Source organism: Musa acuminata, chromosome BXJ2-9 (assembly GCF_036884655.1).
Source record: "Musa acuminata AAA Group cultivar baxijiao chromosome BXJ2-9, Cavendish_Baxijiao_AAA, whole genome shotgun sequence".
Taxonomy (NCBI): domain Eukaryota; kingdom Viridiplantae; phylum Streptophyta; class Magnoliopsida; order Zingiberales; family Musaceae; genus Musa; species Musa acuminata.
In genome coordinates, this window is record NC_088346.1 from 42,423,063 (window position 1) to 42,540,236 (window position 117,174).

General features: G+C 39.0%; 9 protein-coding genes and 1 non-coding gene across 20 annotated transcripts; 4 read left to right on the forward strand and 6 right to left on the reverse strand.

The window, feature by feature from the left end:
• Positions 1-277: 277 nt before the first annotated feature.
• LOC103998942 (IQ domain-containing protein IQM2-like) lies at positions 278-3,179 on the reverse strand. 2 transcript variants are annotated; one of them, XM_018818138.2, is made up of 10 exons: positions 2,946-3,176; positions 2,314-2,848; positions 2,129-2,243; positions 1,977-2,042; positions 1,796-1,884; positions 1,630-1,720; positions 1,390-1,536; positions 1,215-1,307; positions 1,028-1,129; positions 278-950 (listed from the first exon to the last, which is right to left on the reverse strand). In XM_018818138.2, the coding sequence occupies exons 2-10, from the start codon at positions 2,820-2,822 to the stop codon at positions 423-425; spliced, it is 1,740 nt and encodes a 579-aa protein (XP_018673683.2). In that variant the 5' UTR covers positions 2,823-2,848; positions 2,946-3,176; the 3' UTR covers positions 278-422. The 2 variants fall into 2 exon arrangements, with proteins under 2 accessions (XP_018673683.2, XP_009418847.2); XM_009420572.3 differs by having other exon boundaries at positions 2,314-3,179.
• A 4,475-nt stretch (positions 3,180-7,654) lies between these two features.
• On the reverse strand, positions 7,655-12,851 carry LOC135623461 (serine/arginine-rich SC35-like splicing factor SCL30A). 3 transcript variants are annotated; one of them, XM_065126459.1, is made up of 8 exons: positions 12,708-12,851; positions 11,532-11,677; positions 9,678-9,755; positions 8,850-9,035; positions 8,535-8,576; positions 8,319-8,360; positions 8,021-8,146; positions 7,655-7,942 (listed from the first exon to the last, which is right to left on the reverse strand). In XM_065126459.1, the coding sequence occupies exons 2-8, from the start codon at positions 11,672-11,674 to the stop codon at positions 7,795-7,797; spliced, it is 765 nt and encodes a 254-aa protein (XP_064982531.1). In that variant the 5' UTR covers positions 11,675-11,677; positions 12,708-12,851; the 3' UTR covers positions 7,655-7,794. The 3 variants fall into 3 exon arrangements, with proteins under 3 accessions (XP_064982531.1, XP_064982533.1, XP_064982532.1); XM_065126461.1 differs by having other exon boundaries at positions 8,850-9,011; positions 12,708-12,850; XM_065126460.1 differs by lacking the exon at positions 12,708-12,851 and adding an exon at positions 12,593-12,615.
• A 309-nt stretch (positions 12,852-13,160) lies between these two features.
• TRNAA-UGC (transfer RNA alanine (anticodon UGC)) lies at positions 13,161-13,233 on the forward strand. Its single transcript has one exon. It is a non-coding gene; the product is annotated as a tRNA-Ala (tRNA).
• Positions 13,234-26,429: 13,196 nt separating this feature from the next.
• Positions 26,430-30,366, forward strand: LOC135623463 (uncharacterized). The gene is made up of 8 exons (XM_065126462.1): positions 26,430-26,588; positions 27,384-27,643; positions 28,887-28,958; positions 29,073-29,140; positions 29,233-29,383; positions 29,467-29,547; positions 29,635-29,724; positions 29,821-30,366. The coding sequence occupies exons 2-8, from the start codon at positions 27,386-27,388 to the stop codon at positions 29,920-29,922; spliced, it is 822 nt and encodes a 273-aa protein (XP_064982534.1). The 5' UTR covers positions 26,430-26,588; positions 27,384-27,385; the 3' UTR covers positions 29,923-30,366.
• A 2,768-nt stretch (positions 30,367-33,134) lies between these two features.
• On the forward strand, positions 33,135-33,848 carry LOC135623464 (uncharacterized). Its single transcript, XM_065126464.1, has one exon. The coding sequence runs from the start codon at positions 33,236-33,238 to the stop codon at positions 33,749-33,751; it is 516 nt and encodes a 171-aa protein (XP_064982536.1). The 5' UTR covers positions 33,135-33,235; the 3' UTR covers positions 33,752-33,848.
• A 395-nt stretch (positions 33,849-34,243) lies between these two features.
• On the reverse strand, positions 34,244-39,447 carry LOC103998625 (eukaryotic translation initiation factor 5). Of its 2 annotated transcripts, none has more exons than XM_009420145.3 (2): positions 39,314-39,447; positions 34,244-36,159 (listed from the first exon to the last, which is right to left on the reverse strand). In XM_009420145.3, the coding sequence occupies exon 2, from the start codon at positions 35,848-35,850 to the stop codon at positions 34,483-34,485; it is 1,368 nt and encodes a 455-aa protein (XP_009418420.2). In that variant the 5' UTR covers positions 35,851-36,159; positions 39,314-39,447; the 3' UTR covers positions 34,244-34,482. The 2 variants fall into 2 exon arrangements, with proteins under 2 accessions (XP_009418420.2, XP_009418421.2); XM_009420146.3 differs by having other exon boundaries at positions 39,294-39,390.
• Positions 39,448-40,579: 1,132 nt separating this feature from the next.
• On the reverse strand, positions 40,580-44,426 carry LOC103998627 (ATP synthase subunit beta, mitochondrial). Its single transcript, XM_009420147.2, has 9 exons — positions 43,821-44,426; positions 43,153-43,228; positions 42,965-43,053; positions 42,762-42,879; positions 42,584-42,687; positions 42,320-42,478; positions 42,001-42,225; positions 41,596-41,907; positions 40,580-40,948 (listed from the first exon to the last, which is right to left on the reverse strand). Exons 1-9 carry the CDS (start codon positions 44,289-44,291, stop codon positions 40,835-40,837), a joined length of 1,668 nt encoding a protein of 555 aa, XP_009418422.1. The 5' UTR covers positions 44,292-44,426; the 3' UTR covers positions 40,580-40,834.
• A 623-nt stretch (positions 44,427-45,049) lies between these two features.
• LOC103998628 (sec-independent protein translocase protein TATC, chloroplastic) lies at positions 45,050-49,846 on the reverse strand. Of its 2 annotated transcripts, XR_010491399.1 has the most exons (5): positions 49,541-49,846; positions 47,210-47,511; positions 46,514-46,804; positions 45,451-45,823; positions 45,050-45,292 (listed from the first exon to the last, which is right to left on the reverse strand). XR_010491399.1 is itself a non-coding variant. In XM_009420148.3 (4 exons), the coding sequence occupies exons 1-4, from the start codon at positions 49,812-49,814 to the stop codon at positions 45,614-45,616; spliced, it is 1,077 nt and encodes a 358-aa protein (XP_009418423.2). In that variant the 5' UTR covers positions 49,815-49,846; the 3' UTR covers positions 45,050-45,613. The 2 variants fall into 2 exon arrangements, 1 of the variants encoding a protein (XP_009418423.2); XM_009420148.3 differs by having other exon boundaries at positions 45,050-45,823.
• A 371-nt stretch (positions 49,847-50,217) lies between these two features.
• Positions 50,218-54,770, forward strand: LOC135621932 (origin of replication complex subunit 4-like). The gene is made up of 16 exons (XM_065123561.1): positions 50,218-50,399; positions 50,537-50,627; positions 50,719-50,775; positions 50,920-50,967; positions 51,699-51,749; positions 51,852-51,895; positions 51,992-52,055; positions 52,205-52,291; positions 52,566-52,657; positions 52,771-52,852; positions 53,275-53,360; positions 53,454-53,563; positions 53,922-54,014; positions 54,091-54,155; positions 54,233-54,376; positions 54,578-54,770. The coding sequence occupies exons 1-16, from the start codon at positions 50,245-50,247 to the stop codon at positions 54,617-54,619; spliced, it is 1,311 nt and encodes a 436-aa protein (XP_064979633.1). The 5' UTR covers positions 50,218-50,244; the 3' UTR covers positions 54,620-54,770.
• Positions 54,771-55,488: 718 nt separating this feature from the next.
• LOC103998629 (probable protein phosphatase 2C 67) lies at positions 55,489-78,701 on the reverse strand. 6 transcript variants are annotated; one of them, XM_018818447.2, is made up of 13 exons: positions 78,311-78,700; positions 77,934-78,149; positions 71,334-71,600; positions 71,122-71,257; positions 70,152-70,260; positions 68,740-68,776; positions 67,400-67,444; positions 65,921-65,973; positions 64,412-64,576; positions 62,098-62,181; positions 57,350-57,439; positions 57,207-57,254; positions 55,489-55,810 (listed from the first exon to the last, which is right to left on the reverse strand). In XM_018818447.2, the coding sequence occupies exons 3-13, from the start codon at positions 71,521-71,523 to the stop codon at positions 55,691-55,693; spliced, it is 1,077 nt and encodes a 358-aa protein (XP_018673992.2). In that variant the 5' UTR covers positions 71,524-71,600; positions 77,934-78,149; positions 78,311-78,700; the 3' UTR covers positions 55,489-55,690. The 6 variants fall into 6 exon arrangements, with proteins under 6 accessions (XP_018673992.2, XP_064982539.1, XP_064982537.1 ...); XM_065126467.1 differs by having other exon boundaries at positions 77,901-78,149; XM_065126465.1 differs by lacking the exons at positions 71,334-71,600; positions 77,934-78,149 and adding an exon at positions 76,255-76,817 and having other exon boundaries at positions 78,311-78,701.
• Between the last annotated feature and the right edge of the window lie 38,473 nt (positions 78,702-117,174).

The window sequence follows — 117,174 nt, forward strand, 5'->3', positions numbered from 1 at the left end:
TTCGGATCTTAATCCTTACTAAATATGATTGATGTAAAATATCATGAAATCTATAAATCTTATCAAACCTAAATGACATAGATTTGATGTAAAATATTACATGCCACGCCAAAAAATAAAGGTGGAAATCCTCTCTCTCTCTCTCTCTCTCTCTCTCTCTCTCTCTTCTCTCTCTCCCAAGTCTCCTTCCCTCGCATGTTGTGATTGCTCGTCTATTCACAGGAGGTTTCGACAAATTTCTTCAAGCTAATAGTATTTCCATCTGCTGATCCATCAGAACTTCCACACAGCTTCTGTGAAGTCTCTCTCTCTACAGACCTACAAAACCAAATGAATCTAACACACATCTGTATCCAATTCGTATACACACACCGACTCTGATTCAAAGCGACTGATTCCTTCGTCTGTCTGACACTGTCACGTTAGTATGGCTGCTGCTGTGCTGTTGGAGTTCCGCGTGCCGCCGTCCGTGGCGAAGCGAACCTCGACGCCCCGGCGCTTCTCGGCGAGAGGTTCACCTGCTCCAGCGCACGGAACTGGAGCTCCGACGGGTAGTCCCGGACGCACCCGATCCGGGGCCCGGCGCCGGTCGTCCACCTGAAGGACAGCTGCTTCCCCAGCTGTCCCGATCCGATCCCTTTCTTCGAGTTGATCCTTCGAAGTATCAGTTCCGACGGCACAAATCCCTCGTCGTCCTCCTCTCCCTCCTCCAAGAAGAGGTTCTTCTTCCGGAAGATGTAGCGTTGCTGTCGATCGGATGATTCTTCTCCCCTGAGTTTGAGATCGGCGAGAAAGCTACTCACGTTGGCTACCTCGAATGCCACGGAGGAAGAGGCGTCCTCTGTGGTTTCAGGATCTGCAGGGGTGATATCCTTCTCAGCCAAGTTTCGTTCAGAGTGGCTCTTCTTGAGTCGGCCATCGCGTTCATCATCCTCTCCGGTTGGGCTTTTCTGCATGATTCATTTATGGTTCTCAATATCAAGGTTTGAATCACTGTAAATTAAGGACGTACGAGTGATTTGCTCACCTTAACATCCGAAAGATCCACGTTGTTTTCATCAAGAAAGCTCATGAATTCCTTGAAGTTCTCTTCGGTCGGGCGGTAATGGCCGCTATGAGGCCACACAGCCTACCAAATCGTGACCGAATCAGTACGCCAAGTAAATCATACACACATATGTCCAAGTAAATCATACAAGTGAATGAATTGGTACCTCGAGAGCTCCATCTTCTACAACTAGTTGGCCTGCGGCAGAGATGGCTCCTCCTGCAAGAAAACTGGAGTGCTGAAATGTGCCCTTCTTCTTCTGCAGTGTGCAGTGCATGGTATCAGTCATCCCACATCAAACGCCAAACCTTGCATTGTGCAGAGATTTATAGGGAACTCACCTGACCAACATATAGATTCTTTGATGTGCTCAAGACAAAGATCCACTTTGCATCTTTTGGGCCACCGGATGTGTTCAGGAGTTGCCTGCTCTGCCTGTACATGAACTTTCCATCCTCAATTACGACTTCATAGGCCTCCCTTTCTTTCTGCACATGAAGACAACATGTTCATATGCACATGTAAAGCTAATAATGTTAGCAGCAGCTCAGTGTTGCAGGGTGGTCAAAGACAGTGCTTACTGGGCCGAGATACTTGATGCACTGTTGCTGAAGCTTCGATCGAGTGCATTGGTCTTCGAGATCGACCTCTTTTCCCTCTCCAACATCAAGCCTAACAATCAAATGCGGTGGGTTAAGGCACATGTACTCTGACCAAGGAAGAAGAAACGGGGCTGAATTAGCTAACCAGTAGAAGAAGGGTTCCGTGCTCTCGCATTGAAGCCAGCAGTCGTAGTAGAACTGGAGATTGTGGCCGTACCGATGTCGAGGGTCAATCTGCGGATAGATCACAGCACTCGCTGGCTAAGTAAAACATGTCAATAACAGGATGAGATGCAGAGAAGTGCTGCATGATCTGTGAGACTCACCGCCTCCAGCCAATGCTGCAGAGCAAGTTTCTGAGCTTTCTCATCCTTCGACAAGCCTTTCCCAACCTGTAAACCGGCAATGGAAATCTTGATGATGATGGAATTGCGTTCAGAACATGATCTGTCGGCCAGTAACAGTGAGAAGTTCCTACCTTGGCAGCTCTGGTTCTTGCCCTCGACCATCGAGAAACTGCTGATTCGGGCTTCTCGATGACGAAAAAGGAGACAGAGCTCAGCTTGAGCAATACGAAATCCAACAGCTTCCACCTGAAACATACAGAATGAGTTTATGTCCGATGCTATCGTTAGAAGAGAAGCAATCCAGTAAAGCTCGTACCACCGCTGCTCTACAAGGACTGCACAATCTGCGAGCTGTCTTCTTGTCCGAAAGCTCTTGTAGACCTTCTGCAGCTTCACGGCAGCCCCATGTTTGGGGCTGTCAGGTCCGATCAAAGCTGATTCCAGCGACCTCTTCTTCAAGGGAGTGCTAAACCTCAACCTTTTGGGATCATCAGATATTGCCGACGCATCTGGCTCGAAGCGAGGACTCTTCACCGAGATCTTTGTTTCCAAGTGGAAGGGATCCATTCCCCTTCTGCTGGAGCTGACGGATCCCTCGATCAGCAGCTTTCTGGGACCAAAAGCCTTGAGGATAGCAGGCTCGGAGTCAGCGCCATTGAAGCTGATGAACCTGGGATTCAACCTCAGTTCATCACCGAACCTAATGATTCCCATGATGAGGGTTTCCAACGTATCATTCATGGAGTTGTAACTCGATCCAGAGCGTGGGAAGGTAATTCCAATGTTGATATGAGGTGGAAGAGTTCTCGATTTCAGATATCTCATGTTTCTTGGGGATGATCGAATCCCAGCTTGCAAACAAGGAGTTGAAACAGCAGGTTTCATTTTGATTCCAAGAAAGACGAATCCAAGAGCAAAGACATGCTGACTCATTCACAACAAGCTCACCTTAGCCTCCTCTGTCTTGGGGATCACACAATAACTTGAGCGAGAGAGAGAGAGAGAGAGAGGCAAAGGGGGGTGGTTGGGGAATGGGGCGTGGTAGGGAGAAAGGAGAGGGTGGTTTGCTGGGGATTCGCCTAAAAGAGGGTGCAGAGGGGAGCAGTCTCTGCTATTTGTTGCTGGAGGAGCTAATCTGAGTTGGTGTGCTTAAATAGGGAGGAAGGAGACGGTGGGAGGACGGTGGCGCAAAGTTTCCGACCACGTGAGTTGCTACGATTAGCGAATCCACCCGTAGATGCTGTACGGTAATATGGAGACGGAAAGATAGCGGTACCGACGTGCGTGCCCGACGAAGACGGCGTATGTTATAACATTAACACTTCATGTGATCAAAATATCCAACATATTAATTATATATATATATATATAATTAAAATAAAACTAAATTGAGGTTTTCTTCTTCTAATTTCCAACAAAATTTATTGTCTTCAGCTCTCACAAAACCCATGACGTGATCAGCTTCTCTCATGTTATTCTACATGCATATATAATATTATTGCATACACTAATTCTTTTTTACCAAATATTAATAAGAGAATATAACTAGCATTCATAAGAGAGTCCATCGGTGGCTTTTCTTTGGCTTAAGTAAGATAAAATGAGGATTGGTTTATGGCTAATCTCATCAAAATCAAAGCTCTCTCTCTCTCTCTCTCTCTCTCTCTCTCTCTGTGCAGACAAAGTACTTGATGGTGTGGCTGTCACTGGTCTCAACAGTATAAACTAGAGAACATGTAGACTTTGAAGCTGCAGGAAACTCAAAAAAATAGTTCCAAAAACCCTGAAACTGCGACAGCTGATGGTGAACACTGGCATCTCAAAATCTGTGCCTGCAGTGGTTTATGGCTCATGTAGTCCTTTGTTTTAGCCAATACCGAATCCAACCCGAAACAAGAGAGGGAGAGAGAGAGAGAGAGAGAGAGAGCTCTGTAGCTGAATCAGTAACCTGCCACCAAACAGCAGTAACCCTACAATGAACAATGGCTCACACTCCCTGAAATAACTCGAGAAATGGTCGGCATATGCATCATCTGGAGCTCAGCATTTATTCCTAGTGGTTAAAACATCTGCATCAGAAGAACTGAACTGAGAATTAGGTGGTATGTAGTCTTCTCAGATCAGAAAGACCGGCTGTGAGAGCTCTGCGTCATGTCGGCTCGGATAATTCATCTGTTCATGCAGCAAATATCCATCTGAGCTTCATCATCATGATCATCGAGTACCACATCTCAGATTCGCAGGATTCTTCCCCGGATTGATGCAAAAGATTGAACTATCTGTGATGATTGAATGACTGTTAATCCTTACTGGTACGGATGTGGAACTCCTGTCACCAACGTCACTGCAGATCTAACTCGTTCGGATTGAGATCTGTCTCCATCCAATAGAAAAGTCAGAGTCTTGGAGAAATCCATGGAGGTGAACGATGTCAAGTCATGTCATTCAAGTCGCGTTATCTACATGGTACGACAATATCTATCCACTGGGAACCCACCGTGGCTTCAACTCCAATCCATTTCTGGACCACCAATAAGTACTGCACAGTCTCAAAAGAACAAACAATAAGATCAAGAGATTGTTTCTATTTCTGAGGATAAAGCTGCAGGTATTGAGGTGGAGGCTACGTGAGATTTGGGTTGACTTTTCTTAGATTTGGAAGGGTGTAAACGCGTGGAGGGATGAACTATTCGCAAGTCTAAACATAAAAAAGGATTGACCGCAGTTTCTCATTGCAAGAAAAGCAAGTTTGACTTGGTGCAATTTCAGAGAACAAACGCATAAAAAGTTCTGTTTCTTTGAGGATTTGAAGTTTGACCTTCACCTAGTCAACATTCTAAAACATCAAAAGTAAACCCACACCTTAAATCCACTTTCCGTGGCAAAGTGTTCAACCCTAAGCTACCGTGATGTGAAGCTTGATCATGTCAGCGGCGAGTTTGGTGGGTAAAAGTCAAGTATGAATTCATCACAGCCACACACACCCCCCTAAAGATTTGTAGGTGGAGATGTTTCAGATTTCTAGGGTTGACGGAAACCTACCGCTATGCATGGAAAGATGTGGCAACAAATGCGGCTTCTCGCACTTCATGCTGTAATAAAAATGGAAACTTATTATTATAAATTTTCTTTTATTTTGACATGAAATGTACCAATTTCTTGATCTATTCTTTGTCTTTTATTCATTTACAGGCCTTGAAGCAATAGTATGAATGTTCTTTCCATCCTAAACTCTTCAAAGATGAGTCGCGGAAATAATCTCTATATATAATTGCGTCTATTTTTACATTTGATATAGCAATTTTGATGGTCTTGATTTTGATTTGACAAAATTGATTCAACCTAGGATTTTTCTTTTTTTAGTACTATCGCGTCCAAAAGTGAAAATGTCATTAAGAATTTGAAACTAAGTTGAGGAAAAAAATATTTTTTAAAAAATAAAAATATCTTTGTTATGTATTCCTTATCTTGGAAGAGTTCGTATCTCATATCACTTGTTTTATTTTTACAAAAAAATACATCGAGCATTTGATTGACAAAACTCCTTCGATGGTCAAGTCAATATGTATTCATTCGTTTTATGCATCAAATGCCCGTAATGAGTTTAATATTTGTTTAGTAAATTTAGATTTGACAGTGTCACTTAACGAGGAAATATTTGCTTTACATGTTCTATTTATGCAAAATGTTCAGTGGACTCTGTTGTAATCTTCCATAAGATACGATATATTGAGTAGATGCTGACCGGACTACATCTACTGAGTTTCAAATGACCTAAGATAATCACCATATCAGCCTCACTCATGTAAAAAAATGTCTATAAACCAAAATTTGCATGCTAATATCTCAGAGAAAAGAGCAGTGCAAGGATCGATTTGAACCTTACTAAACCAAGGCCATGTTTGACCTCCATATCATCAGCATGCTTAGTTGCTGATAATGTCAACTACTCAGATATCATATGATTCATGAGAAAGAAACCTAAGCTTTGTTGACCTGTGTGCTTGTTTCTGCTTCTCACATATCTTAATCGAAACAACAGCGTGAATGATGTTTTTTATTACTCTCGTGGCAAACGCCGACATTCCAGTCCTCGAGCTAAACATGTAGCTGTTCAAAAGGTGATAGTAGTAGCTGGTGTGCCAACCCCATGACCATGCAAGGTGTACACATTGGAAACGGAGGGAGAGTTGACATTGGTAAGCCTCCGTTTCTGCTGACTTCCGTCATTCAGAAAAGGCAAATTTTGCGGCTGAACAACCCCGAGAACAAATGCCCACCGATTTAGTTCAGAATCCATCGATCAAACTCACCAGTTCACGAGCCAGCTCTTGGCTATCGAGAGATTAGGTCAAGAGAGAGAGGGAGCGGGGCCAATGCACATCGTCACGTCCATCTGTCTTTTTGGATCTCCCATGCATCCCATCTCCAACGAAGAGTACACGCTTGTGAGCTAAAAGAAGTGAGGCATACCTACTCGCGACTCCATGCACGCGCATGTCGATAACAGCAGCTGGCAGTCTCATTTAGCTGGCAGGACGAGACGGAAAGATCAACCGACGCTGAAAGATAAGCCTCAGCTTCTCCGCTGTCCATTTCACTCGCTTCTCAATCATTTCCTCATTCATTGGTCGTAACCTTTTCCTGCAGGAAGAAAACAACGGAGACCCGCCGAGGGACGCGTACCGCCGCGATGTAGTTAAGATTTGTTGTCTATGTAGTTGGAAGAGCGCGTCGGCACGTTTGACGTTGAAAAAGGGAAGAACACAACAGTGAAATGGCTGCAGTCAGCCGCTCAGCTTGAACAGAGCTCATGCTAAATGAACCTGAAGAAGCTCCCTCCCTCCCTTTGTGGTAAGAACATGTTTTTGGTACCGCTGATAGTTGTGTGCATGAGTGAATGCTAATGATTGTCTTGAAGCAATTAATTAGCTGAATGTGCCACATAACTCCTTGCAATCAAGTCATGGACGATCATCTAAGATGAACCCCGGTGCATTAAAATGAAAAGATGCACCAAAGAAAGTGGTCCAGAACAAACGTACGTAGATCCCTGTAATTTTCGTGTTCTGGTTTCTGGGACTTGTAAGAAGCTAACGTGGATGAGGCTTGACCAAGGCAGGCTGCAGGCCATGGCTGTCACATACGGAGTAATGAACCTTTCTAAGCTGTCTGTTCGTGTGCAAATAATTGTAAGGTGACGTCACGGATATAATTGAAATGTGGATGTGGCTGAGGATGGGGATGGGGATGGCGAGACAACAGCCAGTGGTAGCTGCAGCCAAGTCTACACTGACGTAGATGAAAGAACAGATCAGCAAACATACAAACGAGGAGGTCAAAGGATGGAGATGTGGACGGCCAGCTTGGCAACAGAAACAGCACAGCTGTGTTGTCACTCATGGCCGATCCATCATCTCGCATCGCACGTCCATTCTCTGTTTCCCACACACACAGTTGGATCTGATCACAATTGCTTTTGAGAAGATAGATTCCGGGGTGGAACAATGCTACTGAAAGAACTGATGGCAACGACAAAGATTGGTTGACCGCTAACATGGATTAAAGATCAAACGCTTCCAATCATGCTAGAATGAATGATAACTAATCATTAAATCGAACCAGACTTCCACGAGATCCAAGCATTATCTTTACCGTCGTCCAATGATTGATTGTATTGAGTCCATATTAAACTTCAGTTTCAGTGTTGCAACATTAACCTAAGAGCAACCTCCACAGCAGCCAAATGAGTTATATAGTCGTAGCCAGTACACTCCACATCATACTCAAATCTACTTTACCCGCTAACAGAAAGAGACCTTTCTCGGCGTGATGATGGCTTGCTCGGCAAACCTTCAGGACTTCTGCTGCGTGACCTGCTACCTGCAGGAGATTGGGAGTATGACCTCTCCCTGTGCTTCGTCTTATCTTGGGGCGAAGCAGACCTGCCAAGGCAAAAGCAAATTACAAATTTTAAAGATCATTGGATCTTATTTCAACCACCAATCAAATAAGCATATTACCTTGAGTAGTGCTGCCGCTTTGAAGAAGGCGACTCATAGCTACGGCTCCGCGAGCGAGAACGCGAGTGCGAATAGTAAGGAGAACGTGCTTGGCGGGGTGACCTTCGGGAATCATGCACAGGACCCCTACCAAAATAACAATAAATATTAAAACCAGTATACGGATCACCTTGACCATCCAAGTACCTAACATAAACAAATATAGCATGGTAGGGCAACTAAAGAAAAGCATGTAGACCCACAAACAAAGCCAAACAAACAATCTCGTATGAACAAGCCACCAAGAAAAGAGGATTACCGCGAACGGCGGGGTGATCTTCGGTAATCATGCACAGGATCCCTATGAAAACAACAACAAATATTAAAACCAGTACAAGGGTCACCTTGATGATACAGTAGCACCTAACATAAGAAAATATAGCATGGTGGGGCAACTAAAGGAAAGCATGTAAGGCCACAAATAAAGCCAAACAAACAATCTCTCACGAACAAGCCACCAAGAAAGAGGGATTACCGTGAATTGTGGGGTGATCTTCGGGAATCATACACACGATCCCTACCAAAACAACAATAAATATTAAAACCAGAATTAGGGTCCCCTTGACAATCCAAGCACCTAGTGTAACAAATATAGCATGGTAGAGCAACTAAAGGAAAGCATGTAAACCCACAAACAAAGCCAGACAAACGATCTCTTATGAACAAGCCACCAAGAAGAGAGAGATTACCTTACCATATGATAAATTAATCCATCAAAAATGAACTGGATATTCAATCTATGCATAGATTTCAAATAAAATTACAATGCCAAGAGTTAGGCTCATCGTACCTTCTTTCTCTTGCCCTCATATCAGAAGGCTTTTTTCTGTTCTCCTCAGCAAATACAACAGTTAATTCCCTGCCAAGAAGGATTTGCCCATCCATTTGGTACTTAGCTTCAGCTGCATCAGCCGGATCGACATATTGGATAAACCCAAATCCACGTGGCTCTCTTGCGAGGGGGAAAAAACAACAACTGTGTTCAGTGAGATCCTAATGAATTGACCATATCACAAGGCAACTGCATTTAGTGGGTACATTACTAACAATAATTGTTAAATCATGAAAGTCCAAAGAAATATAGAATGTCATAATAGAGAACATGTCTCAGATATTTAGCATGCTTCAAGTAAATTTTGATGTTTCAAGAAATTCAAGTTAAAGCAAGCACTTGGCCGCTGACCTTTCACTCTTCAGAGTTTATAGATGACTTCAAATTCTTCAAGACTTGGTATCTTCAAAAATTTAACCAAGAAACCAATTCCTTTTCTTCTCACTAGCCACTATCTTCATTTACTTACATCCTCTTGAACATAACTCTCAAGACTCGACTTGTGTCTTCAAACTCTAATTTCACTGTTAAACTCAACAGCCTTAATGAAAAATCAACATGCAATAAAGAAGGATGTAGAGTACAACAAATGGAGCACACTAAACAAACTTGTGAGCTCATGAGTTGCATTTCTGAACATAGCTATAGTTCACAAAGTTACATAATAACATTAGTCAACATAATTCAATCTCCTAGACTGTACCTCATTATTGCATCAGAATACTAGCATGCTTAAATTGACAGATATCATTACTAGTAAACGGAAGATTCAACAGTCCCACTTACCCCGTGTAATAATCACGTGGCAAATAGATATCCTTAAGAGGGCCAAACTGCCCAAATGGTCTACGAAGATCCTCCGCTCTGCAATCATAAAGCACCATATATTAGGCTATTCCCACCAATCAAACAAACAAGTGTTGAAGTGCAATAAAATCATTGCTAGAAACAAAGGATTTAAAAGCTCAATGTTTCTAGTGTTTGTGACCAAGGTTTTTAATTTCGAATGATACCGCCCATACCGGGCGATACGTACCGATCTGTCCGCTACCGAGCGATACCATCGATTGGGGTTGTTTCTGCCCCGTTACCACACGAAATCGATTGGTGACGGTCGATTTCAATCATCGCCGCCAATTACGGGACGATATTAGCCGAGGGAGAAGGAAGAAAAGGACTCTTGCTACTCAAGTACGATATAAAATTACGAACCTTGCTTGTGACATTATTGTAAGCATACGACTATAACAAAATTCATTATCCATAGAATTTTCCAACTCCCTCATCACCCTCTCAACATCAGAGGACTCTTGCGTGCAGTACCATTGCAAAAACCTACTCGCTTTCAAATCCTATAGCAGACCTGTTCCCCCTCATATATTGCATATAAAAGCAATTGACAGATTATTTTTCCTAAATATTTGTGCAAATTAAGCTTTGTATTCAGAAAAATACCAAACGAGTGCCCAATAACAACTTGACACATGATCCTAATCTATCCTTTATCTTGTTTTACATGACCCAATGTCACATGTTGGCATCCAAAGATTCCAAAATTATGCCAAAAAATGTATATATCACTTATTACTGTAATAAAAACATTGTTAAAAGTGGGAAAGTAAGAAAATTTTCAGAAAAGCACTCCACCAAATTTGAATGTCTAAGGAGCTCATTTCCTTCTATTTTTACAGACTCAATCATATCAGTGTTTTACATCCCTAGCCTTCTTGAAATATTTAGGCTCCTTATATGATCCATCATATACCAGCATATGACAAAAACGTACATATCACTTATCATTGTAATAAAAACATTGTTAAAAGTGTGAAAGTAAGAAAATTTTCAGAATAGCACTCCACCAGATTTGACTGTCGAAGGAGCTCATTTCCTTCTATTTTTATAGACTCAATCATATCAGTGTTTTCCATCCTTAGCCTTCTTGAAATATTTAGGCGCCTTATATGATCCATCATATACCAGCACAGTTCACCCCTTGAAATGAAAACATTAGATACTATAGAATTCAATTTTCTACAAACCCTAAACACTGAGGCCTTTAACTGTACAAGTACTTATTCAGATAGCCACAGTTATATACCAGTATTACATATAGTTCAGCTAATTTACCGAATAAATAAGAGAAGCAACACATAATTCACGCCGTGTATAACATGTAAACTTATTTCACACGATGGGATCCTTTAACTCAATCTCTCACTGATCAAATACTGACAAAACCATTATTTATTTCATAATAACTTTTCAACTAGTACAGGTAAGTTTTGGCCCACCAAGCTGCTATATTTGGACCCAATCTCTGCCCAAAATAATGAACACACAAAAAAAGTGTAAAATGTCATTTTTACCAAAAGTTGATGCGAACAGAGAACCATGACAAATTACATATAAATTATTAGGCCCTTCTCCTTTTCTAGCAGAATGCTTGGTGTTGTTTTAGGTTCTCAAACAGCAGCAGAAAAATAAGTTGGCCAAAGCCTTCTTTCATATTAACACCAAGATCACTGGAACAGAAAGGCTATAAAGTCTCCACCTTTATCTGACACTAGTATGATGCCCTTGGTATGCAAGAATTTACTTATCGGAGAACAAAAAAACTTGCACAAAAATGTGAAAACAAACCTGCAATCACGCCGAAGATTCCGAACTAAAAGGCTGGTTGGGAGGTCTCTACCACGGCTGCTATAGCGACCTCTAGGACTTGGACTGCGACGTCTTCTCCCGTAACCCCTTGGTGGTGATGGACTGTAGCTTCTGCCCCTCATCCTCTTCAAAGAAAATCCAATCTATAAATAGATCATGATACATGTACGTGCATGGATAGGAGATCGAAAGGTCCAAACAATCAAGCATATCGCATGCATAGATGACACATTTAAGTGAACTGTTGAAAATCGTTATAAACAAAAAAAATTAAGATTTCCATAAAATTTTCTAGGTTTAAATTAAAATGCTAATGTTAGATCTCCTTTTCATCCAAACAATACAGTTCAAATGATGTCCAAACAAAAAATATAGTGTGATCCAACAATACTTTGTAACTAACCAGTTACTAAATTGATTCATATAACAACATTTCTTTGTCCCACAAGATTGAACACTGAGCCATTTTTCATGAGATATTTGCACCTAAACCAAAAAGTACTTGCCTACTACATCATCCTTGTGAATAACTGCACTTGTACAGGCTTGACTTTTCTTTTCCTAACCAACAAGGACATTGTTCAGATGAAATCCCTTCGACCCTTATAGGCACTAACAACAAAGACTACACCCAAGAGAGCAATATAGCCATTCACACAGCGTTCCTGACTTGAACACTTCACATCGAAAGGGGAAATAGCTGCAACAAAGCAATAATTCACATTGCAGCACTTGGAAGGACGGTTCTAGGATAACAAGGATAACGTATCCGAACATGTGATTCTGCAAAACGACATTAGGAGCATTAAGATCTCTGTTTCCAGCACCTAGAAACAGGTGATGACAATACGACCTCACTCGGATTTACCAGCTCTTTCATCACATCTTCAACCTAGGATGAAATTTAGGCAACAACAGTCTGCAAATCTCCGATTCAATTGATCTAATAACAACAACGTAATAACCAAAAAGGGAGAAGCAGGCGTACGTTCTACAGTAAACAAAGAACCCTAAATCAAGAAACCCTAGTACAAACATACCAAGAAACTGATCGTACAAAAGGAGATCCAAGCTTCCCAGACCAGAGATAAAGGATCCAAAGGTGGAAAACGAGATCGAAACCAGTAAGAACCCTAACGAGGAGGGGACGCCTACCTCAAATCGAAGGCTCCTCCAAAGCGACGCCTCTCAGACCCTCTCCTCTCCTTTCGTTATTGATATTTATTTAATTTTCTTTCGAGAAGCTTCCTCCGATTCCTCACGGCAGCAAACCGTGACCGTACGATCGGCGGACCGTGCTACAAATTCTGAACCAACGGCGGCGATTCGACTCGTGGCGCAAGCGGCGTCAACTGGGCTGAAGAGATGCTAATGAGAAAGTTAGCCCATCGGGCCTAAAGAGAGATCATTAATTCTCTATTAACTAATGAGATGAACTCTCTATTTCTGTATGATTACCTATTTAGGTCTATTAGTATGGATACTTATGTTAATCCAAGAAAGCAAGTTAATCTGATTGGAGGAGTACGGAGTGTTTTGCATTTGCACTCATCTCATTTAATTGTATATTATTCGTTATATAATAATAAAAATAAAAAGTGAATCAATGGGGATGTAGCTCAAATGGTAGAGCGCTCGCTTTGCATGCGAGAGGTACAGGGTTCGATCCCCTGCATCTCCATTTAAATTTTTTTATATTTTAGAATAATATAAAATTAGCTGAATTCTTGAAAAAAAAAACTTTAATTTTAGGTTTCTTTTTTTCACTCTTACTTTGAAAAATATCCAAAGAAAACATGTGGCTTTTGGATTTTTGCTCATCTACTCTACACAGCTAAATCATTATTTTTGCATCCAAAATAGTGGCTTTTGGATCGTTCGTTTCCTTAGATTTTATTAGGTTTTATCGATCGATTCAAGTTTAATATTTTTTTTATTAAGAAAACATGTGTAGTGGCTGCTATAGTGTATGGTAAGTTATTGTCCTAGTGAAATTGATTTCGATGAAGACCCTATTTTTTTTTTTCTCGTTTATCATATAATTTTTTATTTTAGAATAATATAGTATTAGATGAATTCTTTCCAAAAAAAACCTTAATTTCGGGTTTTTCTGAACACCTACTTGGAAAAATATCCAATGAGCACCCCTTAGTGTATCTATTGTTTTACCCATCTATCATAGGCAACAAAGTCATTATTTTCTTGCCCAAAATAGTGACTTTTGGATTGCTGGTTCAGTGAGGCTTTGATGATCGATTCGGGTTGAAATGGTTCATTACTAATTTATTATTATTATTATTTATTATTATTATTATTATTATTATTATTATTATTATTATTATTATTATTATTATTATTATTATTATTATTATTATTATTATTATTTGGCTAAGAAAACTTGTATAGTGGTTACTAGATTGTGTGGTAAATTGTTGTCCTAGTAGTGGTGCTAATCTTGATGAATACCTTATCTTTTAAGTCTCTTTTGTCACTTTTCTTCTTGTCCATTTCTTTCTTTTTTTTGTAATTTTTTTTCTATTCATGGGCTACTATTATTCTTTGTCTTTTCCTTTCTTCTTGAATGAATAAGACAAAAAGTATCATATAAATATGTTGTTGTCATTGTTACTATTCAATTATTTAAGACTTATTTAAATAAGATAAAATACATATAGGGTTTTTATAATAGTGTGGTATTTAAATTCTCTTCCCATGTTTGATATTTAATGGTAAATCCGAAAACTTGTCAAAAAACATTGCATGTATCAAGGGTTTCATGTTATACTTTCATGGAAGCCAATGTATTGTAATCTATTTTACTGTTCGTGGATTGTTTGATTTCTTATGAATCATCTAGTTATGCACTTCAAATCTTCTTCCCTTGTTTGATGTTTATTAGTAAATCTAAGAGCTTATCAAAGAAGTTTTTACATGTACTTTCATATAAGCCAATGTATTATAACTCATTTTATTATTATATTGGTTCATGGATTACCAAAAATATTATCAAAATGTCATGAATATTTCATGAAAGCATTGAATTATACCATATGGATATATGTTAGTGTTTTTCTATTTTAGAGAATTTTTTGATATTTTTTATTTATTTGGCATAGTGTGTCATTTTTAAATTTTATCCAAGTCTTTTTCTATTTATCGAAATATCATGGATTGACATTTAACCTTCTTAATTGATCTAAAATACCTAGTAAAATATTGGTGTAGAGAATTTTTTTAAAATCAGATCAAAAATAGCATAGCACATACTTGGACTGGTCAAAATTATCTTAACTTTTTAAAAATATTTGAAGTGTACTTTTCATCAAATTCTCTCCCCTTCAATGATGTTTATTATTAAATATGAGAGTTTGTTAATAAACATTGCATGTATCAAAGTTTTCATGAAACTTTCATGCAAGCCAAGGTACACATTTTACTATTATATTGGTTCATGAATAGTAAAAATTATTTTTTTCTAATGATCTCAGAAGGCTCCTATTTTCGATAAAATATTTTTAATTTTTTTTATGATATAGCTAGATATTAGGTGATACATTAGACGAAAGTCAATTCGGGTTTTAGGACTCTACTTAAATCACTCATTTTATTATGATGATAATTATAGAGAAATATAGGGATGACATTACGTATGCAAAATTCTCAAATTTCTCAAAAGGTGTTTGTCATCGTGCGAAGATTGGTATGTAAAAACCCACGAAATTGAAAACCATGTGTGAGATAGTTGTGTTACTTAGGGAGATCGTATATCCCTAAAATCCTGTAGATCTATAGGAGAGGATGAGAGAGATCAAGCATCCTCTTATTTAGTGATGATCCACATGATATGGGCTACGAAGATGTTCGCTCCTCGACTCATTGCTCAAATCTCCACACCTGCTATCGGAGGAAGAGAATGAGAGAGGAGGTGACAACCAAAAAGATCTAGCATATGGTTATTTAGTTCTCTCCTATTTATATAGGCCCCTTATCAACTTAACCTTAATGAATTATATCTTATTGAGTATTTGATCTCCATCCAACTACTCAAGTATATTAGATTAATAAATCTCTATCAAATAATCTCTCATTAGCTCTTATTGGATCTCATCCATAGGATCTAATAATACAAAAGCTTATTAGATATCCAATAAGATAATGTGCTCCGACGGATATCTCATATCCGAACCTTTACTCGTCGTAACACCTATCATATGTGTGTAACCCTTTAGGCCCAATACCGAGCTGGTTATGAGTTATACCTATCAAACCTTCTTCTGGCTTAGTAAATTATTATCTTCAAAATAATTCACTTGACTTATCGACTACAAATGTACTAGGCCACTATGTCGTAGTCCCCAAACGATATAAGGAAATCCAATCATTTGGACTTATTTGTCCTTAATTACTATATACTTATAGTCTCTCATCCATCTAATATCCTAGAGACTATACACGGGGCATAATGATGTCGGGCTCATCTCCTCAAGTCTCGCTCTAATTAAATTCTCTCAAAGAACTCTTTCTCTCTCAATCTGAATGACCTTAGCCAAGGATTTGTTTGAGCAAGAATATATAGGATATTCCTCTCATAATACCGAGAGTAGATGATTCTCTATTGACACTCATTAACCCTCATAAGGTTTACTATTACTTCCGATTACCGGTTGTACTAGATCTGAAACTTCTAGACCTATAAGTCTGATATTAAAGAGTGAAGTACTCATATAGAACTTTTTTGGTGTCTCAAGTCTAAGAATCAGGTACACCACTAGAATGATAGAATCATTGTTTGATAATGAGGTATCATCAATCATCTAGCATTCCATGAGTGGATCAATCAATGAACTCATTCTCAAATCAGTATTTGTACTATAGACCTTGTGTCCCCATCATATGGATGGGTATACAATACACTAGTATATCTGGTTATCTCGATATCTCTCTCGAGTAACCTATGATCATGATTATTTATGGTATGTGTTTAAAGGTTAATCGGTCTCATTATCATGATCTCATCACGATCTGATTCTCATTACACATATCCATAAATATCATAATATATTTATGCATCAAGCAATATAAAGTGAGAAAATACCATAATAATAATAAATAAAAAGACTACGTGTCATGTCACATGTGTCATCACTCATGTGATTGGCTTGCAAGGTAACTATGACTAGCAATCCCTCACTTGACCTAAAATCAATCATATATGTGTTTAAACTTCATTAAACCCCGATAACGCTCAAAGATAATATGAGACAACAACTTTATCAATGGAACTGTAATGTTATTTTTGGATGAAACTCTTTCCGCTACTACATCTCATCAGGCTACGATCTCTCTCAAAAGTTAAAATTTTCTCAGAATACTTTTGATGAGACCCGAGTTTCCTCATTGAGCAATCACCCCATAGTTGTCACAATATAAGAGAATTGACTCCTCACTGCTTGGCACAACTCCTAGATCTGTGATGAACTTCTTCATCTAGATTCCTCCTTTGTTGTCTTTTACCGCAGTAATGTATTCCATCTCTATGGTCGAGTCAACAATAGTATTTTGCTTGGAACTCTTCCAACATACTGCTCCTCTATTCAAGGTGAACATATATCCTAAAATAGACTTGCTATCATCGACTTCAGACTAGAAGCTCGAGTCCGTGTAGCCCTCAACCCTAAGGTTACTTCCTCCATATACTAGTAAAAGATCCTTAGTCCTTCTCAAGTACTTTTGGATATACTTTACTGCTTTCCAGTGCTTCAAGCCTAGATCTGCCTGATACCTGCCCATGACACTCAGAGCATGTGCTATATCAGGCCTAGTACATAGCATGACATATATGATAGACCTTATTACTAAGGCATATGATATCCTATCCATATCCGCCCTTTCTTTAGGAGTCTTTGGGGACATACTCCTAGAAAGTAATATTTCATGTCTCATCGGTATAAGATTTTTCTTCAAATTTTTCATGCCAAATATTTTGACCATGATGTCTATGTACTTAGATAGAGATAAGCGAAGCATCCTCTTATATGTATCTCTATATATCTGAATTCCCAATATGTAGGATGGTTTCTCTAAGTCCTTCATGGAGAAGTATCTAGATAGCCAAGCCTTTACTGTGGAGAGCATTCCTACATTATTCTCAAATGATTAGAATGTCGTCATCTACACATAACACCAAAAACATGATAGCACTCCCACTTACCTTCTTGTATACACAATGTTCATCTTCGTTCTTAACGAAGTCATAAGATCTGATTGTCTCGTCAAATCTTATGTTCCAAATTCGGGAAGCTTGCTTTAATCCATAGATGGACCTAAGCAACCTACACACCTTATTTAAACTTTCTTTGGATACGAATCTCTCAAGCTATATCATATACACCTCTTCCTTGATGATGTCATTGAAGAATGTGGTTTTCACATCTATTTATCAGATCTTATAATTATAATGTGTTGCAAATAGTTAATAGAATTCTGATGAATTTTAGCATGGTTACGGGTGAGAAGGTTTCGTCATAGTCAACACTTTGCCTTTGACGATACCCCTTAACCTTCAACCTTACTTTATAGGTTTCTATCTTTTCATCTACTCCGATCTTCTTCTTGAAGATCCACTTGCAATCAATGGGTACAATACTCTCGGGTGTATCAACTAGGTTCCAAACTTTGTTGAAGAACATGAAATTCATCTTAGAATTTATGGCTTCTTGCCACTTTCTAAAGTTTATACTCGTAATAGCCTCCTTATATGTCTAAGGATCAATATCTTCAACATCCTTCTCAATGAACACTGCTCTCTTAGATACAAAGACATTTTGGTCGTCGGGGTAATAGAAATAATACTCACAAGTTTTCTTAGGGTATTACATAAACTTGCATCGCTCCATCCTATATTCTAACTTATCGGGGTGGTATTTTTTAACGTAGGCAAGACAGTCCTAAATCTTAACAACCTTAAAATTGGCTTCTTCCCTTTCCATATTTTATATGGAGTAGATACTATCAACTTAGTTGGAATTCTATTCAGAAGATAAGTTGCGGTCTCTATGGTGTATCCCTAGAATGAGATAGGAAGGTCCGCAAAACTCATCATGGGCTGCACCATATCTAACAGTATGTGATTCCTCCTTCGGATACACCATTGACCTGAGATGTATAAGGAGGGTCCATTGGAATAGAATCTCATAGTTCTTGAGGAATTAGGTGAATCTTGTACTCAAGTACTCGCCTCTTTAATCTAAATAAAGAGTCTTGATACTTTTTCTAGTCTGGTTCTTCACTTTATTCTTATACTCCCTAAATTTCTTAAATGCCTCGAATTTATACTTCATTAAGTACATGTATCCGTACCTAGAGAAATCGTTAGTAAAAGTAATGAAGTAGGAGTAACCACCTGTGACATGAGTTGACATGAGACTACATATATCACTATGTATGAGTTCCAACAACTCAGTGGCTCTCTCTCCAAATTCACTAAATAGAGAGTTGGTTAGTTTTCCACGAATGTAAGGTTCACAAGTAACATATGACTTATAGTCGAATAGATCTATGTATTCATCCTTTAGTAACTTTTGAATCCTTCCCTCGTGGATATGACGTAGTCTATAATGCCACATGTATGCATCGTTCACCTCATCTCGTTTCCTCTTATACTTACTTACATTCATAATATGTGAAGCATTGTCTAGCATAAACAAGCCATTATGTGATGTCCATTTCATGATGATCTTTTAATTAACTAATATTTTTATGAAATTAGAGACATGCAAAGAATTTTCTGAATTATGATGGGTATTTTAGTAATTTAAATGAAAGAGATACAATTTAGAATTTTAAAATTTTTGAGGTGCAAAACTATCCTTTTTCAAAAAGCCTAAACCGTAGCTCCTACCTACTACATTGTGGCTACTAACACCCTGCTAGCTATGACCACTACGCCGGGAGGGTGCCGCCCCTGCCCGTGGGCGCAGCGCCCACAAACATCGTCGCCCCCGTGGGCATCGCTGCGGGTGCCACTTGCCCTTGTGGGTAGGCCGCCCATGCGGTTGCTTACCTGCGGGTGCTGTAGGCCACAGGCCACCGGCCACCTACACACAGGTGGCTAAGCTAAGAGCTCCTAAGGGAGCTCTCGACCAAGGCTGCAAGTAGTCTTTGGCTAACCTACGAGGGTAGCAACAATTGTTGCCCTCTCTCATCCTTTTCGTCAATGATTTTGATGTCAAAATATTTTCTCAAACACAACACATGCAATTTAAAACTAATCTTTCGCACAAATAACTTGACTCTGATACCATTGTAGGAAAATTTAGGGACAATATCAGATGTGCATCGAAAGAATAGAAAATAAAAATCCTAGATTTCTCAAAAAGGTGTTCGTCATCGTGCGAAGATTGGTGTGCAAAAAACCTACGAAACTGAAAACCACACGTGAGATAGTTGTTTTACTAAGGGAGATCGTATATCCCTAAAAACCTATATATTTGTAGGAGAGGATAAAGAAAGTCAAACGTCCTCCTCTCTAGTGGTGATCCACATGATAGGGGTTGTGAAGATTCTCCTCGAATCGTTGTCTAAATCTCCACACCTACTATCTGAGGTAGAGAAGGGGAGAGGAGAATAGGAGGTGGCAGCCAAAAAGGCCAAGCCTATGACCATTTGGTTCCCTTATATTTATAGAGGCTCCTTGTCAATTTAACCATAATGGATCCCGCCCTATTGGGTATTGGATCTCCATCTAACTACTCAAGCTTCTTAGATTAATAGATCTCTATCCAATAATCTCTCAATGGCTCTTATTGGATCGTATCCATATGATCCAATAATTCAGGGGTGTATTAGATATTTAGTAAAATAAGGGCTCCGGTAGATATCTCATATCTGAACCTCTATTCGTCATAACACCTACCATATGTGTGTGACCTTCTAGACCCAATATCAAGCTGGTTGTGAGTTATACTAGTTAGAACTTCTTATGGTTTAATGAATTATTATCTCCATAATAATTTACTCGACTCTCAGACGTACTAGGCCACTACGCCGTAGTCTCCAAACGATATAGAGAAATCCAATCTTTTTGACATATCTGTCCTCAATTACCATATATCTATAGTCGTTCATCCATCTAATATCCTAGAGACCATATATAGGGCATGGTGCTATCATGCCCAATATGGTTTCTCCTTGAGTCTCGCTCTAATCGGATTCTTCCAAAGAACTCTTTCTCTCTCAATCCGAATGACCTTAGCCAAGGATTTGTCTGAGCAAGAACACATAGGATATTTCTTTCATAATATCAAGAGCAGATGATCCTCTATCGATACTCAATAGCCTTCGTAAGGTTGGCTGCCACTCCCGATGATCAATTGTACTAGATTTAGAACTTTCAAACCTATAAGTCTGGTATCAAAGAGTAGAGTACTGGTACATAACATCTTTAGTGTCTTAAATCTAAAAATCAGGTACACCACTGGGACAACAGAATCGTTGTCAGACAATGAGGTATCATCAACCATTCAACATTTCATGAGCGGATCAATTAGTGAACTTATTCTCCAATGAGCACCTGCAATATAGCCCTAGTATCCCCACACGAGTAGTTATGAGACCAACTGTCTCCATTATATGGACGGGTATATAATACACTAGTCTGTTCGATTATCTCGATATCCCTCTTGAGTAACCAATGACCAGGATTATTTATGGTATGTGTTTAAAGGTGAATCAATCTCATTATCGAGATCTCATCACGATCCGATTCTCATTGCATAAATATATGGACATCACAATATATTTATATATCAAGCAACATAAAGTGAGAAAATATCATAATAATAATAAATAAAAAGACTGTATCATGTCACATGTGTCATCACTTATGTGATTGATTTGTAGGGCACCTATGACTAGCAAAAATGATAATAATGATGATATTTTTGAAAATAAATTTATCAAAGAAAAAATAAAAGAAGTTAAAATTGAAATGATCGTTATCTTATGATTTATTGGCTAGTGAATTATTTTAAGTGAAAACATATATAAAAATATTGAACGAGCGCTCGTTAAATATGATTGCTAAGACGATTATGTATTGTTAAATATACTAATTCTTTTCATTTAAGACGATGATTGTTCATCTTTTTGTTGGTCATATATGATATTTGAATGATATTAAAGTTATTTTATTATATATTTTTTTATATCTATTATTTTGTAACCCAAATAATATCTTGGTACATGTGTTTTGAGATAGAGCTAAATTTCAAAAAGTCTTGAAAGACTGTATGGTTCAAAATACTCTTGATATTAAACATATTACAACTAATAAAAGCAAAATGTAAAGTTTTTTATTGTCAACTAATTATAGTAGCTTATGATGGAATTAATAGTTTTCAAATTATTAAGTTTTATGATTGTAATTCATCAATATTGAATATGGATCATAAGAAATGTAATATATTTTTTTCATTACAAATTAAATAAAAAATCAAGTTATGATAAATGTTGATTATATTCCAAAGGTGATTACTGTTAATATTTAAAAATTTTAGAGTTGTTATTTCATACAAGAAGACTTATTTGCATAAGAGATTATGCTTAATGAGATTTATAATGATTTTGACTAGTCATATACTAATATAATTTTATCTTTAAGAGAGTCAAAACTATATAACTATGAGACCCAAAGTTTCGTCGGATAATCATTATCAAAGAATATTTTTGACTTTCAGATCTTACCTTAGAAATTTGAAAATATATGTCATCTGTTTTGCTGCACATCAATGGAGAAAATATTCTAGTGCTTTGATGATAACTATAATTATTAATTATTATAATAAAGTATTTCTAATTATATTTACTGTGATGGAGATTAATCGTAGGGATTCATACGAGTGATTCTTCCATCAATTACACACATACAAATATACCATGTGCACATGGATTTCATATCCTTTACCATATTTTTAATCGACCAAATTTTGATGTCATGTAATATCTATCATAAATATGATTGTTAAACTAATAACTTTAGTTTATCTACCTATTTCTTCAATAGTTTGGGTCACAATCAAACAAGAAAGAATCCACAACTAACACAAGCTACGTAATCAATTCACATCTACTTGTTGATTATTGAAAAGAAAACTTGGATGTATTTAATTTAATCAAGTTAAATTTTGGATCAATGTATTCACAAATCTTTTGGACCAAACTCAATTTGTTTGTATGATTTTGATAAGATTACTCTTTTAGGTTGATTTTCTTATAAAATATCTACATTTTAAGTATAAAATATATTCTATGTTTTTTTTTCTCAAATACTTAATCTGTTCCTTAGATATTTTCTCTCCTATTAGTATTTTAGTTTATATTAGTATTTTAATTTATTATAGTGTTTTTAGTCTGTTACGGTATTTTCGTTAACACAACAAAAATATTATAAAATAAAATGAGCTAATTGATATCAAAACTTACTTTTTTATAATTCATATAAGTATTTACAATAATTTAAAAATAACATTACTAAAATAGAAATAAAAAAAATTAAAATTTTTGAGTCTTTTGATCACTACAATTGAAGTATTGTAAAACCTACTCAAAAACATTATAAATGATTCAAATGAACTCTTAACCTCAATTAAACTTATTATAAGTTTAAAAATATAATATTGTAACATTCTACAACAATAAAAAAGATACAATCTATAATGTTTTTCAATAGTATTTATAGTGTTTTCGATATCTCAGTAAAATACTATAAATATTATTTAAAAAATACTCTAAACGATCCAAATGAAAATAGTGTAATAGTTTAAAACTGATAAAAAATGAGTGAAAAAATTTGATAAAATTTTTTTAGGAATATTTTGGATATTTTTAAATTATGGACACCGATTGAAAAAAAAAAAGTAAAACGAGAGATATCGATCGAAAAATGCTTAAAATATAAACAGTTTATAAGAAAATCGCCTACTCTTTTATGACAAAAGAGAATGAGGGTTGAAATCATCCAAACAACCACTTTATAGATATGAATAAATACATTGATCTAAATAGATCATAAGAGGTGAGAGGAGACATGAGAGAATGATCATTCAATGGCATGCGTGCCACCAACTTCCAACCTGCCCTTGTGAAGATAGAAACAGCCATGGGGAGGAGGAGCTCCCTTCCAACTTTAGGTGATGGAAAAGCATGTTGCTGTAACAGGAAAGCTTGAAGACTACTAGTCACAGGATTAATGATCTTGTGAGGGACCAGCCCTCCCATTTCATTCAATCAAACTGTGAGGAGCATCAGCTGTTTGCAGTGAGATCACTTTCAACTTTAGGTGCTGCACAATCATGAGGATGATCTCAGGAAACTTTGAAGGCTGCTTGTCATAGATGTAGTGATCTTATGATAGCCCAGCAGCTACCAGAAGTTTACTTGCCCCAAATCAGCTACTTGCAGTTAGCTGACACACACACACACACCAGACCGTAGTGGATGTGTGTGGAGAGTGTGAAGAGCAATCATGAATCCTATTACAATCAACTAAGAAAACAATCTCCTAATTGCACCAACCTACCTGATTCTTCATGCTTGTCAAGAAAGGAGTTTTGGATCATTCATTACATGACAATCTCTTCCAATCTTGAACTTAACTTCAGGTTTCTGACATATTGTTCAGCTACTTAGAAATCAATTTTTCTTCTCTCTCTCTCCCAAAGGGATATAAACCTAAACGAATGTAAATAATAAGATTGGTTAGTGAGACTGATTATTTTATTTAATATAATGAGTCTACTTATAAATATGATGATGATGATATATCAAACTCGTCTATCACTTAACAAAATTATAATTTACTTTTAAAGTCTAATATGATAAAATTTTAATATTTAAAATAATAATATCGTAACGATGTATTAGACTTACTCACGAAGAGCTAAGGGTTCGTAATCTCATCTAATAAATTTTTATATCTAAAAAATATTAGTATAGTTATAATGTATTATGTCTACTTATCAAACTTTTATTTTATATATTTTTATACTAATAATATTGGTCTGATGGTGATATAATAAACTCAACAACAACTATTAAGAATTTGAAATCTTATTTAATAAATTTTTATAATTAAAATATTAGTCTGATTATGATAGGATGGAAGTCTCATCCAACAATCTTAATCAAATAAGATATATCAAATTTTTTAAACATGTCAAATATATAAATGATGGATAAACAAGATTTTAAAATTAAATTTCATCTTAATCATTTATTATTTAAAAAAATTAAACAGAATAGTAAGTGTCCATCAAATAAAGTCTCTCTCTCTCTCTCTCTCTCTCTCTCTCTCTCTTTGTTTTTAATCCAAAAAGATGGAGAATAAGCTTTTTGACATGACATTTGACATGGCATGGACCTCAGAGGAAGAAGTTACTTCATTAATTACTGTTTAATCCCTATGTGGACTTTGGAATTCACTGAATCTAAAAGAGATACCATTGCTTGGTACTCTGCTAATTAGACCTTCAAATTAGGCTGATTCCTAGATTCCAATATTGTCTTCTGCTGTTGTTTAGATCATCAAATTGAGGGAAAAAATTCAGAAGAAAATAAACAATATAATCTGTCAATGACATTGTCAACTTTTGGGTGGACCCACACAATCAAGACATTTGCATGTCATATTTAACTTGTCCATACTCTAAATCACTGACCATTCTGGTCATATCTCAAAATGTGTTCTTATTGGTTGATTATGGAAGAGGATCAGTGCTGACATCATTTGTTGATAAGATGAAAAATAATAATATTAATATTTAATAATAAAATCCACATCTTATGCATCCCCCCATGTTTATCCAAAACAATCCTTCCATATCTTATGGACCATGTGATTCTTGCTGCAAATGGGAAGAACAAGATAGGGAGAAGACTATATTATTATTATTATTGTTAATTTTTTTCATACCTTATTATTATTAATTGTTTTCATAACATGTAACAAAATTTTTTTACTATTTGATTTGATAGAATAAAGAAAAGATATTATAATTATCTTGATGTTTTCATAACATGTAACAATCCATCTTAATCTTCTTCTTTTTTATTTTTAATGTAAAATCAAATTAAATTATTATAATATTATGGAAAGATAAAGAAGTCAATTTTAACTAGAAAAACTAATAGGTTCAAGGAAAAGGCAAATCTACTCCAAATTGCAATTACTCCAAATCTACTCCAAAACTAGACTTGCCAAGTTGTTGTTCTTTGCAGTGCTCCCCATGGAGAATCCAACTGGATAAACATTGCCTGACTCAATAAGGGGCTCCACTTCTCCAAGCATTGGAACAAGTCCACCTTTGTGGGTGACCCCACATGGAATCCACATCAAGCTCCACATTTGCCTGTGTAATGGGATGGAGGAGACATGGCAGGTTGCTCAACCACAATACCATGATCCCATAACCACTGCATAAACTGGGGGTTTGGATTACATCAACTTACAGAGATGGCCATAAGCCATCAGTGAATTGGGGAGGTTGCCAACCAGACCAACCTCTCAGCCAGTATTCAAATCTCAATCTCATTGGCTTGACTTGGGTCATCCACAGTGACCACATCCTTTGGCTGCAGAACCTTTTTAGCATGGAAAATGACTGAACAGAGAAAATATGGACATCAAATTAGTACAATGATTATTTATTTGCAGTGAAGTAAAAGGATAGCTAATGACTGCTGCTGATAATATTCATGGATTCTTATGATCTACTCCATGAGTGGGTACACCAATTTGAAGCTACCTTGAAAACCCTTTCTTTGTCTTAAAATGATAGGAAATTGGAAGCTGTGGAGTATATAAGAAGACTTCTCTCGTGTCTGAGAAGAGAGTTCATTAGGACGGACTCGATCCATTTTGTTCCTCTCGCCCTTCTCTCCTCTCTTCTCTTTCCCTACTCTAGAGGTAGCCGAAGTCTTCCTCCTCTCTTCCTCCCCTTTGTTCTCTTTTGGCTTCCGGGTATTCTTGCAAGCAGAAAGGTAAGACCTTTGAGGAGCCATGGAAAAGGTGCCGCCTTTTCTGTTGCTGCTACCTTTTTCTTGTTTGTTTGGGTTGCTCCTGTGGTGATTGCGGCTTCCTTTCATCTTCCTTTTGGCTTTCCATCTGCGGCTTATTGTTGTACTTTTAGGAAAGGGCTTAGCTGGTCCTTTGGTTCTCCTTGGATCCCTTCTCTTTGTTTTCCAATGGAACAAAGGAGTTGCCTTTATTGAATACATGAGCTTTTCCTTACACTTTTGAGGTTCCGTGTTCTTGATTTTCTTGTATTTGATGGTTGATGACTTAGGGTTGTTAAGGGCTTCACAATATCTGAAGTCTTTGGTATTTGAGCTCTTAAATCGGATCAAAATTTGATCTTTTCCTCCCATCTTTTTGGGAACTTGTTCTCTTTGATGTTTGTTTCAGTTACCTCCCTGTTGTTACAGAGACGATTCCTTGAGATTGGCTTGTTGGTTAACTCCTTTCCTCTAGAGCTTTTTGATGTTTTGTTGAGCTCTTATTGCCTATTGTATTGTCCACGTTTTGGGTCATTCGTTCGACATCTTCCACTACGTATAGTGATGGTTTTTGTGGTCTCTTTCTTTTCTTTATCGCAGTTGGTCTTTTTCTGTCTATACGCGTTTGAGATTTGAGCTTTAACTTATATCTTTTGAACAAAAAGCCACTAATAAATGTAACAGTAGATTAATTTGATGGATTTTACCCCGGTAGCATAGAATTACATGGATATGGTTTATATTCTTTTAATTTGGTCTTCCTTTCTGTGTTTAATGAAGTTATGGGGGACCATTTTGTGTTGTTGGTGGACCGTTTGCTCACGGAGTCAACGCTGGAAGCTGCCATTGGAAGTGTAACTCAGGGGTCAAACACACCAGTTGCTTCATTGTCAACGGTGGACATAGCTGACTTTGCTCCGGAAAGGAAAATTGTTGGGGATGGGATGTTCACAGGTAAACTGGTTGAATGCCGCATCTGCCAGGATGAGGATGAGGATGTCAACATGGAGATCCCATGTTCGTGCTGCGGAAGCTTGAAGGTAAAGGAGTGCCTTTGTTTTTCTTATGTTCTTATAAAAGAGAATACTTTGTTGGATATTGCGAGCTAATTGGTTCATTTGGCTAGAATTTGTTCTTTTGTTTCTGTTTTTATTAGACGTGAAGACATTTATTGTGTCAGAGATTCCATGCATATAATCAGCGTAACACTTCATCATATGATACAAGCAACAAGAAGTATTAGCCGTGTTTTATATAGTTGATCAAACATCCAACATAAAGCTGGTTTTAAACTACGGAAACTAGCTTTGTTAATGTGTCATGGTCATTTGATATTTGGTCATTGATGTTGCAACTTGCAGCCATTAACTTTCAGGCTGATGTTTAGTTACCCAATTCTGATTCTTGTTCGCATAATGGATGGCGAGCTGTGAGTACTGAAGTAGGCTTCCTCGCATGAAACCGAGAGAAAACTGGCCATGTAGGAACCATATTATCGTAACCTCTTGTTTCTACCTTCCATAATGGGAAGCATTTGTTTAGAAGATATGTTGAGATCTACCCTTTTGGGTCTGGCTTCTTTAATGTGATGATATGGACTAGATTTACCCATATCTTATTCAACCTTTTTTCTTCCAAGTGTTGGAATTATATAAATTTTGTTCTATAGTAAATATGTGGTGCATGCAAGGATCCTACATTTTGTCTGTTGACTTTAAGAATGATATAGCTCATTAAAAGGGGATAACGGGCTTCTGTAGAATAAATTATATTTATTTGTCCTCCAAAGGAAGGATTTAACTATCCTGTTGTCTTCTTTATAATTAAGTGATATTTGAATATTCTTGATTCAAGTACAGATATATTGTCTTGTACAAAACTAAACTGCGGGACAAAGATTCATATAATTTTTAGATACTAGGGATGACTTGTTGTTGTTGTGTTGTCGTTGCACAGCACGTATGACATATGTTCGTTGGGATAGCTTGGAGCTAAACCATTTCAGTTTTTCTCATTTTCAGCTGCCACTGCCTCATATAGAAAGCCATATATTATTACATTGCTCTTCAGTTGATTGGTCTGGGTTAAACGAAATCACCAATGACAACTCTGTCCCCATTACTTGTTTTTTCGGTGAACTATGACTGTGAAGTAATGATCATTACTTCCATCACCCTCATACTCGTGTCGTTTCTGTGGTTCTTTTTTCTGGTTGAGCCCATATTGCTGCATTTAGTATTCAGTAGATTATTTTCTTCTGATCAGATCTTTTAACTCCTGCAGTATGCTCATCGCAAGTGTATACAGAAGTGGTGTAATGAAAAGGGTGACACCACATGTGAGATATGCCTTCAGGTACTTCTTATAAGTTCTCTTTATATGTTACCTGCTTATATATGTCTCCATATTCTAGATGTTCCATCGTCAGGGCATTGCCTAAAACTCTCATTACTTCTTACATGGTTCCAGCAATTTAAGCCGGGATATACTGCCCCTCCTAAGTTGTTCCTCTATGGGACTAGTCCTATGAATTTCAGGTACTAATTCTGCTCCTTTTCATATCAAGTGGTCATTTTTTTTTTCCAGTTCCAAATCATCTTATACGATGGTTATACGGCCCATCTTATAGGGGAAACTGGGAAATCTCAAGGCGAGATATCTACAATCAACAATATGTAACAATGACTCAAACTGGCCATGTTTTTCTGAGATCCAGCTATGATGAATATTCAGCTTCACATGAAAAGAGTATTATGTATTGTCGCTTGGTGGCTGCTACAGTGAGTTGCTTAGCTTTACCATTATTGAATCCTAATCGGTAACTTCATATATCGAAGTCTAAAATTAAATCTTTTGTTTGCAGTTCATGGTTATTTTGGTTCTGCGTCATTCTCTCCCTTTTATTATGAGTGGAGCTGAGCAGTACTCGATCCCGCTTTTCACAGTAAGACTTCACCAAAGCTTATAATATATGAAAGCTTTTCTTTTATTTATCAGGATATTGACTTACACTTCATCAAAAAAAAATTAGCTGTTGATGTTGAGGATTGCTGGTATCATCCTACCTCTCTATGTTATGTTGAGAGCAGTGACCACGTTTTATCGACGGCGGCAACTGCAGGTAATTCTTGGTTTTCGTCGTCACTACCTTTTTTGAGACAAGTTAAACAACTAAATTGTTTCCTTTGATGCGAACTAATGTTTTTTAGAATTGCAGGAAATGCATGAATCTTCTATTTCAGCATCAGAAAGAGAGAATGGCCATTCGCACCCATTGCAACTGATTCAGCCTCAGTCACATCTCATCCGCATCCATTAGCTGAGTGCCTCTTCTCATATAAATTCAGTGATGGTATTGTTGAGTCTGGTGATGCAAAATTATGTTGATTTTGCTGACTACCAAACTCAAGAACAAAAACACCGAAAGAACAGGAGAAGTGGGAACCACTTTCTCAAGTCCTGGAGCTGGAAAATTTATGCTTGAACCTTCAAATAGGTTCCATGAGCTATACAATCCAAGTAGCAAAGGCATCAGTAAATGTATATTAGTATCTTAGGCAGTCTTTCTTACCAACATGATGGTGCCACTCTCTTCAAGTCCATGAAGATGAAGTGCAGTTATATCATGAATTATGTTCTTGTACATGCATTAAGTTCATAAGATACAGAGTTTTATAACAAGTTTGGTATCAGAAAATAACTGTGAATAAGCTAGAAAATTGTTTGCTTGTTAAAATGTTATGGACAATTTTCCCAGCTATCATCTCAACTGCAATTGACATTTTACTCTGACCTTTGCTTCAAATCATTTCTGCAACTGGCAACCATTATGGTTAGTAGGTTTTCAAGTGTCTTCACATGAAAGGAAAGATCATGAGTTGTAAGAACTTTGGCACAGGTTAAAAATAAAAAGAAAATGGTGTGTGGATAAGAAAGAGCTTTTGACTTGTGAGCCAGATATGATGAAACGTAATAGAAGGTGCCCTTCATGAGTGCAGGTCATTGTCGCCAGTATCTTCTTGCTGCAGGCATCCATCAACTCCCCTCATTTCTCACTGCTGTTTCCACAACAATTTCACATCTGACACTGGCAACATTTAATATATATTTTTTAATAGTCTGTGTTGACATGCTTCTGGAATATAAAAAACCAAGTAGAATGATTCTATTATTTGAAATAGTAATTTATGAATGATTCATAGATCTCACTTCTGCTTTTCCTGTCCTTTCAGTTTATTAGACATGATCAAGTCAACAGTTACTTTCATTTTTGACTGATCCAACCTACATTAATTGGTAGAAACTGGCAATAAAATGGCAGGTATGTTTTTGATATGCTTGCTAAGATTGCAAACTCTTGTACAGGATAGAGAGATCTACTGAAACAGTGAATCCTAGCAAAATGTTGCACCAAAATATATGGGCACAGAAATTATTTGCAAAAAAAATATGAATATTTTGCAAGATATGCATCATAAATGATAGTTGAGAGAATCCAACTCTTCATCAATTTTGGAGTGTCAAAATGTCATTTTGTGACAGTTGATCTTTTCAAGGCATTAATAAAAACTCATGCACCTTTGTCTGAAACACTGACTGGAACGAGTCTTTTACCGAAATGTTTCATGTCCTGAGACTTGAGTCAGAGTATAATTCACCCTTAGCATCGAATGAAACAGTCTATCCAGGTATTGGTCAAAGTTTGGACTTTGAACTGACTCCAGCGATCAGCATCCTCCCTCTTTAATGGAAACACGACTCTCTCTACAATTGTGATGAAGAGGGAGAAGTTTGAATCTTCCAAATCATTCATTGGTCAGGTTGACCAGCACACCTATAATCCGTGCATTGGCTTGGACTTTGACTTTGATTTTGATGTACTAAGTAAAATCCTTGTAGCGTGCGATGATTAGCTCGGAACTTTCGACCTTGTACGCAAATCATGTAATCCAACACCTAGTTATACGATTGGGTTACATTGAGCTTAAATCTGATTTATTTAAAAATAGAAAAACGATGAAGATGTGTACAGAAAAAGAAAAGGGAAAAAATAAAAGTTAAAATTCTGGAGCTTTTGTTATATGATTGAGCAGCTAAACCTTGTTAGTTTTGACTCAAATTTTATATGAAGAATTCATGTAACAAGCTGTACAATTTTAATGGTACGAATCTACAATTTATCCTCTCTAAGATACTTTTCTGTTATATTTATTTTGTGAGATCTAAATTTTTTTTCATAAAATCCACTTTTGGTGATGATGATATGTTAATGTTGAGTAAGATTTATATTCTTGATGTTACTGTAATCCTCTAGTTATTCTGGAGAAGACTTATTGTAAACATGTTATCATTATTAGTGATAGTGAAAGTTTGAAGTAGATTACGGTCTCGTGATTTTTTTCGCATTGGGTTTTCACGTTCAGTGTCTCACTTAGTGACCGATTTTATTATTGTACTGTTTATGCTACTTAGTTAATATTTACTTTTGATAATAAATTAATATTTTAATAAAGAACCAATTTTGATAAAAATAAAAAATAAAAAAATTGTTTCGCTATAATATTTTTTCCCAATATGTCATTATCGAATTGTTTTTTTATCGTTCAAATTCACGTTTTGTTAAGTGGTATGATTATTAGGCTTTTGTTAGGATTTATCTATCCTTCACCTTCGTAACTAATCAAATTTCTATTCTATATGTCGTTCGAGACATTGTTACTTAGGTTGACCTTTTACAAAATGACTAAATAGCCTCGTGACTTAAAAAAGAGAATTTTGGTTGGAAACAAAAATATTGTTTTTATATAAAAACTCGTATTTTCTTGCGAGACAAAAAAAAAAAAAAAAGAGAGAAGAAGGAATAGTAATAATAATAATAATAATGTGATTCCTGGTCAACGCAGGTACAAGTACACCCGCTGACTTTTCACAAATAAGCTGATGCGCTTCACTGGTTGACTCCGCTCCGCTGCATCTTCCGGTGCGGTTGCTCTTCCCTGCCGTGTTTTCCCACCGCCAACGGTCGTCGTGGTTTCTCTACCACCCACTTTTGTCCTCCAAATACGGCACGAGCGCCCATCAAGTCATCGAGGCTTTATATACTATCACGTAGTCGATTATGACTACTCAGCTGCAGCGATAGCTACCGATACTCATTTCATACCAGTTTGGAAAGAAATCACAAAATTCAATCAAAACATCGAAATAATATATTTCCATATATATATATATATATAATATAAAGAAAATCTTATTATAAGAGAGGAGAGGTTGGAAAGATTCTTGCGACTTGAATTTACTCCCGGCGAAATCCTTTAAAACTCACCGCCCACCAAACAAGAACCGCAGCCGCGGGCCCCACACGCAACGACGGAACTCCGATGTGAACCTCTGTACCTGTCTCAGTCTATCTCTCTGTGTGCACTGTTTGACGCGTATACAGATGGCCACGCAACTCGTTGTGTCGCCTACTCGCCTGGAATCTTCCTCGATCTTTATCTCTGTAAGACTATAAACGCCGAGTCTGGCGTTCGTCCCTCTTTCTCTCCATCGAGAGGTGGCTTATTTTTCGATCTAAGACTGCGTCGACAGCAGCTGAATCCGACCCCGTTGCTCTTCCTTGTGCATCTTCCATGGGCAATTACGTCTCCTGCACCCTCGCTGGCGCGCCGGGCATTCGCGCAAGATCCGCCAAGGTGATCCTACCCGACGGCAGGGTCCGGCGCATCGAGGCGCCGACCAACGCGGCCGAGATCATGCTTGACGAGCCGGGGCACTTCCTGGTTGACTCGCGGTCCATGCACGTCGGCCGGCGGTTCGCGCCGCTCGCGGCGGACGAGGACTTGGAGATGGGCCACGTCTACGCCATGTTCCCCATGAAGAGGGCGAACGCGGTGGTCGCGGCGGCCGACATGGCGGTGCTGCTGATGGCGGCGCAGAAGGAGGTCCGGCGGGAGTTGGGCCACGGCGTGAGGGTCTTGCCGGAGATGGCAGAGCGGTCGGTCCCGAAGCCGGACTTGGAGAGCATGACCGAAGCGTCGGAGCCCGCGGCGGTGGAGATTGGGGAGTTTAAATACAGGTTGAGTATGTGCAGGTCAAGAAGGCCAACGCTGGAGACCATCGCCGAGGAGGGTATTTGCTCTAGATGAAGATGATCGTTTATATGGGTCAAGTTCTTTATATCGTGGCCCCTTTACATGTGTTTTTGACAACCACATAGATCAAAGATTCAGCGTTTGGTTGCTATGATGGTGAGTAATCGCTGGAAAGTTAAAAGATGAATCCATGTCGAATCATTTACTTGTAGATTTAATTCGAATGACGTGGAAATCTGTTTCAGAATGTTTTCCTTACAAATTAAATAATTAATCATGATTCGTTTGCCTTCGCAAATAATGACATGAAGCAGTATACAAGGCAATTAACCAGTATGTAACCTGCAGTCAAATCATATGGTAGGCAAAAAGAATACAAGGCGTTTTGCGTCAGGAGTGAAATCTGCAGTTTAGATAAATAGAAAGCTGACAAGAAGCACCGCTTCACGCTTTCCAACAGATGAAGACAATTCCAGCAAAACACCTTAGAGATGATTGCTGGATCGACATGAACAACTAAAAGATGATTGCAATAAAACAACCCAGTAAAACAAGACCACCACCAATTAATTAGGCAACCACCGAAATAGATGGACCAAATGTTACCCGAGTTTAGCTCAACAAGGTTCACACGGACGAATGACCATCACATAGACACTGACACTGACACTGACGAGAACAGACCAGGATACGTAGACAAACCACACACAAACTGAGAATTCAGAGACTCCTGCAAGCTTATTATGAGCTGCGACACAGCAAACACAAACGAGAAACACACAGCATCACTCTTCCTCGGATTCAGACTCGGCACTCTGAAGCCACTCGACGAAGGGCTTCACATTTTTTAATACCTGAGAGCTCTTGCCACCTACACTACCTTTCTCATACCACTTGATTATGGTCTCTTCCTCCAGAAGATCCCCGTCATAAAGTACCTTCAGAACAAGAGCGACTTCCTTAACAGCATCCGGACTGCACTTGGCACAAAAGGCTTCCACGGCGTGGAGAAGAAGCATCTGGGAGTCTTCACCTTTCACAGCAGCAGCAAGATAATTCTTTTTCTTCCCAACCTCCTTGGAAAAGCCTTTACCCACCCCCTCAAAGAGGGCTTGGAAGAGGGCAGTCATAACCTCCTGGGGAGACCCAGTGAGAGAACCCAAACAAGTCTGAAGCTGGGTGGGGTTAGACCCCTTGCTCAGGTTGCTTTTAATTTCTACAAGCAACTTGTTGTAACTGTTGGCCGGAGAACCATTTTGGCCTGCGCCATTTTTATCCACTTGTTTTGCACTGCCATTGGTGAGTTCTTTGTTTGCCTTTTCTGATTTCTTCTCCTGGTCAGGCTCATCGGTCGAGAGCATTACCATCTCAGCAGTCACAGAACTCAGCTGTTCCTGGATACGCTGTTGAGCCGCCTCCAATGAAGTATCTGTCTGCCACTGGACATCGTCATCACCATTATCAGCATTAGCATCCCCATTCTGACTGCCGACAGGAGAAGTTGAACGCTCCTCATCAGAGCCACCACCAGCTTTCTTCTTTGCAGCAGTAGTAGTAGCCTTTGAGGCTCCATCCTTGGTAGAGGTGGCTCCTTTCTTCTTTGTTTCCTTCTTCAGCTTCTTCTGCTCCTCATCAGCTGCTTCCCCTTCCTTCAGCCTCTCCTTCTCTGCCCTTCTCATTGCCTTCTTGTCCTTTGCTCCTTTCTTCTGCTCAGGAGGGTTCTTCAGGATGAAGGTCGTCAGCTTGTCCCTCATATCAACATCAGACACATAACCACAGGCTGCACATTTAAGTGTTAGCATCTGGGTCTTTGTGATGATGATCTCTGTCTCAGGATTGCCACACCCATAACATTGTACATACTTCTTGATGAAATTCTCAAGCAGTCCGGCTAGCTTGGCAGTATCATGAGCCCCATTGACCAAGGACACACCTGTTTTCTCATCGAATTTAGATTGTGCCCCCAACTCACATCCAAAATATTTCGTCGTATAAGAAGCAGGTCTAGCCAGTGCTTTAGCAATATCAACCATGTTCACAATGTTAGTCTTGATGCCATTGCCACGGCCTTCAATTTTGGTTATCATCTTAGGCATCTTGTACCTATAAAAGGCATCATCACTGTTTGAGGCACCAATGTTCTGCAAAGCCATCTTTGTCAACTGATTCTTTGGTATAACAGACGTTAACACTTATCAAAGACAACAAGGACAAGAAGTAACAGTGTTATCCTTTCCTATGGAAACAATGAACTGATCCTCGGCGATTAAAAGAGGTTGCTTAAAGTAGCAACCCAGAGTTGGTGTCAGATGCTGATGTGGCCTGTAATGCATGCAGCTAAAACTCCCCCAAGAGAGCCTCTCCCTATTTCTTGTGGTCGGAGAATATTCTCCAAGCAATCCGATTGATCCCAAATAGAGACGGACTTGCTCAGACATAAAAGAAACTTCAATGTTCTCGTCCTGCAATTTGGCAACATGTTAATATTTTTCAATTCCTAAATGACAATTAACCAGGTATTATTGAAGAACAATGCAAACAAAACACTTGGAACAGATTTGGCAGAAGACATGTACCACACAGCTATGGTTCACCAAGCTATAAGCAAAAAAGAGGATCCAAATCCATAATATGGAACCAACAACACTACAATTTTCAAATAACCTTGATCTCGAGGAAGCATGATGTTTAACAGTAGTATCTTGCTTGCATGGATCATGAACATTAGGTGGATCAAGGATGAAACCTCACGGTTTATACAACCTTCAAATCAATTTGGTGTCGATATACAACCATACCAACTCTCTGTGGATCTGTAAATACTGGTGTGTACAGAACAATTTAACCAAAATATGGCCTTAAGTGCACTAAGTATTGAAACATCACTAGTGCTATCTTCTCAGCACAAGAAACCCATAAGTAAAATCTTATTAACATAGCTAGGTGGTACTTTCAGAAAAGAAGAGTCAAGAAATTTATAGCACACAGTAATGACCTCGATGGTCCTTAATTAACTTCTCAGTCGGACCACTAAATACTGGTCCGTACCAGCCCATAAAACCAAAATTTGTTTCCTCAAAGTTCAGATGCATACAAGCATGACTTGTGTTTTTCTTAGCAGATAAAGAACCCATAAACATTGTATTAACAATATAATTGGGACATAGCTACATGGATCATCCACCAAGCATTTTATAAATTTAATCATCAACAAATATATCTATCCAAGATGTATAAATATTATGATTATTTGATGGGCAACTGGCATTTGAATTCTTACATAACATTTTCTGTTTGTGGAATCATTATAAAGAATACATGAAGTGTTAAAATCCAACAAAACAAGCATGGTTTGCCACATCAGATATTCAGATCCATACAGAACATATGAATGCATGCGGCACAAGTGCCAATACATCCTGTACATCTTAGTTACTCCTAAAGAAAATGCAAATATCCATTATACCTCACAATCATTTATGACCCCAATTTTAAAGGTCAGTTTGCAATAATAAATCAGCCCTAGTGAATCATAACACAAGGACCAATTATGACTGATTTATATGTGAATGATATATAATAGTGGACCTTATGGGTCTACATTAGGGACCTTAAGGATTTGCATAGGTACAATAATATTTGCATCTTGAGAGTAATATAATTTTCTGACAATTTCTAGGTGCGCATAAATAGCTTCCCGTGGTCCACTGTAACTGTTATTTAAAGAAAGAATCAAACATAACAACATCTACCTAAGACACAAATTGCTGTTTGTTAATCTTCTTATACTTTATAGGTAATGGGGCACACACACATGATAGCATAAAACACCCACCAGACAAACTATACAAAACTGACACAGTGCATGATGGTTCAGGGTAGGCATAAATATAGGAATGTTCTAGATGGGCTTAAGTTTAAGATAGAAAGACTCATTTAATAAATTCAGATCATACAATGATAGCATACAGTCAGCAAACCATGTGAACCAGTTTATCCAAGTAAAACACCATATACTGTTCACCCTTCTAAAGACCTACTACAGGTAACTGCTCTGCATCTTTGAGCCTCAATATTTTAGTTCAAAAAACCTCCAAGCTATTGTATTTAAATTGCATGTATACTTACAACATCTCTCTAGCATTAGCTCATGATAATCATTGGTTACCCACCACAAACAGACCGAGCAACTTACATTGGATTCATTGTGCTCAAGACATTCATACTAACAAAAACCTCAAAATATTTGAGGACCGAACATAAAAGTTTTTGCTTACTAACAACCATTGATGTAGATAGAAATTAGCACATCTGTCTGCAGCATCATTTAAAAGCACTTTTCTAAAGCTGTGACTAGCATTGATAAAAATACAAATAGAATAAAATATTGATTATATAAATTACATTCAAGGTTCAGGTAGACATTCTTCCATAAAAACAAACATAGACACTTGACGAAACAAGAGGATTAACTCAAATAAGTCAAAATTGGATGTATTTACATTTCCTTTTCCAATGAAATAGTTATTGCAGAACAATACATAATAACGGGTGATTATAAAAAACAAATTATGCATCCAAAACACATACAACATTATCGGGTTTAGCTATTGAAATGATTATGAACAAGAAAAAAAACGTGTCTCGATGAAATTAAACCAAAATATATGGATTATATCGAGCTTAGCTATTGAAACTAAACCAATGAATCCAGCAGCGATCAAGAGAGAGAGAGAGAGAGAGAGAGAGAGAGAGAGAGAGAGAGAGAGAGAGAGAGAGAGAGAGAGGGTGAGTTGGAGAAATCACTCTCCTTTCCCGAGCACCTATTGAACCAGGCAAATAACACAGATATTGAAATGATTATGAACAAGAAGAAAAAAAGGTGTATAGATGAAATTAAACCAAAATATATTGATTATATCGAGTTTAGCTATTGAAACTAAACCAATGAATCCAGCAGCTATTAGAGAGAGAGAGAGAGAGAGAGAGAGAGAGAGAGAGAGAGATCTACAATCTCGAATCACCACTCTCCTTTCCCGAGCACCTATTGAACCAGACAAAATATCACATAGATACAGATGTGATACAGCATACCAAACGTATTAAAACACAAGCAATCGCTCCTCAAATCTAAGAGATCTACAATCTCGAATCATAAATTCCATTATAACGCATCACATAGGTCCTGACAATAAAACGAAAAGGCAATACGACAATCCAATCATATATTAGTTTTAAAATATTATAACAACCATCAAGAAAATAAAACATAATCCAACAATAAATCGAGATCTCCGTTAAATCTATCTATTTCTAGTGAACTAGGCCAAAAAAGCCACGATCGCAACAGAATCAAAATCAAGCTTCAGGAATCTCATGAAAACGATGATCGCGATCATCGACACGGTCGATCAGTCTAAAAACAACCCATCCGTCGATCCAATTCCATCCAAACCACGAAAAAAAGGAAACAAAATAGAATCGCAATCAAAAGAGCGAAGGAGATCTGGATCCGGTCGAACCAAAAAAATTACAACTACAGGTGGAAGATCAAGACCAAAGCGGAAGAAAATTAAGCGAAACAGAAGATGAATACCAAGAACGATCGCCTCTCACCTTCGATGGGATCAGCGGCAGAAACGACAGCTCTTAACGGTGGGAGAGGAATCAAAGGGTCGGAGGATAGGCGGATGTATTTATAGACAAGGGGAAGCCCTTCGAAGAGAAGGATTAGGGCACCCTTACGTTTGTTATTAGCCCTGAATGTTTGTTATTATTACGATTTCACCCTCGCCTTTGGTTTCGTGAGGCGATGTCGGCGTCGTTGCTCGAGTGGGAGTAAGACGCATTCTAAGGGCCCATAATTATGGGGTTAATGGGCCTCGACAACTCAACTTGAATAGGTATTGTCCAGATTAATACTAGTGTACATGGTGATATGTTTACACCTATATCCTTGCAAAGCTTGGAAATAAAATATTTGCCTTGTATGTGTATATATAGATAGCCCTACAAATATTATCATGCACGGAGGGAGGGACGTCCAATTACTAAAATCCTTCATATGTATTCCTTTCATTATCATTGATCCAAAAACTCAGGATCAACTATAACTAATATAAGTCAGATATCCTTTTATTCTTATAATTATAATATAATTTAAAGGATATTTATGTTGCTTTGAGATAACTGAGATTAACCATGATGATGACATGTAAGAAAGTTTAAAAGGACATACAAAATTCACTTTTTTTTTGGAGGGTTATTATGCACATAATTTTATTTTTTTTATTGAGGTTTTCTTTGTGTGTGTGTATTTGAGGTATCCTATCCCCTTGTTAGGGTAAGGAATCAAGATTACTTATCCTTCAACTTAAGCTTTGTTTTATTCATTGCTTCAAGTTCGCAACTTCTTTTTGCTTTGTGATGTTTCCATGTTGATGTGATGCTTGTTTTGTTCCCTTAGGAAAACGCTTTACAATACAATAAATGAAAATATTATTGGTTAGACATGTATCTTTAGAAGGGCAGTTTAATACTGGCAACAAACAGAAAGTTTAGCTTCTTCAAGATGCTAAAAACACAGACATTCGCATGATTGAAAAATAGGATAATGTGTTTCTATTCCTCGTCTTTTTGATGAAATAAACAGGCATATAAAATGTACCACATGCTTCACAAAGCTAGATGGGTTCCAAGAAAGAAAAGCTGTGGTCCTTTATATGGTAACATGGTATTCCTATGATCCATATAGTGTGCTACTATGCCTATCTTTCATGCATTCTGGAGGACTAGTTTTATTTATTTATTTATTTATTGTGAAACCATCCATGTAAAAAGAAACTGGTAAAGAAACAAATTTAAGCCAGCAGACAAGGGGCATTATAAAGAGATTTGATCAACCCGAAACACAGTTTGGTTACAGCTTCAGATGCATGTATCTTGATGCAAGAAAGAAACAGCTCTCCAGGTTTACTTATTGGGCCGAAGAGATCCCTAGAGCATACACGCACTTCTATCAGAAAAATCACAGATCATAAACAGATAAACTGCTGACTTCAAAAATGAATCTTTTCTTGGATGCAGGCACCAAACAGCTGCATCCCACACATTATTATTACAGGACATAAATTTCGATCATGCAGCAGACTCCTTGGCGATCTTCTCAGCCTTGGCGATGACTTCCTCAATGCCTCCAACCATGTAAAATGACTGCTCGGGTAAATCATCATATTTTCCATCCAAAACACCCTGCCAATTATAATATGATCAAACATCAACAACAGAAATAAAAAACTGCATGCAATGCTTCTAATTTGTATGTGTACATGCGATGAATATATTATGTTAATTTGTCCGTGTACCCTTTTTTAAACTAAAAAGTGTTTTGATAGTTTGGACAATGTCTGTTTAATTCTCTTTTTCTCTCCTCTTTCTTCGCATGTCTCTTATCTTTATTGAACAGTGATATAATAAGCTGTGGTCTAAAATATGTCGGTAGGGAATTTCACGGGACTCAAGTGACTACTGCGCAACAATAGACATGGGCAGCAAGTGGTGTTCAAGGTATACGCTCTCCACCAGCACAGGGCTGATGTGGACAGCAGTGTCCTCCTGCTGCTGTTACTATTTGCCCAAATCAGTAGTTATCATATGACTAAGATCAGCCAAAATTGAACAAGATAGCCACCACTTATGAACTTATATCTTTTCACCAATTCTTATTTTTTTCCCAACAGAAAATTCACATTAAAAATAACTAGAAATCACTTTATGTTCATAAGTTTAAGACTGTTAGCCATTATATCATCTTTTATATCAAGTATCCTAACACATAATTTTCACAAAATAAGATCAGATCATGTGTCCAATGTTTTCAAGAGAAAGATATGCCTGACCTGAAAGCTGTTCACACTCTCTTTCAATTCCACATATTTTCCAGGTGCACCAGTGAACACTTCAGCAACATGGAAAGGCTGGCTCAGGAACCGCTGGATCTTTCGAGCACGAGCTACAGTCAACTTATCATCTTCGCTGAGCTCATCCATTCCAAGAATTGCAATAATATCTTGGAGATTCTTGTAGTTTTGAAGAACCTTTTGAACACCACGAGCAGTGTTGTAGTGTTCCTCCCCTAACACATGTGGTGAAAGCATCCTTGATGTAGAATCAAGAGGATCAACAGCAGGGTAGATACCAAGCTCAGAAATCTAATTAGAAACAGAGATGTCAGGACAATAACATTTGGATTTCTGAAAAATGTAAACTCCCTCAAAGTATAGGAGACAACTATATGGACAAACCTGTCGTGACAACACAGTTGTAGCATCAAGATGGGCAAAGGTGGTTGCTGGAGCAGGATCTGTCAAGTCATCAGCAGGCACATAAATAGCTTGCACTGAGGTGATGGAACCTTTCTTTGTTGTTGTGATACGCTCTTGCAGCCCTCCAAGATCAGTAGCAAGCGTTGGTTGATAACCGACAGCAGATGGAATACGACCAAGTAACGCAGACACTTCTGAGTTTGCCTAAGTAATTAAAGATACATGAAAAACGACTCAGCTAATAAACAGTTCTCCTACAACCAAATAAAGCATTTCATTCATGTTCTGACAAACTTACTTGAGTGAACCGGAAAATGTTGTCAATAAATAGAAGCACATCTTGTCCTTCAGCATCTCGGAAGTGCTCAGCAACTGTCAGCCCGGTCAAGCCAACACGTGCACGAGCACCAGGGGGCTCATTCATTTGGCCATAAACAAGAGCACATTTGCTCTCATCCTGAGGTAGAAAGCCATTAATTCACAACCACATGTTTGAGGAATGGCAAAAATAACTAAAGATAATATTTACATCAGAAAACAAAATTTTTTTTCAAGCATGGACCTGTTTGTCCCCAAGCTTGATGACACCACTCTCAATCATTTCCCTGTATAAGTCATTACCCTCACGAGTTCGCTCACCCACACCAGCAAAGACAGAAAAACCACCTACAGATAAAAATTAACAATTTAATTTTAAAAAAAGTACATAGTTAAATCAATGAGTTTTCAATAGATCTAACCATGAGCCTTTGCAACATTATTGATCAGTTCCATGATAAGTACAGTCTTCCCCACACCAGCACCACCAAACAGCCCGATCTTTCCACCCCTCTGATAAGGTGCCAGGAGATCTACGACCTGGTGTTTTCAGAAGAACATATATTGGAATCCACTGTCTGCACCAAAAATTAGAATTGGATTGAAAAGAAAGGCAACGAATCACCTTAATTCCAGTAACAAGAATCTGCTGTTCTGTTGCCTGTTCAACAAAAGCTGGTGCTTCACGATGGATGGGAAGGAAGTGGTTGGTATCTATTAACAGAAGAAATAATTAAGCATCACACTCCAATAGAATTTGAAAACATTATAGATTCAGAATGTAATCAACTATAGCAAACTGAGCAATCTTACTTATTTCACCCTTCTCATCAATTGGTTCTCCAATAACATTCATGATGCGACCAAGAGTCGCCCTGCCAACAGGAACCTAACGTTTCAACCAAACACAAGAAGAGTAAGTCAATAATGACATCAGACTAATCAAGATTACATATTTGTCAAATAACGATCATTATGTTATTGGTACTGATTCTACAACCAAATTTGAAGCAATAGACTGTCAGCCAGGGTAACATCTTTGGGACAAACCACCTAACAACAAATAGTCATTTCCTCTCTGTATATATATACACGTATATACATCTGCACCAAGTATAACGAAAAAGGAAAAAAATAAAAGAAATATTTTTTCAGGATACTATATTCCAAATGTGACCATTGAAGGAGAAATCCAGATTCATAGTTACGTAAAAAGAAAATAGTGCAAATAATAGAACTAAAGAATATGGACAAAGTGAGAGACAGTGTAACATCTTAACAAGAAAAGGACGACGTCATAAACATACATCATTTCCTACAATTCATCTCCGTATAAGAAGCATAGCACTTTTCGAAACATTACCATCAAATTCCTCCATCATCAACAAGCATCGAACAGAACTGAAAGATACTTTCATAAGGCATTGTTGGCTAAGAGGACGTTTCAAGCAAAAAGACAAGCAATAGCGGAGAGGGCATACGGTGATGGGAGATCCGGTGTTGAGAACCCTCTGACCGCGGACAAGCCCCTCGGTGCCATCCATGGCGATGGTCCGCACCATGTTCTCGCCTAAATGCTGCGCGACCTCAAGGACCAGCCGGATCTGGTTATCGAGGACCTCCAGCGCCGTCAGGATCGGCGGCAGGCCCTCGTTGAACCTCACATCGACGACCGCCCCGATCACCTGGCAGACCTTCCCGATCGCACCGGCGCCAGTGAACTCGTCGGTGATCTTGCCGCTGGGGCCAGGAGGGGTCTTGGCCGGGGGAGGAGTAGGCTGCGGGGCCGCCGCGGAGGTGGCGTATTCGACAGCGCGGGAGAGGAGGTAGCCAGCGGGGGAGGGGCGCGGGGCGGCCCTAGGGGTGGGGCAGGCGGCGGCTGAGGACCTGGGGGCTGGTGAGCGGCGGGCGGAGGAGCGGAGCAGGGAGGACAGGAGGCGGCGTGAGGCCATGGTGGCAAACGGGAGAGGAGGCGACTAGAGAGCGAGAGAGGGAGGCGGCTCTCACGTCTTTCTTTTCCCCATTTTTAGGGCTAAAAAGTTGGGCTCGGAGAAACAGCGTGGACGTCAAGCGTGTCCGAAGTGGAATTAAGGGTGTGTTTGGAGTCCGATCGAATCGGGCCTCTTGTGGACTTTTGGGCCCTAACTTATGCAGAAGGAACCGATTGAGTGGGCCCCAAATGGAGATCGTTTCTGTGGGTCCCCCAATCGCCTATCCTTGCAACAGCTAATTTAAGTTTTAGAAAAAAGAAAACTTTTAAATACCTAATTTCTTTTTTTGTTATTCTAATGATTACTATACTCTTTCTTTCTCCCCCAATCCTCTTTTTCTAGTAATTTTTTTATTCTTTTCTTTTTTTGCCTTTTCATGGATGATCGAACACCACAATGCTTAGACAAACAATTTCTTTATGAAGTAGATTTAATATTAGAATTCACGTCCTGCATATGTAATAATATTATTCTGTCGCAATCAAGATAGATGCATAAAACAATTCCTAAATGAACCATTTTATCTTCTCTCAAGTAATTACTCTTTTTCTACTAAAATTTGGAGCATTTGATGGTGACAACTATAAGAAACTGTCAACAGCAAACAAATCAAAATGATCATCTCTCTCTTGATGATTATAAGAAACATTAATGTATATTTTGGCAACCATCAAGTATCTCACAAGCATTGACAAGTGAATTAAATCAGCTCCAGAATATGAGAAATTGGAGATATATATATCTAATAAAAGAAATAATATGTACACATGTAACAATAAATTCTTAAATCACGTTTAAGCTCAATTCCAATTTGAAATTGACTTGATGTCAAGTGGCATATTTCTGATGAACTGCACACCATCAGGAACTGGCCTTCCTGAAGAACACTACTTGTTGCACTAATTCACTGGAGTGTTTGAGATGAAGAAGTCTTTGGAAACTCTTGTGAAAGATTATGCTATCTGAGAAGAGACAACAGAGGCATACTTTGCATATTAGTCTTTGAAATCCTTGATAGTTTTGCAGGATCAGAATAGATTATTGTCCAACTTTTATCTGAACAAATATGGAACAGTAAATATACACTGAATGGGTAGCATTGGACGCAGAGAAGACGTACCTCATGTTTTGATTCACATATGGTTCATAATTCATTTTGTGAAGGGAAATCATGCACAAGATGATCGAACTAGTGACCTATTAATTTGACCATCCATGCGCTTCGATTCACATATGGTTCATAATTCATTATGTGAGGGAAAATCATGCACAAGATGATCGAACTAGCGACCTATTAATTTGACCATCCACGCGCCGCCTAAATAGAGACCCAACAGAGGACCTGCCAAGAGTATCTGTGTCAAGGGATCAGTTGAGGGTGTAAGCACAGCAGCCGCAACAACAGCACCGACCACAACATATCTCCAGATAGATAACATCTGGTCCCCGGACACCAAGCCAACCTGTCCTAGTAAAAGCTGTATAACTGGAACCTGAAAACACAAGGTTGTTAGAGGATGTGAATGGAAGCTGTCACAATCTTTCTTTTCCGAGACCAACGCATGATGATACTTCAGCACAAAGAGTGCTTATTCAGATGATCCTCATGAGAGTACCAAGCTCATATATGATGAACAATGTTCAAAAATCAAAGTAATATTTAGGCTGCTGAGAAATATGAAGCCCGTATACTATTAATGATAAAGCAAACAAATGACATTTTTACATTTAGGCTACGGAGCTGATTCAGTGAGAGAAACTAGTTCAGTGATGCTTATCCCACCCAAAAGGGAAACTAGTTCAGCAATCCAAGGATAAAATAAAAGAACATCAGGGAAGTCAACCATATTTACCAGATATTTCTGGCACATGCATCACTTTTCAGAAGAAATGGAAAAGTACGGGACATCTGGGTTGAACTTAGATTGTGAAACTGGATGCGTTTCCTTTTTTTTTACCTAATAATTTAGTTTGGGAGTGCAGTATACTGAGAGTCACAGGAGAGAATATGAGGAAAAGATGAACATAACTAAAGGCATGCTCTTGCTCTTCCATGAACAGTTAAATATGGGTTAAATGTAGTCAGGCATTTGACTCAGCAGATTTCAGATGAAGCAATTTTAATCCATAAACAGTTCATGCATCAAAGACAATATAGACTATACATTATCAATCAACATTACCTGGAAAGACAACCCTGTGCTGAACATAAGAATGAGAACAAACTCAAAGTATTGATCGATGGACCACAATGATTCCACAGCGCCTTCCGCATAGTTAACAAAGAAATTCAAGGCTGCAGGAGTGAGGATTGCATAGGAGAAGACAATACCGGCATAAAATAGCACTGAAGATCCCAGGACAATGGGGCCCAGGAATTTTCTCTCATCCTTTGTTAGACCAGGAAGAACAAAAGCTATAATTTCATAAAGAATAACAGGACTCCCTAGAAGAAGCCCACAGTAACCAGATACCTGTATACATCAAGATTCATCAGTTGAAGTTGGCACAATCATTAACCAGTCCAGCATCAAACAAGAATTTTTTTTTTTAAAATGGAAGTTGTATAAAAAAAACAAGAGGCAAAAGGTGAAACATAGAGAAGTGCTAAGCTACAGAAGGATTAGTTTTCAGCTAGGATTGCTGATTCAATTGTAATCACCGAGAAGAATGGGCTTTTGAAAATAACAGCTCTAAGCTTCACCAAACTATGGCTTTTAAAGGGAATAAGAAGCTGAGCTAACTTGGTCATACTGCCTAGGTCATTTGTAGAATCAACTTTGAAAGAGATGCACGACTAGCTAAGGAATGTTCATTTCAGTAGAAAACATGCATAACCATAATTATATAAAGTGACGTTTCATGGATAGAAAGTTTACCTTAAGAGTTGTAAAGAAAAATTCTCCAGGAGACAGTTGCAGAAAACGAACTCCCTGGGAACTAACAGGAGCTTCAAGGAGTATAATCAAATCCTTGGAAAAAGCAAAGCAGCCTAAGATAGCAGCTCCCACAGCCAAAACTGAGACAAATATTCTTTGGCGAAGCTCTTCCAAATGATCAAATATGCTCATCTCTTTGTCATCTGGAAGAAGCTCTTTACTGGGATAGAGAAAATTATACAGAGAGCTTTGCTCATTATCCTGCTTGATACTTTGCAATGGATCTTCATTTATGTTTTCAGCTGCACCAAAAATTCAGCAACTTTTTCAGGTAATAATTCATGGAAGTTCTGTTTGACTATGTTTACTCAGTGATCTTCTGCAGTTCTGTTTAACTATGTTACCATGCACTACAAGTGACAGATGCTCAAACTATCTTGAGACGTGATCATGATGGATAGATAATGCTGTAAAAACTTAAAATTGTATATGCACTCTACAAGTCGTCTGTATTGTATTAATCACATCAACCAAAGGCTACCGAGTATATCATTTCAAAAGATGCTGACTTCCCTTACTGGGTCCACCTTCGTTATCACAATTAAATGAATCAATTCTTGCTGAGCTTAGTTTTCCCTTATATTCACAAACCTCTGCCTTTTCTATATTTGAAGCCACCCTACTAGCTATCTTACCATGCTTAATGTACCAGACAACATTAATGACAAAAAATGTAGCTCTGCCAAGCTGTTGTATGTCAAGCCATGCTACAACAAGTCGATAGCATAACAAAGACCAATTGCAAAACATGGACCTAACTAATTATCAATAATCTAGGGAATATTATGCCATGGAATGGAATTGCATGATACAGTAAACAATGTCATATGTTAAACAAAAGAGCACCATCAGACATATGTTATCTTCCTAATTCAATTTTCCAAGAAACTTCAATGAAAGCTTAATCCAAAAACTTCCAAAAGAGAGAATAATATCTAACCAAATAAAGTAAAATGGTTTTGTCATGGAAAAATGTTGTTTATCATATTATTCAATGGCAAAGCTACAGATCTTGCTTCCCAAAATTATCTTCAACCACAACAAACAATTTTCATCCTGATTGTAGATATCTTTTTATCACCTTCGTATACCTGATGACGAGCCCTATGATAAAATTCAAACAGTACATTCTTCAACCACATGAAATGAGACAAACTAGTACCACAAACAGAACAAAGGAATGTTTTCAACTCCAACGATGGATGCACTTGCTATGTGACAACTCAGAAAATTGCTCTTTTAAGTTCTTAGATTTTAGCACTAGGAACTGAAGAGAGCATAACTAAATAGATAAAGTATAGGAACTGAAGAGAGTGGTTTCAACTCCTAGTAGACAGAAATTTTGGTCCACAACTAGCTCAGTTCCAGAAATTCAATGGAAACTTATTCACCACATGCTTCTTAGGTGTTTTATGTGCTTAATCAAAGATTTTGCTTCACTGCACTAGTTTATTGACTTTCTTTATGTATTCCATCCTTGTCTTCTAGTAGCTTCTTGTCGGCAGTTTCCTTTTGCAATCTGACAGTCTACGACCAACCTACCAAAATCTGTTGGCTAAAACATTCCTTTCACCAAAATCCTGTGCTTCAAACTTTAAAGAAGATTGAATAGAAGCAAGATAATGATCCACTCAAGAACAGTTCTTCATGCAAACAAAGACTCTAATTCAATGGCATTCACTTGTTTTATAAACCAAGGGTTCACATAATTTTTTGACAAATCAACAGAAGAGAAACAGTGGAAGCATATTAAGCACTCCTATGATGCATCTGGTGAACTTAATTAATAAACATCATTTTGAAAGACTGATATAGGCTTCTCCATGAACATCTCCACTCATGGTTTTACATGAAAAATCATAAACTAGTGAAAATCCAACTTTGATATTGGAACAAGCAATATGCCGAATTGCAGAACTTAACATTTATTTACCATTCTGGAAAATCTGTACTTATAAATACCAACAATAATGGTGCATACTTCCATAATCTTTACATCTCTTATCATCTTTCTCATTCCCAAACTAAATTAACTCGCGTAAAAATACCATGAACCAAATCTAATTAACAACTAAAAGATGCAAATTTGCAAAATTACTATGAAGCAGAACCTAATGATTAATAAATCCACACAAACTCGTGCAAGAATTTAAAAGGAAAGGGAGCTGTAATTACAATCATAGAAACAAAAAAGAAGCGAATTTGATAGCAATTCATGTTGGAATCAAAGGACTGGATAAATGAAAGAAAGAAAGATGAGACGGATCGTACTGAGTGTTTCTTCGACCGGAGAGCCGACGATGCCACTTGGGAGCTGCGGCGGCGGCTCCTGCTGTTCCTGCCCCTGCGGAGCGTCGTCTTGGAGGAGAGCGGAGCAGAGGAGGCGATGCTTGCGGAAGGGCTTCAAGAGGGCATCCAAAGCCGAGATAGACGGGGAAGCGACGATTCGCGCGTTGTCGCCACGGTAGTTGGGGGCACGGATGCGGTGCCGAGGACAGCAAGGGAGCTGCGAACAGGGTGGAAGGAGAAGAGCCATGCTTCCCATCTCTCTCTCTCTCTCTCTCTCTGAGCCGATATTTTTGTTTTCTTTTTGGGAAACAATTATTGTGGCTCCCACACTCTTCTTTTGGGTAATTTTGTTTTTGTTTTCTGTTTATTTCCTCCTTTTATGCTGTGTCTGTTTTTTCTTTGTTTTTGTTATCATTTTCGCCCACGGTCCAAAACTTTATGTTGCCGGTTTGTGTCCACAGGAATAAAGCACGTGCAATGCACGCCCCGTGTAGTGTACGTGCTCGCTTCTGTTTCCCAAGACCCGAGTGCAGTCACAACAGATGTTTTCGCGCACATCAAAACGGACAACATCCCTTTTGTCCGCTCGATGTTCGCCACGGCTTCCTGCATCAGTAGTCGCGTCCTAAGTCGTACCTTCCGGACTCTCAAAGACTCAATTTAAGCAGAGAGAGAGTTCTACGCAAATGTCGTATAATTTTGTCGCTGGTTTTCCCGCCATTTGGTTGATCGCAGTGTCCGCCATGGCCGTCGAGAAAGCCCTAATTCTCCTCCGAGCCAGGCTCTGCGACCCAACCTACGTCCACGCCGCCTTCAAATCCTGCCCTCAGAGCAATTACAGGTGCCATTCGCCACCATATCTTCCAGTCGAAACCCTACCTTTTCTCTTTCCGGTTCTTAATTTGATGGATTTTCCGGTGTGCCCCGTCGTTCGTTTCTCGATTTCTATCTAAAGATGTTGTATTTATACATCCCCAGCAAGTTGAAGCTCCTCATTGCCAGCTCCATGGCCGATGCCTACAACAACTCTGCCCTTCTTCTCGGTCCCCGGGGATCTGGAAAAATTGCGGTAAGGCCTTCTCGAAAGACCAACTTTTCGATAATTCAATGCAATTGTCATTTGGGTGGCGCGTTTTTACGTTTTCCTTGTTGTTTTTTAGGTAGTTGATTTGGTTCTTGAAGACTTGAAGGCCGAACACCCCGACACGATTTCTGTGGTACAGTATTTTTCCTTAAAATGTTTTCCATTGCTCTTTTGTTGTCTTAAATTTTTGTGACCTAAACTACGTTTCTATATCTGATACTGTGTCCTTGTCAACACAAGATGATTATTCTATGAATATTGACCATTTGCATTTCAGATCAGATTAAGTGGGCTTTTGCATCATGATGACAATTGCGCACATAAGGTGAGATCCTTACCACGCTTGCTTTTTACTTGAGCTTCGTTTACTATTATGATTTTTACAATTTATCTGTGGTATTACATGTTCCTCTCTCTGACCTATGTGGGTTTTTTGGTTTAAGCGGATAGCACCCTTGATCAATCCAGCAAGTGTACTTTCTGTTGGTATGGATTTAACAAACGAATATGGAAAGGAAATGGCTATTATGTCTTTGAGAATTCCTCTCATTAACTTAAAATAGGTGCATAGGTTAATTTGTGGAGAAGTCTAAGTGGCTTTTGTAAAACTCACCTTCTTTGTTTTATTTTTGTTCTAAAAATCTAAAGCAAAATAAAGCAAGTTGAAAAACTAAATTAGAAATGTTTTGGGTAACTAAATTATAAATATTTTGGGTTTCTGACCTAATCTTGATACTGGAAACAGGAACAAAGCTTTCAATTTTTGTTTTGAGTCAATGATCCAGTTTGGTGTTATTAATAACCTACATCACTTTTTTTTAATTTTCTAATTATAAGTCATTGAATCTTTGTTTCTCCAAGATTTAAGCTTTGGGATGGTCAAATGTACCTTGAAATATTTCTTTGCTGGAATGCAACTTACGGTGTTAAAAGTCTGCATTGATATCCATACTAAACTTCTATTCTTGATCTTGTGGATAATATTTGTGTCTTTTCCTTGAGAATTACCTAAAACATTTTGTTTATGACTTTTATGAGGCACTTCTATTGTTTTAGGAAATTGCTAGGCAATTATGCTTGGAACACCAATTACTGTTCTCTAAAATGGTAAGGCTTCTCTTTATATTTCTTTCCAGGATTATAAATGATCTGACATGCTATATAATAACACAATGATATGAACTTTAGAACTCATATTATGTTCCCTAGGCCTCATCTGATGATAACTCCCAGTTCATGATTGACATGATGCGGTAAGTGTCATTTTTTTATGAGTCTCACACAAGTACTAAGCATGCTCAATGATGTTTGACTGTCTCTTTGTTATTTGAATATTATTTTGTTGCCAGGGAGTGTGGATTAGCTCATAAATCAATTGTTTTTGTGCTGGATGAGTTTGATATTTTTGCTCAGGTATACATGTGGGTTTTCATGTCAATTCTTTCTTTTCATCTTTCTTAGCTCAGGATTAAATGCTCCCTCCATCTTATGGTACACCTTTTAGCTAATTATGATGTCAGAGTCTCAAAGCAACATAATTCAACTCATTCTTGCATTTGCAGGGTAAGCAACGATTACTTTATAGTTTGCTAGATGCAATGCAAACTCTGACTTCGCAGGCTGTAGTCATTGGTGTGAGTTGTCGATTGGTATGTAGCTTTAACATTTCTTCTCTCTGCTTTCTATTCATAGTCATGCATTTGCTACTGCCATGCAATAGACAAGTACACTACTTAAGGTATTTTCATTTTTCCTCTTGATGTCACCTTATCTGTTTGAAGGGCTACTTTGCTTAAAATTGTCCCTACTTCGACTATTTCCATGAAAGAATTGTGATGATAAAAAACTCAAGTGGCAGTTCAAGTTTATAACAACTTATAGTTATATTTGTATCACTAAGCTATTAGATCATTTATTTTTCAGGATGCAGACCAACTTCTTGAAAAAAGAGTTCGATCTAGGTTCTCCCACCGGAAGCTACTTTTTGTTCCTCCTTCAAGAGAAGAAATAAAAAGGTGATCCTTTATATCCTCCTACATCCTGCATCATATGCAATATTATGCAGATATTTCTTGTGGAGCAACTTCTTTTGAATCTTGATCCTTTGTTTTCTAAATTTGGCATGCAGATTGCTGGAATATATACTATACCTGCCACAAGATTCAGGTCTCCCTTCTAAATATATTACAGAATTCAACTCAAGGGTTCAAGTATCCTTCTGTTCATCTCATATAGACACTTACAATGGTATTTGTGTTGCGTATTGGAGGAACATTAGTTTTTGTATAAATCTGATGTATATTACTTGTCTTAACTAGATATTCTGCTAACTTGAGTTACAAGGACTAGGCCTGTCAAATCTTATGTGGCAATTCAAATCTATCAAATCTCTTGATGGGGAATTAAAGAGGCATCATGGTAGTAGTGAATAACTTGAATTTACTTTGTAACATCCTAGATTAAACTCATTCAACATATATCTCATGTAAAATCCTCAAGCATAAAGATATTTTCATAGCTAATCTAACTTGTTGGATCCAGAGTATAGATTGTGCATGAATATGTTTCCTTTTAAAATAGCTATGTTTATGAAATTGTAATTTTGGTATATAAAACCTTGACTTTGCCTCAGAATATTCTAAATGACAAAAATTTCGACAAAATCCTCGATTCCCTCTTGGATGTTGATGGAACAGTCAGCAACTTGGTGCAGTTTCTGTAAGTTTTTCTATCACCCTCTTTTTTAATCATCAGTACACCATGGTATTTTCTTTCAAGTATTTCATTCATCCTGCGACAAACATGCTTCAGATTTCGGGCTGTGTCTTTCATTAATTTGGAGTCTGGTTTGCTATCACTGGATAACTTCAAGAATGCACAGATCTGCAACCAGAGGCAACCAAAGACTGACAGCCTGCATGGTTAGTCACTCATGTTTCATATATAGGTCAATTACCTTGGATTCTCCTGTTATGATTATTGTGGTTAATCTGGCCGTGGGTACATGTGGTGTGTGTGGCCTGGCAGATTTGAAAGAAAACCAAACTAAAAAGGGAACAAGAGAACTGAATCAAAATTATGTAGTTCAGTTGGTTTTTCATTTAATTTGTTATATTATAATTTAAAGATAGACAGCTACACTTTGCTGATTTTTTTACACATGCACGCACAGAGAGCTGGGTAGTCTTTAGGGATTATGACATTGTTGGAAATATCTTATTAAGCAGGTCTAGGTTTAGGATTATGAATGACGCCTTTATTTTAAACATGGTTAAACAGATGTCTCAATTCTGGAGCTATACATTCTAGTGTGCATGAACAGATTGGAGAGAAAAGAGCAGGACTTATACAACTTCAATTCTGTGATGAAAGGTAAAAATACAATGTTCTTTCTATTTTATGGTCGATTCTGTAAATGAAATGCTGAAATGGATAACTTCTTTTCTAGAGTATAAAGCTATTCATGACGCCTATAAGACCTCTGACAGTTATGAACTCAGTGTGTGCCTGAGGGTAGGTATAATCTTTTAAGCGTACAAGATGATAGTTCTGGAGGCATATCTTAACCTTATCTGACTTGCATGCTGTAGGCTTTTGAACATCTTTTAGAACGAGAATTGATCAGTTTTGTTGAATACAAGGGACGGAACCTCTCTATAGAATTTCGACCGGTGAAGCTTTTGATTTCGCCTCGCGAACTTTATCTGGGTTTGAAGTCAAACTCTTCATGCCCTGTAAGTTACTTTGTCGTTACACACCCTTGTGGATGTTGGCATCATACTACGTTTTTCTAGATTTAAAACATGATTCAGTGGTTTCTGATGACCAATCTTATCCCAGTAATTCATGTTTCCTGCAACGGAGTATGGCTTTTAGTTATATGCCTTTTGTATTATATTTTGGATGTAGCAACATAACTTTGTTTTCCGTACTAGGCTATCCTTCAAAAATTGTTCGATCATGAAAGCTTCAAATAGCAGGATGACGGTCTTATCATTCAGTTTTGTGCTGCTGCTTCACTGGAAGATCGACTCTTCTTTGTTTATAATGGTGTTGTATCAGATTGGAAAGACCGTTGCAGAACCAATCAAGGTGCCATTTTTGCTGAGAACTTTAAGAATGGGCCACCATGAGTGTGTGACATGTCTTTATTCATATATGACAAAATCAGTTGCTATTCGAATTACAAAGAACCAAGATGTCGTTTTTGATAGAGAGAGTTGATGCCTGCAAACTTCTGAACCTCGAGAAATCGTGTATGTTGCTTTGCTTTTCTTAATGAAATCAAAATACAGTGAACATACATGATACTACCACTAAATGCATAATTCTCCCTTCTCAGACTTTTTGAGTTTTCTATTTGCAGTTGCTGTAACTAATGTTTTCTTACACATTGGCTACTTCTAATGATGTCGAAGAAAGTCTTACGGCAGCTCTAAGATAGCCTATAAAGAAGTGTTTGTTTTTGAAGAATTGTGAGATATTAAACGTTAGCATCAGTACAGAACACTCTTCTGGTGATTGCAATTTTTAGGAGGAAAAAGTTCTGCATACAACAACAAACAACTGGTAATAAAATTGTCCAAGAATTTTTCACTATTTTTGGCAAGCAATTCTGCATTACAATCGTGATCAGATTCTTCCACAAGTCTGCCTCTTGTCAAATAACAGCGAAATAAATGGCCATTCTTTTGTAACATGCATTTAGCCGATATATGCATGATTCATCAATCTGGTGAACAAAAAGACCCTTTGTCATATACATCAAAAGAGGAGATGTTTCAGAGCATTTTGTGTAGACAAATTGAAGGGGCTTGTCAACAATGTCATCATGAAAGATGGATGCTTGAGGTAATACATTCTGATTTTGGGTATATCAATTTTCCAACTATCATTCTGGAATACAGGAGGGCATGTGATAGCTCAGACACAGTGCATGCCACTATAGAGCCTCATGAAGGCTACAAATCCCCAGGACAAGAACATAAAAAATGAACAGTACAATGGGGAGTGTTCACAATATTCAGCCATCAAATGGATGTATGTATTCATGAATGACGCTCATGCTTGAACATGATGACTATGGCCGTGCAGTTATCCTTGCAGCGTCTTTCACGAATGGCTTCCCTCACGAGGCGACGGGCTGCAGTAGTAGCAGATGATGTCTCCTGCAATACACAATGTTAAACAAACGCCATCGGTTAAAGTTGAATGAGCAATGAACAACTTTTATTTATGGGCTCAAAGTAGAATGACACCGGCCAGCGAAGATTGGGAAGACCAATAAACGTGTTATGATATATGGACGAACTCCAAAAGACATTCACTAGATAAAAGGATACACATGGATGAATATCAACAAACAGAAGAAATGATGTTTCATTTCGCACTTTGTTGATCTTTGGATACATAGATACTGGAAATTGAACAACTTGTTATATTAAAGATCACGATACTGACACAAAATTCACGTCTAAATCACCAAAACTATATGAAAACAAAATACTGCTACTCTGGAACTTTTACAGTACGAAAACACACTTATTATCCATTCTTAAATTAGTTTTGCTTCTAAAACTTATAGGATGATGTCCCAAAAGAATGCAAGTATTCGATCACCACAAACATGAGTTCTCATCGGTAGATCACTAATAATCAAAATCACAAGGTAAAAACCACAATATTCCACTTACAGAACTTTTAGGGTGCCATATCACAAACATTGATATTCCATTATCAGTAATTCCATCATTACATATATTCTTACAGAAAATACCCATAAATGTCTTATACTAATATACTCAACTAAATGGAAGAGCAGGAATATACTATGAATTTTTAAAATCCTAATTATTAACTTATTTAAGATTGACCAGCACTCGAAAGTCATCTTCTGCACAATGTGAAGTTGAAGCTCAGGAGCTAAATTTATCTTATCAAATGATCCATAAAAATTGGAAAAGCTTTATGTTTCAGTTGAAGCTTTGATCTATGGTATCTTGGAAGTCGGAACATTATTGTACTGAATGATCTTAAAAAAAGAAATTTACCACATTAGCAGGGGACAAAGACAGGACATATATATTCGGAGTGCATGATGCATTGTAAAAATGAACTACGATCAGATACCCTACAGTTCCTGGTTCGATTTGCAGATTCCGAATGGAACTGAACCAAATTTACATGGAAAACAAACTAACTTTATGATTAAACATACCATTATGTAGTATCTAAGCAGTTCAGTTTAGTATTTTGTGGTTCTTTCGCTGCCAAAATATAAAGAAAAGCCAGATCAAAAATTAAACTAGAAGTTGTTCGGATCCCATATCATCAAATTGAACTAAATTCATCAATCAAAAGAAACCAGGCTAAAGCAAACCAAACATGATATTTTGGTTTTTTTTCTAGGTTCAGAAGGTATATTTCCATCCCCAGTATGATCTCAATAAAAAATAGTTTATTTGACAATTGTGGTGAAGAATGACAAGAGTATTAGGAACTGCCCATGATTATCAAAGAAGCACAAGAAGCCATAAAAGGAATCAAAGTATGTGCAGTATTTACCTTTAACTGCTTTTGAACGAAATCAACAGCATCACTAGGCCCAAAAACCTGTTTTAGCAATTCAAATGTAAAATATGGCTGCACATCATACATTATAGGAAAATAAGTCTAACTGATAAATGAGGATTTCAGGCACTACATACCCCCCACAAGCCATCACAACCAAGGATCATGAAGTGCTCTCTTTCTGTAAGCTCAAAAGAATGAACATCAGGGGATGAAATAACTCCAAACTGCATGCCATTGATTTGGATGCATCAGTTAATCATGGACAGCACACTTGATGCACTACACTCACATCAGACAACTAACTAGAGAGGAGAAATCTATTTCCTCTGGAGATCTTTTCTGCCAGTCGATCAAAATAGGGGTGAGAAACCACGAATACTGAGCATTACAAGTGGGAAATGAGGTTCACAGGACTAGAACCATGCTAAATTGATGCCAGATCCAATGCCTCAAAAGCCATCACTATGGTTTTCACTACTGATTAAAATAGGTCATTACCTTGAGTTGGTGAAAAATCAATTGCACGATCTTGCAAACCAAGTCATAGAAGGCTGAGCTATCAATATTTTACAAAAACACATACTTTTGATCCATTACGAGGAAACTAAAGAAGTAAACCAAAATCTAAGAGAATTCATGTCAGAAAATGAACAGCATAAGACAAAAGTACTATAAATAGAAGGAATGCTACCAGATTAAACAGAAAATCAATGTCTCCCACTCTTATATTAGGAAGTTTTTGTTAAACTACGGTACTAATTGTTGGGATCAGGGTCGGCACTAAGAGGGGGGGTGAATTAGTGCATCGATAAAATAACGTCGGTTTAAAAACTTTCGTACGATGAAAACTAATTTCGATGAAAACCGATTTCGGAAGCTTAATAACTTGGAAGCGTATGGAAGCGTATTGACTAAGTAAAGTAGTTTGCAGTATGTAAATGACAAGAATAAAATGCAAACCAGATAACATAGTAGTTTTAGAGTGGTTCGGTCAACGTGACCTACATCCACTTTCAGCTTTCTCCTCCGACGAGGTCACCGACGTCCACTAGAGGCTTTCCTTCAATAGGCGAAGGCCAATCACCTTTTACACTCCTCTTCTCCTTTTAACGGGTTTAGAAGTCAACCCTTACAAGCACACACACTCCTCTCTAAACAGAATTCTAAAGTTGGAATGGAGGAAAATTCTATAGAGATTGCAATAGCGTTTTCTCACTATAAAACTCTCTGTGCTTGTGTGCTTTAACTAGGGATGAGAGGGGTCTTTATAGGCTTCAAGTTGATTCAAACTTGGAGCCTAAAACTTTCCCATACTGGATTCCCCGGGCACGAGCGGTACCACCGCCTGCGCTGGGCCCTGGGCGGTACCACCGCCTGACATAGTCTCGAAGATTGTGCCACGACGATGAGACTTCTTAGGGCACTGTTTGGGCCTCTTATTGGGCCCAACATAGTTCTTACATGGGCGTAGTTGGCCCTTAATTGGGTTGACCCAAATCCAAGCCCAATTACGTGCTAACTACGAAATCCTAAGACATTTGCTAAGCTAAACAAGTCCCTATGTCTATTCTTCCGGCGAGCTTCCAACGAACTTCCGACGATCTCTCGGCAATGTTCCGACGAACTCCCAACAAGCTCCTGGACTTCACGACGATCTTCTTGGCGAGTTCCGACGAGCTTCTCTGGCAAGCTCCGAAACTTCTCGGCTGGTTCAGACAGAACTTCCGACGAACGTCTGGACTTCCGACGAACTCTCGAACTCCCAACGAAATCGCGTCCTTGACTTCGGGACTTCATTTTGCTACATGTCTTGCTATCGTAGTTAATCTTGCACATGTAAAACACACTTCGATCTAGACAATTAATACTAAGCATTAATCAAGTTGTCCGACATGTCATTGGTCCCTCGACGCTTCGTCTGATTCTTCGGCGCATCGTCCTCTCTTGCGGCCTATTGTCCAATCGACCAGTTGACTCCACAACTCCGATATCCTTGGCGCAATATCCGCTCTTGACCCGATGCCTGAATTCACGGCCTGAAGCCTTCTGTTGATACGTCGACCGATCCACCGATCCGACGTCCAATCTTCTGACATGTTTTCCTCCGGCATAACATGATTCTTCCTGCTTTAATTGTCTCATCCTGATCGAAGCATCCTACGTCACTCAAAACACAGATTAAAACATAAACACATATCGATTGGTTTCATCATCAAAATCCGAGATTCAACAATCTTCCCCTTTTTTATGAGGACAACCAATCGACGATGGAGTTAACTTTAACTCTCGGAGTTTAAACAAACTCCCCCTATCAATATGCCTTATTGATAGAAACTTTTGGATTCAAAAATACAAGCAAACATGTCATGATCAAATCATGCATGACATCAACATACTTCTCCCCCTTTGTCATCAACAAAAAGGAGAAGTCCACTATTCATGTGTTTGGAAATAAAGTTCAACTCATTGCATGGAAAACATAATATCAAGTTTTATCATCATCCAATTTGAAGCTAAAAAATTTAACAAGTGTTACATCATGCTATCAAGTTTTAGATATGCAAGTTTTACAACATACAAGCTAGCAAATTTAAAGATGTGCAAATTGACATATTTGCTTTTCTTTACGATGTGCAAGATAGCATTTCTTTATAATGTTTAAGATAGCAAGTTCTACATCATGCTAGCTAGAAAATTAGAGATGTTCAAGAAAGCAACTCTTGCTTCTTGAAATATGCAAGTTGCAAGCTAGCAAATTTTTGCTTCCTTTGCATTGTTTGAGCTAGCAATTTTTCTTCCGTTACAAAGTGCAAGTTAGCATGTTTTGCATCTTGAGATAGGCAAGATAACACTTTTGGTATGCAAATTTATAGTATGCAAGCTATCAAATTTTACACATAAAAAGTTTAGTAAAATTTTACATCTTTTGAGATGTGCAAGATGTACTATTTTGCCTCTTTTTGAAATTGTGTAACTTGGCAAACATTGCTTCTCTTGGGATTTGCAAGATAGCACTTCTTGCTTCCTTTTTGAGATTAGCAAGCTAACAGGTTTGCCTCTTTTCGAATTGTGCTATTTACCTTTGTCATAATTTCTCTTAGGTGTTAAACCAATTGAGAAATCATGAGGCTCTGATACCAATTGTTGGGATCGGGGTCAGCACTAAGAGGAGGGGTGAATTAGTGCATCGGTAAAATAACATCGGTTTAAAAACTTTCGTACGATAAAAACTAATTTCGACAAAAACCGATTTTGGAAGCTTAATAACTTAGAAGCGTATGGAAGTGTAGTGACTAAGTAAAGTAGTTTGCAGTATGTAAATGACAAGAATAAAATGCAAACCAGAGAACACATCAGTTTTAGAGTGGTTCGGTCAACGTGACCTACATCCACTTTCGACTTCCTCCTCCGACGAGGTCAGCGGCGTCCACTAGAGGCCTTCCTTCAAAAGGCGAAGGCCAATCACCTTTTATGCCCCTCTTCTCCTTTTACCGGGTTTAGGAGTCAACCCTTACAAGCACACACACTCCTCTCTAAACAGAATTCTAAAGTTGGAATGAAGGAGGAAAATTCTAAAGAGATTGCAGCAGCGTTTTCTCACTATAAAACTCTATGTACTTGTGTGCTTTAACCAGGGATAAGAGGGGTATTTATAGGCTTCAAGTTGATTCAAACTTGGAACCTAAAACTTTCTCATCCTGGGTTCCCCGGGCACAGGCGGTACCATCGCCTACGCTGGGCGGTACCACCGCCCAGTGTCAATCTGACACTGACACTACCCTGGGCGGTACCATCGCCCAGATTGGCGGTACCACTGCCTGGCACCCTGCCAGGGGTGGTACAACCGCCCAGACTGGCGGTACCACTGCTTGACACAGTCTCGAAGACTGTGCCACGACGGTGAGACTTCTTGGGGCATTGTTTGGGCCTCTTATTGGGCCTAACATAGTTCTTACATGGGCCTAGCTGGCCCTTAATTGGGTTGGCCTAAATCCAAGCCCAATTACATGCTAACTACGAAATCCTAAGATATTTGCTAAGTTAAACAAGTCCCTATGTCTATTCTTCCGGCGATCTTCCGACGAACTTCCGACGATCTCTCGGCAATGTTCCGACTGACTCTCGGCAAGCTCCTGGACTTCACGACGATCTTCTTAACGAGTTCTGATGAGCTTCTCTAGCAAGCTCTAAGACTTCTCGGCTAGTTCCGACAGAACTTCCGACGAACTCTCGAACTCCCAATGAAATCGTGTCTTTGACTCCGGGACTTCATTTTGCTACATGCATTGCTATCATAGTTAATCTTGCACATGTAAAACACACTTTGATTTAGACAATTAATACTAAGCATTAATCAAGTTGTCCGACATGTCATTGGTCCCTCGACGCTTCGTCCGATTCTTCGGCGCATCGTCCTCTCTTGCGGCCTATTACCTAATCGGCCAGTTGACTCCGCAACTCCGATATCCTTGGCGCAATATCCGCTCTTCTTAGCCCGATGCTTGAATCCACGGCCCGAAGCCTTCTGTCGATACGTTGACCGATCCACCGGTCCGACGTCCAATCTTCTGACATGTTTTCCTCCGGCACAACATGATTCTTCCTGCTTTAATTGTCTCATCCTGATCGTAGCATCCTACGTCACTCAAAACGTAGATTAAAACATAAACACATATCGATTGGTTTCATAATTAAAATTCGAGATTCAACACTAATGGCTTTTCCATATGGGTCAAAAACAACTTAAGCAAACAGTCTGGTGAAGCCTGATTGTCTTGTGACATATGGTAAATGCTTGCGAGCCATGAATGTCAAGAATTAATTCAATGTCATAAAAGAACCTTCAGACCCAAAAACATTTAAAAATTTTACATTACACAACCTTTTTAAATTGGCGATCCCCAAATGCTCTAGAAACCTCTAACCGTCCCTGCAATCGTCCATTTGAACCCACAGAACCTCCAGTCTACATAAACAAGAAACTATGTCATTTTAAGTTACCACCAACATAAATAGTAGCATATTCTAGAAATGTCAAATTAAGATCGAACAAGAAATTCAGATCCAAAAGAAATTAGAGATCAGAAAATTCAAAAAGTTACAATCCGAGATACATGGTCAGAACTATGTCTTCGACAGGAAACTGAACTTCTCAAGTCATCTTACCAACAGGACTGCTGCATGATGCAATTATACAAATACACATGCAGATCCTTGCTGATGCTTCTTGCACCAGTTATGGAATGTTTACCATACAGCAGAAGTTGTCACTACTTCCATATACATCATTACAGAAACCTGCTGGGTGATACAAGCTATGTTTATTATAAAAACTTCAATCACCCATTTATATTACTCTAGATACCCTAAAGTTGAATTAATCAATGACTGGTTTACCCAAAGAAACCACACCAAGACGATAAGATCAAATCTCAGTCTAGTACTAATAGTAACATTTGCTCAGACCAGTATGGTACCCGTATAGTTGGGGATACCATGTGACAGTACAGCCCTGTGCGGACCGACATGGATCTGAGAGAGGAAGTGAGAAATGAAAGAGAGTGAGAGGAGCGAGTAGGAGCAGGAGGAGAAGACAGACACGGAAAAGGAAGAGGCAGAGGTGGCATCACGTACTGATAGGAGGAGGCAGCGACCGCATCAGGAGGCAGTGACAGTAACATAGCAACGAGAGAAGAGGGCAGAGGAAAAGAGAAAAAGACAGTTCCATAACAATTACCATAAATTAAAAAAAAAATACTGGTACCGAGCAATAGGCTTACCCTGGTTCCATTCATTACTGGTCTACTTGTTATCCATTAAGCTTTGTATTGAGTTAACCAAATGTACAACCCATTCCAGATCAAACCAGAAGAAATTGTCCAATTGGTTGTTGTGCTGGTAAATACTAGCCCCTACTGAGCAACACTGATATGTTAAACCATAAAAAGATGAGGTTAACATTTATCTTTTAGACCATAGTGCAAAATGAAATTTTTGTTTATAGAAAAGAAAGATATGGATATACCATTGAGAAGCAATGCTGGCAGAAGAGGATCTTAAGACGTAGTCAAAAAACAGAATAGGACTTGTAGGGGATTACAAGAGTATCACTTTTTACATAGAAATATCTTGTAGAAGCACTTCATGATGGAAGTTATCATATAGCAAAGAGAACCAAGGAAAGAAGTGTAGCAGCACAAACAAGGATACAGCAATAAACATTTTGCTATAGTCAAGGAAGTGTTGCAAAAATTTCAGATGGTCATTAAATAAGATAATTAATTCTTAGCCACAACTTGATTGTAAACAAGGAAGATAGGAGCCAGTTTCTACAGAATACAGGAGTTTGATAAAATCAAAAATGGAACATATGCAATCATGCATTTAGCATATGAGAAATAATTGGCAAAGGGTTACCTTTAAATTACAAGTATAAAAACTACCAAAATAGATGACAGGAAAGTATTTTCTGTAGGTACCCAAATACAATGATTTCAATCACTCATTTGACTGTTTGGTACCCAAAGACAATGAGTTAAAAGGAAAAGATTATTCAATTAGAAAATAAGATACCATCATTATAGACATAATTATCAACAAGCCTTATTGTGTCATAAGCATTAACAAATGAACAAATTATGCTATATCTTTATTATACCTAAAAAATGATTAGCAAGTTGCTTCAGGTGACAGAAGAACAAGGAGAATTTAATGATTCAACAAAAATGTAAGAATTTACGTATCAAAAAAGAAGTATCAAACTCAATGTGTGACACATATTTAGGATCACAAGAATAGTTTTGTTTATTAAAAAAACAATATCTGCATATAAGAACTCTAGATATGATTAAAGGAATTAAGCAATTTAGCATCATAAATGTAAATTTATGAATCAACTTAAAGTAACTCTAGAAAAATTAAGCATCTAAACACATCTTCAACAAATATTTTTCAGTAAATGATCATACAGATGTCAAGAGTTCCATACATATTTAAATGGACACTAATTTGGCTATTGCTTCCATAGACTGATAGTACAATCATCTGTTGCAAATGCTAATGCACCGAAATTCAAATATATTAAAGAGGATGGACATAAAAAATGGTAGTTCCCAAAGAAATGACATTGAGTGCACAGATTCACTACAAGACAAGCATGAAACAAACTTCTATGCAGGACATAAAGGTTTTCTTACCTTTTGGATGCGGGCACGTTCTTGTGGATAGATAGCTTTGTGTTCCCTCGTCACAACGATAGCTTTCAATGGAGATCCTCTTTCATCTGAAAGAGTTTGTGACCCTTCCACACTAGGTGAACGTGCTAATACAGCTTTAGCATCTCCAATATTAGCAACTAACACCTGGATGAATAGCAATTCATGACTAGAAAGAAAAGTGCTGGTTGAATATATGCATTTCCAGATAAAAATTGTCGCGCAAATTCGAGCTTGTAGATATAAGTAAAATACTGAATTCTGGCTTAAAAAAAAAACATCCTCTCACAGTGAGATGTATTCTTGTATAGAAGAGTGTTTATGTCGACCACCAAAAGCAACAGCAGAAAACAGTGTCCTTGTTCAGATTATATATAAAATTTAAATTGTCATTCAACTCCCAGTATCTGCAGCAGTAATATAACAAATGTAATCTAGAAGATATTACTTCACTGAGCAAGGCAAAATCAAATCTGAAAAGCCTAGTCAGAAAGAAGAAAGTAGTTATGGAGCTACCTAAAAAAACAATAAACAACAACATACCAAATGGTGCCAAGCTTTGGCTTCCCTAACTGATGTTTGGTGAACTGGGAATACCAGTCAACATCCACCAATTCAATCAATGTTGTAAACCATGTTGTACAATTTCAAACAACACTACATTAGTACAGGGATTACTTTATTGCAAAATTTTCTCATTTCCTTACAGAAAGCTAGAAAAGGTATAGATATAGCTGCTGACCATCAAAACAAAATGTTTGGAAAAAAAGATGTACTATATTGAAAAGACGGTATTTATAACTAGCCTTTTGTAAGTCAAACTTTTGTAATTATCAACAACAAACTCAGAATAAACAATATTCCTTCAAAACCACCATGGGACTTGCAATGTGCAAGAACTACCATTAGGGAAATTCAAACAAGGATTGTAGTTTATACAAACTGGCAGAACAAAGAAGCACAAGGCATAAGACATTTTCGCATTGAACACCACATGGGTCCATATAAATCTCAATTCAGCTACATTGGCAAGCATCAGTGAAATAACTATGCAATTAATGTGGTATAAATGCATTACAGAGTGGCATATGAATATTGATTGTGTTGCTTTGTCAGCTGCATAATCAGGTTTCAGCCAAAATTTTCACATGTCTTAATATCAACCTTATACCCCTATATGAAAATCATATTTTGCATCTACTAAATTGTATAACTGCATTGCTATGTATGAAAGAAAATAAAGGAAACAATTTATCTTTGTAATTCTGTTGCATATAAATCTATGCAGTCACTTGCTTCTGAACCTTCACTGTGAACATCGAGTTTTATGCACATGCAATGGGTTGTAGATTAACAACTTTAAAATTTCTAGTAAGAAAAGCTCTCAGAGAGCCTATGGTGGAAAACACCTTGAACAGACATTCATGTTATTGGGTACACCATAAAGCTCGTGCACAACCAACTGATAAAATTTAAGCAAAAAGAACTAACCATTTCCCCCAAAACCCAAACACAAACAGCAGTTGCACCATCTTGCCAGTTCCCTGAAAAGATTTTAGAATATAAGTCGGATCAGGTGAAATTCATCCAAAATTTTTTCAGAAAAGAGAACAAATAATTATCCTGGTTCAAATCTTAACCATTCTTAGATGACTAGGAACTGCTACTGTATATTCTTAGATATGTAATAATGCTATAAAGTATAAACAATTTCAAAAATCAATATCTAAATTAAATGGAAACAGCCGTTAGTATTTCATGCATCATAAGAAGAAACTAAATGTTACACAGAGGGAGACAATGCAACCTCACGAAAGATACTACGTTGCTTCCTGAGTACCGAGAATATGCACTGTCCTCGTATATAAGCTGCACATATCTGACCCTCTCAAGATCTCACATTGCAGTGGATTACATACACGACTGTCTCTTTGGATATTTATGAATAATGCTTCATTATATTAAAAGAACACCTTTCTGATAATCATAAGGAATGTAACATGATATAATGTCTTGTCAATAGTCAATAAGAAACCAAATTAACTCTTGATTGGCTAACAATTTTATGGATAAGAAAACAGTTCCAATGCAAGTGTACCTATAAACTAGGAACTAAGATTAGTGTGGGATAATCATGCTACTGATCAAAAAATACTACAAAAACAAGCATATGATTTTGAACAGTAAACCTGAAGTTCAAGATTAGGTTAGATAGTGGACATTAAAAGGAAAGAGCGAAGGGAGTATACAAATATGAGCCATCTTGCATAAATTTTCGGTTGACATTGGACAGTATACAACACCTGTCGCATGTGACACCCACATGAGGCATTCGAAATGCAACAGATGATAAAATCAGTCTTATGCACAAAACTGAACTTATGGCCTATCAGAAGTGATCAAAACAGCACATGCCCCATCTTGTTAAGATTATATTCTTTTAAGACCCTTAAATTATTAAAAGAGGACCAGAGATGATGTTCCAAGATGAGACTGAGAGATCCCACCATCTATGGCTTCATGTGTCAATTACATGCTTTCATGTGTCAATTACATGCTTTCATGTGTGTATAAAGTTTTAGACAAATTAATGAGATGATAATGAACTACTATTAACAAACTTGACATGAGGAGAAACATTTGGGCAGGTTACTCATGGTGATCAATCTACCAATGGAGCTACACAGTTCACTTGTAGATTTTAATCATAGGACTTCCACTCAAGAAGACCACATCCTGGTTGGAGCACGTTGATCCCCATCATCTTCCTCAAGGGCTCTCTCTGAAGACACATTTTACCTGTGTATCATTGATGATTGTCTTGACTGATCACTATGCAATAGCATCAGCATAGATGGTTCTTTAAAACAAGGGTAAATATATACTGCTTCATTTGACACAGTAACAGTGTGTCAGGAAGACTACATATGAAAAATCTGTGTATTGAAGTAAAGTAGATTTTGTCTGTACCTTTAGCACTTTCTTGAAGTAACGATTCGTCAGTCCTCCGAAAACCTGATGGTTAAAAACACATAAATGTAAGTGACTACAGTGAGCCAAGGGCAGTCTTCCTTAACATGGTTTTTCACAAAAAAGTAGCAAGATATATATATTTAATCATGCATGGTTTCAGATACAGGTCAGTGTCATAAGTTTTCATATGCTCCAGTACTGATTGGTATTTTTTAAAATATTTTTTTCAGCTGATAAAAAGAAAAAAGTTTTATACATGAATAATTAGGTATTGTTTCGATAGAGAATAAGATAAAATAAAATCATTTAAGATGATATAGGCATTTGCTAAGAAGACCTCTAGATGCAATAGTCAAAAAATACGAAATAATTAATGTTAATCGTAAGAAGAGAGATAAAAGAAGACATAAAAAGACCTTAATAAAAACTATAAATAAGGATTTAAGTACTCTGAACTTAACTAAATATATAATTTTTCACTGATCTCAATGACAATAAAAGATCCATATAGCCAACCTCAAATAATTGGGATTATTGTTGTTATTGTATTTTGTCAGCTAACACCAGGCAGTATGGGTCAGTATTATCAGTCCAGTAGATTATTGAAATTAGTATTAAACTGAGATTTAAAACTTTGATACGTGAATCATCAAGATAGTCTGAAGTATTACTATCACACACCAGTTAATTAAGTTAATGGTGAATGAATCAGGACAACACCTACAGCAATTATACTAGATACTAACAATGATTTAAACAATAATAAAAGGAAGCCTATTAGCAACTTTTTTTCGGCAAAGAGTTTTCTTCAAATCATATATGCTTCTAGCTAGGGCCTGATCATATATACTTCTAACCATTCAAAAATCAAGACAAAAAGTAATATTTTTGTTTACCATTCAAAGTTTATAATTTTCAACTACAAGAGAACCCACAACCATCACTGACCAACCCTCCCAAAGAAAGAGAGAGAGAGAGAGAGAGAGAGAGAGAGAATATTATTGGAAGAAAAAACTCAATTTCTAGATAGAGAATATTATTTGAAGAAAAAACTCAATTTCTAGATACAACATAGACCTTTGATAATTGTCATGCACGATTGTCAACAACTATTTAGATCAAAGTTTCTTTGGAAGAAAAGTTCTCCAGTAACATCATTCCCAATAAGAGACTAATAAAAGCAAATATCTTTTCATCCATGAAAAACATACCACATAATATCATTTGGGAATAAATAACAAAGAGAAGCTGATCTTCCAACTTTGTAACACTTCATATAGAACACCCTATTCACATTTAAGCCCAATAGGCATCTCAACATTAAGAATATAAGGTACCTTCAAAGATAGCCTTTTTGGCTGCCTTGATATCCATCTGCAACATTAAAAATGAGATAGATGGAGAATAAAAATCAGAACATGAGCAGAATATATAATGCATTCCATACATATAATTTAACGAAGTCAATTTAAAAAGAAAAAACAGAAGAACTAGTTCCACTAGAGTGTAAGATCTAAAGCTTGGTTAATTGAAACAGCGTATAACCATATGCAACAATGCTAAAAATGCTTCTACCTGCAACCTAAGAATCAATGTTTAGGAAAAGGTAAATAATGTCAACAAAAGGAATAATACTGAGTTTTGTATTGTAAAATCTATAAGCCTAAGAAATTATATTCCCAGGTTGGCTATGAAAAAAAACAAGGTACAAATTCAGAAAAAGAAATTATCAAATCTAGCTGCTTATCATCTGCAGCAACACTAGAAATGCCACCTACCCAAAACCTAAGAAGAATTATATTATAACTTTATTTGCAAAATATGTACATTGAATATAAGATTCACAAAGCAACTTAGATATGATCATGATATCAAAACAGCTGATCCACATTGGCTTCAATACAAACCAATGACCATATCCTGATGCCCAGGGTAGAGCAGACCCAAGTTCATAATCAGAACACAGAAGAAACTGGCTAGGCCCATTGATAGCCAGAGATTAGCAACTGCAAATCATTCCTTTTTCCCATCTATGGGTGTCTTCTTGACAGAGTCACAGATATCGATGACTTCTCAACAGTGACAGATCTGAGACCAAAATTCCATCAACAACAATTGATAGCCAAAGATTAACAGGTGGACTGTGGATCTTCCTGGAGTGTAGGAGTCCACTGTCTTGGAAGAGGGAAAAATATATGAGGAAAAGAAAGAAGATTGTCAACAAAAATAACTTACTTTTGTGAAAAAAAATTTCTCTCTCATTTAAGTAAATATATTAATGCTTAAGATTCTTTGAGTTGCCAACTCCTGAACCTGATTGCCTGGACTGAGACAGTCCACACCTAATCTCCAATAGAATGGCCATTCTCAATCACAAATTTCAATCATTTTTCTTTTGATTTCCAATAACATGTTAATTATAATTAGCCATGCAAACCTAATATATGCTTAAAGAGCAACTAAATTTACCCAAAATAAGTACATTCACAGCATACAGAAAGTATTAGCAGGCTCATGCATGAACTTCACATTACTTATTTTTCATAGGTACAATAAAAGCTTATATTGGCAACGGGAACAAAGTCCGTTCCGCATACCGTAAGACATCAGTTGAGAACATCTTACTTCCTGTTATCACAGTATAGCATTCAAGAACTGGTAACAATTAAATTTCTAACAGAAAAGAAAAAATTTATCAACAAATTACATTTTGTCAAAAAATCAGGTAACACAGACCAAGCAGACACACCAACTCACGTGGTAACCCTGCTGCAAGAACATTTGCATGTAAATGCCTCTGTGCATATTCAGCAGCCAAGCAACCACCATGCCCATCATAAACTGCAAAATGTGCACATCTGTGGTACAGACAGAGCTCAGATAAATTTCCAAATTTTAATATGAAACAGAGGCAGAAAAAGAAATTATCATCTTCTAAGCATGACAAAAAGACACTGCATGTCATGGGCCATCATTGTGTGCATAGTCATGGGCTGTTCTCTAGAATTAGATACATATAATGACTAGCACAGAGATAAAATTCGGCCTATATAGTCATTACAGCATACAATTAGAAGTACCAAGATTAAACAACATACATATAAATAACATGATCACATAGTACATTCTCTATGAAACTACAGATACATAAATTCTTTTCCAGAAAAAAGATGTACAGAATCTTCAGATATGATTATGAACTGTGAGATGTATAATCTGGTTAAGTTTCTAATGATGCTAAGCTAAGTAAACAAACATTAGGAGTTTCATCCACTTATTTCAATCAACTCGTTGCAAAGAGAATGAGCATACATATGATGAACTATTAAATCTTCAGTATAAGACAGCAGCTTGAAAAAGGTTTTTCTTGAATATGACAATTTCTCATATGACAAAGAAAAACATTTGTCATGAGTTGTTACTACATTGAAAAACACAAGAAAAATGAAAAAAATTCTTTTCGAGAAAGTATCCAGATGAAAAATATGATGCAAGACATTTATTCAAAACTACCTGGCTTAGCTAAGCAATTACAAACTGCACACAGCAGTATATACATCTTGGATTAACACTGAAGATAGTAACGTAGCACAAGCTTCATGAGCTTTAAAAAGTTAATTTCAACTCTGCCATGCATCAGAATGAATTCAGGCATAAAACTGGTTGAAGTGGTTTATATAATAGCTAGTCACAAAGATGAAGACACAACTGTTAAGTACCTCAATTTTCCAGGAGATTCCAAGCTTGCATCTAAAAGGACTACCGAAGCATCCTCCATTGTGTGCCTCGAACCTTTGTCTTCTGCTGCATCAGCTTCAATACAGGTTACCATGCTACCCTGTTGTGGTGTGTCTGCTGAAGTGCATGAAGATGTAAATTCTGATGAGTTTATCAGTTATAAGTCCTTGACAAAAGTTCTTGCAGTCCTTACAGAGCTTGTCATCAAAATTACTCTCTTTTTTGCCGTTCATTTCATCAGAAACTGACTGATTGTTTACTGACACACTGCAATCTGCATTAATGCTTTTATTTTCTACACCTGTGTCAACATCAATACCTTTGGACCTCTTTGTAATTGGATCATCATCATTGAAGTTTGCCCCACGTTTATGATCAGCCATATTGACCTAAATATCCTTAAGAAAAGACTATGACTGCAGCAGCAATGACTTAAAGCCTCAGAACACGAGACAAGTACCTGAACAAGTAAATATCACATATCCAAAATGTACATGAAAAGCAATGAAAAAACATGCTAAAGAAAATGATTTTTCAATCTTCTATTGATTACAACCATAAAATCATACTTGCTTAAAAAGAAAACATCATGGTTATTTAAATCGCTTATGCATACAAATATATATTTTAATCAAAAGCAATTACATCGAATGTAATCACCAATTATTTTTTTCTCCCTTACATATATCAAATTACCATAAATAATATGTTGCTTTATTTAAATTATTAACTTCCTTGTTTGTATAGTATAATTAAGGAAATGATTAAATTTGATTTCCTCAATAATGTTGACAAGTTAGAAATTATGTCAATCAATTAATTATTGTTTGATTTATTTCCTAATGAGTAATGTGATTTTTAAAAAGTAAATGATTCAAATTCTATTTTTGTGTGTGAACCATAAGAAATAAATATTCCAATTCTATCTTTGTGTGTGAAAGCAAAATAAAAATTAAATTATTACTTACCTTTTGGGGATAGCTTATCTTCTCCTATATAAAGGAGGCTCCTCCTTCCTTATTCCTACCAAGCTTGGCTGTAGAAGGATTTAGGAAAGGATTCTCCGAGGAGAGGTAGGATTCTTTATTTTTTTGTTACTAGCTTTTATTCATATTTTAAAATCTTTGATATTAATTAGTTTTAAATTTAAAATCATGAATCTAAATAAGTTCATTTATGAAAAATAATGGATTTGAGGTTAATTATTATTTTATAATTTTTTAAAATATTTTTAAAAATATTAAAATATAATTTAATAAGAATGATCAAATTGGTGTTTGACCCGAGTTAAATTAATTGGTTAAACCAGCCTATATGACCAAACGTGACCCAGCCCATATGTCCAAGTATAACTCAGCCCATGTGAACAAATATGGTTTAGCCCATGTGGTTAGGCATGACTCAACCCATGTGGCCAAGCAGAACCCACCCTATATAGCTAGACATGACCTAGCCCATGTAGCTAGGTATAATGCAACTCATGTGGCCAAGTAACTTGGGACAGGTAATCAGGTATATACGACGCACATGACCCGTCCAAGGCTGCACTATACGATATAGTTCATTTTTCTCTCCCTTTATTAGTTTGAGCTCGTTAGTTGATTGAACCAGACAGGTTTAATCGGTTCAAGCCAAATCAGGACGATTCTAAACTAACTTGACTAGTTCAAACCTACTTGACCTAATTAAAATCAATCAAGTCTAAATTAGACTAGCCTAGAATGATTCCAGATTGATTCCACAAGGATTTACGGTTGGTTCCATTGGGTCTTAATTGAATTGAGTTTGGTTCAAGTTAATTAAGTTATTCCAATCAGGGATCTAGTTGATTGAGGACTATTGAGATATTAATACCTCATGTCTTTATGATTTGATGAACTTAAAAATTTGATCTGAATGTGTCATTTTAAAATGATTATTGGTTTTCTCACTTTTTTTAGATTAAATTGATGATATTGATATGATTGTTACTATGTAGTATATGTAACTATACTGAGTGGTCCACATTAAAATTATGATCTGTAAAAGAAGCTATAGGTCCATCATAGTGTGGAGCCACCAATGGAGATAGTCTGGCAAATCATATATTGAGCATAATCCCTCGTAAAACTTTATCATACTACTTTATGGATGCATATATGAATGAATGGATGAATGTAAATGAATTATCAATATTGACTACGTATCCCTATCGAGAGCAGGTAGGACGATTCCTTTCAGGGATTAGTGGGCCATCAAACATGGCAATTAGACAATTCCTCCAACTGTTGTTGAGAGGAGCGTGTCCTCACTTAAGTGACTAAGGGATACCACTCTATCCGTTGATGGGAGTGCGATATAGGTTCTCTCCAACCACTATTGGAATGAATCCGTCCCGTAGAATATGTCTCTTCATCCGCTGTTAGGAGTCTACCATCGAGTGTAATAAACATCTTTGTTATTGGGATATTATATATGTCATTAACATATGTCGTATATAACTGATGCATGATTTTATTTATTGTATAAGAATTATCATATTTTTTTATACATGAGTTTTATAATAAATTGATATGTTATCATTTCATATTAAATTATTGACATTTATATATTTCACGAATATGAAAGATTATTTTAATGATTTTTCGAAAGTTCCTACCAGTACTGTGTAGTTGCTAATGTGTTTTTATTTTATATTTATTTTCAAAATAACCTACTATTTTATAATAGATCTGAGGGTTTGATGGAGACTTTTTCGTCACTTATGACCCTACTAAGAAGATGCGATTTTTTCAATTAAAAAGTATTTAGTGTTGTAAAGACAAGGATATGATTTCAAACATAAAAAAAGAGTCTTTTGTAAATTATGAATAACAAAATTATGGTTTTTTATAAATATATGATGTGACATCGAATGTGCAAAAGAAAGCAATTAGAAAACATGTTAGTGAAAAATGACTTTTCACTCTTATATTGATTATAATCACAAAAATATTCTTAGCTAAAAAGAAAACATCATGGCTATTTAAACTGCTTAAGTGCTTATACATACAAACAAATTTCTTCAATAAAAAATCATTCATATCAAACTTTATATACTTTTCCAAATTTAAAAGATAAGGCAAAAACAAATATATCATTAACGCACATATTGTTCCAATAAATAATGTGTTCATGAAGGAACATTTACTATCCACTAATGGCAAATCAATAAATGATAGTCAAATCAATACAATGTCCACTTTCCACTAATGGCAAGGATGTAAAAGTTTCTTTTGTTTTTTATCATGTATAACAAAGAAGAAAAACAGAGATGCTAATACCAAAAATCTTAAATTTCTTTCTTGGGAAAATTCCTAAAACGTAATCAAACATAGGATTACAAGAATTTTATCAATGTAACAAAACCTTATTAAAGAAAAGAAATATCGTAAAACAACTCAGAGAGAGTTTTTACTATTACAGGAAGATGTCATTGACATCCTGATCAGCCCGACATGATCTAGACCTATGTGCATAAGGTTGTCTAAGGTGCCTCCGAGATGAAAACGCTAAGCGTTCGAGGTGCCACTTGCCTCATACTTACCCGAGACCATTGCCTATGCAACAATATATTGATTGGCCCTTTGAAGTGTCTCGTGTACAAACGTCGATGATCTCTCTATCAACGACCGAAAGAGTCAAGGGCCTCAGTCCTATCATGAAGGTCTGTCTATATTATGAGTGATGGATGGGCATTTACTACGCCTCGGATCTCATTGATGAACCATGTGACAAAGTCTACAAGCGTTTCTTCCTCCCCTTGCCCGAGCCTAAGGATTGTTGCTGCTAAAGGCCAAGGCTATATGTTCTCAATGAAGTGAAGTTCAAACTCCCTTGCCAACTGGGCAAAAAGGCCAATGAAAAGTGACTTCAAGCGAGCATACCATTCTCGTGTTGAGCCTCTTAACATGGTCGGGAAGGTGCGGCACATTAGGGCATCCGAGTGCCATATAGCGACATATGGGAGCGAAAGGCTGCAATGTGCTCCTTTGGATCGACATATTACCGTCGAATGCCTCCAAGCACGAGAGACAAAAGCTCACTGGAATTGGTTCCTCTTAGATTTTTTGAGTGTCGATAACTAACCCGAGGTGGGGGCGACCAACGCTTCCCCTTTACTCTTGGAGCTCTCGCTATATCTCCTCCAAACATTGGTCCATCTATTATAGTTGGATTCGTAAGGAATCCTTCGTTGAGTCCACTAACTGAGCCTCGAATTCAAGTGGGGCAAACTGAGAGTGGTGCGACTCGTTGAATTCCACGGTCAGGGACAGAAGTGCCCCCCCGACTGATAGTTCAATAAGCCTCAAGCACTCTTAGGATGTCGGCACCACGTCGGGTCAGGGAATATCGACGGATATCGGTGGTAGTAGAGCCGAGGACTGTGGTTGAGTTGGTGGCACCATCTGTTGGATTAACTAGGGCAAAAGAAGAGCGATGACCTGTATAATCCTTGTTAGTGTCTATACTTGCTAAGTGAGGTTTAAAAATACCTCACGGGGACGAGTAGGTGGCTTGAGACCTTCCTTGGGGGTGAGAGACCTAAATCATTAAATAGATGCCACTACCACATTGGTGTTTGCACTAAGATGGACGCAACGATGTGCGGAAAGGATGGCTATTGTCCCCCCTGAGTGAAAGTATTGTCAATCGGGGGCAAAGCTTCTTCGCTCAAGCGTTCATTGAGCAGATCGACGGCGAGAGTTTCTACGAAATCGGGCCCTCCTTCTAGTACCAAAAATGTTACAGGAAGATGTCGTTAACGTCATGGTCAGTCCGATGTGGTCTAAGCTCATGTGTGCAAGGTTGTCCAAAGTGCCTTCGACATCCCCAACCGGAGAGACAACATATCCGTATATGCATATATATTCAAGAAATCGAGCCATTTCCAGCTGAAACAATTCAAGATTCCTCAATCTTGAGCCCTTCTTTCCCCTGATCCTATGAAAGCAAACCTCTACCGCACTTTTCATTGACAACAAATAATGCCGTTCTTTTCGCGGCGAAAGAAACCCCGTATTACGCCCAAGAAATCAAACAGAGCGAATAATCTTAAAGATCAGCGATAGGGAGAGCGCGAGCACGGCGTGTACCTCCGGATTCTTGCTGCGATTCAGCGAGACAGTCGGCCCAAGCTCGGAAATGGGGGTGATGTCGGCGCTTCTCGGGATGCTTCAGTCTCCCTTCCTCTTCGTTTAGGTGAGGGCTGATCGAAACTAAAACAAACCTTTTCCAGATCTCTTTCCTACCCGCTCCGCTACCTTTCCTTCTTGGATAAGAAACGCCGGGGACCCACATGGGCCCACCAATCCTTGGAATCACTAGGCAGGTTTGTGACACGTGATGACGTTTAGGTTTAATAGATCGGAGGTAGAGTGCGGCTCGAACCCGGCTCGGTCGGACCTCGTTCTTAGGCGTCTTGAGCCGTAATTAGCACGGCAAACCCACACAGTGAAAGACATATTTCTCTACCTCTCCGACGGTACCCAATTCCTTACCTTCTCTTCTTCTAATGGAGGAGAAGCGGGACCCGCCATCAGACCATGTTGTAAGGCCTCTCAAGACCACGCGATGACAGACACGTTTCTCTACCTATTCCTATTCGACCTTTACCCGCTCAGCCACCGTAATACTCGCTATATAAGACGCCTGGGACCTGCATGGGCCCACAAATACTTCGAATCAGTAGGCAGGTGAGTGACCCTTGAATTTCTAAAGATTCATCTAATGTAATAAAGTAAAATAATCATATCATTTTTTTTAGAATTAATTTGAAATTGTAGCAAATATGATAAATTTTCATTGAATAAATATAATGACACATTCCATTTTATGTCAACATGTGAATAATATTGAAGATAAATATATTATTATATGAAACATTATACTACAAATCAATGCACAATATAACCAAAAATACATGGAGGTCCACAACATTCAGTAAAACCGCCTATTATACATGAGAAGAGTGAAGTGGTTGTGAAGAATCACATCTTTATTTCTCTAAAATGAATAAAAATAATCATATCACTTTTCATTTTATTAATTCTATTATCCTAAAATTATATGCCCTCAGTAGAGTGAATTATGTCCTTAAAGCTTGTTGTTATTTTGATGTCATCGACCCGGGACAATTTGATCTTGATCTTGACTTAAAGACGTAAAATTATCTAACTTACCCTCGTGACGATCTAATAGGGTGATCACTATGGAGCTAAGGTATCTGAGACAACTCCGATGTGGTCCGTAAGTATCCCAAGTAGTTCTAAGATTAGTTACAATCTTCTCGAGAATCTTGCACAAAGGTCAACATCGAGTTGAGGTGAATTTTCCGACCCAACTCCTCTTACACGTAAAGTGCCTAAATTGACTTTTATACTTAAATAGCCAAGGGGATCATGTCTAATTGTCAATAGACAATTACCTCTCCCAAGCCTTCGTAATCAACTTACGGATTATAATTGGCACCATAATATTCTCTATCAAGACTAAAATTACATGCTATATGAACAACATATAATAACGCGTGTGTGATGTGTTCATCCAAAATATTTATCTAGAGCAAATAAGTGATACCCAATTTTGCAATAACCTATTTTGCTAAAAATATAAAGTAGAAGTCAATACTACTACTGTGTTATTTTGTCAGCACAAAGGAAACAGACAAATGACTTAAAACGCAATTATCACTTGCTAGTTACATGCATTGCATCCAACAATAAGATAAGATGCAGCTTACTTTGTCTGTTTTAGAATGCATGTAACATCTCACATTTATGGTCATGAAGATGATTGCTAGTTCAGCGGTAGTGCATCCCTAGTGAATGAATCATGTAAGTTGGACACTCCACCATCAGCTCTAATTGCTTCCCAAGACCTGGTCACTGTCATGTCTTCTTCAAGTGCTCAGCTCCAGATTCCTTACCAGTTCTTTCACACACACACTTTGAGTCACCTTCATCCTGTTGGACTTATGATTCACATGAACCTAATTAAGCAATCAAATCAGAGGTGTTTCATGCCTAGCTATCACAGCAAAGCTGGGACTATAAAACTATTTTGTCAATGAATTAAGAGCGTGCTTTGACAGGACATATGCATCAAAATAGATCCATGAGCAGAACTAGTTAATGTAAAGAACAAGCATACCTTGAACAGGAGGCGGCCAAAGCACAGCACTTGGGTGCTCACAGATCTCATCTGAGCATCGTAAACCTGGAATTAATAAGCTTCTGGTAGCCTCTGATGACTGTCCTTAAAAGTTCTGGGGCTGAAACAAATGCAATAGAACAGTTTATTAGCAAGCTGCTTACTGGTGCTGTGGACATGGCAAGGGGCTGAAGGTGATGACAGAAGCATAGAGAGCACAAAGGAGTGAGATGCAGAAGAGCTTGCAGGTCACCATCTGTGCTCTCTATCTTCTGTCAACAGCATCACCAAAAACGCCTCCATTGCCTTCCTACCAGCAACAGAGAGAAAAGAATGGGGTACTAATAAAGCTAGGGTAAGAACAAGTGGAGCTCAAGAGGCTTGCAAGTACCAAAGAAGACCTCCCCCACACACCTATTTATAGGATGACCGAGAACAAAAGGAGTGTTCTTCAACTCTTAATTACCTAATCTTGCACCACTGTGCCAACAAGCTCAATATGAGATGCTTACATCATTCATTGAATCATTATCAGACGACAGTAGAGGCGTGGGCGTGACACAACAGTGTTAAAGCTTGCGTAAGGGACATGGCACGCATACAACTTGGCGAGAAGAAAGGTGTAACAAGTCCCGGTACTGAGAACCCTCACTATCTTCCTCCCTTCTCCCTTTGTATTCAATCCCTCCTTTGTTCCTGCTAGGGAAGGGTGTTCATGTTCTCTGAGAGATGGGAGCAAGCTAGCAGCCGAATCATCGTCATCGAGTCTGACGTGGGCACCAGTTTGATCTCAAGCAAAGGTTGGGTTCCATCGAGCACAGTGTTGGTGGTTCTCGAGTTTGTTTGGACTTTAGCTTCTCTTTCATGGCGTCTTGGACGAGGGCGATGGTGGTGACAGAATCTTATCTCCGGAAGCATGTCGTGCTGACCACAGCCGCCCACCTTCGCTTCCGTTTTTGGGGTGGTCGCGGCTGCACGAATCTTAGGCTTGATGCTGTGCAGCCGTGTCGCAACCCAGTTGACGGACGCGGGCAACTTGGTGCGCTGTGTTCCCGGTCGTGACGTGGGGGGAGAAGGGATAAGGATCTTTGACAGCCAGGCCGTTGTCGCGTACCGATTCGTGGAGCGCGGACGAGCGGGTCGCACGTGGTGGGACACGGCACGAAATGGCCCGCAAATTTCGCTTCAGCTATCCTTCCAAGTACCACCACGACGGAAGGTACGATTTACGGCTCGACTAAGGGAGTAGTGGAGCTGCCTTTGCAGGTGGCTGACAGAGATTGGTGACGATGAGATAATTGCTGGCTGATGATCATGCTTTCATGTCGTAGCGTTTCGCATTACATGAACGCATCCGATTTAATGGTCGTTGGCATCCAAAGACAAAGAAGTTTCGTGGTCATTCTGTGTTTGCTTCATCTTTTCATTGACATCAACGGAAGCTTCACTGCCACTAAAACAAAGAGAATGAACGTCAGAAAAAAAAGTCAGCGCTTCATCCATCCATTCTCTCTGTATTTTTCTTATAATTTTAAATAAAATAAATAAATAATTTATCAAAAAATTAATAATAATTTTTTATCATATGATATCCCATATTTGATTTTTTATTTAAAATTTTGATAATACTCTTGAATCAAATTATTTTAAGTTTGATAAATAGATTTAGTCCAATCAGATATCTTAATTCAGCCAAGTTGATTCGAATCAATCCCTTATATTAACTCGTGAATCCTCTATCTCTTTCTCCTCCTACTCTACCTCCACTATCCTTTTCCCTCCGTGTTAGGAAGCACCCGATGACACCACCTCGAGTTGATCACCTAAAATCTAAAAGGAACTAATTTCAATGAACTTTCTATCTCTCGTCGTTGCCTACCTGATAAAGCACATTATAGCTTTTCATACCCAAATATCATTGTATGACATTTCAGATGCTCAATGTGTTACACCTTCTTGCCATGTTAAGAGGTCCAGCATGAGAACGATAAGCCTACTTGAGGTCTTTTCATAAATTCTTTTCGCCTAGTATTTGTGAACCCTTACGCCGTAGCCAAGGAGTTAGCACGGCTTGGTCTGATCTCAGATGTGCAAGATTACCCCACGCAGAGGCTCAAGTGGTGGAAGAGAGCGTCAGGTTGGAGTGAGTCGTGGCCTCATCGCTTGCTACTTCGTCTTACACTCAGGTCGAGGTTGGAAGGGGGATTTTCCGACTCGACCCATCTGAAGCTTAAGTTAGAGTTGAGTGGCACAAGAGTGAGTTGAATGTGCGAAGTTCTCCTTCTGACGTCGATCAGGGGGTTGGCTTTTATACCTGCGAACGAGGGTCAAACATACATGATCTGTTAATGGCGGCCGACTACTCGGACGGTCGGTTTGTACCTCCTATGCGAGCGCCGATTGACCTGCATGGATCCACGCCACACGATACTGTTTAGAGCTTTCTAAAACGACTTTGTGATATGCAATGCGTATGGCCTTAGACAACGCAGGAACAGACGATCGTCCCATCTGAGTCCTAGGTGCCACGTCGACGCAATGCACCATATCATACTTGAGGCTTTACGCTGATGTGGCTGCTGATTGTTGCCATGGGGGTGGTACCAGAATATGCCTCATCATTCTTTCTTCCCCCCCCGCAAAGAGAGGCTCGTGGAATGGCTTGGTGCCTTTTGCTGGCTAGTTCCACTATCATATTAGGATTGGTGGTTCAGTCATCGGTTGACTAAGAGCTTCTATTTGGGAGCTGGATTAGTCGAGCGACATAACTCGAGGACTGGGTTGGCCGAGCAATAATATTTGGGTATAGGATTGACAGAGCAACACTGCTCGGGTACATGACTAGCCGAGCAATACTATGTTAGGATCGAGAGCACTAAGAGGGGGGGGGGTGAATTAGTGCAGCGGAAATCTTATAATAATTTAAAAACCAAAAGCTGCGTTCGTTCAAAAACTAATATGATGCAACAGCAAAATCTCAGTTTGTATCTAAGTGCAGTTTGCGTCTAAGTGCAGATTGCGTTTAAGCGCAGTTTTGCGTCTAAGCGCAGTTTTGCGTCTAAGCGCAGTTTTGCGTCTAAATGCAGATTTACGTCTAAACGCAGATTTACGTCTAAACGCAGTTTTACGTCTAAACGCAGATTTACGTCTAAACGCAGTTTTACGTCTAAACGCAGTTTTACGTCTAAACGCAGTTTTACGTCTAAACGCAGATTTACGTCTAAACGCAGTTTTACGTCTAGACGCAGATTTACGTCTAAACTTTGAAACTCGTTTGTATATTCGCAGAAGGCAGTATGCAGTAGAAATCAAGACGTAAACGTAAACTGAAATCTGAAGATTGAGCGAAGAAAGCCGATTTACGTCTGAATGCAGTTTTACGTCTAAATGTTGAAACTCGTTCGTAAAATCGTAGAGGACAGATTGCAGTTATTAATAGGATTAAAATGTAAGCGTAAACTGCAAAGAAGCTCGTTCGTAAAAGCACGGGAAACAGTTCTGCAGAATCAAACGTAAACGTAAACTGTAATGTATGAAAATACGAGTTTACGTCTGAATGCAGATTTGGAAAAACAGCACTTAGAACTTGTTCGTGAAAGCGCAGAGAGCAGTAGTGATGAGGGAGGTTTGCAGTAATGATAAAGTGCTCGAAATTAAACGCAAACCAGAGATTTAGAGTGGTTCGGTCAGCCTTGACCTACTCCACTTTTGGCTTCCTCCACCGATGAGGTTGCCGACGTCAACTAGCTGCCTTCCTTCAATGGGCGAAGGCCAAACTTCCCTCTTACAATTTCTCTCCTTTTGACAGGCTTAGGAGACAACCTTTACAGATGTTTTCTCTCCTCTCTTTTCAACTCAAACTTGAAGAACAGAAGGAGGAGGAAAACTAGCAGTTTTGAGCTCTAAGAACCACTGAAAAGATCAAGATTTCGGGTCAGTTCTTGCTCAATTCAGTGCTGAATGGGTGGGGTATTTATAGGCCCCAACCCAATTCAAAATTCGAGCTCAAAACGATCAAATCGATCAAATCCCAGAATTCTGGGATCAGGCGGTTGCACCTCTCGACTGGAGAGGTGGCACCGCCTGGCAGAGCTCGAAGACTGAGCTCTGCCGATTGCTTCTTCTCTGCTAGAGCTCGAAGACTGAGCTCGATGGTTGCATCACCTGGCAGAGCTCGAAGACTGAGCTTGGTGGTTGCATCACCTGGCAGAGCTCGAAATCTGAGCTCGGTGGTTGCATCACTTGGCAGAGCTCCAAACTGAGCTCAAGCTGATGCACCATTCTGCCAGAGCTCGAAGACTGAGCTTGGTGAATGCATCACCTGGCAAAGCTCGAGACTGAGCTCAGGCTGATGCACCACTCTGCCAGAGCTCGAAGACTGAGCTCGGTGGTTGCATCGCCTGGCAGAGCTCGGAACTTGAGCTCTGGCGGTGCAACCTCTTGGCTGGAGCGGTTGCACCTCCCAGCCTTGCAACCCTGGCGGTTGCACCTCCTGGCTGGGGCGGTTGCACCTCCCAACCCCACAGCCCAGGCGGTTGCACCTCCTGGCTGGGGCGGTTGCACCTCCCAACCCTGGCGGTGGCACCTCCAGGCTGGAGAGGTGGCACCTCTTCACTATTCCAGCTCACTTGGTTTGGCTCCAAACTTGGTCCAAACCAGTCCGAACTTGGGCCTAATTGGCCCCTACTTGGGTTATAGGATTAACACCTAATCCTAACCCTAATTAACATGCTAACTATGAATTTAAAGACATTTTCTAAGCTATTACAAAGTCCGCAAGTCAAGACTTCTTCTAGCGAGCTTCCGGCAAACTTCCGGCGGTCTTCCGAAGAACTCTCGGAAACCATTCTGCGGACTCCCGGCAAGCTCCTAGACTTCACGATTTGTTCTTAGCGAGTTCCAACGAGCTTCTTCGGCAAGCTACGATCTTTCTCGGCGAGCTCCGCGAACTCCCAACGAATCTTCGGACTTCCGTCGAACTCTCGAACTCGCAACAAATCCATCGCGCTTGACTCCGACACTTTATTTCGCTTTATGTCTTCATCGTTATCATAGTTAATCCTGCACAACAAAACAAAACTTCAATCGAGACAATTAATCCTAAGCAATTAACCAAGTTGTCCGACATGTCATTGGTCCCTCGACGCTTCGTCCGATTCTTCGGCGCATCGTCCTCTCGTGCAGCCTATTGCCCAATCGGCCAGTTGACTCTGCAACTCCGATATCCTTGGCACAATACCCGCTCTTCTTGGCCCGATGCCCGAGTCCACGGCCCGAAGCCTTCTGTCGATACGTCGACCGATCCACCGGCCCGACGTCCAATCTTCTGACATGTTCCTTCGGCACAACATGATTTTCCTGCTTTAATTGTCTCATCCTGATCGAAGCATCTTGCGTCACTCAAAACGCAGATTAAATCATAAACATATATCAAGTAGTTTCATCATCAAAATACGAGATTCAACAATCTCCCCCTTTTTGATGATGACAACCACTTGATGACGGAGTTAAACTTAACTCCCGGAGTTTAAACAAACTCCCCCTATCAATATGCCATATTGATAGAACCTTGAATTCAAACTGAATTCAAGTCATTGCAATATTCATCATGAATACTTGCAACACGTCAACATGAACTTATGCATCACATGTCATGTCATCAACATACTTCTCCCCCTTTGTCATCAACAAAAAGGAGAAGTACTACAATCAAGTGTGTGTGATATTGGTTCAACTCATTGCATGAAGAACATAGTATCAAGTTTTATCATCATGCAATCTTGGAGCTAGAAGATTTAGCAAGCGTTACATCATGCTTAGAACATTCATGCTATCAAGTTTTAGATATGCAAGTTTTATAACATATAAGATAGCACTTTTGGTAATGTTCAAGATAGCAAGTTCTATATCATGCAAGCTAGCAAACTAGAGATGTTCAAGAAAGCAACTCTTGCTTCTTGAAAATTTTGCTCACTTTGCTAGATGCGTAAGTTAGCATTTTTGCCTCTTGAGATAGGCAAGATAGCACATTTGCTTCTTTTGAGATAGCAACTTTTTGCTTCTCTTTAGACCAACAAGCTAGCAATTTTTACGATATACAAGTTTCACAATATATAAGCTAGCAAAAATTTCGAAAGCAAATGCAAGATAAATTTCTTGTGTAAGCTCATGATTATTGCTTCCTATTGTAATGTGCAAGTTGCAAGTCTTGCTTCTTGAGATATTCAAGATGGTGATGTTCAAGAAGACAACTTTTGCTTCTTGAAATAAGCAAGTTAGCAAACAAGTTTTTGCATCTTCTTGACTTGTGCAAACTAGCTATCTCCCCCTTTGTCATTGTCAACAAGGGAAAAACCCTTTACATCAATTTCTAAATTATGACAAAGGTAAGTAATCATTCTTATTTGTGCATCATTATAGTTTCAATGCACAAATTCATTAACATTACATTTCAAAAATTTATGCATGATACTGAAAAATCAATCTTCATCATGAGCATTTCAAACATGATATTTAAGCATTCATGATATATCATATTGGCAGCATGATCATAGATATTCAAACGATGGTATCTAGAATTCATTACATCCTATTATGCATGATCATTAACTCCTCATTTGTATTTTATGCATTATTTCATTTCATCTCATAAGGAATATCAAGAAGAGTTATTGGATGATGAGATAAATATTTTATGAATACACAGAATATCATAAGTGTTTCATGTATCCATATTATCACATGAAGCATATTATCATTTTTAAGATTCATAACATGAATAACGTTATTACTATTCAAAATCAGTTTCGAGATTCACATAATATCATGAAATCATTAATCTCGATAAAATGGGAAAAACATTTTCTTTTTAAGTGATTCTTTTAACACATCATAAAAAAGAAAAACTCATTCATAATTCAAGTGATTTACAAGATATCATAAATGAATTTATCACTTGTATTTCACCAAAATCGAGAACTCTAGAGTTAGAAAATGATTGAAGCATTTAATCTGATTGAAGAATGATTCATATTTAAAGTGTAGCATTTGTCAAATCTGAAATCATCAAGTATAACTTTAATATTTTCATTGCAACATTAAGCAAGGTTTCATTGAACATAATTTTGAATGATTCTTATAGATGCCTAAAACCTCTTTAGTTTTAATCTATGATTGACTTTATAATAGCATGCTCAAATCTTTATTTTTATGTCAAAACAATACATTATATTTCATAAACAAAGACAATGAGAAATATCAAGCCTTCCAGACAAAAGCCATGTATCGTCATTGAAAAGCAATATGAAAATCATCAAAATATACATTCTTGCTTCTCAAGCACATAAGATTAATCTCACTAGGTGTAAAAATCATTAGATTTCTATCTTGCATTAACATAAGACATGCAATTTTCATTATCATTTTCAAGATTACAAGCATGATCATATTTTTGCATTTTCATTGTTAAATTATTAAAAATATAATTTTCAACAAAATTTAAAGAAAAAGAAAAGTGCATCATGAAAAGCATCATGTAATTTCGAAGTAAATTAGGGGGATTTCGATTACCTCATTATTGTAGGCTGTTAAGGCGTAGTTTGCCGCCTTGCTTTTGTTGACTTTCTCTTCTTCGGAGGAGCTCGATTCATCCCAATTTTTGTTCTTCTTCTTGCGTTTAACGCAAGTAGTTCCATTCTTTTTGCTTTTTAATTTTCGTTTCATTTTAAGTTCACCATCACTTGAGCTTATGCTCGAGTGGTCTTCAAATGATCTATGTCCCAAATCCTTCCTGTTCTTTGGAAGGTTGGTTTGTTCATCATTGTCCTCATCACTTGAGTCATCGCTCAAGCGGCATTCATTTGTCCAGAGTTCCAAATCCTTCCTGTTCTTTGGAAGGTGGTTCTCAAGTTCTTCACGTGCATTGCACGTCATTTCATATGTGATCAATGAACCAATTAGTTCTTCAAGTGGAAAATGGTTCAAGTTTTTTGATTCTTGAATAGCAGTTACTTTTGAATCCCAAGTTTTAGAAAGTGAGCGCAAAACTTTGTTAACGAGTTCAAAATCCGAAAAGCTTTTACCAAGTGATTTTAAACCATTGACGACATCCGTAAAACGGGTGTACATGTCAACAATGGTTTCGCTTGGTTTCATATGAAAAAGCTCGAAATCAAGCAGTAGAATATTAACTTTCGAGTCTTTGACTCTACTAGTTCCCTCGTGCGTGATTTCAAGAGTGCGCCAAATATCGAAAGCCGTTTCACACGTAGAAATCCGATTGAACTCATTTTTGTCCAATGCGCAAAATAAGGCATTCATAGCCTTTGCGTTTAAAGAAAAATTCTTCTTCTCCAAAACCGACCATTCGTTCATCGGTTTGGAGGGAAGTTGAAAACCGTTTTCAATGATATTCCATAAATCCAGATTTAGAGAAATTAAGAAAACTCTCATTCGAGTTTTCCAATAAGTGTAGTCCAATCCGTTAAAGAACGGTGGACGAAAGACCGAACAGCCCTCTTGAAAAGTCATTTCTCTCGGGTGTAAATCCGAAATGAGAAAAACCCCGCTCTGATACCAATTGTTAGGATCGAGAGCACTAAGAGGGGGGGGGTGAATTAGTGCAGCGGAAATCTTATAATAATTTAGACGTAAATCTGCGTTTAGACGTAAAACTGCGTTTAGACGTAAATCTGCGTTTAGACGTAAATCTGCATTTAGACGCAAAACTGCGCTTAGACGCAAAACTGCGCTTAGACGCAAAACTGCGCTTAAACGCAATCTGCACTTAGACGCAAACTGCACTTAGATACAAACTGAGATTTTGCTGTTGCATCATATTAGTTTTTGAACGAACGCAGCTTTTGGTTTTTAAATTATTATAAGATTTCCGCTGCACTAATTCACCCCCCCCCTCTTAGTGCTCTCGATCCTAACATACTACTCGGGCACTGACTTGGTCGAGCACACTGCTTGGGCATTGGGGCACTGGAGTGGCCGAGCAACATTGCTCGGGCATTGAGCACAGGACTGGCCAAGCAATGTGACTTGGGCATTGGGCTGGCCGAACAACACTACTCGAGCATAGGATTGGGCGAACAACATTGCTCGGGCATAGGTTTGGTCGAGCAAAATTACTCGGGCATCAAACTAGTTGCAAGGCATATAGTTGCAAGGCATAGCTCGGGCATCAGACCGACCGTGATGCATGGTTCAAGCATTGGACTGGCTGAGACATGACTTGGACATTGGATTGGCTGCGAGGCATGGCTCAGGCATTAGATTAGTCGTGAGGCATGGTTCGGGCATTGGACTGGCCACGAGGCATGGCTCGGGCATTGGACTGGCTGAGACATGACTCAGACATTAGATTAGCCATGAGGCATGGCTCGGGCATTAGATTGGCCGAGACGTGACTCAAACATTGGACTTGCTATGAGGCATGGCTCGGGTAATAGATTGGCCGAGATGCGACTCGGATATTAGATTGGCCGGGTAACATGGTCCAGGAATTGGACTGGCTGAGAGGCATTGCTCGGGTATTGGACTAGCCAAGACACAACTTGGACACTAGACTGGTCGCGAGGTGTGGCTTGGGCATTAGACTGGCCGAGATGTGACTCAGACATTGGACTGACCGTGAGGCATGACTCGAGCATTGTTTCGCCGAGGTGCACAACTCGAATATTATTTGTCTGATGTGCATAACTCGAGCACTATTCGGTCGAGATGCATCACTCGGGCACTGTTTGCTATTCATAGGTGCCTTGTAAGCCAATCAAATGAGTGATGATACGTGTGACATGACACACACTCTTTTTGTTTATTATATTATTTGATATTTTATCACTTAATATTACTTGTTGCATGGATATATATTTTGATGTCCATGGATCTATGTAATGAGAATCAGATTGTGATGAGATCACGATAATGAATTGCAGATTGTCATAAGATCACGATAATGAATTGCATATCATGACAATGAGAACCTGCAATGAATTACAGATGTGATAAGCACTACCGGTATCCAATACCCATGTGTTATCATAAGATTTTAACAAATGAAGATCGATTATAAATATACCTGAAGCTTCTCCAAGCTTCTATTTTATCCTCTCTATAAGGTACTCTTTGTAGTTTCTCTTCCAGTGCCCATCTTTACCGTAGTGGAAGCACTGGCCTTTGTCTTTTATTGGGTCTTTCTTAGCAATATTTGCTTTACCCGATCTGCCCTTGCCCTTGCCCTTTTAAGGGAATTTTCTATTTTCCTTTTCTTTATGGTCTCACTAGCATGGAGAACTGGCTTCTCTTTCTTGATGATGCTCTTTGCCTCCCTCAACACATTGAGGAGCTCAGGAAGAGTCACCTCAAGCTTATTCATATTAAAATTCATTATGAATTGAGAAAAAAAATCTAGTAGGGACTCAAGTACAAGGTTTACATATAGGTCATCCTCTAGGGCCATCTTTAGACTGTTGGGAAATCATGGGGGGCGACATCATATGCGCAGCGGAAGAACAAGAAAACAAAAATCCCCGATTCCCAAAAAGATGTTCGTCGTCGTGCGAAGATTGGTGCACAAAAAATCCGCAAAACACAAAACTGCGTATAGAGATTGTGTTACCTAGGGAGATCGTATATCCCTGTTTCCTTGCAGATCCTTAGGAGAGGATGAAGGAGGTCAAGCGTCCTCCTCTCTAGCGGTGATCCACACAGCAGGGTTGCGACGACGCTCCTCAAAACTCCAGGCCTACTCTGAGGTGGAGAGGGAGAGGAGAATAGGAAGGGCAAGCAAAGACTCTAGCCTATGAGGCTGTGAATCCCTCCTATTTATAGAGATCCCGTGTCAAACCCTAATGGGTCCTTCCCTAGTGGGTATTGGATCTGCATCCAATAAGACAAGAGCTCCGTCGGATATCTCATATCCGAACCTCTACTTATCGCAATGCCTACCATATGTGTGTGACCCTCTAGGCCCAATATCGAGCTGGCCGTGAGTCATACCTGTCAGAACTCCTTCTAACTCAGTGAATTATTATCTCTGTAATAATTCACTCGACTCATCGACTACGGACGTACTAGGCCACTACGCCGTAGTCCCTAAACGATACAGGGGAATCCAATCCATTGGACCTGTTTGTCCTCAGTTACTATGTACCTATAGTCCCTCATCCATCTAATATCCCAGAGACCGTATATCGAGCATGGTGCTGTCAGACCCATACGGTTTCTACTCAAGTCTCGCTCTAATCGGATTCTCCCAGAGAACTCTTTCTCTCTCAACCCGAATGACCCTGGCTAGGGATTTGTCTGAGCAAGAACACATGGGATATTCCTCTCATGACGCCGAGAGTGGATGATCCTCTGTCGACACTCAATAGCCCTCGTAAGGTCGACTACCACTCCCAATGACCAGTTGTACTAGATCTGGGACAGCCAAACCTATAAGTCTGGTATCAAAGAGTGGAGCACTCATACAGGACATCCTTGGTGTCTCAAGTCTAAGGACCAGATACACCACTAGGACTACGGAATCGCTGTCTGACAATAAGGCATCATCAACCATCCAGCATTCCGTAAGCGGATCAATCAGTGAACTCATTCTCCAATGAGCACCTGTACTGTATCCCTAGTATCCCTACACGAGCAGCTATGAGACCAGCTGCATCCATCATATGGACGGGTATACAGCACACCAGTTTATCCGGTTATCACGATGTCCCTCTCGGGTAACCTATGACCGGGATTATTTAGGATATGTGTTTAAAGGTGAATCGATCTCATTATCGTGATCTCATCACGATCCGATTCCCATTGCACAAATCCAAGGACATCACAATACATATATGCATTTATGCAATAGTTATAAAGTGATATACGCTAAAATATAATAAGCAAAAAGATTTTGTATCAAGTCACACGTGCCATCACTCACGTGATTGGCTTGCTGGGCACCTATGACTAGCAATCTCCCACTTGACCTAAAGCCAATCACGTATGTGTCTGATCCCCATCAGACTCCTGTGACGCTCAAAGACAATCTGAGACAATGGCTTTGTCAGTGGATCTGCAATGTTATCTTCGGATGGAACTCTTTCCACTGCTACATCTCCTCGGGTTACGATCTCTCTGATAAGCTAGAACCTCCTCAGAACACTTCTGATGAGACTCGGGTTCCCTTATTTGAGTAATCGCCCCATAGTTGTCGCAATATAAGGAAGTCGACTTCTCGCTATTCGAAATGACTCCCAAATCTGTGATGAACATCTTCACCCAGACTCCCTTTTTTGCTGCATCTGATGCAGCAATGTACTCCGCCTCTATGGTCTAGTCAGCAGTGGTATCTTGCTTGGAACTCTTCCAGCACACTGCTCCTCCATTCAAGGTGTACACATACCCTGAATTCGACTTGCTATCATCGACATCAGACTGAAAACTTGAGTCAGTGTAGCCTTCAACCTTAAGGCTATTACCTCCATATACTAGTAAAAGATCCTTAGTCCTTCTCAAGTACTTAAGGATACACTTTACTGCTTTCCAGCGCTCCAAGCCTGGATCCGCCTAATACCTGCTCGTGACACTCAGAGCATGCGCTATATAAGGCCTAGTACATAGCATGACATACATGATAGACCCTATTGCTGAGGCATAAGGTATCATATCCATGTTCGCCCTTTCTTCTGGAGTTTTTGGGGACATACTCGTAGAAAGCGATATCCCATGTCTCATCGGTATGAGACCTCTCTTGGAATTTTTCATGCCAAACCTTTTGATAATGGTTTCTATGTACCTGGACTGGGACAAGCCAAGCATCCTTTTGGATCTATCTCTATAGATTCTAATCCCCAAGATATAGGATGCTTCCCCTAAGTCCTTCATGGAGAAGTGTCTAAATAACCAAGTCTTTACTGTGGATAGCATTCCTACGTCATTCCTAATGATGAGGATGTCATCCACATATAACACCAAAAAGGTGATAGCGCTCCCACTTACCTTTCTGTATACACAAGGCTCATCTTCGTTCTTAACGAAGTCATAAGATCTGATTGCCTCATCAAATCTTATGTTCCAACTTCGGGAAGCTTGCTTTAGTCCATAAATGGATCTAAGCAACCTACACACCTTATCTGGGCAGTTCTTGGACACGAATCCCTCAGGTTGCATCATATACACCTCCTCATCGAGGTTCCCGTTGAGGAATGCGGTTTTCACATCCATCTGCCAGATCTCATAATCATAGTGTGCTGCAATAGCCAATAGAATTCTGATGGATTTTAGCATTGCTACGGGTGAGAAAGTTTCGTCGTAGTCAACACCTTGCCTTTGACGATACTCCTTAGCCACTAGCCTTGCTTTATAGGTCTCTACCTTTCCATCTACTCTGATTTTTTCTTAAATATCCACTTGCAACCGATGGGTACAATACCTTCGGGCGCATCAACTAGGTTCCAAACCTTATTGGAGTACATAGAATCCATCTCAGAATTCATGGCTTCTTTCCACTTCCCGGAGTCTATACTCATAATAGCCTCCTCGTAGGTCTGAGGATCAATATCCTCTACATCCTCGCTCTAATATGTCCCACATATCTCTCAGGAGGATGAGATACTCTATCAGACCTGCGTAAAGTTGATACTTGTGTATTAGGTACCTGAACAGACTCGGGCTGTAGAGTGGTGCTTGAGCTTGGTTCTCCAACCTCGCTCAATTCTATTATTCTCCCACTATCTCCGTCAAGAATATGTTCCTTCTCAAGGAACACTGCTCTCTTAGCTACAAAGACCTTTTGGTCCTCGAGATGATAGAAATAATACCCACAAGTTTCCTTGGGGTATCCCACAAATTTGCATCGCTCTGTCCTTGATTCTAACTTATCGGGGTTGTTTCTTCTAACATGGGCAGGGCAGCCCCAAATCTTAACAACCTTAAGATCAGACTTCTTCCCTTTCCATATCTCATATGGTGTAGACACTACCGACTTAGTTGGAACTCTGTTCAGAAGGTAAGCTGCGGTTTCTAGGGCATATCCCCAGAATGAGATGGGTAGGTCAGCGAAACTCATCATAGACCGTACCATATCTAATAATGTACGATTTCTCCTTTCAGAGACACCATTGAGCTGAGGTGTATAAGGAGGTGTCCATTGGGATAATATCTCATGGTCCTTGAGAAACTGAGTAAACTCTGTACTTAAGTATTCACCTCCTCGATCTGATCGAAGAGTTTTGATACTCTTTCCAGTCTGGTTCTCCACCTCATTCTTATACTCTCTGAATTTCTCAAAGGCCTCGGACTTGTACTTCATTAAGTACACATATCTATACCTTGAGAAATCATCAGTAAATGTAATGAAGTAGGAGTAAACTCCAATGGCATGAGTTGACATGGGTCCACATACATCACTATGTATGAGTTCCAACAACTCATTGGCTCTCTCTCCAGTTCTACTAAATGGAGATTTGGTCAGTTTTCCACGAATGCAAGGCTCATAAGTTGCATATGACACATAGTCAAATGGATCTAGATATCCATCATTTAGCAACTTTTGAATCCTTCTTTCATGGATGTGACCTAGCCTATAATGTCATAGGTATGCACTGTTCAACTCATCTCGTTTCCTTTTTGGACACATTTACATTCATGATATGTGGAGTGGTGTCTAACATAAATAAACCATTATGCAATGTTCCTTTCGTGATGATCTTATCATCTAATAATATCGAACAACCATTGTTCTCAAAAACAAATTTATATCCACTATCTGTTAAACATGAAATGGAGATAATGTTTTTGATAATAGAAGGAACAAAATAACATGCATCTAATGCAATAAAAGCTCCACTAGGCAGATGTAGGGCGACCTCGCCAACAGCTAATACAGCAAATTTTGCTCCATTACCCATCTTGAGGTCCATCTCGCCTCTCTCTAGTCTCCTAGGCCTTGCCAGAACCTGCAACGAATTGCATATATGATAAGCACTACCGGTATCCAATACCCATGTGTTATCATAAGATTCTGACAAATGGAGACTGATCATGAATGTACTTGAAGCTTCATCAAGCTTTTGTTTCACCCTTTCTGTAAGGTACTCTTTGCAGTTTCTCTTCCAATGCCCATCTTTACCACAGTGGAAGCACTGGCCTTTGTCCTTTGCTGGGTCTTTCTTAGCAACCTTTGCTTTACCTTGTTTGCCCTTGCCCTTTCCCTTCTTAAGGGACCTTTCTGCTTTCGTTTTCTTTCTGGTCTCACCAGTGTAGAGAACTGGCTTCTCTTTCTTAATAGTACTCTCTGCCTCTCTCAACATATTGAGGAGCTCTGGGAGAGTCACCTCAAGCTTGTTCATATTAAAATTCATTATGAACTGTGAAAAGGAATTTGGTAGGGACTGAAGCACAATGTCCACACACAAGTTATCCTCTAGGACCATTCCTAGACCTGTGAGTTTCTCTATCCACTCAATCATCTTTAGGACTTGGTTCTGAACCGGTGTCCCCTCAGTCATCCTAGCGCAAAAAAGGCTCTTGGATATTTCATATCGTTGAGTCCTTCCCTGTTCCTCAAATAATTTGCGGACATGTAGGAGAATGGATCTGGCATCCATCTTTTCATGTTGTCTCTGTAACTCTGGAGTCATAGAGCCCAACATATAGCACTGAGCAAGAGTGGAGTCATCAATGTACTTCACGTAGCGAGCGATCTCATCCTCGCTTGCCCCTTCTTCGGGCGTAGGCATCACTGTATCAAGGACGTACACGATTTTCTCCGCTGTGACAACAATTCTCAAGTTACGGAGCCAATCCGTATAATTTGGACCAGTGAGGCGGTTGACATCAAGTATGCCACGTAAGGGATTTGAAAGCGACATTTTCTGAAAATAAAGATGTAGTAGAAATGAATAACATGCAGATTTTGCAAGAAATAAACTATCAAGATATGGACTTCTATCTTAATATGCTCCCACTATTTTACTAACGAGTCACGCGACACCCTCAGCACGTGAAACGGAAGTTTCCGGCAGACTTCTAGTGGGGATCAGGATCCAATCAGCGTCTTAGTGTAACCTCGAGGGACTCGACCAATCACACTAAGCCTAAAAGGTAGGCAACTCTTGTCGATCACAACTCCTTATGATTCCCGTCCTGTTCGGCCTCCGAATCACCATGGCCTCGAGGGACTCGACCAACCATGATGCTCGGTTAAGTCAACACCTTCGTTACAAGATGAGTCTGATTTGATGATATACCCTTAAGGGACTCGACCAAGCATACCATGCCCTTAGGTCACCGGTGACATCTCTATGTCGTAAGCAAGATAGCGAATCGCGATATAGGTGAGTCTCGAGGGACTCGACCAACTCAACCTACACCGGGAATCGGTTCCTACTCATAATGATGGAAGGCCACGTGGGTCAATCTAATTGCCTCACGTTTACCGACTTAATATTATCGAGAGATGTTTCTATAATTTGGTCTCCTAATATGACATGTCACACATATACATATTTAATATATATCTACATCGCATGCAAATATATATACATATCTAGTATGTGTATAAGCAATCACATCAGAAGATCATGGACCACAACCTAATATGATTAGGCCCGAGCCAATAGGCCTAATCACTCACATCAAGATCTATGTGTGCAACGGTGCATCTTCATGCCCTGTGATCGTCCATCTCGTCCTTGTCGGTTCCGTCGACATCTTGATGCATCTCCATGCATCACGATCATTCGTCTCGTGGGTCCCGCTATCGCATCCACGCTCCCGCTGCGCCTCCTCATGTGATTACAACTTAATCATAGGCACGCAGGCCCGACAATAAACGAGAAATATAATGGAGGTTCGCAGACCTCAATAATAATAATCACAAGTACACACATCACACGGTCCATGATCATCCGTCCACACATCATACATCACATGTATAAATAATCATCATCATGTAGGAGTACTAGATAATAATAAAATAATAATCAACTAAACCTTTTAATTAATTAATATTTTTCTAAAATCAGGGACATGTAGGGAATTTCTCAATTCCTAAGGGTATTTTCATAATTTGGACAAAAGACAGAAACTGAAATTTCTCAAATCCCGAGGGGCAAAACTATCTTTTGCCCAGAAAACCCTAATACCCTTTCCCCTTTTCGCTGCTACCGCCGCCGCCACCCTGTCGGCGGCGGCCTGTGCGGCGGGGCGACCCGCTGGCGACGATGCCGCTGCGGGTGGGTGCCCCCTTCGGGCGCCGCTGCCTCCACAGACGGTGCTGTACCGCCGGGCGACCGCCCTTGCGGGGGGGGTTTCGCTCGCGGGAGCAGCGGCGGCAGGCGCCTCTGCCCGTGGGCTGCCAACCCCGCCAGCAGCACACATGCTGCAAGCAAACCGCCGGCCGGCTGCTGCAAGCACAGCGCTTGCGCATGCGCTGGCGCTGTGCTGCCTGGCTGCCGCTGCAGGTGGCTGCAGGCATGCAGATCGAGGGCAGCAACTGTTGCTGCCCTTCCTCGCTTTTGCGTCAACAATTTTGACGTCAATATTCTTCCTAAACACAACACACGTAGTTCAAAACCAATCATTCGCACGAACAACCTGGCTCTGATACCACTGTTGGGAAATCATGGGGGGCGACATCATATGCGCAGCGGAAGAACAAGAAAACAAAAATCCCAGATTCCTAAAAAGATGTTCGTCGTTGTGCGAAGATTGGTGCGCAAAAAATCCGCAAAACACAAAACTGCGTATAGAGATTGTGTTACCTAGGGAGATCGTATATCCCTGTTTCCTTGCAGATCCTTAGGAGAGGGTGAAGGAGGTCAAGCGTCCTCTCTAGCGGTGATCCACACAGCAGGGTTGCGACGATGCTCCTCAAAACTCCAGGCCTACTCTGAGGTGGAGAGGGAGAGGAGAATAGGAAGGGCAAGCAAAGACTCTAGCCTATGAGGCTGTGAATCCCTCCTATTTATAGAGATCTCGTGTCAAACCCTAATGGGTCCTTCCCTAGTGGGTATTGGATCTGCATCCAATAAGACAAGGGCTCCGTCGGATATCTCATATCCGAACCTCTACTCATCGCAATGCCTACCATATGTGTGTGACCCTCTAGGCCCAATATCGAGCTGGCCGTGAGTCATACCTGTCAGAACTCCTTCTAACTCAGTGAATTATTATCTCTGTAATAATTCACTCGACTCATCGACTACGGACGTACTAGGCCACTACGCCGTAGTCCCCAAACGATACAGGGGAATCCAATCCATTGGACCTGTTTGTCCTCAGTTACTATGTACCTATAGTCCCTCATCCATCTAATATCCCAAAGACCGTATATCGAGCATGGTGCTGTCAGACCCATACGGTTTCTACTCGAGTCTCGCTCTAATCGGATTCTCCCGGAGAACTCTTTCTCTCTCAACCCGAATTACCCTGGCCAGGGATTTGTCTAAGCAAGAACACATGGGATATTCCTCTCATGACGTCGAGAGTGGATGATCCTCTGTCGACACTCAATAGCCCTCGTAAGGTCGACTACCACTCCCAATGACCAGCTGTACTAGATCTGGGACAACCAAACCTATAAGTCTGGTATCAAAGAGTGGAGCACTCATACAGGACATCCTTGGTATCTCAAGTCTAAGGACCAGATACACCACTAGGACTACGGAATCGCTGTCTGACAATAAGGCATCATCAACCATCCAGCATTCCGTAAGCGGATCAATCAGTGAACTCATTCTCCAATGAGCACCTGTACTGTATCCCTAGTGTCCCTACACGAGCAGCTATAAGACCAGCTGCATCCATCATATGGACGGGTATACAGCACACCAGTCTATCCGGTTATCACGATGTCCCTCTCGGGTAACCTATGATCGGGATTATTTAGGATATGTGTTTAAAGGTGAATCGATCTCATTATCGTGATCTCATCACGATCCGATTCCCATTGCACAAATCCAAGGACATCACAATACATATATGCATTTATGCAATAGTTATAAAGTGATATACGCCAAAATATAATAAGCAAAAAGATTCTGTATCAAGTCACACGTGCCATCACTCACGTGATTGGCTTGCTGGGCACCTATGACTAGCATAGACTTGTGAGTTTCCCTATACACTCAATCATCTTTAGGAAATAGTTGTGAACTAGTGTCCCCTCAGTTATCCTAGCATAGAAGAGACTCTTGGATATCTCATATCATTAAGTCTTTCCGTGTTCCTCAAACATTTTACGGAGATATAGGAGAATGGATTTGACATCCATCTTTTTATGTTGTCTCTATAACTCAAGAGTCATAGAGCCCAACATGTAACACTAAGCAAGAGTGGAATCATCTATCTATTTCATGTAGCGAGTGATCTCATCCTTGCTTGCCCCTTCCTCGGGCTTAGGCATCATTGTATCAAGGACATATGCGATTTTCTCCACCGTAAGAACGATTCTCAAGTTGAGGAGCGAATCAGTGTAATTTGGAACAGTGAGGCGGTTGACATCAAGTAAGAGATTTGAATACAATATATTTCTGAAAATAAAGATGTAGCATAAATAAATAACAAGTATATTTTATAAAAAAATAAATAATTAAGATAAAGACTTCTATCTTAATCTACTCATACTATTTTCTCACGAATCACACAACTCCCTTCGATATGTGAATCGAAGATCCCTCGATAGATCTCTAGTGAGGATTGAGATCCAATCGATATCTTAACATAATTTCGAGTGACTCGACCAATTACGTTAAGCCTATAAAGGTAGGCAACTCTTGCCAATCACAACTCGTTGTGATTCCCATCTTGTTCGACCTTTGAACCACCATGGCCTCGAATGACTCAACCAACCATGGTGTTTGGTTAAGTCATCACCATCATTACAAGATAAGCTTAATTCGATAATATGCCCTCGAGTTACTCGACCAAGCATATCATGCTCTCATATCACCGGTGACATCTCTATGTCATAGGCAAAATAACGAATCGTGAAATAGGTGAGTCTCGAGTGACTCGACTAACTCAACCTACGTCGGGAATCGATCCCTACCTATAATGATGGAAGGCCACGTGGGTCAATCTAATTGCCTCATATTTACCGACTTAATATTATAGAGAGAGAAATTTTTTGATTTGGTCTCCTAATATAATGTGTCATATACATACATATTTAATATATATCTACATCGTATGTAAATATATACATATCTAGTAGATGTACAAGTAATCACACATCACATGAGTAATCACACCATATGATCATGGACCATACCTTAATATGATAAAGCCCGAGCCAGTTGGCCTTATCACTCATATCATGATCTATATATGCAACGATGCATCTTCATACCCTGTGATCGTCCATCTCGTCCCTGTCGGTTATCTCGGCATCTCGGCGTATCTTCATGCGTCGCAATCATCCGTCTCGACCTCGTGGTTCTCGCTATTGACTCCACGCTCCCGATATGCCTCCTTGTGTAATTATAACTTTATCACAAGCACGTAGACCCAATAATAAATGAGAACAAAATTGGAGGCCCGTAGATCCTAATTATAATAATTATTATATCATATGTACACACACATCACATGGTCCATGATTATCTATCCACATTATACATCACATATACACTATATCATCATGTAGTACTACTAGATAACAATAATATTATTATTAAATTAAACTTTTAATTGGCTAACATTTTTTGAAATTGAGGATATACAAAGAATTTCTTGAATTATGAAGGGCATTTTGATAATTCGGATAGAAAGGACAGAACTTAGAATTTATGAAATTCTGAAGCGCAAAACTATCATTTATCAAAAAACCCTAATATATTCTCCTTCTGCCCTGGTGCATTGCAGCCACCACCACCCTACCACCGGTGGCCACTGCAGGGGGGTGGGGGTGCTGCCTCTACTCGTGGGTGGTGTGCATGCGGGCGGCACTGCCCTTGCGGGCGATTCTGCCCATGGGCATAGCTCCCATAGGCACTGTCCATGCGAGTGGTTGCCCCTACGGGTTGCTCGCTTGTGGGCGAGCGTCGTTGCGGGCGCTATGCCCGTAGGCGAGCACCGCTACAAGCACAATGCCCATAGATGAGTGCTACTGCAGGCACTAACGCTATGCCCGTATGTAGCTCCCGTGCATGCCACCACTTGAGCTACAAGCGCAGTGCCTGTGCGCAACCGGCTCTACTTGCGGGCGGTTGGCCTTGCAGCCATCGCTGCAGACGGCTATCCTGCATGCAGATGGTAGCAAGGCTGCCATCTTCTAGGGTAGCAAGGATAGCAAAAGTTGTTGCCCTTTCTCGCTTTTGCGTAAATGATTTTCACATTGAAAACTTTTCTAAAATACAACACACGCAATTCAAAATGAATCTTTTGCATAAACAACCTAGCTCTGATACCACTGTAGGAAAATCTAGGAGTGACATCACATGCATAGCATAACAAAAATAAAATAAAACCCTAAAATTTCTAAAATTTGTTCGACGTTATGCGAAGATTGGTGCGTAAAAACCTGTGAAACTTAAATCCACGTGTAAGATATGCTAGTCATAGGTGCCCAGCAAGCCAATCACGTGAGTGATGGCACGTGTGACTTGATACAGAATCTTTTTGTTTATTATATTTTGGCGTATATCACTTTATAACTATTGCATAAATACATATATATATATATATATATTGTGATGTCCTTGGATTTGTGCAATGGGAATCGGATCGTGATGAGATCACGATAATGAGATCGATTCACCTTTAAACACATATCCTAAATAATCCCGGTCATAGGTTACTCGAGAGGGACATCGTGATAACCGAATAGACTAGTGTGCTGTATACCCGTCCATATGATGGATGCAGCTGGTCTCATAGCTGCTCGTGTAGGGACACTAGGGATACAGTACAGGTGCTCATTGGAGAATGAGTTCATTGATTAATCCACTTACGGAATGCTGGATGGTTGATGATGCCTTATTGTCAGACAGCGATTCCGTAGTCCTAGTGGTGTATCTGGTCCTTAGACTTGAGACACCAAGGATGTCCTGTATGAGTGCTCCACTCTTTGATAACAGACTTGTAGGTTTGGCTGTCCCAGATCTAGTACAGCTGGTCATTGGGAGTGGTAGTCGACCTTACGAGGGCTATTGAGTATCGACAGAGGATCATCCACTCTCGGCGTCATGAGAGGAATATCTCATGTGTTCTTGCTCAGACAAATCCCTGGCCAGGGTCATTCGGGTTGAGAGAGAAAGAGTTCTCCGGGAGAATCCGATTAGAGCGAGACTTGAGTATAAACCGTATGGGTCTGACAGCACCATGCTTGATATACGGTCTCTGGGATATTAGATGAATGAGGGACTATAGGTACATGGTAACTGAGGACAGACAGGTCCAATGGATTGGATTCCCCTGTATCGTCTAGGGACTACGGCGTAGTGGCCTAGTACGTCCGTAGTCGATGAGTCGAGTGAATTATTACAGAGATAATAATTCACTGAGTTAGAATAATTCATTGAGTTAGAAGGAGTTCTGATAGGTATGACTCATGGCCAGCTCGATATTGGGCCTAGAGGGTCACACACATATGGTAGGCATTGCGATGAGTAGAGGTTCGGATATGAGATATCCGACAGAGCCCTTGTCTTATTGGATGCAGATCCAATACCCATTAGGGAAGGACCCATTAGGGTTTGACACGAGATCTCTATAAATAGGAGGGATTCACAGCCTCATAGGCTAGAGTCTTTGCTTGCCCTTCCTATTCTCCTCTCCCTCTCCACCTCAGAGTAGGCCTGGAGTTTTGAGGAGCGTCGTCGCAACCCTGCTGTGTGGATCACCGCTAGAGAGGAGGACACTTGACCTCCTTCACCCTCTCCTAAGGATCTGCAAGGAAACAGGGATATACGATCTCCCTAGGTAACACAATCTCTATACGCAGTTTTGTGTTTTGCGGATTTTTATGCACCAATCTTCGCACGACGACGAATATCTTTTTGGGAATCGGGGATTTTTGTTTTCTTGTTCTTCCGCTGCGCATATGATGTCGCCCCTACATGATTTCCCAACAGTGGTATCAAAGCCAGGTTGTTCGTGCGAATGATTGGTTTTGAACTGCGTGTGTTGTGTTTAGGAAGAATATTGACGTCAAAATCGTTGACGCAAAAGCAAGGAAGGGCAGCAACAGTTGCTGTCCTCGATCTGCATGCCTGCAGCCACCTGCAGCGGCAGCCACAACCGCAGCCAGGCAGCACAGCGCCGGCGCATGCGCAAGCGCTGTGCCTGCAGCAACCGGCCGGCGGTCTGCTTGCAGCAGGGTTGCTGTTGGCGGGGCTGGCAGCCCACGGGCAGAGGCGCCGCAGGGTAGCGGCGCCTGCCGCCGCTGCTCCCGCGGGCGAAACCCCCCACAGGGGCGGTCGCTCGGCGGTACAGCACCGTCTGCGGAGGCAGCGGCGCCCGAAGGGGGCACCCACCCACAGTGGCATCGCCGCCAGCGAGCGTGCCGCCTGCAGGCGAGGGCAATGCCCTCGCCCCGCCGCACAGGCCGCCGCCAGTAGGGGGCGGCGGCGGCACTAGCGAAAAGGGGAAAGGGCATTAGGGTTTTCTGGGCAAAAGACAGTTTTGCCCCTCGGAATTTGAGAAATTCCAGTTTCTGTCTTTTGTCCAAAATTATGAAAATACCCTTAGGAATTGAGAAATTCCCTACATGTCCCTGATTTCAGAAAAATATTAATTAATTAAAAGGTTTAGTTGATTATTATTTTTATTATTATCTAGTAGCCCTACATGATGATGATTATTTATACATGTGATGTATGATGTGTGGACGGATGATCATGGACCGTGTGATGTGTGTACTTGTGATTATTATTATTGAGGTCTGCGAACCTCCATTATATTTCTCGTTTATTGTCGGGCCTGCGTGCCTATGATTAAGTTGTAATCACATGAGGAGGCGCAGCGGGAGCGTGGATGCGATAGCGGGACCTACGAGACGGACGATCGTGATGCATGGAGATGCATCAAGATGTCGACGGAACCGACGAGGATGAGATGGACGATCACAGGGCATGGAGATGCATCGTTGCACACATAGATCTTGATGTGAGTGATTAGGCCTACTGGCTCGGGCCTAATCATATTAGGTTGTGGTCCATGATCATCTGATGTGATTGCTTATACACATACTAGATATTTATATATATTTGCATGCGATGTAGATATATATTAAATATGTATATGTGTGACATGTCATATTAGGAGACCAAATTATAGAAACATCTCTCGATAATATTAAGTCGGTAAACGTGAGGCAATTAGATTGACCCACGTGGCCTTCCATCGTTATGAGTAGGAACCGATTCCCGGTGTAGGTTGAGTTGGTCGAGTCCCTCGAGACTCACCTATATCGCGATTCGCTATCTTGCTTACGACATAGAGATGTCACCGGTGACCTAAGGGCATGGTATGCTTGGTCGAGTCCCTCGAGGGTATATCATCAAATCAAACTCATCTTGTAACGAAGGTGTTGACTTAACCGAGCATCATGGTTGGTCGAGTCCCTCGAGGCCATGGTGATTTGGAGGCCGAACAGGACGGGAATCACAAGGAGTTGTGATCGGCAAGAGTTGCCTACCTTTTAGGCTTAGTGTGATTGGTCGAGTCCCTCGAGGTTACACTAAGACGTTGATTGGATCCTGATCCACACTAGAAGTCTGCCGGAGACTTCCGTTTCACGTGCTGAGGGTGTCGCGTGACTCGTTAGTAAAATAGTGGGAGTATATTAAGATAGATGTTCATATCTTGATAGTTTATTTCTTGCAAAATCTGCATGTTATTCATTTCTGCTACATCTTTATTTTCAGAAAATGTCGCTTTCAAATCCCTTACGTGGCATACTTGATGTCAACCGCCTCACTGGTCCAAATTATACGGATTGGTTCCGTAACTTGAGAATTGTTCTCACAGCGGAGAAAATCGTGTACGTCCTTGATACAGTGATGCCTACGCTCGAAGAAGGGGCAAGCGAGGATGAGATCGCTCGCTACGTGAAGTACATTGATGACTCCACTCTTGCTCAGTGCTATATGTTGGGCTCTATGACTCCAGAGTTACAGAGACAACATGAAAAGATGGATGCCAGATCCATTCTCCTACATGTCCGTAAATTGTTTGAGGAACAGGGAAGGACTCAACGATATGAGATATCCAAGAGCCTTTTCCGCGCTAGGATGACTGAGGGGACACCGGTTCAGAACCATGTCCTAAAGATGATTGAGTGGATAGAGAAACTCACAGGTCTAGGAATGGTCCTAGAGGATAACTTGTGTGTGGACATTGTGCTTCAATCCCTACCAAATTCCTTTTCACAGTTCATAATGAATTTTAATATGAACAAGCTTGAGGTGACTCTCCTAGAGCTCCTCAATATGTTGAGGGAGGTAGAGAGTACTATTAAGAAAGAGAAGCCAGTTCTCTACACTGGTGAGACCAGAAAGAAAAAGGAAGGCAGAAAGGTCCCTTAAGAAGGGAAAGGGCAAGGGCAAACAAGGTAAAGCAAAGGTTGCTAAGAAAGACCCAGCAAAGGACAAAGGCTAGTGCTTCCACTATGGTAAAGATGGGCATTGGAAGAGAAACTGTAAAGAGTACCTTGCAGAAAGGGCGAAACAAAAGCTTGATGAAGCTTCAGGTACATTCATGATCAGTCTCCATTTGTCAGACTCTTATGATAACACATGGATATTGGATACCAGTAGTGCTTATCATATATGCAATTCGTTGCAGGTTCTGGCAAGGCCTAGGAGACTAGAGAGAGGCGAGATGGACCTCAAGATGGGTAATGGAGCAAAAGTTGCTGTATTAGCTGTTGGCGAGGTCGCCCTACATCTGCCTAGTGGAGCTTTTATTGCATTAGATGCATGTTATTTTGTTCCTTCTATTATCAAAAACATTATCTCCATTTAATGTTTAACAGTTAGTGGATATAAATTTGTTTTTGAGAACAATGGTTGTTCGATATTATTAGATGATAAGATCATCACGAAAGGAACATTGCATAATGGTTTATTTATGTTAGACACCACTCCACATATCATGAATGTAAATGTGTCCAAAAGGAAACGAGATGAGTTGAACAGTGCATACTTGTGGCATTGTAGGCTAGGTCACATCCATGAAAAAAGGATTTAAAAGTTGCTAAATGATGGATATCTAGATCCATTCGACTATGTGTCATATGCAACTTGTGAGCCTTGCATTCGTGGAAAACTGACCAAATCTCCATTTAGTAGAACTGGAGAGAGAGCCAATGAGTTATTGGAACTCATACATAGTGATGTATGTGGACCCATGTCAACTCATGCCATTGGAGGTTACTCCTACTTCATTACATTTACTGATGATTTCTCAAGGTATGGATATGTGTACTTAATGAAGTACAAGTCCGAGGCCTTTGAGAAATTCAGAGAGTATAAGAATGAGGTGGAGAACTAGATTGGAAAGAGTATCAAAACTCTTCGATCAAATCGAGCAGGTGAATACTTAAGTACAGAGTTTACTTAGTTCCTCAAGGACCATGGGATATTATCCCAATGGACACCTCCTTATACACCTCAGCTCAATGGTGTCTCTGAAAGGAGAAATCGTACATTATTAGATATGGTACGGTCCATGATGAGTTTCGCTAACCTACCCATCTCATTCTGGGGATATGCCCTAGAAACCGCAGCTTACCTTCTGAACAGAGTTCCAACTAAGTCGGTAGTGTCTACACCATATGAGATATAGAAATGGAAGAAGCCTGATCTTAAGGTTGTTAAGATTTGGGGCTGCCCTGCCCATGTTAGAAGACACAACCCCGATAAGTTAGAATCAAGGACAGAGCGATGCAAATTTGTGGGATACCCCAAGGAAACTTGTGGGTATTATTTCTATCATCTTAAGGACCGAAAGGTCTTTGTAGCTAAGAGAGCAGTGTTCCTTGAGAAGGAACACATTCTTGACGGAGACAGTGGGAGAATGATAGAATTGAGCGAGGTTGGAGAACCAAGCTCAAGCACCACTCTAAAGCTCGAGTCTGTTCAGGTACCTAATACACAAGTATCAACTTTACGCAGGTCTGATAGAGTATCCCATCCTCCTGAGAGATATGTGGGACATATTAGAGCAGAGGATGTAGAGGATATTGATCCTCAGACCTACGAGGAGGCTATTATGAGTATAGACTCCGGGAAGTGGAAAGAAGCCATGAATTCTGAGATGGATTCTATGTACTCCAATAAGGTTTAGAACCTAGTTGATGCGCCCGAAGGTATTGTACCCATCGGTTGCAAGTGGATCTTTAAGAAAAAGATCGGAGTAGATGGAAAGGTAGAGACCTATAAAGCAAGGCTAGTGGCTAAGGGGTATCGTCAAAGGCAAGGTGTTGACTACGACGAAACTTTCTCACCCGTAGCAATGCTAAAATCCATCAGAATTCTATTGGCTATTGCAGCACACTATGATTATGAGATCTGGCAGATGGATGTGAAAACCGCATTCCTCAACGGGAACCTCGAGGAGGAGGTGTATATGATGCAACCTGAGGGATTCGTGTCCAAGAACTGCCCATATAAGGTGTGTAGGTTGCTTAGATCCATTTATGGACTAAAGCAAGCTTCCCGAAGTTGGAACATAAGATTTGATGAGGCAATCAGATCTTATGACTTCGTTAAGAACGAAGATGAGCCTTGTGTATACAGAAAGGTAAGTGGGAGCGCTATCACCTTTTTGGTGTTATATGTGGATGACATCCTTATCATTGGGAATGATGTAGGAATGCTATCCATAGTAAAGGCTTGGTTATCTAGACACTTTTCCATGAAGGACTTAGGGGAAGCATCCTATATTTTGGAGATTAGAATCTATAGAGATAGATCCAAGAGGATGCTTGGCTTGTCCCAGTCCAGGTACATAGAAACCATAATCAAAAGGTTTGGCATGGAAAATTCCAAGAGATGTCTCATACCGATGAGACATGGGATATCGCTTTCTACGAGTATGTCCCCAAAGACTCCAGAAGAAAGGGCGAACATGGATATGATACCTTATGCCTTAGCAATAGGGTCTATCATGTATGCCATGCTATGTACTAGACCTGATATAGCGCATGCTCTGAGTGTCACGAGCAGGTATCAGGCGGATCCAGGCTTGGAGCACTGGAAAGCAGTAAAGTGTATCCTTAAGTACTTGAGAAGGACTAAGGATCTTTTACTAGTATATGGAGGTAATAGCCTTAAGGTTGAAGGCTACACTGACTCAAGTTTTCAGTCTGATGTCGATGATAGCAAGTCGAATTCAGGGTATATGTACACCTTGAATGGAGGAGCAGTGTGCTGGAAGAGTTCCAAGCAAGATACCACTGCTGACTCGACTATAGAGGCGGAGTACATTGCTGCATCAGATGCAGCAAAAAAGGGAGTCTGGGTGAAGATGTTCATCACAGATTTGGGAGTCATTTCGAATAGCGAGAAGTCGACTTCCTTATATTGCGACAACTATGGGGCGATTACTCAAATAAGGGAACCCGAGTCTCATCAGAAGTGTTCTGAGGAGGTTCTAGCTTATCAGAGAGATCGTAACCCGAGGAGATATAGCAGTGGAAAGAGTTCCATCCGAAGATAACATTGCAGATCCACTGACAAAGCCGTTGTCTTAGATTGTCTTTGAGCGTCACAGGAGTCTGATGGGGATCAGACACATACGTGATTGGCTTTAGGTCAAGTGGGAGATTGCTAGTCATAGGTGCCCAGCAAGCCAATCACATGAGTGATGGCACGTGTGACTTGATACAGAATCTTTTTGCTTATTATATTTTGTCGTATATCACTTTATAACTATTGCATAAATGCATATATATATTGTGATGTCCTTGGATTTGTGCAATGGGAATCGGATCGTGATGAGATTACGATAATGAGATCGATTCACCTCTAAACACATATCCTAAATAATCCCAGTCATAGGTTACTCGAGAGGGACATCGTGATAACCGAATAGACTGGTGTGCTGTATACCCATCCATATGATGGATGCCGCTGGTCTCATAGCTGCTCATGTAGGGACACTAGGGATACAGTACAGGTGCTAATTGGAGAATGAGTTCACTGATTGATCCGCTTACGGAATGCTGGATGGTTGATGATGCCTTATTGTCAGACAGCGATTCCGTAGTCCTAGTGGTGTATCTGGTCCTTAGATTTGAGACACCAAGGATGTCCTATATGAGTGCTCCACTCTTTGATACCAGACTTATAGGTTTGGCTGTCCCAGATCTAGTACAGCTGGTCATTGGGAGTGGTAGTCGACCTTACGAGGGCTATTGAGTGTCGAGAGAGGATCATCCACTCTCGGCGTCATGAGAGGAATATCCCATGTGTTCTTGCTCAGACAAATCCCTGGCCAGGGTCATTCGGGTTGAGAGAGAAAGAGTTCTCCGAGAGAATCCGATTAGAGCGAGACTTGAGTAGAAACCGTATGGGTCTGACAGCACCATGCTCGATATATGGTCTCTGGGATATTAGATGGATGAGGGACTATAGGTACATGGTAACTGAGGACAGACAGGTCCAATGGATTGGATTCCTCTGTATCGTCTAGGGACTACGTCGTAGTGGCCTAGTACGTCCGTAGTCGATGAGTCGAGTGAATTATTACAGAGATAATAATTCACTGAGTTAGAAGGAGTTCTGACAGGTATGACTCACGACCAGCTCGATATTGGGCCTAGAGGGTCACACACATATGGTAGGCATTGCGATGAGTAGAGGTTCGGATATGAGATATCCGACGGAGCCCTTGTCTTATTGGATGCAGATCCAATACCCACTAGGGAAGGACCCATTAGGGTTTGACACGGGATCTCTATAAATAGGAGGGATTCACAGCCTCATAGGCTAGAGTCTTTGCTTGCCCTTCCTATTCTCCTCTCCCTCTCCACCTCAGAGTAGGCCTGGAGTTTTAAGGAGCGTCGTCGCAACCCTACTGTGTGGATCACCACTAGAGATGAGGACGCTTAACCTCCTTCACCCTCTCCTAAGGATCTGCAAGGAAACAGGGATATACGATCTCCCTAGGTAACACAATCTCTATACGTAGTTTTGTGTTTTGCGGATTTTTTGCGCACCAATCTTCGCACGACAACGTACATCTTTTTGGGAATCGGGGATTTTTGTTTTCTTGTTCTTCCGCTGCGCATATGATGTCGCCTCTACATGATTTCCCAACACTTTCAGCATCCTGGTTGGGCCTTAAATCTGACCCGAACCAGCCCAACTTCGAGCCCAATTGGCTCCTAACATAATTGATGGGATTACCTCCCAATCCCAACTCTAATTATGTGTTAACTACAATTCCTAAGACATATTTTAAGCAAAATAAGACCGATTTCTCCCGGCAAGTTTCCGACGATCTTCCGGCGAACTTCACGATGATCTTCTTAGTGAGTTCCGACAAGCTTCTTTGGTAAGCTCCAGGACTTCTTAGTCAATTCTGATAGAACTTTCGACGAACGTCCAGACTTTTGACGAATTCTCGAACTCCCAACGAAATTACGTTCTTGACTCCGGGACTTCATTTTGCTTTATGCCTTACTATCATAGTTATTCCTGTACACATAAAAATACACTTCAATCTTGACAATTATTACTAAGCATGAATCATGTCGTTCGGCATGTCATAGGTCCATCGACGCTTCGTTCGATTCTTCGGCGCATCGTCCTCTCTTGCGGCCTATTGCCCAATCGGCCAGTTGACCTTCGCAACTCTAATATTCTTGGTGCAATATCTGCTCTTCTTGGCTCGATGCTTGAATCAATGACCCGAAGCCTTTTGTTGATACGTCGACTGATCCTCCGGCCCGACGTCCAATCTTTTGACATGTTTTCCTCCGGCCCAATATGATTCTTCCTACTTTAATTATCTCTCCCTGATCGAAGCATCCTGCGTCAGTCAAAACATAGATCAAATCGTATACACTTATCAATTGGTTTCATCATCAAAATATGAGATTTAATAATCTTTCCCTTTTTTATGATGACAACCAATTGATAAGAGAGTTAACCTTAACTCCCCCTATCAATATGCCATATTGATAGAACCTTGAATTCAAGCTGAATTCAAGTCATGCAAATTTCATCATGGCAATTTACAGCACATCATCATGCATAACATGATCATACTTCTCCTCCTTTGTCATCAACAAAAAAGAGAAGTTCCAACTATCAAGTGTTTGAGATATAAGTTCAAATCATTGTATAAAAACATAATATCAAGTTTTATCATCATGCAATTTGTAAGCTAGAAAATTTAGCAATTTTTATATAATGCAAGCTAGGAAAGTTTTCATCACTTTATAACATGCATAATCACTAAATCTGTTAGGATCAAGAGATTAGTGCAGTGGAAAACTTTCGACGATTAAAACTGCGTTCGTACGTTGAAATCCGATTCTAACATAAAAGTCATTTCGTGCAGATAATAACGTTGAAAGTTTACGGAAACGTATTTGAAGTAAAGTAAAGAAGGCAGTTTGTAGTTAAGATAGAAATCAAAATGTAAGTGCAAACTAAAATATAATGTTCGTACGATAAAATCGATTTCCGTCTTAACACCGATTTGAAAAATACTTAACTATGAAACACGTTCGTAAATGAGCAAAAGGCAGTAAGCTACTAAGGAGGTTTGCAGTAAAGATAAGATGCTCAAAGTAAATGCAAACCGAGATTTAGAGTGGTTCGGTCAATCTTGACCTACATCCACTTTTGGCTTCCTCCACCAACGAGGTCACCGACGTCCACTAGAGGCCTTCCTTCAATAAGTGAAGGCCAACCACCCTTTTACAGTTTCACTCCTTTTGATGGACTTAGGAGACAACCCTTACAGAAATTTCTCTCCTCTCTTGAAAGATCTAAACTTGGAAGAAAAGAGGGAGGAGAATGTCTAGCATTTACAACACTTTTGAGCTCTAAAAATCACAGAGTAAGATTGGATTTTCGGTGCCCTTTCATGTGGGTGAGGTATATATAGGCCCCAAACTAGTTTGAATTTGGAGCTCAAAAATATCTTTTCCCGGATTTTCGGGGTCCTGGCGGTACTACCTCCTGATTGGGGCAGTACAACCGCCTGGCAGCTCGAAGACTGAGCCTTTGGGCGGTGCCACCGCCTGGCAGAGCTCGGAGACCGAGCTCAGGCGGTTCCACAGTCTGTTAGGGGCGGTTGCACCGCCCAGTCTCGCTCGGAGATTAAGCCCAGGCGGTGCCACCGCTTGGCCTAGGTGGTTGCACCGCCTAGCTTTCCTGGAAGACCATCTCCTGGGCGGTGCCACCGTCGACCCTAGCGGTGCCACCACTTAGCAGGAATTCTTGTCCGAATGGGTTGATCCATTCGACCCAATTGCCCCCAGATTAAGTTAATGGGATCACCTCCCATTCCTAACTTAATCTACATGCTAACTATGACATTTCTTAAGACATTTACTACAACTTGCTCCGGTGCGTCAATCGCTTCTTCCGGCAAGCTTCCGACGAACTTTCGACGAACATCCGACGAACCTTCGACGATGCTCCGGCGAACTTCCGGCAAACTCCTGGACTTACAATGATCCACTTGGCGAGTTTCGACAAGCTTCTTTGGCAAGCTCTTGGACTTCTCGGATTTGTTCCCGTAGAACCTCCAACGATCGTTCGGACTTCCGTCGAACTCTCGAACTCCCAATGTAATCATAGTCTTGACTCTGGCGCAACTCCTACTGCATGTCTTTCTTCCATCGTAGTTAATCCTGCATACTTATCTCAACATATGAATTAGATAACAAATGACAATTGACTTCAACATCAAAATTCGAGATTTAATAATCTCCTCCTTTTTGATGATGACAATCAATTGATAACGGAGTTAGCCTTAACTCCCCCTATCTATATGCCATACTTGAGACAAGTCATTCTTGAATTCAAAGGCTTTGAATTCAAGAGACATATTGATAAGTTAAAATCATTTAACCTTATCAATACTCCCGTCATGATTCTTATCATGATGTATCTCTCTGAAAATGATGTCAAGGCTTGACATCCATTTTCAAATTTCAAATGTGAATGCTGGTAATGGTAGCAATTCATCATATGGTAAGATATCAACATATAAAATTTCGAAGTAAGATTTTGATATCTTAACATGATGCACACATTTCAAGTGTTTTAGTAATCATAGTATTTCATCATATGGTAAGATATCAACACCTAAAATTACGATGCAAATTCTTAACATGATGCAAGCATGGCATAATGCAAATATGGCAATCATAGTTATCATCCATTCATATATTTTCAATGATGCAAGCATGGCATAATCATAGCATCAATACTTATAGTATCAACTCATATATCTCTCCCCCTTTGTCATCAACAAAAAGGAGAACGATATAAGCAAATTTTAAGCATAAGTGCGGTAATTATTTATGCCATAACTAGGTTCATATTATTTTTCAACAATGAGTGATAGGATACCTACCTGCAAACATCTCAAGGAAAACATGACATGGAGATAGCTTTTAATACTTTTTATTTATTTATTATTATCTTTTTGCATGAAGGAGGAAGGCTATTTGTGATACAAGCTATTTTTTAGTTTACTTTGAATGAAGTTAAAATCGATGAGAGATTAAATCATACTTCATTTTTACAAGGATGAAGATATGTATGTGAAACAAATCCTTGCAAGTAAAAACACTAACATCCATATTTCAAGAAGGAATTTACAAGCAGGAATCATTTTATCAAATCTATTTCTCAAAAAAAATATTTTTCACATGATAAGTGTATGAGAGATGTATTTGCTAGTTGATTCCATATGTCAAAAATCAATGATGAGAATTAAACTCGATATGACATATGCTTATTAAGTTCGGAAGAGGATAATGTATCGAGAAAATCCGATTGTTAGGATACCACTAGTTAAGAGAATCTGAAAATGAAATTAACACTTTCATGCATTCGGACAAGACTATAACTATAGATTTTCAAATATAATCATGAAGACAAAACATGCTCATTGTTATAGAAATTTTTGTATTAATTTTCAACATGTTATTTTAGGCATGTAATGGCAATCAAGTGATTTGATCATTCAATCAATAAAATTTGAAAAATAATTTTAACAAGTTTATGCATTCAGACACATCAACATTCCTAATTCTCTTCTTATGAAATCAAATTGTTCTTCACTTAGAGGTTTTGTAAAAATATCAACTAGTTGATGCTTAGTATCTATGAACTCTATGATTACATCATGATTAGTAACATGATCTCGTATAAAGTGATGTCTAATATCAATATGTTTTATTCTTGAGTGTTGATTGTGATTCTTTGTTAAACATATTGCACTTGTGTTATCACATTTAATGAGAATGTTTTTAAGATGGACTTTATAATCTTCTAAGGTATTTTTCATCCACACAACTTGTGCACAGCATGCACTAGCTACAATATATTCAACTTCGGTTGTTGATAATGTAACCGAGTTTTGTTTCTTAAATGACTAGGAAATAAGGGAATGTCCCAAAAATTGATATGTTCCTGATGTACTTTTTCTATCTAATCTACACCCAACAAAATCCACATCAGCATAAGCAATTAACTCAAAATTCTCAGATTTTGGATACCATAATCCTAGATTTATGGTACCTTTAAGATATATAAGTATTCTTTTAACCGCTTTGAGATGAGATATCTTAGGGTTTAATTGAAACCTAGCACAAAGTCCTACACTGAACATGATATCTGGTCTAGTTGCAATGAGGTAAAGTAAACTTCCTATCATACCCCTATAAGTTTTTTTATCGAAGCTTTCTCCACTTTCATCAACTTCTAACTTAGTGGAGGTGCTCATAGGGGTGTTAATAGCTTTTGAGCTATCCATATTAAATCTTTTCAACAGATCTAAAGCATATTTAGTTTGACTAATAAAGATGTCATTGCTTAGTTGCTTAATTTGTAAGCCTAAGAAAAAGGTTAATTCTCTTATCAAACTCATTTCAAATTTGAGACTTATGATTTTAGCAAAAGATTCACAAAGAGATTTACTCGTAGAACCGAAGATAATATCATTAACATAAATTTGAATAATAAGAAATTATTTTCAAAATTCTTGATAAACAATGTAGTATCAACCTTGCTTTTTGTGAAATTATATTCAATAAGAAAAGTACTTAGTCTATCATACTAAGCCCTTGGGGCTTGTTTTAAACCATAGAAAGCTTTGGTTAATTTAAATACATGATTAGGGAGGCTATTATTTTTAAATCCGAGTGGTTGTTCAACATAAACTTTTTCAGAAATAAAGCCATTAAGAAAAACACTTTTAACATCCATTTGAAACAACTTAAAATTATTATTACTAGCATAGACAAGAAGCATCCTTATGGCTTCTAATCTAGTCACATGAGCGAAGGTTTCTTCGTAATCGATACCTTCTTCTTGGTTGAAACCTTTGGCCACTAATCTAGCCTTGTTTCTAACCATGATACCATATTCATCTTGCTTGTTTCTAATGACCCATTTAGCATCATTAACTAAATGGTCATTTGGCCTAGGAACAAGCTTCCACACATCATTTCTCTCAAATTGATTTAACTCATCTTGCATTACGATAATCCATGAATCATCTTTCATGGCTTCATCAATATATTTAGGTTCAATTTAGGAGAGAAAAGCGGCGTTGGCACAAAAATTTTTAAGAGAAGAATGTGTTTGAACCCCCTTAGATGTGTCTCCTAGGATTAGCTCCTTAGGATGAGCATCTATATACTTCCAATCCTTGGATAAAGATATTTCGGAAGTGGATGCATCCAAGTTGCTAGTTAGACAAGGGGTTTCATTTAAATTCAAAGAATCGAAATTAACATCATCATCAAAGTCATTTTTCTTGATTTCGGAAATCTCATTGAAAATAACATGAATGAATTCTTCTATAATTAAAGTCCTTTTATTGAAGATACGAAAAGCTTTAGAAACCGAAGAATAACCAAGAAAAAATCTTTCATCAGATTTAGCATCAAATTTTCCTAAGGGATCTTTTTCATTCAAGATAAAACACTTACACCCAAAAACTTTAAAATATGAAACATTAGGTTTTTTATTGTTCCACAACTCATAGGGAGTTTTGGTGAGTAAGGGTCTTACTAGAACTCTATTCAAAATATAGCATGCAATGTTTACGGCTTCGGCCCAAAAATATTTGGGTAGGCTATGTTCATTCAACATGGTTCTTATCATTTCTTGTAAATTTCTATTATTTCTTTTTACTACTCTATTTTGTTGAGGATTTCTTGGAGTAGAGAAGTTGTGGTTGTATCCATTAGATTCACAAAATTCTTAAAAATCATGGTTTTGAAATTCACCACCATGATCACTTCGAATTGAGGAAATCATACAACTCTTTTCATTTTGAACAATTTTACAAAAATTGGTGAAATATCTAGAGCATTCATTTTTGTGTTTCAAGAAATAAGTCCATGTGTATCTACTATAGTCATCTACAATGATGAAGGCGTATTTGCTACCTCCTAGGCTTGATGTAGAGATTGGTCCGAACAAGTCCATATGAATCAATTGTAAGGGCTTAGATGTGCTTATTTAATTCTTAGATTTGAAACTACTCTTAATTTATTTTCCTAATTGATAAGCATCGCACACATTATCTTTGATTAACTTGATATGAGGAATTCCTCATACAAGTTCTTTGGATGATATTTGAGTGATTAGTTTCATACTAGCATGACCTAATCTCCTATGCCAAAGCCAAGCATCCTCATTCAAAACTGAGAAATATACTTCATTACAAAGATCATTGATGTCAATGGTGTATACGTTATTCTGTTTTAATACAATCATATATGTGTTTTTGTGTGGTTTTTCAATGATGCAAGCATTAGATTCGAATTTGACGATATATCCTTTATCACATAATTGACTAATACTCAAGAGGTTATGTTTTAAACCATCAACTAACAAAATATCTTCAATAAAGAAGTTGGATTTGTTACCTATGGTTCCTTTGCCAATGATTTTACCCTTGTTATTGTCTCCGAAGGTGACATAGCCTTCATTTATGCTAGTAAGCTTAGAGAATTGATATGGATATCCGGTCATATGCCTTGAGCATCCACTATCAATGAACCATCTCTTGCTCCTAGCTTGTGATGGTGTATGTCTCTACAAGAAAGGATAATTTTTAGGTACCCATTTACTTTTGGGTGCCTCAAAAACTGATCTACATTGTTTATTATGTTGCATAGAGTTTATCATGGTTCCTTTAGGAACCCAAATCAGTTTATTCGGGCTAATTTTCTTGAATGGACAATGATACGTTTTATGTTCATGTTTGCAACAAAAGTTGCATTTGCTTTGGTACCGACCATGTAAGATAGGGCCTTTTATGAAGGTGGTTGGATTTTGGTGAGGACTTCTCACAAATCCGATTCCACTTCTTTGGGGAACGTGACCCTTATTTATAAGGATCATGTTCAAAGACTTGCTACCAACCTCGAATTTCTTCAAGGCGTTCTTAAGTAGCAAGTTCTCTTTTTGGAGAGTTTCTAAATCATGGCATTTTTCACATTGAGCTAAACTATCATGATATTCAGTTTTTAATTTATCAAAATTGCTAACAAGACTATCATGCTTATTTTTCAGTAATTTATATTTTCTACTAATTGTTTTACATTCATCAAATAAGTCATGGAAGGCATTTAATAATTCATCAAATGATAAATCTGCATCAATTAAATTTGTTACCTCCTCTCCGATGGCCATTAAGGTGTAATAAGCAACTTGCTCGGTGTTAGACTCCTCTTCTTCGGACGTGCTTGAGTCATCCCATGTTGCTTTGAGCGCCTTCTTCTTTGATGTTCTCTTCTTGGCTTGGGGACAATCACTTTTGTAGTGTCCCAGCTTTTTGCACTCGTAGCAAATAACTTGGTTCTTTTTGGGTTCAAGTTTATTTTTGGTGTCATTTTTAAACTTGTTTCTTTTAATGAATTTTTTGAATTTCCTTGTTAGAAGTGCCAAGTCATCGTTATAGTCTTCATCACTTGAGTTTTCTCTCAAGTGGTCATCTAAAGTTCTAAGTGTCATATCCTTCCTATTCTTTGGAAGGATGTCTTCTTGCTCTTTATGAGCCTTGCAAGTTATTTCATAGGTCATTAATGTAACATTCCTCATTTCTGAATTTTTGTATAAGTTTCTAATTGTAATGTAAGTATCTATTTTAAGTTTGATAAAATTTCAAAGTATGAATCTGAGGACTTATTCAAAAGAGTTGGAGGATTTGTTAAAGAAAAATCTGAGGACCTATATGTAACCCTGAGGACCTAATCGAAAATATAATAAATACAAGGACTAAATCACAAAATGCACAAAATGACAAATTCCACCGTTTAAGCCTCTCTGCCTTCGTTCTTTAAGGGTTCTTGCCCAAATCTTTTCACTTAGGGTCAAAATTCTCAAAGGCAAGTGTTCTAACCTCATCCTACAGAATATTAGCTTCTGTTCTTATGTTGATTCATAAAGATATGAAAGATTTCCATTTAGAATATGAAATGTCCCTCTTTGGACATAGAACCATGGATTCTGAAATTTTTTCGGTAAACTGACCCCTATACACTGTTTCAGCTATAATTTTTAGTACAAAATGTGAATTTAGGCAGGAACTATTTTGTTTGAAATTATACTCTTATAACTTTCTTTTGACACTGATTTTGTAGATTTTGGACACCGAATACTCACCCAATCATCTGTTTCAAATGAGCCTATAGATGCTGCAAAACAGGGATC

Bases quoted from the DNA above. Each gene is read 5' to 3' on its own strand.
- LOC103998942 (XM_009420572.3), bottom strand. From the start codon at position 2,930: ATGAGTCAGCATGTCTTTGCTCTTGGATTCGTCTTTCTTGGAATCAAA. The intron at 2,043-2,128 runs GTAGGAACTTCT...GCCGGTTTACAG, and splicing joins CAAGAACCAGAGCTGCCAAG to GTTGGGAAAGGCTTGTCGAA. The intron at 1,885-1,976 runs GTGAGTCTCACA...ATCTATCCGCAG, and splicing joins TGCAGCATTGGCTGGAGGCG to ATTGACCCTCGACATCGGTA.
- LOC135623461 (XM_065126459.1), bottom strand. From the start codon at position 11,674: ATGAGGGGCAGAAGCTACAGTCCATCACCACCAAGGGGTTACGGGAGA. The intron at 9,036-9,677 runs GTAAGTGGGACT...CACTGAACACAG, and splicing joins CCACGTGATTATTACACGGG to TTGTTGTTTTTTCCCCCTCG. The intron at 7,943-8,020 runs GTAATATGCTTA...TTGCCTTGGCAG, and splicing joins AAGCGGCAGCACTACTCAAG to GTCTGCTTCGCCCCAAGATA.
- LOC135623463 (XM_065126462.1), top strand. From the start codon at position 27,386: ATGGGGGACCATTTTGTGTTGTTGGTGGACCGTTTGCTCACGGAGTCA. The intron at 27,644-28,886 runs GTAAAGGAGTGC...TAACTCCTGCAG, and splicing joins CGTGCTGCGGAAGCTTGAAG to TATGCTCATCGCAAGTGTAT. The intron at 29,548-29,634 runs GTAAGACTTCAC...AAAAAAAATTAG, and splicing joins ACTCGATCCCGCTTTTCACA to CTGTTGATGTTGAGGATTGC.
- LOC135623464 (XM_065126464.1), top strand. From the start codon at position 33,236: ATGGGCAATTACGTCTCCTGCACCCTCGCTGGCGCGCCGGGCATTCGC.
- LOC103998625 (XM_009420145.3), bottom strand. From the start codon at position 35,850: ATGGCTTTGCAGAACATTGGTGCCTCAAACAGTGATGATGCCTTTTAT.
- LOC103998627 (XM_009420147.2), bottom strand. From the start codon at position 44,291: ATGGCCTCACGCCGCCTCCTGTCCTCCCTGCTCCGCTCCTCCGCCCGC. The intron at 43,054-43,152 runs GTAAGATTGCTC...TTCTGTTAATAG, and splicing joins TGATGAGAAGGGTGAAATAA to ATACCAACCACTTCCTTCCC. The intron at 41,908-42,000 runs GTTTGTCCATAT...GTTTCTAATTAG, and splicing joins CAACTGTGTTGTCACGACAG to ATTTCTGAGCTTGGTATCTA.
- LOC103998628 (XM_009420148.3), bottom strand. From the start codon at position 49,814: ATGGGAAGCATGGCTCTTCTCCTTCCACCCTGTTCGCAGCTCCCTTGC. The intron at 47,512-49,540 runs GTACGATCCGTC...TTTTTGGTGCAG, and splicing joins TCCGGTCGAAGAAACACTCA to CTGAAAACATAAATGAAGAT. The intron at 46,805-47,209 runs GTAAACTTTCTA...TGATGTATACAG, and splicing joins TTTTCTTTACAACTCTTAAG to GTATCTGGTTACTGTGGGCT.
- LOC135621932 (XM_065123561.1), top strand. From the start codon at position 50,245: ATGTCGTATAATTTTGTCGCTGGTTTTCCCGCCATTTGGTTGATCGCA. The intron at 50,776-50,919 runs GTACAGTATTTT...TTTGCATTTCAG, and splicing joins ACCCCGACACGATTTCTGTG to ATCAGATTAAGTGGGCTTTT. The intron at 53,361-53,453 runs GTAAGTTTTTCT...AACATGCTTCAG, and splicing joins AGCAACTTGGTGCAGTTTCT to ATTTCGGGCTGTGTCTTTCA.
- LOC103998629 (XM_065126465.1), bottom strand. From the start codon at position 76,459: ATGTGGGTCCCCGGCGTTTCTTATCCAAGAAGGAAAGGTAGCGGAGCG. The intron at 71,258-76,254 runs GTACACGCCGTG...CATGCACTTCAG, and splicing joins ATCGCAGCAAGAATCCGGAG to CAGACACACCACAACAGGGT. The intron at 70,261-71,121 runs GTACTTAACAGT...TCTGTACCACAG, and splicing joins GAATCTCCTGGAAAATTGAG to ATGTGCACATTTTGCAGTTT.